General features: G+C 41.6%; 4 protein-coding genes and 1 pseudogene across 12 annotated transcripts in view; 4 read left to right on the top strand and 1 right to left on the bottom strand.

The window, feature by feature from the left end:
* The first annotated feature begins 47,277 nt into the window (after positions 1-47,277).
* On the top strand, positions 47,278-52,792 carry PDCD5 (programmed cell death 5). 2 transcript variants are annotated; one of them, XM_077132270.1, is made up of 6 exons: positions 47,278-47,462; positions 48,407-48,444; positions 50,198-50,259; positions 51,227-51,318; positions 52,210-52,281; positions 52,605-52,792. In XM_077132270.1, exons 1-6 carry the CDS (start codon positions 47,397-47,399, stop codon positions 52,650-52,652), a joined length of 378 nt encoding a protein of 125 aa, XP_076988385.1. In that variant the 5' UTR covers positions 47,278-47,396; the 3' UTR covers positions 52,653-52,792. The 2 variants fall into 2 exon arrangements, with proteins under 2 accessions (XP_076988385.1, XP_076988386.1); XM_077132271.1 differs by lacking the exon at positions 52,210-52,281.
* A 143-nt stretch (positions 52,793-52,935) lies between these two features.
* LOC143658417 (stress-induced-phosphoprotein 1 pseudogene) lies at positions 52,936-56,279 on the top strand (annotated as a pseudogene).
* A 632-nt stretch (positions 56,280-56,911) lies between these two features.
* Positions 56,912-125,432, bottom strand: ANKRD27 (ankyrin repeat domain 27). Of its 4 annotated transcripts, none has more exons than XM_077132267.1 (29): positions 125,299-125,431; positions 109,863-109,994; positions 93,098-93,208; positions 91,178-91,334; positions 90,101-90,255; positions 89,663-89,722; positions 89,523-89,576; positions 89,356-89,421; positions 89,192-89,268; positions 88,391-88,512; positions 86,950-87,028; positions 85,808-85,940; positions 82,445-82,537; positions 81,538-81,665; positions 80,914-80,996; positions 79,949-80,064; positions 79,381-79,473; positions 78,000-78,197; positions 76,544-76,606; positions 76,329-76,448; positions 75,160-75,204; positions 72,397-72,519; positions 63,373-63,570; positions 62,444-62,563; positions 61,462-61,623; positions 60,412-60,523; positions 59,541-59,619; positions 59,286-59,358; positions 56,912-58,247 (listed from the first exon to the last, which is right to left on the bottom strand). In XM_077132267.1, the coding sequence occupies exons 2-29, from the start codon at positions 109,962-109,964 to the stop codon at positions 58,014-58,016; spliced, it is 3,156 nt and encodes a 1,051-aa protein (XP_076988382.1). In that variant the 5' UTR covers positions 109,965-109,994; positions 125,299-125,431; the 3' UTR covers positions 56,912-58,013. The 4 variants fall into 4 exon arrangements, 3 of the variants coding, with proteins under 3 accessions (XP_076988382.1, XP_076988383.1, XP_076988384.1); XM_077132269.1 differs by having other exon boundaries at positions 58,105-58,243; positions 125,299-125,432; XM_077132268.1 differs by lacking the exon at positions 79,381-79,473.
* A 653-nt stretch (positions 125,433-126,085) lies between these two features.
* RGS9BP (regulator of G protein signaling 9 binding protein) lies at positions 126,086-129,293 on the top strand. Its single transcript, XM_077132266.1, has one exon. It carries the CDS (start codon positions 126,534-126,536, stop codon positions 127,245-127,247), a length of 714 nt encoding a protein of 237 aa, XP_076988381.1. The 5' UTR covers positions 126,086-126,533; the 3' UTR covers positions 127,248-129,293.
* Positions 129,294-133,754: 4,461 nt separating this feature from the next.
* NUDT19 (nudix hydrolase 19) overlaps positions 133,755-144,179 on the top strand; it is a 19,877-nt gene continuing 9,452 nt past the window's right edge. The window contains exons 1-2 of one of the 5 annotated variants that reach the window (XR_013163508.1): positions 133,755-134,726; positions 134,944-138,244. Coding sequence is in view for 3 of the 5 variants with exons in the window: in XM_077132262.1 (XP_076988377.1) it covers positions 134,013-134,726; positions 134,944-135,045 (816 nt within the window). In the remaining 2 variants the exon portion in view is untranslated. Of the gene's footprint in view, positions 134,727-134,943 lie in introns of all 5 variants that reach the window. The other 4 variants (XM_077132262.1, XR_013163509.1, XM_077132264.1 and 1 more) reach the window with 4 other exon arrangements.

The raw sequence follows: 144,179 nt of genomic DNA, 5'->3' as shown, positions 1-144,179 counted from the left end.
TCAGACCCAGATGGATGGTCCTTTCAGCCCTCCATCAGCCTCCTCATCAATGACACCCACGCAGACCCTGCGAGCCCTCTCCCTGAGCCATGTAGGCAAAACTCCTATAGCTCAGCAGGTCAGCTGGGAGCGAGGGCTGTGGCCTTGCCCTGCATTCCTCCAACAGAACAAGTATGTGTTGACCCAGAAACGTTCCAACTAGCGGGTCCTTTTGCTCTTGTTCCTTGTTGCTCACTGAATGTTTTAAATCATTTCAATAAAATGGGTTAATCAAGCATTCATTTGGCCTGTGACCTGTGGGATAGCCTGCCTGGTAGTGGGATAGGAGGCTACCATCGAGTCAAGGTAAATTCCTACCTTTATAAGAGTAATTTACAGGTTGCTAGTTCTGTGAAGATTGAGTGCAGAAGGCTGAGTTAAATGGCACTACATTTCTGCTAAGATACCTTAGCATTCTCTCTAGATTGGTGCCCAGGGAAGCTGCCCGGCTATCTGGACTCTTCACACAGTCGTTGTCCTGGGACCCCTCTCTCCAGTGTCTTCCAGGTGGGTTTTCCGAGAACATTGGGCACACTGGGCATTGACCTCAGCATGTATTGGAAACTGTAATGAAGAGTAGGCACATCCTGGATCCTCTACAGTGACCAGCAGAAAGGGCTCCAGATGATGGCTGTGAAGCATCTCTCCTGGAAGATCTTATCAGGTAACATGTTCAAATGAAGGGGCATCCAATTGACCTCAAGCAGAGGACAGAGAAGACTGAGTGCTGGCTTTCCTGCTAGGTGAGCCTATCAGAAGCATTCAGGGCAAAAGGAGAAAAGTCTTTGCATACCCCCAGTGCCCTAGATAATTTGAGGATATTCTGGTTTCTCTTTGTGATACTCCACTTACATCCATTTTTCTCAGAAGCAGATATGTTGGGTAGCTGATGGCTGGTTAGCTGATGGTTGGGGGTAAGCGTCATACTGAGTCAGTCACACAGACACAGAGCATTCGGCACAAGACTCAGGAGACAACCCTCAGGGGAGAGCAGAAGGCATCCGCTTTATTGAAGAAGTGCACAGGCTTATATAGGCTGGGAGCATGCGGGGACACGTGTCGGATGGGGATTGGTCACTGTTGTTGCTAGGGCGGAGGGCAGATTTCTGGGATTGGTCATCACTGTTGCCTTGCATCAGCCACGGCAGCCAGGTGAGGGATATTTTATGGCTTCTCCAACACAGATAAAGGGACGAAAGAATCCTATACCTTCCTGCCTTCAGGAAAGAGGGGGATGAAAAGAGGGCAGACCCATTTTGCTGGAAAGTCAACTCTTTATAATCAGTCTAATCAAGCAAACTTCTTGCAATCAGAGGACCTGTCTTAAACACACACACAATGTAACATAGTGTTTTACTAATACTGTAAACTAATATGTGTACTTAATGAAAACACACAAAGATGAATTTTACTCTCAGGTTTTTTTTACTGTAACCACTGTTTCATTTTTGTATCTTTCAACAAATAACTGGAAACTAAATTTCAAATAATATCATTTATATAGCATAAAATATCTATAATGGCAGAAATCAAAATTTAAAGCAAAATTTTAAAAAACAAACATTTTAAAGCATGAATATTACTTAGGAATATAATTTATGAAATATGTGTAAGACATCTATGCTGAAAACTACAGAATACTGAGAAAAATTAAAGAGGATCTAAGTAGATGGAGAAATATACCATCTTAATGGATTGGAAGACGTGACATTTGTTAAGGTGTCCATTCTACCCAAACTGACTGAAAGAGTCAATGCAATTGAAATCAAAATCTAAACAGGCTTTTATTAGAAATAGAAAAGCTGATTTTAAAAATTTTGTGTAAATTCGAAGGATTTTGAATATCCAAAATAATTTTGAAAAAGAACAAATTAGGAGGATTTATAATCCTGATTTCAAGACTTACTATAAGCTGTCGTTTTGCCATAAAGATAAATATATAGATAAATGGGACATAATAAAGATCCAGAAATAGACCTATATAGTTAATTAGTTATTTTTAATGAGGTACCAAGAAAATTGAATGAAGCAAAGGACAGCCTTTTAACAAATTATTTTTGTATGACTGGGTATATGTGTGGAGAAAAATGAGTCTCAACCCTACCTTAAACCATATACAAGTATTAACTTGAAATGCATCAGAGACCTAAATGTAAAAGCTGAAACTATAAAATTTCTGGAAGAAAACATAGGGAAAACTTTGTGTCCTCGAGATAGGTGAAGATTTCTTAGCCATGAAACAAAAACCACTAAATGTAAAATAAAATTTTGATAAATTAGAATTAATCAAAATCGAAAGCTTCTGCTTTTCAAAAAAAAAAAGACTCACAAATGTCTTGTATTCAGAATTTATAAATAACTCTTTAAAATCATTAATGAAAAGACGAACAACCAATTGAAAGATACAATCTATCAAAACTCATACCGGGAGAATAGGCCTTGTTTTAGTTTCCTGGTTGCTAAAACAAATACCATAAAATAGGTTGGCTCTGCAGATGCACGGGTGGTTCAGTGGTAGAATGCTTGCCTTCCATGCAGGAGAACAGAGTTTGATTCCTGGATCATGCATCCCCCCACCCCCAACAAAAAATAGGTTGGCCTAGACAATGAGAATTTATTGACTTACGGTTTCCTACAGACTGTGGTTTTTTGGGGCTAACTGCTGGCAATCCTTGAAGTTCGCAGATTTTTCTGTCACATGGCAATGCACAGGGTGGTGTCTTCTCCTTTCTCTTCTGGGTTCTGTTGACTTCCAGTTCTGGCTGCTCCCCATGGCTTCTCTTTCTGTGTTCTATTTTGTTTGATGATAAGGTCATGAGCCATATGGAATTAAGGCCCAACCTCATTCAGTTTGAGCACACCTTAATTAATAAAATCTTCAATGGTCCTATTTACAAATGGGTTCACACCCTCAGGATTAGGGGTTGGGAGCTGAACATGACTTTTGTGGGGGACGTGATTCAATCCCCAGTAGGGGAATAAATTAGATAAATTAAGTCTATAATCAATAACCTTCCAAAACAGAAAGCAACAGGCCAGGATGGTGAATTCCACCAAACATTTAAGGAAGAAATTATACCAACTCTCTACAATCTCTTCCAGAAAGTAGAAGCAGAGGGAACGCTTCCTAACTCATTCTATGAGGCAGTGTGATGGTTAGGTTCCAGTGGCTCAGTCTGGTCAGCCAGGCACTGGCCTGGCCATTCCTGGTGGCTGGTAGCTAAACCAGAGTCTGGTTTATTATATCATGGTCAGTTGATTGCATCTGTGGCTGATTACATCTACAATCAATTAAGGGTGTGTCTTCTGCAAACAAGAGAATCCATTCAGTTGATTTCCTCCAATCAGTTGAAGACTTTAAAGAGAAAAGAGAGAATTTTCACTGCTTCTTCAGCCAGCCAGCCTCTTCTGTGGAGTTCGTTGAAACCTTTCAATGGGATTGTCAGCCTTGTGGTCTGCCCTGTGGATTTTGGATTCTTGCATACCCACAGTTGTGTGAGACACTTTTATAAATCGTATATTTACAGATATCTCCTGTTGGTTCTGTTTCTCTAGAGAATCCAGACTATTATAGTCAGCATTGCCCTAATGCAAAAATTAGGTAAAGACATGACATTACAGGAAAAGAAAACTATAGTCAAATATCTCTTATAAACATATAGATGCAAAAATCATCAACAAAATAATAGCAAACGAACGTATTTTAAAAATCATACACCAGGGGTGCAAGGGTAGTTCAGGGGTAGCATTCTCACCTGCCATATGGGAGACCTAGGTTCAATTAGCTGTCCATGCACGTCCCCCCACCCCAAAAACAAACAAACAAATAAAAATTCAACAAATGGTGCTGCAATAACGGGATACTCACATAGAAAAATAATGAAATGTGACCCTGCCATACAGCGTACAAAAAAAAAAAATCATATACCACAACAAAGTAGGATTTATTCCAGGTACGTAGAGTTGGTTTAGCATTCAAATATCAATGAATATAACCCATCACATCAATTAGGAAAAGAGAAAAATCATATGATCATATCAATTAATACAGAAAAGCATTTGACAAAATCCATCTCCATGCATGATTTTTTAATCTCAGCAAATTAGGAATTGATGGAAACTTCTGCAACTTGATAAAGAACATCTAAAAATAACCCTACAGCTAACGTCATACTTAATGCTGAGAAACTAGATCCTTTCCCACTAAGATCAGGAATAAGGCAAAGATGTTCCTTTTCACCACTCATATGCAGCATTATACTGGAAATCCTAGCTAATGTAATAAGACAAGAAAAGGAAGTTAAAGGTATATAGGAAAGAAAAAGAAAACTTTGTTAACAAAGGACATGATTGTCTATATGGGAAAATCCCAAAGAATCAACAAAAAAGCTCCTGGAACTAAGAAGCCATTTTAGCAAGGTTGCAGGATTCAAGGATTCAATTTTAGCAAGACTGCAGGATTCAATCCCAGCAAGCTTTTTTGTCACTATCAACGTATTGATTCCAACATTTATATGGAAAGGCAAAAGACTCAGAATAGACAACATAATAATGAAGAAGAAAATGTACAAAGTTAGAAGACTGACAGTACCCAACTTCAGGACTTACTATAAGGCTACAATAATCAAGACAGTGTGGTATTGAAGAAAAAATAGATGTGTACCTCAGTGGAATAGAACAGAGAGCCCAGAAATAGAGAGACACAAATATAGTCAACTCAAAACCACCATGAGATACCACGCCACATCCACTAGGACAGCTATGATTTAAAAAAAAAGGAAAGGAGCAAATGTTCCTCTGCACAGATGCAGAGAAACTGGAATGCTTGCACATTGTTGGTTGTATTGTAAAGTGGTGCAGCCACAGTGGAAATCACTTTGGTCACTCCTCAGAAAGTTGAACAAAGTTTACCATATCATCCAGCAATCCTACTTCTTGGTACATACCCAAAAGAAATTAAAACAGGGATACAAACAGACATTTGCACACCAATGTTTTCAGCAGCATTATTCACAATTGCCAAAAGGTGAAAGCAAATCAAGTGTCCACCAACAGATGAATGGATAAACAAAATGTGGAATATACACAAAATGGAACATTATGCAGCTGTTAAAAGGAAGAAGTTCTGATACATGTGACAACAGGAAAGAAGCTTGAAGACATCATATTGACTAAAACAAGTCAGACACAAAAGGACAAATATTGTACAATCTTGCTTACATGAAATACCTGGAATAAGCAAATTCATAGAGACAGACTGTACATTACACGTTACCAGGGACTGGGGAATAAGGGGAATGGGTAGCTATTGCCTACGGTGGGCAGAGTTTTGGTTTGAACTAACAACAAAGTTTGGGTAATGGATGAAACAACTGGACATCCACATGCAAAAAAAAAAAGAATAAAGACACTGACTTTACACCTTTCACAAAAAATAATGCAAAATAGATCATAGACCTAAATGTAAAATGCAAAACTATGAAATTCTAGAACATAATATAGGAGAAAACCTAAGTGACCCTGGGTTTAGGGATGAGTTCCTAGATATGACACCAAAAGCATAGTTGAACTTCATTATAATAAAGAACTTCTGCTCCGAGAAGAACATCATTAAGTGAATGAAAAAACAAACCACTGATGGGGAAAAAATATTTACTAAGCACATATATGACAGAACTTGTATCCAAAATACACAAAGAACTCTTAAAACTCAATAATAAGAAGACAAACCCAATGAAAGAATGGGCAAAGAGATCTGAACAGAAACCTCCCCAAAGATATATAGATAGCAAATAAGCATGTGGATAGATACTCAATGTCATGCCTCATTGGGGAATTGTAAATTAAAACAATGAAACACCATTTCTACATATTAGAATGGCTTTTAAAAATGACAATACCAAATACAGATGAGGATGTGAAGCAACAGTTGGTGAGCAACTCTCATTCACTGCTGTAGAAATACGAAATAGTACAACCACTTTGGAAGGCAGTTTGGCAGTATCTTATAAAACTAAACACAGTGTTACCAAATGATGCAGCAATCATGTTCTTAGTTATTTACCCAAATGAGGTGAAGACTTACATCCACACGAAACCCTGTGCAAGAACATTTATAGCAGCTTTACTCACAATTATCCAAAACTGGAAGCAGCCAAGATGTTCTTCAAAAGCTGAATGGATAAACAAACTGTGGTACATCTACACAATGGAATATATTTTTCAGTGACAAAAAGAAATAGTGTAATAAGCCATGGAGGAACCTGAAATGCAGATTGCTCGGTGGAAGAACCCAATTTGAAAAGGCTACATACTGTATTATTCCAATTAAATGGCATTCTGGAAAAGATAAAAACCACAGTAAAAAGATCAGTGGTTGCCTGGGGTCTGGGGAAGTAGGGAAAGGATGAATAGGTAGAACACAGGGGATTTTTAGGGCAGTTAAACTATTCTATATGATACTATAATGGTGGATACCTAACATTGTTTATTTATCCAAACCACACAAAGAGTGAATCCAAATGTAAACTGTGGCTATTAATTAATAATAAGGTATTAATGTCAATTCATCAATTGAAACAAATATACCACAAATGTAAGAGATAAAGGGGAAACTGAGAGGCAGGGGAGAAGGAGTATATGGGAACTCTCTTTACTATCTGCCCAAATTTCTATAAACGCAAAACTCCTCTAAAAAATAAAGTCTATTAATTAAAAATAAAACAGAACAAAACAAAAAGCTTGCTACTAGTCTTACCTTCAGCAGCCAAGGCCAAATGACTCGATGTCCAAATCAGTTCATCACACAGGCATTTATTGCTTAGGGACTGTATGTTACAAACCTCCCTGGCAAGAAGGGCTTTTACTGCTCCATGTTTCTTTAATTGACTTCGGCAATCCCACCTCATTGTTTCCATCATGTTCTCATAGAGCTAGCAGAGGGAGCATGTGCCTTGAAATTGTCACTTTAATGCTATTAATGCACACTGGCCAGGATGATTTTGTTTGATTTTAATTAAAACTTGACCTTTGGATTGGCACTCTGAAGTGATTCTATCACAAAGAGAACCTTTAAATTTTTAATTAATAATAATTTAATTAATCTTCCATTAACTGTGGATCTGGGTGATTTTATAATAGTAGGTAAGTGTGGTAAATGCACTCTCATTTAAGGAAAAAGAGATCAATTTCTCATGAATCACAAAATCTCAGCACTTCCAGAAACAGATTTGTGTGCACTGCAGGGAAGGCAAGTCAGCCCCAGAAGCTATCTTGCTCGGTAGCCATCACCCATGAGAGGTCTAGACATGCCAGAGCCAGTGGCTGATATTTATTATTAACACAGAGCTACGCTGCTCATTACCCAAAGTCAACCCTGGACACAGTGCCCCTGTGCAACCTGGGCCAGGAAAGGCACTTGGCCCCCAGATAAAGCCTGTCCCCTAGAACCACCCAGGAAAACTACATTTGGGGTGTGGGGCCAGGACTTAGGGCTAACTAGGAAAGGCCGTGTGGCTACAGGAATTTGGGATAAGTGAGAAACGTTTCCTGGTCCTGGCATTGCTTGCTCATTCATTCTCACTGGAGAATTCTGTATGGGGGGTGGGGTGGTTTGAAGCTGTAGGTACCCCAGGAAAACACGTTCTTAAATTTAATCCATTCCTGTGGGTGTGAACCCATTGTAAATAGGACTTTTTTATGAGGTTACTTCAACTAAAAAGGTTGGCCTACTTTAATCAAAATGGGTCTTAATCCTATTACTTGAGTCCTATGTAAACAGAGTGAAATCTAGACAGAAAGTAAGCCACAGAAGACAGCTGAGATCAACGAAATCCAGAAGAGAAGGGAGAGGCCAGGAGAAGCTACCATGTGACAAACTAAGGACCAACCATCACTGGCAGCCAGTCCCGGAACCCAGACTTTGGGGAAAAAGCAATCCCTTGATGACGCCTTGATTTAGACTTTCTTTTAGTCTCAAAACCATACGCTAATAAATTCCTATTGTTTAAGTTAACCCATTTCATGGTTTTTTGCTTGAGTAGTTTAAGAAACTAAAACAGTAGGAATACAATGTAATGGTGTGCTGCCAGACTTCTCTTTCCAGCTCGTCTCCCTATTCAGTGACCTTACATTGGTAGCTTGGAGGGTTTACACCATGCAAAGTGGCACATGCTATAGGTATTTGCTTTGTTTTTTGTTTTTTTTTGTTGTTGTTGTTTGTTTTGTTTGCATGGGCAGGCACTGGGAAACGAACCCAGGTCTCTGGCATGGCAGGCGAGAACTCTGCCTGCTGAGTATTTGCTTTGTTTGCAATGAGAGATTTTGTTGCACATATACTAGGCTGCCACTTGATACTGGTATATCTCCTGTAGGACTGGGTTGAGCAGCACTTAGCCTGGTAAATGGCTGGAGAGGACACACCCAGCAGAGTGCATCGCCTAGGTAGACAAGACTATTGGAGGCGAGAGGTAGCAAAGGGCATGAACCAGGACCAGCCTGAGACCTTTGGAGGACCTGAATACTGCTAAGCATTCCAGGAAAGTGGGGACTGAATATCCTATGGAATCAGGTAGGCACAGTGAAGTGAAATGGATGCATCCCTCCCTCCCTATTCCCCTTGTTCTAGTTTGCTAGCTGCCGGAATGCAACACACCAGAGACAGATTGGCTTTTAACAAAAGGAGATTTATTTTGTTAGTTCTTCAGAGCAAAGGCAGCGAACTTGCACCTGAGGTTCATTCTTATGTGGGAAGGCACAGGACAATCTCTACTGGCCTTCTGTCTAGGCCTCTGGGTTCCAACAACTTTCCCCAGGGTGATTCCTTTCTGCATCTCCAAAGCCTGGGCTGAGCTGTGAGTGCTGAGATGAGGTATGCTGAGCTGCTTGGGCTGTGCTACCTTGTGCTTTCTCATTTAAGCAGCAGCCAATTAAGTCAAACATCCTTCATTGCAGCAGGCATGCCTCCTAGCGGACTGCAGATGTAATGAGCAACAGCTGAGGTTCACATACCATTGGTTCATGTGCACAGCAACAGAACTAGGTGCCTTCACCTGGCCAAGTTGACAACTGAGTCTAACTACCACACCCCTAGAGAGAGAAAGCACAGCAGACAAGGGCGGTGACAAAGGGGAAAGAGGCCCCTAATCCCTCCCACCCCACAGAATTCCCCCAAACTTGCTGATCTCTCTATACCTGGAGGAAGTGGATTAAAGGAGCAGTAAAACTGAGGAGGCTGTGGGTAAATGCACAGTGGAGTTGCCCTTTGGTAGAATGCTCCCACTCAATGGAGGCAGGTCATATTGAAACGAAGGGTTTCTCTTCCCTAATCCCTCCCCACCCTTCTTCCCACTTGCCAGTGCTTTGAGAAAGCTTGAGCAAACATAGGTGTGGGAAAAATCTGAAGAAGCTCTGGAGGCAAGGGTGGTAGACTGTGCAGGCCACCTTGGGGAGAGAAGAATTAAGGAAGGGGAGCTCTCAGCCCCTCTCCCCCGAATGCTCCTCTTTAGCAACTTGTGGGCAGGTGCTGGGTCTTACCTTTGTTTCCCAAATTCCTGGCATTATATACCTGGCACTTAGTAGGTATAATGCTTAGTAGGTAAAAATGTTTCTTAAGTGAGTGAATGAATGAACAAGCATGTTGCTAGAAGGAGAAAACAAATCTTTTCAGAACTGTTTTTAAGCACAAGTGAAGGTCTTCCTCCTTTCCTTGGGGGTTTGTTCTCTTTGGATCAGGCAGGTGTGGGCTTGGACCAGGCTGCACTTCGGTCCCCAATCTTGCAGAACTATTACTTGCATGACGTTTTTGTGAACTAGGGCCTAGGACTGAGAGCTCAACAAAGGCCTCAGAGGGGCTGTGCATAGCTTGGGAGGGAAACAAATGCATCAGCATCAAACTATAGAGAAAGAAAATGCAAAGTCAGGATTAATATACTTGGTGAGACATAAGGTGTCAACTAGTATCCAAGCCCACTTATCATGTATATATTTGATGTGGGGTAGGGGTGCATTTCTATATTATTTGACTATTTTATGCAGTGGGGCCTCCAAAAGTAAAACTCCTTAGAGCCTTAGTGTATCCCTCTGCCTGTTATTGTTTTAGCTGAGAAGGAAGTCCCAGACAGGGTGAAAGAACAAGCCTCCCAGCTTTCTGCATGGAGATGATGTAGCCGGAAGGAAGCTGTCACTCCAGCGAGGCGCTACCAAAGATTGTGCTTGACCAGTGTTGCTTCTGAAGTAAAAGACTCTAACAGCTGGTTTTAGATGAGAAACTCTCTTCTACATGTTTCCTGTTTGATCCCTTTCCCAGTGTAGATGACAGCTGGTCTGTGGGACATTACAAAGGAACTAAGGTGTTTTCCCTCCTAGAGATGGTTTTAGAGCTACGTCAATGGCTTTGGAAGGAAAAGAGGAAGTGGGAGGGCTTCAGAAAAAGCCAAACATTCTTCTTTTTTTCCCAGAAAGAGCCCAGTGTGAGGAACATGATAATAATCCTGTATCCTGATATTCTAACATCTCTAGCTTTAACAGTGAGCCCAAAAGGATCTTGGGGGGGGAGGGAAATGTCATTCTGTTTACTGTATGCAGTTGTATGTAAAGCAGGCCTGCTTTGAGCAAAGAAGCATCAATTTCTATTACTTAGAAACAGATGAGAAGGCAAATCAGCAGCTGCTAGACAGCAGACATTACCCAACTCCATTGTGTTTTGTGGCTCCTGATCTTTTCTTTGTTTTTTTTAAGGGCCAAACTCTCTTGTCCTCAGAATTACCAGTGAGTTCAAAGGTACCTTCCCATACCTTTGAACACCTGATCAACTGCAGGATTATTGCTAGTAAACTAATTCAAAACAATGTATTGGGCGGTGCCACGGTGGCTCAGTGACAGAGTTCTCAACTGCCCTGCCAGAGACCCAAGTTTGATTCCCAGTGCCTGCCCATGCAAACAACAACAACAACAGCAGCAGCAAAACATATTAAGGCACAACCCTTATGTGTATGAGAAGCAATATGCAACCTAGCATGCAACACAACCAGCACTGAAGCTCCAGTGAATGCCAAGTTGGCTGTGGCTTTCTCCGAGTGAATCCAATCATGCGGTGCCATAATAAAGCATGAATTTACAGCAACAAAGATGTACAAGGGAGAGAAAAGCTTCCTCTGTGAGGACCTACTGCATGGCAAGACCAACAATTATTGTATTTTTTTGCTTTGTAGTTTGAGGAACTCAAATCCTTTCGATAGAGTGTGGGCTCCCTCTGCTGCTGGCAGGAGACATCGGGACTCTGGGCCCTTGGGGCTCCTGGGCAGAACAGGTGGCCTGTCCTGGGAGGAAAAAGACAGAGCCAAACATTGCAGAGGGGCCGAGCTTATCCTCTAGGCCCTGCCCCCGTGCGGTCCTGGAATTCTGTGCTGCTGCCGCTGCCGCTGCTATTGCAACAAGGAGCAAGAAATGGAAGTGACGGAAAAAACACAAAGAAACCTTAAGCTGTGCTGTCTGCACCACCTGTGTTCATGCTGAAATGCACCACAGAAGTGATGTTGAGAGGCAGCCTGCCCAGAACAGCTTCTTCTTCTTTTTTTTTTAAATTTCCACCCAGCCACTGCCAGAAACTCCTTCAGCTCCGCTTTAGACCCCTGCCAACAACTTTGCTAGTTCATACGTTGCTCTGAAAAATTGACTACTGCAGGATCCAAAAAAATACATTAAGAAACAGTTTGAGGTCTCAATAGAGTATAGAAGACACATTGTTGATGGAGTGGGAACAACAAAAAAAATCCCATTAATTGGAACAAAGAAGGTTATTTTAACAAAACAGAAAATATACATCGACTCCGAACCATTATAAGGTACATAAGAATGCAAAACTCATAAAAACAAAGAGAAATTTATTGGAACACAATACTAGAAGAATTTAAAGTCCTTCTTAAGTCTTTTATAAATCTAGTAAATAAAAAAAACTTACAGGTATATAGAAGATGTAAGTGGCATTATTTTGATTTAAAAAGTACATGTCAAAGTTACCCACTGTCAATAAAGAATACATTTCCAAAGAGCACTTATAAAAATTGATCACAAATAATGTGATAAAAAGAAAAACTCAGGATTTTATACAAGCCCACAGTCTCCAACTCCAAAGCAATTTTTTAAAATTCCAAGAGTTAAAATTAAGAAAAAAAATCAATCACATGACATTTTACAATCTTTTGATAGTCCACAGTACTGTTAGGCAAACATTTTCCAGGCATAGGGCAGGACTGCATTTCTCCCACCTCCTTTGATATTAGGCGTATTTAAATGAAATGTGAGAGGGATGATGGGCATCACGTTGGATGGCAACTTAAAGGGACAGTGTGCAATTCACTAGATTTTCTTTGACATGGCAACTGCTAACATATGAGATGGCAGTTGCTCTTTGAACCTTGGTCTCAGAGTAAAAAGCCATGGAGCAACTCCTCCAGCCAGTCTCGCTATACGTGCAGAATGAGCAATAAAGAAACCTTTGTGTCTTAAGCCATTGAGAATTTGAGTGCTTTGTTACCACAGCATAACCTAGCTCATCCTCACCCATCCACGCCCCCTAAATAATTCCCAGTTAAGGAGGTCAAAACTTCAAGTTGGAGACCAGGAATAATGAGGGCTATTGTCAAGAAAACAGACCAATTACTCAGTTTTTCTCTTCTCCCTCCTTTGTTCTACAAAAATGACAGTAAAGGACTAAAATGGGAATAAATCCACGATGACAAACAGAATCGGAAGCAGGCCATCACGGGAAGAGAGCTTTAAAAGAAATTCTGAGGGGCGCAAGGGTAGTTCAGTGGTAGAATTCTCGCCTGTCATTTGGGAGACCCGGGTTTGATTCCCAGTCCATGCACTTCCTCAGAAAACCAACCAAGCAAACAAACAACAGAATTCAACAAGTGGTGCTGCAATATTAGATACTCACATGGAAAAATAATGAAAGGTGACCCCGCCATACAGCATACAAAAAAAAAAAGAAACTCTGAGACTATGTAAAGCTGATAGAGGAGTGATAACAGAGGACCCAGCCTAGAGTTCACACAGAGGAAGTTGCTGGTTTGCCCTGTAGAATTTCAGATGCACGAGACAGAAGACTTATATAAGCCACGCCAGGCCGGAAACATTGGGGTACCGTTCATGAAGGAACAAGAATCAGGGTTTGCATCATCAACACCAAATGTTAAAAGACAGAAAAGATACAACTTCATATTTCAAGGAAAATGACTACTAGGCACAACTGAGTAATGGATTGACGAGAAAAGAAACAGTTGTGGTGAAGTTTATTTGAATAAATGGAGAGATATGAATATGGACTGTATATCAGACAGATGTTATAATTTAATCTATTTAATTTTTTGGAGACAATAATAGTAGCTATGTATGAGAATGTCTTTGTTCTTAGGATATATATTTCAGAGTGAAGTGACATGATATTTGCAGGTTACTTTCAAATGATTCAGAGAAAATGTGTGTGTGTGTGTGTGCAAGGAAAGAGATAAAGCAAAAGGGAAATGTGGAAAATCTTAATTAGTGAATCTATGTAAAGTATATATAGGTGTTCTTTGCACTAGCACTTCAGTTCTTCATAGGTTTGATAGTTTTCAAAGAGAAAAATGAGGAATTAGTTTTCCTTACTTACAAGCACAGCAGGCTGGTTCCCAAGAGAAATACATAACAAAGCAGACAGGGAAAGCATCAAATGATATCTTTTTATTAATTTTCAATTTTAAGAATTCTATTTTATCTAGAAGTTTATATCCAGTCAATTAATTAATGAATTGTAGTCATACATGAGTATATACAAAATTTACCTCCCACTTTCTTTTTCTTAGCAAAAGTACATAAGGACATGTTTCAACAAAATGAAAGGTTAAGCCAAGAAAAGACACAGGGATACAAGAAACAGAGGATACAACCTATAACAGCAATGAAGGGAAATCCAGAGTGACAGCTTTGCAACAGATCTAGAGAAAAATCTGTCTAGATTGAAGTGGAGCCTGCCAGAATACCTGATGCGATGAAGAGTTTAGAAAAGAAACCATCATTTTTCTTTGATAAAGGAAACACCTATAGACACTTACCATAGAGTCACAAATTAGAGACTTCAGGAAAAGCAAAACGTTGTACAAGAAAGGAAATATGGTGTGCTACTTGGTTCTGTGTTGAACAAAATTTAAAAGATGTAACTGGAATAGTTATTTTCAACTTAGAATCAACCTATAGATAAAGCAAAAAACTTTATTATGGCTACAGATCAGAGTATCAATTAAAATATAGGAATGGAAGCACAGATGACAGAAGATAACAAATGTAGAAGAAAGGATATGAGCTGACTGGAAGGAGAGAGATGCTAATATCATCATCTTTTAAAGCTGGGAGTCAAGAGCCACAGCTATAGTTGATGGAATGAATAATAAAAGGTATAAGTATATAGCTGAAAGATGTAACAACAATGAAATTTGGAATCTAAGAAAGGGAAATAGGGGCTATAGAAATGTGTCAAAAGCTTATCCATCATAGAAGGAAATCATTAGAAAATTTCTAAACTATTTAAATCAAGAAATAGCAGTATGGGTTTATTATTTAAATATATAGCTTCTGTGCTGATTTGAAAGGATTTATGTACCCAAGAAAAGCCATGTCTCAATCCTAATCCAATCTTGTGGGAGCAATTGTTTCTTTTAAACCCTATACAGCACTGTATGTTGGAAATTTGATTAGATTATCTCCACAGAGATGTGACTTGCCCAACTGTGGGTATTAACTTTTGAATAGAGGAAGATCTGACTCCACCCATTTCGGGTGGGTCTTGACTAGTTTACTGGAATACTTTAAAAGGGGAAGCATTTTGGAGAGAAACAGCAGAGCCCTGAACCACAAGAGTCCACACAGCCAAAGACTTTTTGAGATGAAGAAGGAAAACGTCCCTGGAGAGCTTCATGAGGCCTGGAGAGAAAGCTAGCAACATTGCCATGTTTGCTACGAGCCTTTCCAGTTGAGAGAGAAACCCTGAACTTCATCGGCCTTTCTTGAGTGAAGGTAACCTCTAGTTGGTGCCTTAATTTGGACATTTTTATAGATTTGCTTAATTGGGACATTTTGATGGGCTTAGAACTGTAAACTTGCAACTTATTAAATTTCCCTTTTTAAAATCCATTCCATTTTTGGTATATTGCATTCTGTCAGCTAGAAAACTACAGCAGCTCCTTAACTCGTTTCCCTGGTACTACCATTACCCCTTGCTTATGCTCATAGTTTACAGTCCTCAATGGTTCTTATGCAGTTCCTTGAACATGTCAGGCATGCACCTACATTTCTGTTCCCTTTGTTTGCCATGCTGTTCCCTTAGATATCATCATGATTCTCTCCGTCCCCTTCAGGTCCTTACTGAAAAGTTGCCATTTCAATAAGACTTTCCCTGACATACTATATCCTGTTGCCATTATCTACTTTATTTTTTTCTTATAGCACTGATTACCATCTAATATTTTGTCTTTTACTTAGCTATATGTCTATTCTGTCCCCCTTCCAATATTATGTAAGGGGGCAGTGATTTTTTTTTTTTTTTTTTGCCTGTGTTTCCTTGTATACACAGGTGCCTAGAACAGTTGCTTGGCACATAGGAGACACTCAATAAATAGTTGTTAAAACAATAAATAAAAATATATTAGAACAGCAAAAGAGTCAAGCTAGAAGATGTATGTCGGGCAAGACGGTGGCATAGTGAGGTGTGGTATTTAGTTTGTCCCCCAGGGCAGCTAGTAAATAGCCAAGTGTATGGAACAATTGCTTAAGGGATCTCAGTGACAAGACACACATTGTACACCAGTTTGGAGCAGGTAGAATGGCTGAGGTCTTACACCATAAGTATTCCAAGTCACAGAGGCCAGTGCCCCTTCCTCATGGGCACAGCAGTCTGATTTCCAAAGGAAAAAGAAATAGACCCTACTAGGAACAAGGAAGGTAACTCAACCAAGCTCCAATTGTGGAATTAGTTGACAAATTTGGGCTGCTGAAATAGGCCCCAAGCACAGATAACCTCGGAGTAGGCACTAAAGGAACCAGGAGTTTATGCCCCAGCAGAAAGTGCACCAGGGTGACAATAAAAAAATAAATAAATAAATAAAGAGGATGTTTTAATTGGACAACAAAAAAATACTGAAAAAAAAGATGGGCCCCAAGAAAAGGGGGCACATATAGATTGGGGACACATCGAGCCATATAACAATTCCAGCTCTTGATTGGTAAACCCGGGGAGCTGGGGTCCAACACTGAAAGGGCGTTTCTTTTCTCTCTCTCTCTTTTTACTTTATAAGCTCATCGGATAGAACTGAAAGCACTTTCAGGCTTCAACACTGTCCCAGGCAAGGATGGAGTTAAGGCATGTCTGAGAGACAAAGTAACTAATCAGGTGAATGGGGATAATTCCCTAGAAAAGTAGGGTAGGTCCCAGCTCAAGTGCAGGTCCTCCTTCAAGAAATTCAGGCCCCAACAGCTGGAAAACAGAAGCAACCTAACCGCACCTTCTACGCCAGCCTCTGTCTCAGCCACATCATGGACAGGGAGAGGCTGCTGAGAATTAAAGGCACCAATAACTTTATGCTAGTGGGAAACTGCAGGCTGGCAAACACCACAGGCTGGGCAGGATAGGAAAAGCACAGAGTCTAGAGGCTTCATAGGAAAGTCTGACAACCTGCTGGGTTTCACCTTCAGAGAAACTTGATACTGGTTACACCTTCCTCCTGAGATGTGGGCCTGTCTGATCTGGGAAAATCTGATTGAGGTTGATCATATCTGAGGAGACCCTCCTCAGAAAAATAAAGGGGGGTTCCATATAGGCAGAACAAGAATCAGAAAAGCAAGAGGTGAAAAATCCTGATAAGTTTAACAGAACCTATGCTAGAGGTCTAGAATTAGTTGAACTGAATACTAAAGAACAGATAGAAAACAAAGCCAACTAACAAGAACACCCTAGGTAAAAGAATGAAAATGACTTCCATAATAAATTAATTAATGAAATCAAATGCCTAGATGCCAGCAAAAAAAAAAAAGAAAGAAAAAGATGAATCATACTAGGAAAATCAAAATATGGCCCAGTCAAAGGGACAAACCAACATTTCAAATGAGGTATAGGAGTCGAAACAGCTAATTAAGAATGTTCAAACAGACGTGCAAAATCACATCAAAAATCAAATCAATGAGTTGAGGGAAGATACAGCAAAAGAGATGAAGGATATAAAGAAGTCATTGGGTGAACATAAAGAAGAACTTGCGAGTTTGAAGAAACAAATGGCAGAACTTAAGGAAATGAAAGGTACAACAAAAGACAAAAAAAAAATGAAGACCAACAACAGCAGATTTGAAGAAGTAGAAGAAAGGATTAGTGAACTAGAAAACAGGACATCTGAAATCCTACAAATAAAAGAATAGATATGGAAAAGAATGGGAAAATATGAGCAGTGTCTCAGGAAATTGAATGACAATATGAAGCACATGAATATATGTGTTATAGATGTCCCAGGAGAAGAGAAGGGAAAAGGGGCAGAAAAAATAATGGAGAAAATAATCACTGAAAATTTCCCATCTCTTATGAAAGATGTAAAATTACCAATCCAAGAAGCACAGTGTACCCCAAATGGAATACATCTAATAGAGATACTCCAAGAGACTTACTAATCAGATTGTCAAATATCAAAGACAAAGAGAGAATTCTGAAAACAGCAAAAGAAAAGTAACCCACACATACAAGGGAAGCTCAATAAAACTATGTGAAAATATCTCAGCAGAAACAATGGTTGTGAGAAGTCAGTGGTATGATATATTTAAGATTCTGAAAGAAAAACTACCAACCAAGAATTCTATACTCAGCAAAACTGTCCTTCAGAAATGAGGGGGCATTTAAAGTAATTTTTTTTTTTATAAGCACATTGCTTTTTATTTTTTACATGGGTAGGCACTGGGAATCGAACCCAGGTCCTCTGGCATGGCAGGCAAGCATTCTTGCCTGCTGAGCCACTGTGGCCCACCCTTTTTTTGGATTTTTTTATACTGTATTTATTATTATTATTATTATTATTTTGCATGGGCAGGCACCAGGAATCGAACCCAGGTCTCCGGCATGGCAGGTGAGAACTCTGCTAAAATAATTTTGACAAATAGTCACTGGGAGAGTTTGTAACTGAGACTGGCTCTATAAGAAATACTGAAGGAAGCACCACGGGCAAATAGGAAAAGACAAGAGAAAGAGGTCTGGAGTAGAGTGTAGAAATGAAGGCTATCAGTAAAGGCAAAAAGAAAAAAAAATTAGATATGATATACAAAATGCAAGATATTTTATAGACAAAAGACAAAACAGTAGAAGAAAGTACTGCTTTTACATTAATAACATTAAATGTTAATGGATTAAACCTCCTAATCAAAAGACACAGACTAGCAGAAAGGATTAAAAAGTAGAACCCATCTGTATGCTGTCTATCAGAGACTCACTTTAGACTCAAGGACAAAAATGGAATGTAAGTCCAAAGTTGGAAAAAGGTATTTCATACAAACAAAAACCAGAAAAGAACAGGGGGAGCTATACTAACATCCAACAAATTAGACTTCAAATGTAAAACAAATAAAAGAGACAAAGAGGACATTATGTATTAATAAAAGGAACAATTCATCAAAAAGACATGACAATCATAAATATTTATGCACCAAGCCAGAGTGCCCCAAAATACACCAGGTATACACTGACAACACTGAAGACAGAAGTAGACACCACTAAAATAATAGTTGGTGACTTTAAGTCACCACTTTCATCAATGAATAGAACACCTAGACAGAGGATCAACAAGAAAACAGAGATTTTGAATAATATGATAAATGAACTAGACTTAACAGATATTTACAGAACATTCTACCCCTTAACAGCAGGATATACATTTTTTTCAAGTGCTCATAGATTATTCACAAGGATAGACCATATGCTGGATAACAAAACAAGTCTCAATAAATTTTAAAAGATTGAAATAAAACAAAAACTTTCTTGGATCATAATGTATTGAAGTTGGAAATCAATAACAGACAGAGGATCAGAAAATTCACAAATATATGAAGGCTAAAAAACACACTGTTAAACAACCAGTGGGTCAAGGAAGAAATTACAAGAGAAATCAGTACCTATCTTGCTCTAGTTTGCTAGCTGTCAGAATGCAACACACCAGAGATGGATTGACTTTTAATAAAAAGGGATTTATTTTCATTAGTTCTTCAGAGGAAAGGCAGCTAACTTTCAACTGGGGTTCTTTCTTACATGGGAAGGCACAGAACAATCTCTGCTGGCCTTCTGTCTAGGCCTCTGGGTTCCAACAACTTTCCCCAGGGTGATTCCTTTCTGCATCTCCAAAGGCCTGGGCTGAGCTGTGAGTGCTGAGATGAGGTATGCTGAGCTGCTTGGGCTGTGCTACCTTGTGCTCTCTCATTTAAGCAACAGCCAATTAAGTCAAACATCATTCATTGCAGCAGGCATGCCTCCTAGCTGACTGAAGATGTAATGAGCAACAGATGAGGTTCACGTACCATTGGCTCATGTCCACAGCAACAGAACTAGGTGCCTTCACCTGGCCAAGTTGACAACTGACTCTAACTACCACATGTCCACCCCTTGTCAACTTGGCAACTACATGCATCACCTTAAAAATATTAAGGTGCAAAAAATTCTCTTCTGGCTGTGGACCTGTGAATCTCAAAACAAGTTGTCTGATGCCAATATGTAAAGGAGGATATTCACAGGATATGGGTTTTCATTTCCATAGGGAGAAACTGGAAGGAACACAGATGTAAAACCTGCAGAGCAAACACTATTGGATTTCAAAGTCTGAAAGTCATTCATCCTTCGGCTTTAGAAAGTGGCAGTCCCACCCTTTCCAAGGGTCTATGCAGTGACCTGCCTCTTTCTGAATCAACCTCGGGGGACATTGAGGAAACCACCTTTTTCTCGGCTAGACCCTCTCCAAGCATCAGGGCCATAACTAGGCTCTCTGCCATTTCTGGGGCACATGCTCAACCCCTCCATGTGGTGGCAGCCAGGCTCTCCCCAGTCCCCCAAGGAGCATGCTGTACCTTCTCCAAGGCCTGAGGCTGCATGACTCTTCCATTGCAATGAGGTGGGAGACTCATCCTCACCCTTCAGGGTAAACTCACCCGCTCCATGTGTATGGATGGGTCCACTCTCTCTGCCAAGGTTTCTTGGCTTCAGAGCTGAGCTTCCATGGTTCTCACTCTGCAAACTCCAATTTTTCCCTTTTGTGTCCTCCTTTCTCAAGATTGGCAGTGGTTCCATTTACACTGACAGTCTCTTCAAGCACTCCAGGACTTCTCCATCATTTTCTATATAGTTCCTCCAAAATCTTCCCCTTAGCCATCCAAAAAACCATTCCAACATTTCTGGTATTTGCAAACCACAGCAGCACCCCACTTTCCAGTACCAAATATGTTCTAATTTTCTAGCTGCCAGAATGCAACACACCATAGGCAGATTGGCTTTTAATAAAAGGGGATTTGTTTCATTAGTTCTTCAGAGGAAAGGCAGCTAACTTTCAACTGAGGTTCTTTCTTACATGGGAAGACACAGGACAATCTCTCCAGGCCTCTGGGTTCCAACGACTTTCCCCAGGGTGATTCCTTTCTGCATCTCCAAAGGCCTGGGCTGAGCTGCAAGTGCTGAGATGAGGTATGCTGAGCTGCTTGGGCTGTACTACATTGCACTCTCTTTTAAGCACCAGCCAGTTAAGTCAAACACCATTCATTGCAGCAGGCATGCCTCCTAGCCGACTGCCGATGTAATGAGCAACAGATGAGGTTCATGTACCATTGGCTCATGTCCACAGCAACAGAACTAGGTGCCTTCACCTGGCTAAGTTGACAACTGAATCTAACTACCACATATCTTGAGACAAATGAAATGGAAACACAACATATCAAAACTTAAGGAGGTGCCATACCAAAGACCTGGGCACAATTCCCAGTGCCTGCCCCCCCCAAAAAAAAAAACATATGGGAAGCTGCAAAGAGAGTTGCTACCTAAAGCAAACAGAAGGAAAAAAAAATGAAGATTAATGCAGAAATAGATGATTGGGAATATGAAAACAGTAGAGAAAAGCAACAAAACCAGAAGTTGGTTCCTTTGTTGTTGTTGTCTACTACTAAGGGATTGTGAAGAGATTTATTAAATGTATTTCAGGATCATCAATCAAGAGAACAAAGTGTAGAATCAGCTATTATTCTTCATTGGTGAAGGGTTGCCTCACAGAATAGTAACTTCCCACATTTCCAGGTTGCAAATGCATAAGAGAGAAGCATGTTTCTATGGGCATACTATGATGTAGCATCAGAGAAGCCCTGGAGTAGAAAGTGAGAGGCCTGCAGCGCAGGACTCAGGTGAGGCACAGTCACCCAGACAGGTTGTGCCTGTATATGGAAAGAACTGTATTTGCAGGATAACAAGTTAGCCCTGCCACAGTTTCATGAATACCGGCAGAAGACTTGAGATGCATAAGTCAGAGACAAAGGACTTGAATAATCACAGCACAGAAAGCAGCATGAGTTTCACGTTCCCATTGGTTCCCTTTGCCTTCCAAGGCCCACAAGGGTGATGCAACGGCAGATCAGAAGTTGGTTCTTAAAGAAAAATCAGTAAAATTGTTAGCTAGGCTGACAATAAAAAAGAGGGTGGAGGCAAATAAATAAAATTAGGAGTAAAAAGAAAAAAGAACAAAAATGAATTTTAAAAATCAAATAAGAAAATTTAAAAAAAAGGAGTAAGAGAGAGAACATAGCTGCTGACCCTTCAGAAATATAAATGGTAATAAGAGGATACTATGAGCGACTATATGCTAATAAACTAGACAGCAAAGATGAAATAGACAACTCCTGGAAAGATATGAACAACCAAATAGACGACCTCAACAAACCAATCAAAAGTAAAGAAATTGAAGAAATATAGTAAAAAGGGCAGGCCACAGTGGCTCAGCAGGGAGAGGTCTCGCCTGCCATGCTGGAGACCCAGGTTTTGCCTGTCCATGCAAAAAATTTAAAAAAAAACTAAAAGAAAAGGGATTGTATCAGTCATCAAGAAGCTCCCAAAAAAGAAAAGTCCAGGGCCATCATGCCCCAGTGAAGCCAGATCCTTTAATTCATTGTGATTGCTGGATGGTATCTTTTGATTATTTCCATGGAGATATGAACCACCCAATTGTGAGTGGTGACTTTTGATTAGATGGTTTCCATGGAGATGTGTCTCCACCCTTTCAAGGTGGGGTTGCCTACTGGAGACCTTTAAGAAGGAACCATTTTGGAAAAAGTTTTAGAGCCATGAGAAATCCACACAGCCAGAGACCTTTGGAGATGAAGAAGGAAAACGCCCGTGAGGGAGCTTCATTAACAAAAAGCCAGGAGAGAAAGCTGGCAGACATCACCATGTACCCTTCCAGCTGGCAGAGAAACCCTGAGCTTCATCTGCCTTTCTTGAGTGAAGGTAATTTCTTGTGAGTGCCTTAATTTTGGATATTTTCATGGCCTTAGAACTGTAAACTTGCAACTTAAATTCCCCTTTTTAAAGATTGTTCCATTTCAGATATATTGCATTCTGGGAGCTTATGAACTAGAACAAATTTTTGTACCAAAGAAGTGGGGGCTGCGGTTTGCAAATACCAAACATGTTGGAACAGCTTTTTAAATGGGTAGGGGAAGATTCTGGAAGAATTGTGAGGATCTTAATAGAGAAGGTCTAGAATTCTTTGAACAGACTATTGGTAGACATGTGAACTCTAAAAATACTTCTGATAAGGCCTTGGTCAGAAATGATGCATGTGTTATTGCAAACAGGAAGAAAGGTGACCCTTGTTTTAAAATGGTGAAGAATCTGGGTGATGCGATGATGGCTCAGTGGCAGAATTCTCGCCTGCCATGCCAGAAACCCGGGTTCCATTCCCAGAGCCTGTCCATGCCAAAAAAAAAAAATATCTAGCAAAATTAACCACTGGTTTCAGATAGAAGGCAGATTGTAAAAACCATGAACTTAGGGTGCGTGGGTAGTTCAGTGGTTAGAATGCCTGCCTTTCATGCAGGAGACCCAGTTTCAATTCCTAGAACATGCACCCAAAAACAAAACAAACAAAAAAAACCCTAAAAACCATCAACTTGGATATTTAACAGAAGAGATTTCCAAATTAAATGTAGAAAGTGTGGCCTTATTTCTCCTTGCAGCTTATAGTGAAATGTAACAGGAAAGAGTTAAGTTGAGAAATGAACTCTTGGGTAGAAAGAAACCAGAAATTGATGGTCTGGAAAATTCTCACCTTCCAGAAAGGGAGACCCCAGAGAATGGTGTGCCACATGAGGATTTAGCCAACAGGGAACCAGTTAGCCATTTCAGAAAAAGCCAGGATTGGAGATGGAGTTATCCAGGAAGGATTTGTGGAAATTCCTTTTGTTGGATGGGCATGATCCTTGCTTACTACATAGAAAGCCAACAAGAGTGTTGTGGGATCTGGGTAAATGGAACCACTCACTATCAATCTGGACTGAGGGGCAGAAGAGGGGCACATTGGAGTAAAAATAACTTCAAAGGCAGTACCATAGAAGCTAAGGTCTAAGGTCAAGAAACCTCGGGCCAAGAGAACTGACCCACCCAAGTACTTGGAGAGGGTGAGTTTACCCCAAAGGCAGAGGGTGGGACTTCCATCTCCTTGTTCTGGAAGTGCTGTGCCCCAGGGCTTGGAGAGGGTGGAGCACATCCTTTGGAGATTGGGGATACCCTGGCTGCCACCACATGGGGGTGTTGAGTGTGTGATCCAGAGATGGCAGAGAGCCTGGGTGTGGTCCCAATATTTGGAAAGGGTGGAGCCAAGAAAAAAAGTGGTCTTCCCAGTGTCCCCCAAGGGTGCATTTAGAGACAGGTGGACTGCTGTGTAGGCTCTTGGAAAGGGTGGGACTGCTGCTTTCTAAAGCCCCAAGGATATATGACTCTCAGACTTTGAAATCTAATGGCATTTACCCTGCAGGTTTCCAGAACTGTATGGGTCCAGTGACCCTTGTATTCTTTCCAATTCCCCCCTATGGAAAATGGTATATGTGTCCTATGACTGTTCCTCCTTTGTATATTCACAGCAGATAACTTGTTCTGAGTTTTACAGGTCCAAAGCCAAAGGAGAATTTTGCCTTATGATAGACCATGCCTGTAGCTGACTTTGAGATTTTGTACTGTTTCTGACTTTGTAATGCATTTGTATTGTTACTGAAATGGTTTAAGGCTTTCTGATATTGTTATGGAATGCATGTATTTTGCATTTGGAAAGAACATATCTTTTGGGGTCCAAAGGGTGGAATGTGCTGGTTTGAATCAATTGTGTGCCCCAGAAAAGCCACATCCTTTAATCTTCATTCAATATTAATTGCTGAGTGATATCTTTTGATTGTTTCCAGAGATGTGACCCACCCAATTGTGGGTGATAACTTTTAATTAGATAGTTTCCATGGAGATGTGTCTCCATATTCAAGGTGGGGTTGCCTACTGGAGCTCTTTAAGAGGGAACCATTTTGGAAAAAGCTTTAGAGCCACCAGAACCACAGAACCCATGCAGCTTTTAGAGATGAGGGAGGAAAATACTCTATGGGAGCTTCATGAAACAAGAAGCCAGGAGAGTAAGATAGCTGATGTCAGCATGTGCTGTTCCAGCTGACAGAGAAACCTGAAATTCATCTGCCTTTCTTGAGTGAAGGTAACCTCTTGTGGGTGCCTTAATTCAGGTGCTTTCATGACCTGAGAACTGTAAACTTGAAACTTAATAAATTCTCCTTTTAAAAGGCTGCTCCATTTCTGGTATATTGAATAAAAACTGAAATAGCTGCCTAATGCATTCTAAGAAGCCAACATCACCCTGATATCAAAGTCAGACAAAGATACTACAAGAAGAGAAAATTACAGACCAATCTTTTTTATGAATATAAATGCAAAAAATCCTCCACAAAATACTTGCAAATTGAATCCAGCAGCACATTTATAGAATTATACACCATGACCAAGTGGGATTTATTTCAGGTTTGCAAGGCTGATTCAACACAAAAAAATCAATTAATGTAATACACCATGTCAATAAGTAAAAGCAGAAAACACATGATCATCTCAATTGATGCAAAAAAAAAAAAAAGGCATGTGGCAAAATTCAACATCCTTTCTTGGTGAAAACACTTCAAAGAATAGGAGTAGGGGGGAACTTCCTCAACATGATAAAGGGAATATATGGAAAATCCACAGCTAGCATCATCCTCAATGGGGAAAGACTGAAAGCTTTCCCTCTAAGATCTGGAACAAGACAAGGATGCCCACTGTCACCATTGTTATTCAACATTGTGCTGGAGTTCTAACCAGAGCAATTATACAAGAAAAAGAAATAAAAGGCATCCAAATTGGAAAGGAAGAAATAAAACTCTCACTGTTTGCATATGGAATGATGCTATATGTTAAAAATCCTGAAAAATCTACAGCAAAGCTACTTAAGAATTAATAAATGAGTATAGCAAAGTGGCAGAGTATAAGATCAACACCTCAAAATCAATAATGTTTCTATACACTAGTGATGAGCAATCTGAGGGAAAAAAAATCAAGAAAAAAAATCCATTTACAATAGCAACCAAAAGAATCAAATAATTAGGAATAAATTTAACTAAGGACAGGTGATAAAGTGTAGCTCAGTGTTAGAATTCTTGCCTGTCATGCCAGAGAACCAGGTTTGATTTCTTTTTTTTGCACATGCCAAAAAAAGAAAAAAGAAAAAAATTTACTAAAGACATAAAAGACCTATACAGGGAAAACTACAAGAAATTGCTAAAAGAAATCATGGAAGACCCAAATAAATGGAAAGGCATACCATATTCATGGATTGGAAGACTAATATTTAAGATGTCAATTCCACCTAAATTGATTTATTTAGTCAATGCACTACCAATTAAAAATCCCAACAACTTACTTTGCAGAAATAGGAAAGCCAATAACCAAATTTATTTGGAAGGGCAGGGTGCCCGAATAGTTAAAAATATCTTGAGAAAGAAAAATGAAGTTGGGAGATCGCACACTAACTGACTTTAAAGCATATCACAAGGCTACAATGGTCAAAACAGTATGGTACTGGCATAAATACAGATGTACTGACCAATGGAATCAAACTGAGTATTCAAAAATAAGCCCTTTCATCTACAGACAATTGATCTTTGATAAGGCAGTCAAGCCAACTCACCTGGGACAGAACAGTCTCTTCAATAAATGGTGCTTGGAGAAGTGGATATCCGTATGCCAAAGAATAAAAGAGGATCCCTATCTCACATCTTATACAAAAATTAACTCAAAATCTATCAAAGACCTAAACATTAGAGTTAAGACCATAAAACTTTTAGAAGAAAATATAGAGAAATATCTTATAAAATTGTAATAGGAGATGGTTTCCTAGACCTTACACCCAAAGCACAAACATTGAAAAAAGAAATAGATAAATGGGATTGCCTCAAAATTAAACACTTTTGTGCATCAAACAACTTTGTCAAGAAAGTAAAAAGACAGCCTATGCAATGGGAGACAATATTTGGAAACCACATATCAGTTAAGGGTTTAGTATCCAGAATATATAAAGAGATTCTTCAACTCAACAACAAAAAGACAAACAACCCAATTTATAACACAAATCAAAACCACAATGAGATATCATCCCACACCCACTAGAATGGCCATTATAAAAAAAAAACAAAAAACAGAAAATGACAAGTGCTGGAGAGCATACGGAGAAAGAGGTACACTTTTTGTTGTTGGTGGGAATGTAGAATGGTGCAACCACTCCAGAAGACAGTTTGGTGGTTCCTCAGGAAGCTAAGTATAGAATTGCCATGTGATCCAGCAATCCCATTACTAAGCATATATTCAGAGGAACTGAAGGCCAGGACACAAATGGACACTTCACACCAATGTTTATAGCAGCATTATTTATGATTGCCAAGAGGTGGAAACAGCCCAAATGTCCATCAATGGACGAGTGGCTAAACAAGCTGTGGAATATACAAATAATGGAATACTATGTAGTTCTGAGACTGAATAAAGTCATAAATCATGTAACGATGTGGATGAAGCTTGAGGACATTCTGCTGAGTGAAATTAGCCAGAAACAAAAGGAAAAATGCTGCATGATCTCACTAATATGAACGACCATCAATAAGTGAACTTTGAGAGTTAAAGTTAAGAACACAGGTTATCAGAATATAGAAAAACGGTAGAGATTGGGCGTTTGATGCTGAAGGAATTTTGAATGTGCAACAGGATTGATTGTAAAGATTCAGAAATGGAAAGCACAATACTATATGATGGAAGCATAATAATATAAGTACACTGAATGTGAGTATGGTTGAGGGAAATGGGCTGGGGCATGTATGACACCAGAAGTAAAGATAGAGGATAAAGACGGAGATGCTCTAATTTAGGAATGGCTAGAGTGGACAATTATGGTGATTGAATGTACAAATATAAGAATGTTTTTGCCTGCAGAAGAACAAGTGAATGTTAATAATGTAAGTTGTTGAAAATGGGATAATATGTAGGAAAAAATACAATCAATGCAAACTAGGGTCTATAGTGAACCGTAACATTGTAATATGCTTCCATTGAATATAATTAAGACAATATGCCAAAACTAAATGTCAATAAACAGGAGATATGGGGAAGTGCTATGGGATTCTTTGCAGAAGAAAAGGAAATGTCCTCATATAGATGATGGTGGTGAATATTTGGTTATGTGATTATACCATTGCTTTTTAACTTAGGTTGGATTGTATGATGTGAGAATAAAGTTGTTTAAAAATGAACAGAGAGAAACAAGTGGTAAAGGGTGGAGAAATAGATGTACCTATTCACTGTTGATAAGGAAGCTGAGAGGTGCATCCTATCTGGAGGGCAGTGTAGCAGTTTTACAGGAGACTAGAGGTGGGGTTGACATATAATACTACAACCCCATTGCTAGGTATATACTTGGAGAAACTGAGAGGGGAGACACAAATGGACATTTGCACACTGGTATCTATGGTGGCAATGTTGTGATTTGCAGTGGATGGAGGTGTACATTGACTGAGGAATGGAAGGTGGAACAGTGATGTATACATACAACAGACTATTGAGAGGATGCAAGAAAGAATGAAGTTCTGAGACATGCAACTTGGTGAATGAACCTTGAGTACAGTACATTGAACGAAATGTCAGAAACAAAAAGACAAACATTATCATGCTTCACTTATATGGACCAACAATAGCACACAAAGTTGGGGAAATGAAGTCAAGAGCATGAGTTATCAGATTGGAGACTATTGTGAAGGTTCCTAAATTGTAAGCTCTTACAGCAGTCACATCTATTTTGGAGTTGTACTTGTTATTTCTAAATTCTGAGATGCTGAACTATTTGTGTATTGCCTGGTTGTTTCCTGGAACTTCGGGTACTTGTGTAACACCTGAGACTCAGAGTTAGAACTCTGAAGCTATGTAAGTCAGCATTACCTCATACAGCAACTGTTTAAAAAGTTGAAAAAGTGATCAGACCTCATAGAGCTATGAAGGAAGCTGATCTGGATAGAACCAAGATAAATCAGAACACAGGGTACAGGATGATATGACCTATATTTTAAAACTTCAACTTCTGTGTGAGCTCAAAGGAAGAGATATTTATTTCAAGCAAAATATATATTTTTTTGTAGTGCATTATCTAATTTAACTTGTGTGGTCAGTTTATGTGAACACCATAATTACATGGCATTTTGAATAGGGAGTGAGATCTTGTTGGTCTGTACAGGTTAATATAATGTCCTGATACATCCCAGAGTAATTTGGGTAGAGAATAAAAGAGTATTTTCACAGTCCCCTTGAGGAGCTGGGGAGAAAGGAGGAAATAGTAAACTTCCCCACTTGGGGAATTCCTCATATTCTCATAAGCATTGGGGACAACGAATTTTACAAGCCAAGCTCTCCATCCTGGAGTATGCCCCTATGAAACTTATTTCTGCAAAGGAGAAGCTAAGCCTACTTATAATAATGCCTAAGAGTCACCCCCAGAGAACCTCTTCTGTTGCTCAGATGTGGCCTCTCTCTCTAAGGCAACTTGGCAGGTGAACTCATTGTCCTCCGCACTACATGGGACATGACTCTCAGGGGTAAAGATCTCCCTGGCAATTTGGGTCATGACCCCTGGAAATGAGCCAGGACCTGGCATCATGGAACTGAGAAAGCCTTCTTGACCAAAAGGGGGATGAGAAAAATGAGACAAAATTAAGTTTCAGTGGATGAGAGATTTCAAACAGAGTTCAGATGGTATCCGGAAAGTTATTCTTATGCATAATATAGATGTCTCTTTTTAGTTTATAGTATATTGAAGTGGATAGAGGGAAGTATCTGAAACTGTTGAACTATATTCCAGTAGCCTTGATTCTTGAAGATAATTGAAAGACTATATAGCTTTAACAAGGGGACTGTGTGATTGTGAAAACCTCGTGTCTGATGCTTTCTTTATCCAGGGTATGGACAGATGAGCAAATAACAACAACAACAATAATAATAAGAAAAACAATAAATAAATAAATAAATATGGGGGAGATAAGGGTTTAAAAAACTGGGTAGATTACAATACTATTGGTCAATGAGAGGGAGAGGTAAGGGGTAGGGGATATATGGATTTTTTCTTTTGTCTTTTATTTCTTTATCTGGAATGATGCAAATGTTCTAAAAATGATCATGATGATGAATACACAGCTAGGTGATGATACTGTGAGCCATTGATTGTATACTTTGGATGGATTGTATGTTATATGAAGATATTTCAATTAAAAAAAAACAGAATCAAGCTAGAGCCAAAAATTTTTATCTTTGGGGAACTGAGATTGGGTTGGGTAGGGATCTATGAATAGCTGACTTTCCTCATATACTGTTTTTTTTTAATTAAACAAATTATCATTGTCTTAAAGCAAAAGGAAAATATGTAAGACATTGTGAAAGAGAAAAAAATTAAAACCATTGAAAACACTCCATATGGCATGCTACCGAACTCACAACTAAATTCTTGACTTTAAATGCTTTCATCGTAAACAAAAAAGAATAAAAAGAAACAAAGAACATTTATCCAAAGGAATCAAAAAGAGAATAACTATGAAAACATGAAAAGGAGGTAAAAATAAAGAAAGAAGAAAGCTATTATATAATAATACTTATAAAGTTGAGGTCTTTGAAAAAAACTAAATATTAAAATGGTTGGAACATACAATCAAGGAAAAAAATAATAAAACAAACAAATAAGGACAACTAAATGGAATATAGCCACAGATACAGATGTGATAGCTACATATATTTATATTTTTAAAATGTGAAGCCACAAATGAAATGAATGGTTCTCTGGAAATTAAAATTGTCTACAGAAAAGAAATTCTGAGAAGGCTGATGACCCTAGGAGAAAATTTAAAAACTGTCAAATGAACACATTTAAAAGAGAAGCCCCCAAAATAGATGATTTTGTGGGAGACGCCTTTCATATCTGCTCTAAAATATTCATATACCTACACCAATAATTTCTATTGTGCCACCATCACCACCATCCATTACCAAAACTTTCCCATCATCCCAAACAGAAATTTTGTTCCCATTAAGAAACAACCCCCAGCCTCTTGGAACCTGTAATCAACTTTCTGTCTCTATGAATTTGCTTATTTTAGGTATTTCACGTAAGTGAAATCACACATTTGTCCTTTTGGTTCTGACTTATTTCACTCGGTGTGATGTCAAGTTTCATATAAGCTGTAGCATGTATCAGAACTTCATTCCTTTTTAATGCTGAATAATATTCCATTGTGTGTAGAGACCCCATTCTGTTTATCCATTCATCCCTTGATTGACACTTGGATGGTTTCCATCTTTTGGTGATAATGACTAATGCTGTTATGAGTATTGGTGTGCATATATCTATTTAAACACTGCTTTCAGTTCTTTTGGGTATATACCTAGAAGTGGAATTTGGGGGTCACTTGGTAATTCTGTTCAACTGTTTGAGGAATTGCCAAGCCATTTTCCACAGTGGCTGCACCATTTTAAATTCCCACTAACAATGCACAAGGGTTCCTATTTCTCTATTTTTATTTTATTTTCAATTCATCTATTTAACTTTTTGTCGGCTCTTTATTTAATCAAGATGACATAAAAGTTTGAAATTAAATAGAGGAATTAACATGATTTTAAAAAGACATAATTTTTGAGGAGTGGGGTAGGTGCATGGTCCAGGAATCAAACCCAGGTCTCCTGCATGAGCATTCTATCACTTAACCACTGGTACACCCCATAATTTTTTTAAGTGAGGAGGCACTGTCTAAAACAATAAGAAAGGAGATGGTCAATATACATATCAATAAGTGTATTGGTCTAGAGTGATGCTGTTCTAGTTTGCTAGCTGCCGGAATGCAACACACCAGAGATGGATTGGCTTTTAATAAAAGGGGATTTATTTTGTTGGTTCTTCAGAGGAAAGGCAGCTAACTTTCCACTGAGGTTCTTTCTTATTTGGAAGGCACAGGATGGTCTCTGCTGGTCTTCTCTCCAGGCCCCTGGGTTCCAACAACTTTCCCCGGGGTGACTTCTTTCTGCATCTCCAAAGGCCTGGGCTGAGCTGCAAGTGCTGAGATGAGGAATGCCAAGCTGCTTAGGCTGTGCTACCTTGTGCTTTCTCATTTAAGCACCAGCCAATTAATCAAACATCACTCATTGCAGCAGACATGCCTCCTAGCTGACTGCAGATGTAATTGGCAACAGATGAGGTTCATGTACGGTTGGCTTATGTCCACAGCAACAAGACTAGGTATGCTCACCTGGCCAAGTTGACAACTGAATCTAACACAGATGCCCCGATGATTCCCAGAGTGATTTGATCAGTGAGTGGAAAAGTATCTGCAAAGTCCCCTTCGGAGAATGGTGAGAACGAGGAGAAATTCAACTTCCCCAAGTTGAATTCTTGATATTCTCACAAGCAGTGTGGACAATCAAGGCTATAGGCTGAGCCCCCAGTCTTGGGGTTTGTTCATATGAAACTTAACCCCACAAAAGATAAGTCAAGTCTACTTAAAATTTAGGCCTAAGAATCACCCCCAAGAGAGCCTCTTTTGTTGCTCAGATGTGGCCTCTCTCTCCAGCCAACACAACAGGCAAACTCACCACCCTCCCCCTGTCTATGTGGGACATGACTCCCAGGGGTGTGGACCTTCCTGGCAACATGGGACAGAAATCCTAGAATGAGCTGAGACTCAGCATCAAGGGATTGAGAAGAACCCTAGAATGAGCTGAGACTCAGCATCAAGGGATTGAGAAAACCTTCTCAACCAAAAGGGGGAAGAGTAAAATGAGACAAAGTGTCAATGGCTGAGAGATTCCAAACAGAGTCGAGAGGTTATCCTGGAGGTCATTCTTATGCATTGAGTAGACATCACCTTGTTATTCAAGATGTAATGGAGAGGCTGGAGGGAACTGCCTGAAAATGTAGAGCTGTGTTCCAGTAGCCATGTTTCTTGATGATGATTGTATAATGAGAAAGCTTTCACAATGTGACTGTGTGATTGTGAAAACCTTGTGTCTGATGCTCCTTTTATCTACCTTGTCAACAGACGAGTAGAACATATGGAATAAAAATAAACAATAGGGGGAACAAAAGTTAAAATAAATTTAGTTTGAAATGCTAGTGATCAATGGAAGCATGGGATAAGGGATATGGTATGTATAATCTTTTTTTTCTGTTATCTTTTTATTTCTTTTTCTGTTGTCTTTTTATTTCTTTTTCTGTATTGATGCAAATGTTCTAAGAAATGATGAATATGCAACTATGTGATGACATTGTGAATTACTGATTATATATGTAGAACGGAATGATCACGTGTTAATGTTTTGGTTCATTTGTTGTTAATTTTTTTAATTAATTAATTTAAAAAATAAGTGTATTGGTCTGATAATACATAGAATTTTTGTCATCTAGGCCGATTACTCATATGGTTAAAAACCTTTTATACCTTCTCACTAAGAGCAAATAATCCAAGAAAACATTGTCATTTTAACAGAGTGAAAAACAAATTCTTGTTTTGCATGAAGATACACCTGATAAGAAAACTATTAAAAATCTTATAAAACTATAAAATCTTAGCCAACCTTAACCATAACCAATAAAATTCACTTCCAACAAGACTTCTACAACTTTCTATATCCATCCATTTTTCTTACACATTCTTATTTCTCATTCTGCAACAGTTATTTTATTTTAGGGGGAAAAGTGCTCTCTTTTTCCTTAACAAAAACACTTCCTGCATACTTTACATATTTAAATAACCAGAAAAGATCTTGAAATCAATCTTCAAGCCAACATCCTACAAAACAAAATTCTTTTTTCGTGAAAAATAACATATATTCAAAAAAGCAAAAAATCTCAAAGCACATCACAAAATTAGTTGTAGGACAGATTTTAGAGTTTGGTACAGGTTACAATTCCACAATTTTAGGTTTTCACTTCTAGCTGCTCTAAGATACTGGAAACTAAAAGAAATATCAATATAATGATTCAGCACTCATACTCATTTGTTAAACCCTACCTTCTCTGTATAACTCCATCATCATCTTTGATTTTTCTCCCACTCTTTGGGATTATTTGGGCTATGACCATTCAAACTTTTTCAGGTTGGAAGGGATTGTTGATAATATGGGATAGGGAGATGGAACTAGCTGATGTTCTGGAGAGGCTGGCGCCTCAGCATTTCAGGACTTATCTGGTCCAGGGACCCATCTGGAGGTTCTAAGTCCCTGGATTGTTGAATCTTTTATAACGCCCCTGGTGCTCTTTAGGATTGGCAGGAATGGTTTAGGTTGGGGGTTGGCAAGTTATAGTAGGTAGCAATGTTTAACTGAAGCTTGTGTAAGAGTGACCTCCAGAGTAGCCTCTCGACTCTATTTGAACTTTCTCAGCCACTGATATCTTATTTGTTACACTTAATTTCCCCTTTTTGGTCAGGATGGCATTGTTGATCCCATGGTGCCAGAGCCAGACTCATCCCTGGGAGTCATCTCCCATGCCGTCAGGGAGACTTTCATCCCTGGATGTCAATGGCATGCTATTTTGTGATTTTGCTTTGCATTTCCCTAAAGCTGAGCATCTTCTCAAGTCCTTATTAGCCATTAATATTAGTATATTTTCTTTGAAGAAAATATTAAAGTACTTTGCCCATTTTTAAAATTGGGTTGTTTGTCCTTTTGTGTTGAGTTCTAAGAGTTCTTTATATATCCTGGATATGAAGCCCAATTAGTGTCTCCTGTTCTTCAAGTTGTTTTTTTGCTTTATATACAAAAGTTTTAAATTTTAATGAAGCCAAATTGATCTATTTTTTCTTTTGTTACTCATGCTACTGTTGTCATATCTAAGAATCCATTGCCTAATACAAAGTCCTTAAGAGTCCCTACTATGTTTCCTTCTAAAAGTTTTATAGGTTTAGCACTTATTTTTAAGTTATTGATCCATTTTGTGTTAATTGTTGTACATCGTATAAGATAGGAGTCTGACTTCATTCTTTTGCATGTGGCTATCTAATTTTCCCAGCACAATTTATTGAAGAGCCTGTTCTTTCCCTATTAAATGGACATGGCCCCCTGGTAGAGTATCAATTGGCCGTAGATGCATGAGTTTATTTCTGGACTCTTAATTCTATTCCTTTGACCTCTTTGTCTGTTCTTGTACCAACACCACACTGTTTTACTACTATAGCTTTGTAGTGTTTTGAAATCAGGAAGTATGAATAATTCAACTTTATTCTTTTTTTCAAGATGCTTCTTGCTATCTGTGGTTCCTTACCATTCCATATGAATTTGATGACTGGTGTTTCTATTTCTGCCAAAAAAAAAAAAAAAGGTTGCTGTAATTTTTTTTCTATTCTTATGATGTCTTTTTTTTTTTTTTTTTTTTTTTTTTACTTTTTATTGTGTAGCAAAGAAATAAAAAAGTAATAGTTTCAAAGCACTTTTCAACAAGTAGTTGCAGGACAGATCCCAGCGTTTGTCATGGGCTACCATAGGATCCTCTTAGATTTTTCCTGCTAGCTGTTCCAGAATATAGGAGGCTAGAAGGCTTAAATGATTTTTATCATCACAATCTACTTTTTCCCCCCTTTTTTGTGAAAAATAACATATATACAAAAAAGCTATAAATTTCAAAGCACAGCACCACAATTAACTGTAGAATAAATTTCAGACTTTGACATGGGTTACATTTCCATAATTTTAGGTTTTTACTTCTAGCTGCTCTAAGATATTGGAGATTAAAAGAGATATCAATTTAATGATTCAACATTCATATTCATTTGTTAAATCCTGTCTTCATCGTATAACTCCACCATAGCCTTTGATCTTTCCATCCCTCTCTTTAGGAGTGTTTGGGCTATGGCCATTCTAAATTGTCCATATTGGAAGGGTATGTCACCAATATGGGGTGGGGAGATGGAACTATCTGATGTTTCTGGAGAGGCTGGGCCCTCTAAATTTCAGGACTTATCTGGACCAGGGACCCATCTGGAGATTGTAAGTTCCTGGAAAGTTACTCTAGTGCATGGAACCTTTGTGAATTCTTATATATTGCCCTAGGTGTTCTCTAGGATTGACTGAAATGGTCCTGGTTGGGGGTTGGCAGGTTATGATAGGTAGCAATGTCTAACTGAAGTTTGCATAAGAGCAGCCTCCAGAGTAGTCTTTCGACTCTATTTGAAGTCTGTTTTCCCCCTTCTGGTCAGTATGAAATTGTTGATCCCACAGTGCCAATGCCAGATTCATCCTTGGGAGTCATCTCCCACATCGTCAGGAAAACTCTCACCCCTGGTTGTCATGTCCCACACAGGGGCGAGGGCAATGATTTCACTTGCAGAGTTGGGCTTAGAGAGAGTGAGGCCACATTTGAGCAACAAAAGAGGTCCTCCAGAAGCAACTCTTAGGCATGCCTATAGGTAATCTAAGCTTCTCCGCTACCTACATAAGTTTCACAAGAGTAAGCCTCAGGATCAAGGGCATGGCCTATTGATTTGGGTGTCCTAAAGCTTGACACAGTATCAGGGGATTCCCTGATGTTAAGGTTTAATAGTTCCATATTCTTTCTCCCATCCCTCAAGGAACTTTGCCAATACTTTTTGATTATTTGTTTAATATACTCTAGGATGTATCTAGGCATTAAAATCTATAAGAATTAAAGTTCCTCTTTCTTATTCTGGTCTCCCTATGTTTCAATTGTTCAAATGAGCTACACAGATAGGTTGGTTAGATTATGCACTACAGAAAATTTCAGTTCCAGACCAAATCTTTCTTCCTTTGGTCTCAAACAGTATGTGTGTTTCTAAAATATAGACAATGTCTTCCTTACCCCTGTGTTCTGAATTACTTTAACCCCAATCTGATCAGCCTTCTTATCTCTAAATATCAGGTTATACATATACATATATGTAAACAGCCTCTCAAAATTCAGACATAATAATCATCACTCCCAATTTAATGTATCTGCTCTAAAAGCTTATGGTCTCTAAGACCCTAGTTTTTATCAGCATTTTCTAAAAGTGGCCATAGCATTGTTGTTCTTTTGTTTCTTGTTTTATTTTGCCTCACCAAATGTCCCACATTCATTCACATCATTGCATGCCTCGTGACTTTGTTCCTTTTTGTAGCAGCACAATCTTTGTTCACAAGTATACAACATTGTTCACCAATCTACTTCTCAGTCAGTGCATCCTTCAGCCACCTGCATTCATCAGGCATCATGTAGAAGGCCCAATGTCCACAGTCCATCGGCATTCTCAATTTTAGATAATTTCATTGTTACCAAGAGAAAGAAAACCAATAAACACACCATCACCAAACAGGAAATCTAAACCTTCTCATAACTCTTGTCCCGCCCCCTCATTATTTACCTCTGCTCTTGCTGTAGTAGTGCTGATGGTTTCCTTTTGAACATAGCCCATAGCATGCAATAGAACTTTTCCCCGTATCCTGGACTTAAACGCTCTTTGTACACAAATCATGTCTTTGAAGTAATTCTTGCAAGAACTAATTCATATTTCTAGTGTTAATTAGTGGGACATGTAGGTCTATACAATCCCTTCCAATATTGCTCATCTTCAGTATGGTAATATTACTTATAGACCCACTAGAGAACCACCTTCACTTCTATCTTTTCCCTTACACTGGAGTTCAAGCTCATTAGCTAACAGTTCACCCATCTCTAGCTTGTATGTATCTCTAAGTCCCCTATATTCTGTATTATAAGCCTCTGATTATACCTTTATGCTGATCATAAAAGTGGAATCATACAGTATCTATCCTTTTGTGTCTGGCTTATTTCACTCAACAAATTTTCTCAAGTCTCAGCCACCTTGTCATGTGGTTCAGGACATTATTTAGTCTTACTGCTGCATAATATTGCATCGCATCGTATATACCGCATTTTTTGATCCACTCATCTGTTGCTGGGCATTTGTTTTCTTTCCATCTTTTGGCAATTGTAAATAATGCTGCTATGAGCATTGGTGTGCAAATGTCTGTTTGTGTCATTGCTTTCAGCTCTTCTGGGTGTATACCAAGTAGTCCTATTGCTGGGTCATAGGGCAGCTCAATATTTAGTTTCCTAAGGAACCGCCAAATAGTTTTCCATAGTGGCTGCACCATTATACATTCCCACCAGTAGTGCATAAATGTCCCAGTTTCTCCACATCCTTTCCAACATTTATAGTTTCCTGTTTGTTTAATAGAAGCCATTCTTATAGGTGTGAGGTGGTATCTCATAATTGTCCTGATCTGCATTTCCCTTATAACCAATGAAAATGAGCATCTCAAATGTATAATGATATAGCTTTCGCAATATGACTATGCGATTGTGAAAACCTTGTGTCTGATGCTCCTTTTATCTATGATATTGACAGATGAGTAAAAAGATATGGATTAAAAATAAATAAATAATAGGGGGAATAAATGTTAAAATAAATTAAGTAGATTGAAATACTAGTGAAAATGAAAGTGGTGGTAAGAGGGGTAGAAAAACATTAGGGGGGACAAAGATTAAAATCTATTGAGTAGATGGAAATACTAGTGGTCAATGACAGGGAGAGGTAAGGGGTATGGTATGGTATGTGTGAGTTTTTTCTTTTTTCTTTTTATTTCTTTTTCTGGAGTGATGCAAATGTTCTAAAAAAAAAACGATCATGGTGATGAATATACTACTATGTGATGATATTGTAAGCCATTGATTGTACACCATACATGGAATGTATGGTATGTTAACATGATATGTTAAGAATGTTTATGTTTGTATGATGTTTTGGTTTGATAATACAAAATTTTTTTTTAAATGAGCATTTCTTCATGTGCTTTTCAGCCATCTGTATTTGCTCTTCAGAAAAATGCCCATTCATACCTTCAGTCCATTTTATAATTGGGTTGTTTTGGTGGTGTTGTTATGTTGAATGATTTCTTAGTGTATACAGGCAATCAAACCTTTATCCAATAGGTGATTTCCAAATATTTTCTCCCATTGAATTGGCTGCCTCTCCATCTTTTTGACAAAGTCTTTTGAGGTGCAGAAGAATTTGATTTTGAGGAGTTCCCATTTATCTATTTTTCCTTTTGTTGCTTGTGCTTTGGGTGTAAATTTAGGGAGCTACCTCTTATTACTAGGTCTTAAAGATGTTTCCCTACATTTTCTTCTAGATGCTTTATGGTGCCAGTTCTTATATTTCGGTGTTTGATCCATTTTGAGTTAATTTTTGTGTAGGATGTAAGATATGGGTCCTCTTTCATTTTTTGGCTATTGATTCTTATCAATATCTTATTCTTATCAATGTTATCAATAATAATTGGGGATTCTTCCATGCCCAATTATTGAAAACACTGTTTTGCCCAGGGGGCTTTGTCAAAAATCTGTTGACCATAAATTTGGTGGTCTATTTCTGCAACCTCTATTTGATTCTGTTGGTCAGTGCTTCTATCTTTGTGCCAGTACCATGCTCTTTTGACTACTGTGGCTTTATAATAGCTTTTACAGTCAGAGAGTGTTAATCCTCCCACTTTGTTCTTCTTTTTTTAGGATGCTTTTAGCTATTTGAGGTCTCTTTCTCTTCCAGATGAATTTTGTAATTAACTTTTCCAATCTTCAAACTAGGTTGTTGGAATTTTGATTGGTACTGTGCTGAATTTGCAGATCAATTTGGGGAGAATCGTCATCTTAACTATATTTACCTTTCCTATCCATGAGCAGGGAATGTCTTTCCACCTATATAGATCTTCTTTGATTTCTTTTAGCATTGTTATGTAATTTTCTGTGTACAAGTACTTTACATCCCTAGTTAAGTTCATTCCTAAGTACTTGATTCTTTTAGTTGCTATTTTGAATGGCATTTTTTCCTTAACTGACTCCTCACCTAGGTCATTACTTGTATATAGAAATGTTACTGATTTTTGCACATTAATTTTATATCCAGCCACCTTGCTAAATTTGTTTATTAGCTCAAGTAACTTTGCTGTAGATTTCTCAGTATCTTCCAAGTATAATATCATATCATCTGCAAATAATGAGAGTTTTACGTCTTCCTTTCCAATTTGGATTACTTTTTCCCCCTTGTTCTGCCTGATTGCTCTAGTTAGAACTTCTAGCACAATTTTGAATAATAGTGGTGACAGCAGGCAACCTTGTCTTGTTCCTGATCTTAAGAGGAAAGCTTTCAGTCTCTCTGCATTGAGTATGATGCTGGCTATCAGTTTTTCATATATTCCCTTTATCATATTGAGGTATTTGCCTTTGATTCCTATGTTTTGGAGTGTTCTGATCAGAAAAGAATGCTGAATTTTGTCGAATGTTTTGCCAGCATCAATCAAGATGATCATGTGATTTTTCCCTTTCGATTTGTTAATGTGCTGTATTACATTAATTGATTTTCTTGTGTTGAATCTTCTTTCTATTTCTGGTATAAATCCCACTTAGTTGTGGTGTATAACTCTTTTAATGTGTTGTTGGATTTGATTTGCTAATATTTTATTGAGATTTTTTGCATTTATGTGCATTAGGGAGATTGTCCTGTAGTTTTCCTTTCTTAGAGCATCTTTATCAGGTTTGGTATTAAAATTATATTAGCTTCATAAAATGAGTTAGGTAGAGTTCCTCTTTCCTCAATTTTTTGGAAAAGTTTGAGCAGGATTGGTGTTAGTTCTTTCTGGAATGTTTGATAAAATTCCCCTGTGAAGCCATCTGGCCCTGGGCTTTTCTTTGTAGGAAGATTTTTGATGACTGATTGAATCTCTTTATTTGTGATTGGTTTGTTGAGATCTTCTATTTCTTCCTGAGTCAGTGTAGCTTGTTTGTGCATTTCCAGGAATTTGTCCACTTCATCTAAGTTGTCTAGTTTGTTGGCATATAGTTGTTCATAGTATCCTCTTATGAGTTCTTTTATTTCTTCAGGGTCTGTGGTAACGTGCCCCTTCTTATTTCTGATTTTGTTTATTTATGGCCTCTCTTTTTTTCTTTGTCAGTCTTGCTAATGGCCCAACAATTTTATTGATTTTCTCAAAGAACCAACTTTTGGTTGTATTGATTCTTCCTATCATTCTTTTGTTCTCCCATTCACTTATCTTTGCTTTAATCTTTGTTATTTCTCTTCTTCTATTTGCTTTGGGGTTAGTTTGCTGTTCTTTCTCAAGTTCCTCCGGATGCTGTTAAGTCCTTGATTTTTGCTCTTTCTTGTTTTTTTTATTATAGGCATTCATGGCAATAAATTTACCTCTCAGCACAGCCTTTGCCTTGTCCCATAAGTTCTGATAAGTTGTATTCTCATTTTCATTCATCTCCAGATAGCTACTGATTTCTCTAGCAATTTCTTCTTTGACCCACTGGTTGTTTAAGAGTGTGTTATATAATCTCCATATATTTGTGAATGGTCTTGTTCTTTGGTGGTTATTGAGATCCACCTTCATCCCATTTTGATCAAAGAATGTGCTTTGAATAATTTTAATGTTTTAAAATTTATAAAGACCTGTTTTGTGCCCCAGCATATGATCTATCCTGGAGAATGTTCCATGAGCACCAGAGAAGAATGTATATCCTTTCAGGGTGCAATGACCTGTATATGTCTGTTAGATCTAATTAATTCAGCAAGCTATTTAACTTCTCTATTTCCATGTTGATCTTCTGTCTGGTTGTTCTATCTATAGAGGAGAGTGGTGTATTGAAGTCTCCTACTATTATTGTTGAAACATCTATCACTCCCTTCAGTTTTGCCAATGTCTGTCTTGTATACTTTGGAGCCCCTTGATTGGGAGCATAATTGTTTATTATTGCTATATCTTCTTGGTGAACTGACCCCTTAATTAGTATGTAGTGTCCTTCTTTGTCACTTATGATGTCTTTTCATTTAAAGTCTATTTTGTCTGATATTAGTATAGCTAGTCCTGCTTTCTTTTGGTTACAACTTGCATGGAAAATCATTTTCCATCCTTTCACTTTCAATCTATTTGTGTCCTTGTGTCTAAGATGAGTCTCTTATAAGCAGCATATAGCTGCATTATGTTTCTTGGTCCATTCTGCCAATCTGTATCTTTTAATTGGTAAGTTTAGTCCTTTAACATTCTAAGTTATTACTGAAAAGATGTTTCTTGAATCCACCATTTTATCTTTTGGATTTTATTTGTCAGAAATACATATTCCTTTTCCTCTTTCTGTTTTTATCCTTTAAATTACCCTTATTGGTACTCTTCAATTCTGGGCCCTCCTCCAGACCTCCTTCCCCTGTCTATTTTTTTCAGCTGGCAGAACTCCTTTTAGTATTTCTTATAGGGCCAGTCTTTTGTTGACAAATTCTTTCAGGACTTGTTTGTCTGTGAAAACTTTAATCTCTCTCTCAGTTTTGAAGGACAAATTGGCTGAGTACAGAAGTCTTGGCTGAAAGTCTTTCTCTTTCAGGATCTTATATATATCATACCATGGCCTTCTTGCCTCCATGGTGCTAGCTGAGTAGACGAAACTCAGTTTTATGTGTTTTTCTTTGTATTATTAGGTTTTTTTTTTTTCTTGCTGCTTTCAGGATTTTCTACTTCTCTTCAATATTTGACAGACTGATTAATATGTGTCGTGGGGAAGGCCTATTTGGATTTATTATATTTGGTGGTTGTTGGGCTCCTTTGACTTGTATATTTATGTCCTTCATAAGGGTTGGAAAGTTTTCTCCCATTATATCCTCAACTACTCTTCCTAGCCCTTCTGGGACACCAATGATTCTTATATTTGTGTGCTTCATTTTGTCTATCATTTCCCTGAGATCCAATTCAATTTTTTCCATCTTTTTTTTTTTTTGCCATTTACTGTTTAGAGAATTCGAAGTCAGTTATCCTGTCCTCTATATCACTTATTCTTTCTTCTGTCTCTTCAAATCTGGTGTTGTGTGCCTCTAGTATGTTTTTTATTTGGTCAACAGAGTCTTTAATCTCTGTGATATTCACTATTTTTCTATTTATTCTTTCAAATCCCTCTCTGTGCTCTTCTACTGTCTTCTTGATCTCCTTTATGTCATTTGTCATCCCACTTATTTTGATAAATATAGTTGTATGAACATCTTTGATTAGTTGTTCCAGTATCTGTGTCTCTTCTGATGTTTAAATTTGGTTGTTAGGCAGGACTATATCTGTCTGCATTGTGATATGATTAGTGATCTCTTGTTTTCATCGCATGAAAATATCTTGATTGATTTACTTCAGGAGTTGATTTCTTTCAGTAGTCTAGGGCCTTTTGTTTGCAGGATGGATGTACAGTAGGGAGCAGGGTACAGGGCGGAGCACAACAGTACAGTGATACATTTCAGGGCAGGTAGGGGTGCAGGCTGAGGATGTTACGCTGATGCTTGTGTATGTGGACACCCAGTGGCTATGGAAGATGCAGCTGTGTGGGTGCACCAGTCTGGGGGGCATAACCCTTGTGTGTGCTAGTCTAGGGCACTGGGCCCTTTGTGCACATGTGCAGAGCTGTGGCAGCAGGTCGGTACTATGCCTTCATTTGTTAGGGGCTGATGTGACCCAGCTGAGCAGGTTGACCCTTTCTCAGAGCTGGGAAGTGTGGCTGGGGGCCATGCGCATGTGCGGTTCTAGAACTGCTGTAAACTGAGTTTCCCAGAGCTGAAGGATGTGATTGAGGGCATGTGTGCATGCGCAGATGTAGGAGTGTCATAAACTGGAGTTCCCAGGGCTGAAGGATGCAACTAGGGACCCAAACGCATCCTACATGTGCAGGACTAGGAGTGCCATAAAGTGATGTGCAGAGCTCAGGAAGGGTTGGGGCGAGGCTGTGCAACACTATGGGTGGGGGCGGGGGGTGGCCTGGGTATGGGGGTTAGTGCCCATAGCCTTTATGCACTGGCAACAGCTTGCAGGGAACAGGCAGGGGGAGGTAGGGCTCGGGAGGGGTGCAGGAGAAGTGGGTGGGGCTGCGCTTGAGGTGGGGATGTACACGAGCTGAGGGCTGGCGGGACAGGGGCGCCTGGAGCGCAGGGAATGAGAGCGGGTGATGGAGTTCAGATGCATGAGGTGAATCGTGGTTCATGGTGCTGCACTGGTGAGGGTGGTGCATTCAAGGAATGTGGTCTGTGCCGCGTCCTCTTTTTCCTCCCCGGTTTGACACGGTTCCCTGGAAGGAAGGGCGGTGGCAAGGCCTTCAACGCCCCAAAAGAGGACGAGGCATAAAATGGTGTAATAGAAAAATACTGGGATTAACGACACTAATTGTGTGTTTCTTGTTGCTGGTTGTGCTCCAAGCATTATATCAAAACGAATCAGAAAGCAAAAGAATTGGAAAAAATGATACAAATTGTACAAATTGCAAAACCTTGTTAATAACTGTTTGGAAAAAATTAGGTTGGGACGCCCCCATTAAACAAGTCATGCTGCAGATACAGCAGGCAGAAGTGCTTTTAGAACAAGTCACAGAAAAGTACCCCATAGAAAGTAAACACTTACAATTAAAAAACCCTGCATTGAGCCATCCTGGAAATTTACTCCCCACCACGGCACCGGTCCATTGCTATAAAACAATAAAAAATCTAAGTAAACAATGTAACCTTTTAATCAAAACAAGCTAACCTTTAACCAGACTAAAATAGGTCTTGACATATTGCCTCACCTGTAGAATAATAGGAAAAAAAAGTCTAAACTCAGAAAACTGCAAACACAATGTCTGTAGTTTAAGCCAATATCTTGCTGCTATTAAAATCTTGTGTAAGTGTTCCTAAGAAAATCAAAACGTGTACTTTCGCTTTGCTTCCCTGAACCTGTAACTTTACCTAAAACGTAAGCCATGACACAACCATGATTCTGTGATACCTGTTTCCTTGCCAAGAATAAGGGTATAAAATCAGTTAAGCAAAAATAAATCTAAGCAACTCTTCTCAGAGGAAAATTCTCTAAGCTGTCTCTTGGTGTTCTTCTCGCGCCGACGACCCTCCACACCTTCAAGCCCGTTCCCTCTGCTGCGGCTGGACCGCGGCAGGTCTGGCTTATTTCCTAGTCCCTGGCTCCTGTCCGTGCACTCCTGCAGGTTCCAAGCCTCTGCGCCAGGCTCCAGCTTTCTGCTTCTCAGTTCCTCAGCCTCTGCAACCAGAGCTGCCCCATGTGGTGCAGAAGGCTCCCCCAGGCCAGTTGCACTCTTAAATCACCGTTCCGTTGCCCTCCCATCCCTTCTCTAATTTTTCCTTGAAGCAGGGCTGAACTTGATCTATTCAGCTATCTTCCTGGAAGTCTTCGGCTGCTGTAATTTTGATCAGGATTGTGCTGAAGCTGTAGATCACTTTGGGCAGTATTGACATCTTAACAATATTAAACCTTCCGATCTATGAACACTGGGTGTTTTAGTTTGGTAAAGCTGATGAAATGCAATATACCAGAAATGGGCTGGCAGTTCTGAGGCCATGAAAAATATCCAAATCAAGGTAATAATGAGATTATACCTTCTTTCTGAAGTAAGGCTGCTGGTGATCTGTCACATGGCCAGGCACAGTGTGGCTTCTGCTGGTCTTTCTCTTTTGGGTTTTGTTGCCTTCAGCTTCTGGCTTTTCTCTCAGCTTCTCGTCTTATCTTCTTTGTGTCCTTCTCTCTAAACTTCTCTGGTGCTCTTTTCTGCATTTTATCTTCTTGTAAAGGACTCCAGTAAGAGGATTAAGACCCACCCTGAATGAGGTGGGTCACATCTTGTGTTAGTTAGATTCAGTTGTCAACTTGGCCAGGTGAGCACCCCTAGTTTTGTTGCTGCGGCCATAAGCCAATGGTACATGAACCTCATCTGTTACTAATTACATCTGCAGTCAGCTAGGAGGCGTGTCTGCTGCAATGAGTGACCTTTGACTTAATTGGCTGCTGCTTAAATGAGAAAGCACAAGGTAGCACAGCCTAAGCAGCTCGGCATTCCTCATCTCAGCACTTGCAGCTCAGCCCAGGCCTTTGGAGATGCAGAAAGAAGTCACCCCGGGGAAAGTTGTTGGAACCCAGGGGCCTGGAGAGAAGACCAGCATGTAAGAAAGAACCTCAGTGGAAAGTTAGCTGCCTTTCCTCTGAAGAAATAACAAAATAAATCCCCTTTTATTAAAAGCCAATCCATCTCTGATGTGTTGCATTCCGGCAGCTAGCAAACTAGAAAACATCTCAATTGAAATAACCTGAAATCAAAAGTTCTCACCTACAATAGGTCTACACCCACAGGAATGGATTAAAAGAACATGATACTTTCCGGGTTATATAGAGTTTCAAACCACCACAGTGGGATGTCTTTCCATTTATTTAAGTCCTCTTTAATTTTTTTTCAGGAGCGTTTGTAGTTTTCAAAGTACAAGTGTTAAAATTTCTTATAGCAGTGTTTTGTAGCTTACTGTGTGGATATTTGAGAATTTCTATTAGTTTTGTGATTTGTTTTTTAAACCTTTTAAATATTTGAGCCACTGGGAATATATTTTGATTTAAGAAATGAGGTGAGTATTCTTGACCTTGCCAATCCTAGTTTCCTCATTTCTTCCTGTGTGTGTGTGTGTGTGGGACCCAGGCACATTCCAAGCAGAGCTGCAACTTCCAGACCAAGGCCGACTGTTATGATTGGAAGTCACCTCGGCCATCACAACACCCATTCCATTGACTTCCACAAAAATGTTCAACTGTGACACTCCCAAAAGAGAAGTCAAGACTCCAGACTCCCATGTTTGGGGGTCCCCCCAAGGTAAATAATTGCCTATTTACTAATATATTAAAGAAAAAACACTGTTAATGTCCAAGAATGTTATATTCAAAGCACGTGAATTCCTGCCTAAGTCACAGGGTTAAGTAGTTAAGCATCCCCCTACACGCATGCATACATCGCACACAGACACATGCACACGCACATCCACGCACACGTCCACTCCCACTACCTCCACCAACCGTGCAGGTGAAAGATAGGTGTGCGCGTGTGTGTGTGTCCCACAAGGTATTTCACACAGCCACAGTCGTCCACCCAACAGCCTCCGAGGAAAGGCCCTATGTGTGTGAAGGGTTGCAGGGGCCTGCCAGAGTTACAGTTCATGCCACAGTTCCCGTGAGGAAAGGCCCGTCAGTTTTCAAAGTTTGTTTTAACTTGGCTACTTAAAGGCAGAGTGACCTTCGGAGAGTCTCTTTGCCTTTTTCTTCCGTCCCTTTCATCTTTTAAAAAACTCATTTTAAATGTACAAGGCAATGCTTTTTAATAAATCTAAGAGCTGTGCAGCCATCACCACCATCTAGTTTTAGAACATTTCCATCACCCCGCTTAGCCTTTCTGAGCCGGGTTCCTCATGTGTAAATGAGGTGATATAAGCATATGACAAGCCACCCATAAATGTTATTTTTATTGTTACGCTTGTTGTTGCTGATGACAGAAGTTTAGATGAGTATCTTTTCCAAGACGCAGCTTGGCTACACAAGCAGAGGCACCGATCCCAGGGATGCGGTCTTAAGGAACCCACGTGCGCTGCCCACAGGAGCCGCGGAGCGTTTCTGCCCACCATCCCGCTGACGGCCTGCGATCAGGCAATCGGATCTCTTCCCCGTGCCCTGGCTGTGACAGGCTGCGCGGCTCGGGGTTGGATTGGTGACGCCTGAGCGCTGCGGACGCCTGCGCAGTAGTGAGGACCGTGCCTGTGCCGAGGGTCTGTGGGAGCTCTGTCGGCGTGGACCCGCGAGTGGCTGCGGCTGCTCGAGCTCGATCGGCCTCGCCATGGCGGAGGAGGAGCTGGAGGCGCTGAGGAAACAGAGGTTGGCGGAGCTGCAGGCGAAGCACGGGGTGAGTGCACCCGCCGATCCGGTCCTCTTCTGGGCACCGCCCTCGCCCTCGCTGGAGGGCGCGGCCCGAGGCGGAGGCTCTCGGTGCCCAGGTCGGTGCTTACCCACGAGCCGGGGACCCGTCTGCTGTCTCCGGGGTGGCAGGTCTCTGCCCGTTCCCTTGTCGTGTGGGGACTCGGGCGGCCAGGCTGTGGGCGCCGACCACGTGCGGCCCCCAGGCGGTTCCAGCGCAGGGCCTGTCCCCGGCAGGGGCAGGGGATCTGCTTGCCCAGGAGGTCTGCCTCTCCCGGGCCGGCGTTGAAATGCAGAATGCCCAGCTTCCGCGTCTCTCCCTGAGTCTAGTCTGCTTCACTTCTATTTCAGCCGACAGGCAAGCCGGATTGTTTTCTGGAGTTGTTGCTCCGACCCAAGTAGTCAACAAACATGTTTTGAGAGTCTGTTATGGGTCGCTGCGGAGGGTTCGGCGAGATTATACTAACATTTGCCCTCACGGTGTTAACAGTTCATAGGAGAAACCAGTTACTAGGCTCAGATCACATCAGTAAGATGCTGAAGTAGTCATGTATTAAGGGTGGCGGGGAACCGGTCTCGAAGGAAGTGCTATTTGAATCATCCTGATTCCCAATACGGAGGCATGTTTTATTTTCCAGAAATTATTCTTTCTCCGGAAAATATGATATCATATTGGTTGGTTGTGACATAAAACACTAATTTGGGGATGCCGCTCCCTGTTGGTTGGTTGTGTCCTAAAACATTAATTTTGGACTTCAGAAACTTACCAAAACATTGTCGTAAGTGCAGACTATTCCGTTAATATCTGTGATACCCACCTTTTAATTATACGGTAAACCATCCACCATATTAGGAGCCTGTTCTGTACTAGAAACAAAATGATTTTTTTTCCTGTGAAATTACATGATTAAAGATAAAGGTTTTTTCTTGCAGGATCCTAGTGATGCAGCACAACAGGAAGCAAAGAACAGGTATGGACTGGAGCTCTGAACTGTTTGAAGGTTGATTTCACCACATCATCTTTTTCCTTTATTTAGTTTAATAGGTGATGTGAATCTTTAAAGTTTCTCCTGGCACAGTGATTTTCTATAAATCATCATCATCAGATTATTAATTTGTTAAATAAATATGAATGGTGTTTCATAGCACATATTACATTGTATTGCAATTACTTGTAGAAGTTTGTCTCTCGTTATTTTATCCCAGCATGTAGCCAAGCATCTCACACATGGCACCTTGTTGAATGACTATCTGATTACCCCATCATGCTACCTTTTAACACATCCATTCAGCAGATATTTATTGAGCACCTGCTCTGGATCAGGCACTGTGCTGAATCTAGAGAAATAAAGGCAGAGAAGGACCCTGCCCTCATATGACTTACAGTAGTGGGAGAATACCAATATAAGCACTTGGGATAGTGCTAAGTACTATGAAGAAAATAAAACTACAGAGACTTCATTAATTCTGAGATGTACATTTTCTTCACATTTTAATATTTCTAAAACTGAGATGCATCTTATAATCCATCAGTCTTCTCAGTTTTTCCAGAGAGGATTTACTTTGGCTTCTGTCATCACTTGTAGACATTTCTAATCTGAGACCTCTTTAAATTATCTGCTTGAGGCTCCCCTTCCTTCCAGTTTAGTACTGTGAATTCAGACAAAAAACCTGTAAGACTAAAATTTATAGTCCAAATTCTCAGAGGAACTTTTTTCTTTTTTTTTCCTCCACTCAGGGCCTAGGTTGATGCATTCAAGCTTCTTTGCTGTACCTTTCTATATTTCTTGTTTTCCTTATTCTGGGAATGTTGCTCTTTGACACCCCACCTTTGGGTTGGGTGGGTGAGTATCTCCTATCAGATTACCTCATCTAGGATGTTCTTTCTTTCTTAGAGATACATGGAATTATACTGTATCTTACAGTCGATGGCATCTTAGATTCAGTGAAGTATACTAATAGTAGTTCATGGTAGGGTCGAAGTACTCAGGAAAGGTAAACAAATGGCCTAGAGAAGTGGTCTTGTTCCAGGAGCCCATGGGCCCCTCACATGGAGGTGGTACGGGGGCATGGCCTGTCCCAGGTTCTCCTCTAACTCAGCCAAAGCAACTCTGCTTTTGTCTGTTTTGTGCATTACATTCCTTGAAAGACTTCATTTAGGGGGAAAAGAATTCTGCTGCTTAAAAATGTTTGAAAACCACCGTTCTGCAAACATGAACTAGTCCCCCACTCCCATCTCAATATGTGCTAGTAGATGCCCTATAGAACTGAGATTTTGAAACATGAGATTTTGTTCTAGCCCTGCCACGATTATCTATGTCTCTAACATAGCTCTCCTGGGTCAAAGCTTCATCCCGAATTTCATGATTAATCTCTTGGTCCTTCTAATTGCTGGAAATCCCACTACAAATTTCTAGCACCTGGCACATGGTAGATACTTATTAAATGTTGATAATCATGGTTAGCTGAATTTTGAAGAAAGTTTTACCTACCAGCCTGGTAGCTTTGTACCTCTAATATAAAATTGGCTCTTTGTAGGCAAGATTGGACTCTTCTGTAATATAGTAGGTGTGCCATTTGCACACCTGTAATGTGGTCTGTCTATGCAGCAGACTTTTATCTTGAAAAACTTATATTAAATGAGTTGCTTTTTTGGTAATGTCCAATAAGGATGCTGACAGCTGAGTTTCTAATTTAATCTGCTTTGATCTGTTTTTGTTGTAGGGAAGCAGAAATGAGAAACAGTATCCTAGCCCAAGTTCTGGATCAGTCAGCCCGGGCCAGGTGTAAGCATCTTCCATTTCCATTGTTTCTAATTTAACAAATTAAATTGGCTTGAATTAATTGGATGGGGACATAATGCATGAAATTATTGCTATCTCTAGATTAAATATTTAACCTAATAACATTTGAAATATAGATTATTTGTAAGAAGTGTAAAGTTTATTAACCTAGAGAAATGTAATTAATCATTATTAAACATTCCAGTTCAGTTTTCTCTTACCGAAGAGACTCTAAGTGCACATTAGGTAAAATTTATAGGAACAGTTAACTCTTAAAGTGGGTCAACTAAAAATATTGGTGGTAGTTGAAAGGTTGATGGGGCTTAGGGACTTACTGTGTTCTCTGTTTTAATGTATCTTTGAAGTTTTTCATAATAAAGCCCCAAAAGAAAACCATGAATAAAAATAAATGAACCAATCAAAATGAACTGGTATCTTAAAATTATAACATGAAGCCCAGTTTGACTTTTAGAAGAGAGCATTAGATAAATCACCACCGTTAATTGCCTTTAGCAGAATGTTTTGGAATTTTAAGATAGATTATATTATCATTTGAGCTGCAAAGAGTGTTTCTGGGGCTATTTAACTCAGGGTTGGTGTTGTAAATACTGGTGGTTAATACTAAAGGTGTAACAGACTATTTGCATATGCATTGGGATTAGGAATTGCTTTCCAGAGAGCAGATGTATATTTGTAAAAGACAAACAAAAAGTCAAGGTGCTTAGACTCTAAGGGCCCAAGTTTAATCTTGGCTCTCCCATGACCTCCATGTGGCGAGATTGTCATGATGAAACTTTACTTTAAGAGGAGCAGAAAATACTGTATGCCCTACTGACCTCTGGTCATGAGACTTAAAATAACAGTGGATGTGAAGTGCTTTGGAAATGTTGGTGCATAGTTTCAAGATATAAATATAAGTGCATTTAGTTAACACCTTTTGTGTGTGTGTATATATATTTTTTTCTTTCAGTAAGTAATTTAGCACTTGTAAAGCCCGAGAAAACTAAAGCAGTAGAGAATTACCTTATACAGATGGCAAGATATGGACAACTAAGTGGGAAGGTAAGCTTGCTTTGAGGTAACTTTACCTATTATTAGCTACTTTATCAAAAGGACAGTCTCATCTCCATCTGATGACAGAATTCTTGTTGAATATTTCTATGAAATATTTTAAGGAGAGAATAGTTACACTTACCATAAATCATAAAAGATGAATAACTGCTCTACCATCCTCTGCTTCTCCTCTCCTGACACTGCCATGGAACTGGTTGATATCTGTGTGACCCAGTGATTTTTAGGGTTACCGAACTGAAATTGCTTTTGTGCTGGAAACAAGGTTTGCTCATTTAAAATACTGCAAAGTGTAGAAGTTGGGCTTGTTTTACAAATGAGGAAATAGTAAACTTCCTTCGTTATTATGTGTGCTGCTAGATTGACCTGATGGGCATATCCTGGCAAGCCTAACCTTCCTTTTAAGATTCAGAGCCCCACCTACACTGGGAAGCCCTCTGCTGCTGTCATAGCCTGTGGGGTTCAGTCTATTCTTCCTCTTTTCCCTGAGAACCACCGACTGATGTTTTTATGAGTCTGGCTTAAGTTTGGCATTTAAGCTTCTTAAGGACAGATGCATTGTATCTCTGTCCCTCACACTGTACCTGGTACAGTTGATTTTAATTGTGGACTAGTGGTGATAAAGTTTTTTAAATGTCTAACTTTGAATTTTTCTGAGAGCTTGTTGATGAATACTTTTCTCCCCTCCTTCTCAAGTGAGGAATGGCAGAGCAAATTTTATTTGGAACCAGTAGCTATATCCAGTAGTTTTAACCCCGTGTTCCATCACTCCTTTTCTCTTGACCTCTTCCCCCACACTCCAAGAAGACTGTAAAATTATTAAATCAACTGAGATAAATTATTTGTTTAAAAAGGTACTGTTTTTCTATCTGGCTATCCCAGGTATCAGAACAAGGTTTAATAGAAATCCTTGAAAAAGTAAGCCAACAGACAGAAAAGAAAACAACAGTTAAAGTAAGTTTCCCAAAATGTACATGGCTTGTATAAAAAAATTGATATTTTAAATGTTAAGTATTGAATATGTATCTGTCATATCAAAACATGTCCTAGCCCATAGTTCTCATTTTGTAACACATAGAAGTTTGGGAAGACAGGCTGAATATATTGCAGGAGTCTAAACATAGAAATTATTCCCATCTCTCATCCCCTTAGGTCACTAAGTTGTTTTAAAGACATTCAAAAATGTCTTGCTAAAGTAGGTAGACAGTGTATTTCTCAGAAAATCAGAGGTGTGCTTTATTAAACATGTTATGACATTCTTTTAATTTCCTCCCCAGTTCAACAGAAGAAAAGTAATGGACTCTGATGAAGATGATGATTATTGAATTAAAAATGTTTAGAGACTGGAACTTACTGGTACCATTCTAGGACAGATAATGCTTTGAAGAAGATCTGATTACATGTTTGCTTTGTTTATTGTGTATATGCCTTTAAAAAAATAAACTCATTTTGCAAAATTAAACAATTCGGGCAGAGTTGCTTTAGTGCCATAATTGAATGACATGAGGTGCATTTTGCATTTTTCCCTTCCTAATAAAAACTTTTAAACATGTAGAAGCAGGAATATATATATCTTTCCAGTTGTGAAATTAGTGGTAGGTAGGGAAAATGGCCTTGGCAGAAACAGAAGCTTCTAAAGTACTCATCAGTAAAAAGAAAGTTAACGGTAACATTTTGGGAATTAAAAGCCATGCATTTAAGCTGAATAGACTCTAATATATGGGTACATCTAATATTTCCAAGACAGGATGTAAAAGCAAGAGCTGTTTCTCTTCCTGCACACTGAATCCTGCCATTTAATGTTTAAAAAAAGAAAAATATCTGCATTTGGCTTTATTTTTCAAGGCACTGAAATTAAATTAACAACACCCCCAGGCAAAACAGCCTAACTAGACTGATACTTCCATTGAAAAAAATTAACAAGATAACTAGCACATACTGGTAATAATACTCCCACAAAATAAACATATGTATAAGAGAAATGACTTCTAATATTAAAATCCAATTGAGACAGTTCAGCAGTTAAACATCTGGTGTAAATGTTCTGCGTTCTTCGCTAAAGTTGCAGGTAACAAAGCAAAATGTCATCTCCTATTGTGCTGACTTCTGTTAGGTTTTGAAAAGCTAACTTTGCTCATGAATTTAAATCATAAACAACTGTCAACGGAGCTGTTTGGGTGTAACCTTCTAAATTCTTAGTCCTGCAGACCTAGCCCATAAAGAAGTGCACATCACTAATCAGACGAATAGGATTAGTAGCAGACTAGTGATGGAAAATGTCATTTACAATCCTCCCAGTCTCTGCTTTAACCAGTATACTGCTGACAGTTGTTTATATTTGAGATCTGAAGTTGGTAAATACAACCAACAAAGAAAATATTAGAAATAAATGTCTGATACTTCTGAATAAAGAAATGAATAGAACCATTAAGAACATCAGAATTTTTTTTTAAAGGAACAGAACTATAAATAGCCAGTGGTAAAATTTGGTCAGGGATTTGGCTGTGTGTGTTTGTGTTGTTAATTTTAGCTTTAGGCATCATTTACATGAAAATGCTGGAGGAAACCTTCACAATTCTGAAGGGTACATGCTTTATCTCGAATAGTAACCCCTACCCTAATGGCATTACTGATGTGAATTTGTTTAAATATTGTTAAATTCCTGGCTTTCAAAAACACTTAAATGGTTTTGTATACAAGTGGAGAGGTCTTGAAAGCAGTAAGGAGGTACAGTACTATTCTATCTGGGCAGTGGGGAGAAAAAACAAGTGTTTTTAAAAATAATTGAAGTAGAGATGGCGTGTGCAGTTGGGAATGCAAAGCGGACAGATTTGATTCAGCCCAGTTCCAGGCTGGGCTGTGGAGCAGGTAAAGCAGTTCAAAGAGACGGGCAGTAGGGCCCTGAGGGCAGGTAATTCTGACGATGCATTCTAGTCCTACTTTGAAGCAATCAGATCCCAGAACCAGGTACACTACAGCAAGCCTGTGCCAAGAAAGGAGACTATCAGAAGGCTTATGAGGATGGGTGTAAAACTGTTGACTTAAAGCTTGACTGGGGCAAAGGCTATTCGTGAAAAGCAGCAGCTCTTGAGTTTTTAAACCAGTTTGAAGAAGCCAGACGATCCTTTGAGGAGGTTTTAAAATTCGAAGCAAATAACCCTCAGCTTAAAGAGGATTTACAGAATATGGAGGCTGATTGGAGGAGAGGAAATTCCTAACCCCTTTCAATATGCCTAATCTATCAGAAGCTGGAGAGTGACCCCAGGACAAGGACACTGCTCAGTAATCCGGCCTACTGGGACCTGATAGAACAACTGTGAAATAAGCCATCTGGCACGAAACTACAAGATCCCTGGATCACGACCACTCTCAATGGCCTCCTTGGAGTTGATCTGGGTAGTGTGGGTGAGGAAGAAGAGGTTGCCATGCCTCTGCTGCCACCTCCACCAAAAAAGGAGACCAAACCAGAGCCAATGGAAGAAGACCTTCCAGGGAATAAGAAGCAAGCACTGAAAGAGAGTTGGGGAATGATACCCACAAGAAGAGAGACTTTGACACATCCTTGGAGTGTTATGACAGAGCCAAGGATCTGGACCCCACCAATATGACTTATACTACCAATCAAGCAGTGATGTTCTTTGAAAAGGGCAACAATAATAAATGCTGGGAACTGTGTGAGAAGGCCATTGAAGTTGGGTGAGAAAAACAAGATGACTCGACAGATTGCCAAAGCTTACACCCAAATTGGCAACACCTACTTCAAAGAAGAAAAGTATAAAGATGCCATCCATTTCTTTGGCAAATCTTTGGCAGAGCACCAGACCCCAGATGTGCTCCAGAAATGCCAGCAGGCAGAGAAAATCCTAAAGGAGCAGGAGCGGTTGGCCTACATTAACCCTGACCTGGCTTTGGAGGAGAAAAACAAAGGCAATGAATGTTTTCAGAAAGGGGATTATCCCCAGGCCATGAAGCATTATACAGAAGCCATCAAACATAACCCTGGAGACACCAAATTACACAGCCATTGAGCTGCCTGGTACAGCAAACTGAGTTTCAGCTAGTATTCAAGGACCATGAGGAGTGTATCCAGCTAGAGCCCACCTTCATCAAGGGTTATTTATACATGGAAAGTAGCTACCCTGGAAGCAATGGAGGACTACACAGAAGCCATGGATGTCTACCAGAAGGCACTAGAACTGGACTCCAACTGTAAGGAGGCTGCAGATGGTTACCAACACTGGGTAATGGCCCAGTATAACCGACATGTAGCCCTGAGGATGTGAAGCGTTGTGCCATGGCCGACCCTGAGGTGCAGCAGATGAGTGACCCGGCCAGGTAGCTCATCCTGAAGCAGATGCAGAAGTTCCCCCACGCACTCAGGGAGCACTTAAAGAATCCTGTATTAGCTCAGCAGATACAGAAGCTGATGGATCTGATGGATGTGGGTCTGATGGCAATCTGGTGGTGACCTGTTCCTTTCCCTTCTCTTCACCCTCATGTGGACAGAGGTGCTAGGGACCTCTGCAAATGGCACGGAGCAGAAGGGAGACAAGGGGGAGAAAAAGAACAACTTATCTCATATATTTACACATACCTGTGTGGAAGATACAGAGGCTTGTGCTCAGGTTGCTCAGCAGCCACTGCCTCCTGGCCCTCCCAGCACAAGCATGGTCTCCTCGCTGCTGCCCTCGGTTCCATGCCTCCTTCCCCTTTCCCCTCAATTGGTGTCTTGGCTGCTTCCCATAGTTGGTTATTTTTTATTTGGGGCACTGGGCATGTATGGAGAGGGGAGGGTGTTCTTCCCAACCTCCAGTCCCAGCTGTCTTCACATTGTTAACTCCACATCCCCTCCTCCAATAAAACAGGCCAGTCGGGCATGGTTATATGTTTAAAAAAGTAAAATATAAAATAATCAAGGTAGTCACTTAAGATGGCTCACACTATTGACTACTAAAATAGCTCAAAAAGAGGAAACTTTTGTCCTAACATTGACAGTTCGATTCACAACATTAGTATCTACAGATGATGGTGGCCAATTAGACACTACCAACAACCTGGCCTTGACCCTGGCTCAGAGGTCTTGGAGCCTGCTTCCTCATGTGACACTGTACTTGTCAGGGTGATAGTTATAATTAAATGTCTGGGTATACACAGAAGTGTTTCTGAAATTACATTTTTACCACCCCCAAAATGAGGTGCATCAAATATATGTATTTGTAGCTTGAAAATGGCTATACTGAAAAAATATAGGATACAGTTTCCTAATTCAGGCAGGATAGAACCACACCATCTTTTCAATAAGGGTTTGTCTGAAAGTGGGGAAAGTAGGAAAAATAAATCAGAACAAAGAAATTAGCAAAAGCAACAATGCTCATTTCCTGTTTGGACTAGGAAGCTGTCTTATGTTCATTTTTGTCTTGATTTTAAAAGAAATCAAAATATTTTTGTAAGCTACTGGATAAGTTGGCCTTAGACAGGTACCAACAGGAAACACTTTTGTACATGTAAACATGTTTATAGCAGAAAGACTGAGAAAGGGGTATATCTCGTAAAACATAAACTAAAAACGTATACCATGACACACTCAAGAATCATAAAGTTTACTGTTTCTTTTCCATCATTTGGCACATATCCAAGGAACATTAGAAAATTAGAAATCATAAATTACTTTGTAGAAAAATAATCAGCCCCTCCCTTCTATACAATCACAAGTATTTCCAAGAACATGCACAAAACCTTTTTCCTATTACAAAGTTATTTGAAAATGTACTCAGGAAAAACCCATGTTTGTTGCTCTAGACCAATTAATAACATAAAAAAATAACAGTATAATCTATAGAAATTTATAAAAAGGAATAAATGGTGATAAATTCTAACTTAAACTAACTTTAACCTGGTTTGTGCTGTTATTTTCGAATTTGAATCAAAATACTAAGAAAAGATGTGCCAAATCTACCCTCTAGTTCAGTAACCATCCTTAAGGGGTGATAACTAAGGGAGGTTCTTAATGGAAAGGGATATTTCAAGTACACTACACTATGTTCCAACAAAATATCTATGTTCTTGGAAAAAAAAAATTATACCGAACTTTTCTCATATAAATGGTGTAAGACTCGTCTGTTTCACCAAAATGAACATCTAAATAACATTTAGGCATCTTTGGGTTCCTGTGTTGCTTTGCGAAGGAACAGTTTTCCAGGATCTAAGATGACTTTTCTACCTGGCCTCCACCGTCCTGTGAAATTTAGGGCTGCTTCTCTTCAGCTTATCCCAGACGGATGAATTCTTGTAGCCTGCAGTTTCCTAATTTATACACTCAAAGATATTTAGCACCTTTTGGTAGGAGGAGGTCAGAATTTGGTGATGAAATCTTTTGCTGTAACCAAGGAACCCTGAAATTTAAATATGTACCTCAGACTTAAGGATCTGGATACTTAGAAATTTTGGCATTCCTTTTCAAGTACATTCAATAGCTTTGAAGAGGAAAGGGGTGATAATTTTTTTGTTAACACTCTTTGCCTCAGCCACTGTCTTAACAGAAAAACTTTCAGGAACTTTCTGCTGAAGATGTACTCTCTGAAGCCAGTTATTTGAAGGTACACTTAGTTCTAAGCCATATTCATGCTTGGCATCTTCTTGTTGAGTGATCACTTTTTGGCAGCAAATCAAACAATTCCTTATTACTGTTAAGACTGGGGAATATCTGACTCTTGGGGAGTGGTTAGGTTGCCAGCAGTCTCTGGGCTCCTGGCTCCAACTGCCTCGCTGACTGTGTGTCTGCGGAGCAATCGCCTGTTCCTAGGAGCAGTTTGCTTCAGTGCAGGCCTTTCGGACGGATCACTGCTTCCTTGGTCTCCAGTCTGAGATCTGCTCTGGTCTGTTAGATTATTTTGCTTTACTGTGCTTCTCTGCCTGTCTGGCTAAAGAAAAGGTACAGTTCAAACAGTTCATGTTTACACAGTGCTGTAAACCAACCACCACAACAATAAGTACCTTTGAGTATTCAGTATGTGTCAGGCAGTGTGCTGAGTACTTTTCAGGTATAATTTCAATTATTACATCTCTAAATGCTTTGCATGTCTTCACACTGAATCTTTATAATTCTAAGAAATATGTACAACTTATTTTTTACAGCTGAGGAAACAGAATCAGCAAATTAAGCAATCTGCCTAAAGTCCCACATAGCTACAAGGAAGAAGAGCTAGCGCTTGATTGAACCCAGGCAGATTTCACAGTTTGTGGCTTTCTACTAAGCAGCAGGTCTATCAGCAAAGTCATGGGAAAAGGTTAAGTATGAAATAAAAAATTAATAAAAATCACTTTAATTCTCTAAAACAAAGATTCAGAACTTCTGTGTATTACAAGCCTATGCCACACATGCTATAAATTCGATTTCTCATAGTCAGTTATCCTATATTGGCAAGCTGCAAGAAGAGTCAAGCATCCGAGATGAACAGCCTTATAGTACCATAGTTTTTCAAGTAGGCTTCTTATAATTGAGCAATTAAATAGTACTGTAACAGGAAGATGGCCACATTCAGAATTGCTGATATGAGCAAATTTATTCCCTATTTGGAGAAGTTTTTTATCCATCTGTATGCAAACTGTGGCTTCCCTCCTACGTTACTGATTAAAACATTAGTAAATTTGCTTAGATGGCAACGTCTGAGATATTTCATCTAATACATAAAAGAAACTGCAGCTACCCTGTATATAACCATTTTCTACTTTTCCCTCACTTACTTTTTTCAGCTCATAAATGTACTTTTAAATAGCAATAAGTGAAGTCCGTACTTTTGACTGTACCACTACAGAAGACTAGTTTTAATTGTTAACTCTTAACAGAGGGAACAATGAAATGTAGACTATCATAGAGAAATGTTTATGCACAATGTAGTTAAAAAAAAAAAAAAGGTAAGTTTTAAAAGATGATTATAAGCTGGTGTTTAGTACCTCACCTGATGCAAAGAGTCTTCAGTAAAATTAGGGACACTTCTATCTCTTGCCATAATCTCCCTTGAAGTCCTTCCCCTGAAACCCAAAATGAACAGTTGGGATAGTGGTATGAAGTGGCGCTGGCTGGTCACAAGGTGGCAGCATTTGAAGACCATGCAGATATGTCTAGACCGGCTTGAAGCTGCACATATCTTGCTTCAGTGCTATATCAACTCTAAGGTCAAAAGCACAGAAATCAACTCGCATTTTATACTCACTTAAACTGACCAACTGAGTGGACAAAGTAAAACTGTCGTGAAAAAGGTTCATCCGGTAGATCATACACTTTTGAGTTCCCTGTAGATAAAAAGATGAACGTCTGAATACTTCAGATATAGTTAATATATTTGTAAAAAATTATAGCACAGATGCAATCTTTCAATTTTCTTAGTTTCAAAGTTTAGCACTTAATTTACTTAGAGAAATACATCAGCAGATGCCTACTCATTACTGGGTGAATCCCCACAAGACACATAGATAAATCCTTAATATACTATGCCTTTCTTCAGCCACAAGCAATCATAAGACAGTCATAGGATTATCCATATAAGTGAGTGGGTTTTTTCACATTATTGCATCACACACCCATCGTGTAACTTAAAAAAAAAGTAGAACAAGGACTTCTCCAAAACTAGAGAAACTTTTTTAAGAGAAGAAAAGACTTCATACTTACCTCTGGATGGCAACTGCTGCTCTAATTATCATCAACCCCTACACATTTACAAATATTTTTTAAAAGTCTTTAAAGGCAACATTTACCTCAGATGTAAAAAAAAAAAAAGCCCAGAATACCCGGTTTTGGAAATAAGAGGCATAAAGAAACTGCCAGAAATTGTCCCTCCCACTTAGGTCAGTAAGTAGAGGCCCAAACCTTCAAAGTAATGCTGAGAGTTTATTTCCTCAGGAAGTATCATTACAATCTATGAGAAAACTACGACCAGAAAAACCTTCACCAAACTCTTGTTTGATGAATTCACATGTTACTCCACACCAGCCACAATTATAATTACATCTTGCATTTACAATTAAATGAAAACCAATTACTCATTAATTTCCAAATAAACCCAAGTTGAGAATTATAGTTCTTACATTTTTTCATGATCTTAACAGTAACGTACTCGGATTGGTCTGTTTCACCAGCATCATCTAATGTGGCAACACAACTCGGTAGGACCTGTAGTAGTTCCATTATTTTTGAATTCTACAATTTGAAAGGGAAAAGATAATGACTACATGTTTTTATTCTTTCTTAGCAAGCAATTGTTTATTTCAATCTATACATCAATATACATTGGTGTGGATGGGCAGGAGAGGCCATGAAGCCGAGTGGTAAAGAGGAGTCCTGTTATTAACTGCTCTGTGCGCTGGGATTGAGACAATATAGGGCCTGTTACCAAGGTTATCGTAAGGAATGGACATATTAAAACAAATAAAACACAACAGGGCCTGGCACATGGTAAGTCCTCAATAAAAACATTCATCAGCATTGTCATTTGACAAAGTACTAAACTGCAAGTTTAAAATATTTCAATTCTGTTAAGAAATATCACTGAAAATTGAAAATTAATATAATAAGCCTACATGAGTAGGTTGGATTTATGTAACCACAACATATCAAATGTGTCATTCTAACCCGTATCTGTCCCAAGTAGAAAACTAGCTAAAAACAGGAGCAGAAAAGAGCTACTTTCTTCACAGAAAACATCCACAGCACTACAGCGTGATAAATTAGTAATCGCGATTCTCCTTACAGAACTCAAGAAGTATTAAATCCACAAACTAAACAAATGCTCTCCCTTGTGCCGCCGAAGCATCGGATATATTCACACTAGAGGGATGGGTAAAACCAAAACAATGTCCTAACTTGCTAATTTCCCTGAGACTGAACTTGCACAACTTGTCTGGGGTGTGTAAGGGGTGTCAGGCAGGGGTGCGTCCACTCAGCCTTTGAAAGCTGCCCCAAGATAACAAGTCCTGGTGCCCCGAGCAGGCCAACTCTGAGCTGGGGACAAGACCAGGCTTCCGGCACACCCTGCCAACTCAGCCATGCACAGCGACTCAGATCTCTAGCTGTTGCTACTTCAGAACCAATTTAAGCACAAGGAATCAAAGGGAGCTGAGGAAGCCTTCACCACTCACCTGTTCTGCACAGTCTATAGCTCTGCACTGCCTCTTGTTCAAGATGTGAACTGATGCCCCATGAAGCAGAAGCAGCTCTACCACAAAGACGTGCTTCTCTATCACAGCCTCATGCAGCGCCGTGTTGCCCTTATTGTTGGAAACGTTAATGGAGGCTCCATGCTAGGAAGAAACACTGCAGTCAAAAGGAATCCTCAATAATGCTAATGGCAGAATCTAGCTGATGGGGAGAGAGGTATTCACTATAAACTTCCTTCACCTTTCTTACGTCTGAAAATCTTCTAAATAAAGTGTTAGGGGTAAAAGTAATATCAAGAAAAATCTCGTATACAAAGACTTCATTGCAGCATTTATCATGGTGGCAGAAAAAAAAAATGGAAGTTATAAAAACGTACAGAGCCAAAATGGTTAAAAATTAAACTATGATACATCCATAGTTATGTGACCACTAAAATTCAAAGTTTTAATAAACAATTTTGCATGTTAAATGAAAAAAAAGAATACTGATCTAACCTGTACTCATTTTTTAAAAGTCCACCAAAATGAGATGTCTTTGGGTAGGAGGGTTAATAAAGGTAAGCCATTTTTTTTCCCCTGCTTCCTTAAATTATCCATTCTACAATTAACCTTCAAGGGAAAAACGAGAGTAGCAGCGACCTTAGAACACTCAGCTTACACTTCAGGTGACAATTCAACTTACCCATTCATAGTAAATGACATAAGAGTCAAACCTTCATCAAAAGTAGCATCTAATGCTGTCACCCTGCATCCCTGAAGCAGCACAGACCCTGAGACCCCACTTCCCACAATAGGATCGTGGGTGGAAGTGCAAAGCAAAGCTCCTCTCCCCAGAGAACAGAGCTGGGAGCCTGCTAGCAGCAAGGCTGAGGCCTACTCTCGGCTGGCATCAGGACCCCAGGATCAGGGCGCAGAAGATCCTGCGCTCCACTCAGGCAGCGCCTGCGCTCTGAGGGGCCCTTACCTGGAGCAGCAGAGCAGCGACTTCATGATGGCCAGCAGCACAGGCGTAAATGAGGGGAGTATTCCCACTTAGATCCTTCTGATTGGGTTTTGCATTAGAATGTAACAGATGCTTCACCACCTAGCACAGAGAAAGAAAATTTGCAAACTTATTTAAAACGTGCAGTGAGAAAGATCCTCTAACTTGATATTCTTTTTTTAAAAAGTGCCTCTCATTTTCTTTAAAAAGTTTTTCAGAAACACATCCTACCCTCAGGAGAAAAGAGACCCGACTCAAGGGCAGGTAACACTTGCTGAGGGCCTACTGTATGCCCTCCATAGGCTAAGCACTTGATTTTCCATCTGATCTTTCTGTCTACCTTTTGCAGAGTTGAAATTATTACTCCAGTTTTACAGATTAGGAAAATGATGATTGAAGCACTATGCTGGGCGCCATAGTGCTATGAACCTGAAATATGGTCCCTGTCTTTAAAAAGCTTGAGGCGAAATTGAAAAACAAAAATGAAAAATAAAAGTAATTTTCAAAAAATAAAACAGGACTTTAAAAGAAGTCAATCAGTCCACAGGTCACCCCCTTGGACCTCTTCAATATGGTAGAACTAAGCTGGCACAGGCAAGGGCTGTGGGAGTGACCTCTTGATGACCAGCACCCCAACACTTGGGATAGCTCTGGCTGGGGTCATCCAGAACGCCAGCCTTTGTGCCACCTAGACTGGTGGGAGCAAGGGAAGCACCCAAGGGAGTCCCACCAAGTTCTGTGTGTCTGGGCCGAGTGGTCCTGCCAAGCACAGGTGAGTGTGGTGGGAAGTAAATGGGCCAGTTCTCCAAGCTAGCCATGAAACCCATGTACCCTGCAGCACTCCTATCAACTGAGATTTTAACCAAAATCAAGCACCCTGCTACACTCTACCTAGGAGACAGAACCTGTACCTGAAAGTGGCCCTTCTGGCAGGCGAGGTGGAGTGGGACAGCTTGGTTTGCATTCCTGGCCCCTGCGCTGGCCCCGTGCTTCAACAAGAGGCAGACGAGGTCAGCCCGACCATGCAGGGCAGCAACATGCAGTGGGGAGGAGCCATCCTGGCTGGTCACGTGCACGCCAAGCCCACTGGCAGGGATCTTCGCCAGCCTCTAGTAAACACAGAAGATGGTGACAGACGTCACAGATGGTGACACTGTTTAAGCCAATTGCAATCAAAGCCATCTGACCCCCAAACCCTGGGCACAATTTGGGATCACAATGAGATCCAGAATGAGAATGCTCACAAGTGTATCCCTACAACTTTAAAAAGGTATGATGTAGCAAAAGATAGACTACCTTGTCCAACATTTAGTATTCCATTTGTGATAAAGCAAGCCACTAAATTGATCCTATTATGCCAACTACGTCTGTTCAATAAATGGTGCTGGAAAAGTGGATACGTATGTATTTTTAAAATGGCACATCAACCCTTATCTCAACACTAAACACATTAATCGAAATGCACCACAGACCTAAATGTAAAAGCTACACCCATAAAACTTCTTGTAAGAAATATAGGAGAAAATCTTTGCAACACTGGGGTAAGCAAAAGTGTCTTAGAAAAGACACAAAACCCGCAAACTATAATGGTAAAAACTGATTAACTGGACTTCATAAATTTAAAATGTTTGCTCTTTGACAAACTGTTAAGAAAATAGAAAAAGAAGCCACAAAATAAGAGAAAATATTTGCAATACGTGTGTCTGACAAAGGGCTTGTACTTAGAATGTAAAAACAAAATTTTTACAACTCAGTAATAAGACAGTCCAATTTGAAAATACTTTTCACAAAAGGACAGGTGGATGGTCCATAAGCACGTAAAAAGATGCTTAACATCATTAGTTATCAGAGAAATGTCAATCAAAACCACGAATGACAAACCAAAGGGAGGTGCTAGGGTTTGGGGAAGGGGATGAGTACAAAAGGGTGGGCAGGAAATTTTGGGGTGATGGAGATATTTTCTGTCTTGACTGTGGTACTGGTTACATGACAATGCATTTACCAAAACTGATAAAATTGGGCATTATATCAAAAGGTGATTTCTTTCTTTTTAGAATAGCATGGGTTTACAGAAAAATCACGCATAACATGCAGAATTTCCATATACCACCCTGTTAGTAACACCCTGCATTGATGTGGTACCTTTGTTACTATTGATAAAAGCATATTTTCACACTTGTACTATGAACTATAGTCCATGGTTTAACTTAGGGTCTACCATGTTGTACAGTTCCTTGGATTTATCTTTGTTTTTCCTAAATTTTTATTCTAGTACCATATATACAATATAACATTTCCCCTAAAAGATTAATTTTACTGTATATAAATCATATCCCAAAAAACAAAACAAATGAAGGAAGGGAAAAAACTGATAATGAGATACCACTGCACATTAACCAGAATGGCTACAGTAAAAAGTAAAAATTCCAAGTATTGACAAGGATGTGGAACAACTAGAACACTGCTAGGGGAAGCAAAAAATCAAACAATTTTTTTGTTTCTAATAAACAAGCAGTTTCTAATAAAGCTAAACATATACTTAGCAGATAACCAAGCAGTTACATCCTGGGCATTTAACCTAGGAAACATACATGCACACAAAGACCTGTACACAAACGTTCACAGTAGCTTTTTCACAAAGCCAAAAATTGCAAACTATTCAAATGTCTATCAATAGGTGAGGACAAAGCAACTATGATAAGCCCATGCAATGAAATACTCTTCAGTAATAAAAGGAATGAGCTACTGATGTAAAGCATAAATCTCAAAAACTATGCTGAGTGAAAGCCATATGCAAAAGAATATGTACTGTATTATTCCGTTTACATAAAATTCTAGAAAATGCAAACTAATCTATAATGACAGACAGATGTCAGTGGTTGCCTGGAAAAGCTGTAGCTAGGCACAAGGGAACTTCTGGGGGTGAATAAAATGTTCTGTATCTTGGTTGTAGTGGGGGTTTCACAGGTTTATATATCAGTCAAAACTAACCAAATAACACAAACATAGTTAACTGCATGTAAATTATACTTCCATAAAGATATTTAAAAAAAAACAAACACAAAACTTCTAGACACACCATTGGGCCTGAAGAGAATGGGATGGGGGTGGGAGATGATAATTTAATCAGGAGATACATGGCCAAGAAGCACTTAGTTGTGTGTCTTTGCGAGAAATTACAACAAGAGTCAAACATAAGTGGTTTTAGGAAAGCTGGTCACAGTGATGAATGCACAACTACGTGATGATACCATGAGCCAGTGATTGTACATTGTGTGTGAAGATTTATCAATAAAAATTAAAGGAAAAGAAAGCAGGGAACCTAAGACTTTATCCAATAAGTTCAACAGTTATTTTAACGTGTAATTCAACTTCTTGTTACAGTCAGTGAATGATGAGGACGCAGGTGGAGGAAGTAAGAATTGACCAGAAAAAAAAGAGAAAGACACGCAGGAACTGGCTAGCCACGTGTGTCACAGACTTGGTCAGGGACTGGGTTTCTTCACAGCACGCCCTTTGGAAACACCTTTTGCCTCTGGAATTTTTGTTTCACAGTGGCCCACCTGGGTGAAAGCATTTTTTGGAGAACACATATCCACCAGCAATGGGACAGAGCAAGAGTTGCACATTCCCAACGTAAATATTACCCTTGCAGCTGAAAATCGACATAAGAATGCAAAATAAAGTCATTGGCAATAACGTTGGATTAGAATAAGCCATGGCGAAGGTTTCTAAACATAAGGTGGTATCTTGCAATATAAAGAATAAAACCTTTATGAGTGTTTTGTAATGTCAAACTAATTTTCGTAGTATGCACATGCCCACCTGCAGTCAGACAGATAACATCCTAGATCCACTTTTAAGGACGTTACAATTATGAACAGCAACCACAGGAGTTAGACCTCATTTTTTAGGAAAACGAGACATGGAAAAATCATTGGTCCAAGGTTCCAGAGCTAGTAAGTGGTGAGGATGGAATTTGAAACTGATAAACCATCCCAAATACTTCATGCTTAACGTAATGCTGTGTCCCCACTACGGGACACAAGAAAATTCTTCACAGATAATGGGTCAGAAGCCACTAATCTATATAGAATGGTGCCATTTTGGTAACAGACATATAAACAGATTCATTAATTAAAATAAAACTGAACCATATCTATTTAACACCCTAACATATAATATACACAGTAAGGTTTGTACATAGAAAAACATTGTCTTGCTTGTATTTAGAAAAAATCTAGGCATACACATAACAGTTAACGATGGTTAGTTACCTCTAGGAAATTAAGAATTACTCGGGGTGAGGAACTTGTTCTATGTTATACACCTCTGTTTGTTTGAGTTTTGGAAAGCAAGCATGAATATGGGCCACCCATGTTACTGTTTTTTTTTTTTTAAGAAGACATAAAGCAAACTTTCTTTTTCAAGAAGTCTCCTGAAGAGGCTTCCCAACCTGCAGTACTTGGAGCGCCTTGCAGCGCCTCTCAGAAACGGCCATCACAGGCCACCAAGGAGCTGCGTGACTGTCAGTCCCAGGACGGCAGAGTCACACTCTAATGACCAAAACAAATCCCTAAAACACCTTCAACACCCTCCTCAATCATTAAATTTTGGTTCTGGCTATTTCCTATATTCAAATCACTGAGTACATTAAAAAACAATGTAATGTATAAACAGAATTATACACCCTGTCAAATGAAGTGACTTTATTCCAGGTATGTAAGGCTGACTCAACATTTGAGAATCAATCAATACAATTCACCAATCAAAAGGTTAAAGAATAAAAATCTATGATCATATCAGTTGATACAGAAAGGATAAAAGCTATCACCAAGTTAGGAAGGAACTACCTGAACTTGATAAAGTGCATTCACAAAAACCCATAGTTGACATCATACTTAGTGGGGTAAGAGTCAATAGTTTCTCCCTAAGACTGGGAACAAGATAAGGATGCCCACTCACTACTGTCATGTGACATAATAATGGCCTTTTTAGCCACTGCATTATAAGGCAAGAAGAATAAGTAAAACATTGGAAAGGAAGAAATAAAAATGTCCCTATTTGCAGACGATGTGATTGTCTATTTAGGAAATCCAAGAAATTCACAAAAATTGAGAACTGACGAGAAGTGATATCAGCAACATGACATGATAAAAGATCCACATGCAAAAATCCATCGCATTTCTATATACTATCAATGAACATGCAGAAACCATAACACGATACCACATACATGGGACATGATCCCAGGGGTGTAAATCTCCTGGGATGAGCTGGGACTCGGCATCATGGGACTGAGAAAGCCTTTTTGACCAAAAAGGAGAAGAGAGAAATGAGATAAAATAAAGTTTCAGTGGCCGAGAGATTTCAAACAGAGTTGAGAGGTTATCCTGGAGGCTATTCTTATGCATTATATAGATATCCCATTTGGGTTTATGGTGTATTAGAGTTTTTGGAGAGAAGTACCTGAAACTGTTGAACTGTGTTCCAGTAGCCTTGATTCTTGAAGATGACTATATAATTATATAGCTTTTACAATGTGGCCATATGGTTGTGAAAACCTTGTGTCTGATGCTCCTTTTATCCAGGGTATGGACAGATGAGTAAAAAATAAGGAAAAAAAAAATAATAATGGGGAGGTATAGATAAAGGGTAACAAATTGGGTAGATTACAGTATTAGTGGTCAATGAGAATGAGGGGTAAGGGGTATGAGATGTATGAGTTTTTTCTTTTCTCTTTCTGTTTCTTTTTTTGGAGTGATATAGATGTTCTAAAAATGATCATATGATGAATGCACAACTATGTGATGATACTGTGAGCCACTGATTATATACCATGTATGGATTGTATGTGTGTGAAGACTTCTCACTAAAAATAAAAAAATAAAAAGAAACACATTATGTATAACTGCTCTAAAGTAAATGAAATACTTAGATATACACTTAACAAAACATGTATAAAAGATCTGATGTATGCTGAAAATAACAATATGTTGACAAAAGAAATCAAAAGCCTAAATATATGGAGAGAAATACTACGTTCATGAATTGGAAGACTCAATACAGTAAAGACATCAATTCTCCCCAAACTGATCTATAAGTTTAATGCAATTCTGTAAAATTCCCAACAAGTTTTTAGATAGAAGACAAGTTTATTCTAAAATTTACATGGAAAGGTACAGGCCCTAGGATAGCTAAGATGATCTTGGCAAAGAAGAATAAAATGGAAAGGATCACCCTCTTCAATATTATGGCTTACTATACATAGCTATGTTAATCAGGACAGTGTGATGCTGATGAAGGGACAGACAAGAAATCAGTGAAAAGGAACAGAAGGAACAGACTCACACAAATATAACCAACTGACTTTTGGTAGAGGTGCAAAAGCACTTCAATAGAGGAAGGATCATCTTTTTAAGAAATGGTGCTGGAACAAGTGGACATCCATAGGCGAAAAAAAAAAGAATGTCAACCTAAATCTCACACTTCGTATAAAAATTAACTCAAAATGGATCACAGACTTCACTGTGAAACATAAAGCTATAATTCTTTTAGGAAAAAACACATAAGAGATGTTCAGAATCTACAACTAGGTAAAGAATTCTTAGACTGACACCAAAAGCATGATCCGTCAAAGGAAAAACTGATAAACTGGACTTCATCAAAATTTGAAACTTTTGCTCCAGAAAATCCACGTGAGGAGGATAAAAAGACAAGCCACAGCGATAAGAAAATATTTGCAAACCACTATCTAACAAGAGCTAATATCTAGAATATATAAAAAACTTCTAAAACTGAAAAGTAAAGAAAGAAATCAGATTATGGGAAAAAGAAATGAACAGCTATTTCACTGAAGAGCAGATATAGATGGTAAATGAGTAGCTGAAAAGATGCTCAATATAACAGGTCATTTGGGAATCGCAAATTAAAAAGAGATACCTCTACATACCTATCAGAATGGCTAAAATAAAAAAAAACTTATGCACAGCCACATGATGATACTGTGAACCAGTGATTGTATACTTTGGATGTTTTCTGAGCTGTATGGTTATATCTTTAAAAATTGCATTAATTAAAAAAAAAAGTAGGCTCAACCTGTGCAAGGCAGTGGATAGCCCCAAGGATAACTCAACTAAGGGGTGATAGGAGTCACTGGATCAGCTCTTCTGTGTCCCAACCCTCTACCAGGACAATTCTGAGAGGGATTCCATAGCATATCTCAGAAGATCCCCAGCAGGACTGAGCCCCAAGTGCCGAAAATGATAACCTAATTATTAATACACCCTTTGGAGACTTTTCTCCCTCTCTTTTCTAACCTACCTCACTTCTTCACATGTGTTCTGGGGACCACCTTCTAAATAAACTATGTACATCAGAAAGCAAAACAAAACAAAAACCCTGACAATACCAAATCCTACACGACGTGGAGCAACAGGAACCCTCATTCACTGCTAGTGGAAATGCAAAATGGTACAGCCACTTTGGAAAGCAGTGCGGCAGTTGCTTACAAAGCTAAACATAGCCGTAAATAATGCATGATCCAGCAACTACACTCCTACGTATTTATCCAAATGAGCTGAAAACTGAAAACCCTGCACACAAATGTTTACAGCAGCTATATTCGTAAGCACCCCAAACTGGAAGCTACCGAGATGTTCTTCAGAGGTGGAAGGATAAACAGACTGTGGCACATCCGTACAATGGAATATCAAGCCCCCCTCAAAACAAACAAACAAATAAACAAACATGGAGAAACCTGAAAGCAGACTGTAAAGCAAAAGAAGCCTGTTTGACAAGGCTACATACTGTATGATTCCATCTATATGACATTCTGGAAAAGGCACAAGTATGCAGACAGTAAAAAGATCAGCGGTTGTCAGGGATTCAGGGAAAGAGGAAGGGATGAACAGGTGGAACACAGGAAATTTTTAGGTAATGAAATTATTCTGTATGATACTTTAAGGGTAGGTATGTGACATTACACCTTTATCAAAACCCACAGAAGTGTATAACAGAACCTATGTGAGCTATGGATGCTGGTCAATAATAAGGTATCAGTACTGTCCATCAATTCTAAGAAATGCACCACACTAATGCAAGAGTTAATTACAGGGGATATTGTGTGGGGTAGGAGCAGTGTGTGGGAACGCCATACTTTCTGTACAACTTTTCTGTAAACCTAAAACTGTTCTAAAAAATAAATAGTGACACCACCAAACACCAGGAATGCTGGTGGGAACGTAAAGTGCTATGGTCACTCTGGAAAACAGCTTGGAAGTTTCTTGTAAAACTAAACATGCAATTACCGTGTCACACAGTAATTGCCCTCTTGGACATTTATCCTAGAGAAATGAAAACAGATGTTCTTACAAAAACCTATGCACTCATGGTAGCTCTATTCATAATATTCCTAAACCAGAAATAATCCCACAGGTCCTTCAACAGGTGAATGGTTAAACATACTGTGGCATCCATATCAAGTGTGCCAATTTGAAAGGATTTATGTACCCTAGAAAATTCATGTTTTAATCCTAATCAATCTTGTGGGAGCAACCATTTCTTTTTTTTTCACATGGGCAGGCACCAGGAATAGAAGCCAGGTTCCCGCATGGCAGGCGAGAATTCTGCCTGCTGAGTCACTGTTGCACCGCCCCAACCATTTCTTTTAGCCCCTGTACAATAATATAGGTCGAAAACTTAATTAGGTTATCTCCATGGAGATGTGACTCCACCCATTCCAGGTGGGTCTTGATTAGTTTATTGGATTCCTTTAAAAGAGGAAGCATTTTGGAGAAAGCTAGAGAATGAGGAGAGAGCAGCAGACCGATGGCAGAGCCACGAGGCTGAGACTCCACCAGCCAGAGACCTTTGGAGATGAAGAAGGAAAATGCCCCTTGGGGAGCTTCAGGAAACAAGAGGCCTGGAGAGAAAACTAGCAGATGTCACCATGTTCGCCATATGCCCTTCCAGCTGAGGGAGAAACCCTGAACTTCATCAGCCTTTCTTGAATGAAGGTAACCTCTTGTTGGTGCCTTAATTTGGACATTTCTATAGATTTGCTTTATTTTGGATAATTTCATGGCCTTAGAACTGTAAATCTGCACTTAATAAATCCCTCCTTTTAAAAGCTGTTCTATTTCTGGTATATCACATTCCAGCAGCTAGCAAACTAGAACACCATGGAATACTACTCAGCCCTAAAATGGAACTGATTACAAGCAACATTTGGAATCATGCCAAGTGAAAAAGCCAATCCCAAAAGGTTATATACTGTATGATTACATTTATATAACATTTTTTGAAATGACAAAGTCTTAGATTACAGATGACTGGCTACCAAAAGTTCGAGAGAGAAGGGTATGGTTACAAAAGAGCTATATGAGTGATTCTTAATTTTTGTGGTGATAGCACTATTTTATATCTTGAATGTGGTGGTGGAGACATCAACCTCACATGACTAAACTGCATACAACTAAACATACACACATACGCACAAATGAGTACAAGTAAAACTGGGGAAATCCGAATTAGATCCATGGATTATATCAATGTCAACATCCTGGCTGTGATACTACACTATAGTTTTGAAAGATGAAAACTGAAAGGGTAGAAGAGATCTCCCTCTGTACATGGTGGGAGGTCCTCCGACCAAGGAGCATACTGACATGCGCAAAGGAGCACACCCTCAGGCACATCTACCCATAAACTCCTGCCAGGGGACTGCATAGTCCAATAGCAGCCCAACAGCAGCTGGCGTGGGTCCCTAGGAGCATGCCAGAGCTGGCCGCTGCCACCCAGGGCTAGTGGATCCCAATGTATATGGGGGGATGTCTACTACTGGCAATCATCTGGCTGGGAGGCAGAGAACTTTCCTAGGAGGAAAACGAAGGATTTACCCCCTACCCCCATCCCTAAAAGAAGCAGAACCAAACCTTTTGACCTGGAGCACATTTTGGACACTGGCATAAGGGATGACAAAACTCAAGTCGCACTGTGCTGACAGCATCCTCCACTTCATCCAGGTCTTCCTCAGTCCACTCCAAAAGGTAACGCACCTGGTATTGGACAGAAAGGGGAAGTCAGCGCTTAAAGCACAGCCTCAGCTCCTTTACAAGTACAGTATCTGTCTGTCTGTCTCTCCCACGCACACATGGACACAGTCGGGACCTGCACTCCCTCAACCACCAAATCACCTATGAAGGACTTCTGCTCCCTCGTACAGAGCCGGTCTCACCTGTGTTCAAGCCTTGCTAAGGCCTTTTAATGAGAAGAGGTTAAGCAACAATTTCTGCAGTTGGTGTGAGAGATTCTTTTCTTCTCTCATAAAAAGGAACAGACAGTTTGGAAAGATGGAAATGTTTTGAATGGTGGTGATGGTAGCATAATCTTGTGAATGTAATTAACGGCACTGAAATATATATCCAAGATGATTAAAAGGGGAATGTTAGATTGTATATACAGAAACAGAATAAAAAAATTAAAAATTAATCCATGGAACCACACTAGGCAAACCATGGACACTAAGTTAAACCATAGATTATGGGTAATAGTACCAATTATAAAGATGTGCTATCATCAGTTGTAAAAAACGTTCCATACCAATGCAGGGCGTTATTGGTGGTGGGGTGTGGGAATTCTGTATTTTATGCATTATTGTTCTGTGAAACCACAATTTTTCTAATAAAGAAAAAAGGGAGGAGGGCAAAGTGATGCTATCTTAAAACCCTGGTCTGCTTACATTTTTTTTTTTTTAACATGGGCAGGCACCGGGAATCAAACCCGGGTCCTCTGGCATCTGGTCCTCTTACATTTTAACTAACTGTATGCTTCCAACCCCTAGGGAAGCAGCTCCTGACCCCTCTCCACTTACCTAAGAGAAAACTGACTCACAAGAGACCAACCACTTGCTCAAGGGCACGCAACTCAAAAGTGGTGATCAGAACCTAAATCCAGGCTGCCTGACTCCATGCTTTTATCCTTCCCACTAGAATGCACTGGCCCACAGGTGAAGGCATTTAAAATAATTTATATGTGTATATTACATGTTCTAGCAAAGATTAGTTTCTAGAATATTAAATTTGCAAAAAAGGAAAATTTTTAAACCTCTCCTGGGGTTTAAGTGGCTGAGAGGCAGGGCCATGCCCCCTGGGGGATGATACGTCCACTGGCCTCATTACTTGGGGTAAAATGCAATACTACATTACTAATCCACTTCAGGCCTGGTTTTATGCACATGAAGTGGGTGGAAGATTGCAAGGAGTGATGAGGGGACCCAGGAAGACCCACCCACACCCTGACAATCCAGTTCACAGGGTGAAACACCTGTTTTTAGGCCTCGATTTAGGGAGTAGCTGGGACAGACAAGAACAGGGCTGGGGAGCCGTGGCTTCGGGAGGGGACTATCACATGCTAGACGAGTTGGGATGTCCACCCCAGGGCACTGGACAGTCTGCTTACTTCCTGCATGGGTGGCCTCAGCCCCGTCCCTGTGCCCAGCAGGAGGAGGAGCTGCCAGGACATGGGGTCAGCTGAAGTCTATTTTCCACACATGCTACGGGCCCCACCCTGGCTCTGAAGCCCTCGTCTCTTCCTCTAGCACATGAGGTGCTTCCGGGGCTGCCTCTGCAGTGCTGCCCTGAGTCTCACGAGAGGAGCAAGGCAACATCAGCTGGATACAGACACCTTTCACTCCTGAGAGGAACCCCTGCCATTCTGACGGGGGAACAGTGCCTCTGGGTAAAAGCTAATACACCAGTAACTACATTCGGATTCTTAAGATCCCAGAAATCACTCAGATTCAGTGATTTCTGTCCATCACTCAAACAACTGTCAGTTGAAAAGCACTCCTGAAACACACATCACTGTAAAGCTCTCTTGTAATATGATTTATTCAGAGCGCCTGGTTTAATTCCTTCTTCTTTAAAAGTGGTCCAAACAGGCAATCAAAGGCAGGCAGGGTAGACTGCCAGTGGGGATCTGAGGAAGGCCATCTATGCTATCCAGTGACTTTGTCGTCTGATGGGCCCTCTCACCCCGCAGCCTCAGGCCAGGCCATCCTCTCCAGGGGCCGGCCTAGGGCAGCCCTCGCCCTCTCCTCTGACATCAGTCTGTGACGCCTGGAAACCTTGGCCCTCAGCCTCCTGGCTCAGGAGGTATAGCCCTCCACCACCCTGTCGACCTTTAAAACCCAGCTTCTCACCTTGCACCCTGGCTCGTGCCAGGCCCTGAGCCCACACACCTGGCGCCCCAATGTGGACTGCTCTTCCTGCCAACATCCCCACCCTCTCCTGGGGTTTAAGTGGCTGAGAGGCAGGGCCATGCTCACTGGGGAACGATACGTCCACTGGCCTCATTACCTGGGGTAAAACGCAACACTACATTACTGATATTCACTAAACGTACCACCTTGTTATGAGATAGAACAAAGAATCCACAGCTCACAAGTGAACTGGAGACAAGAACCACAGGGACAGAAGTTTTAAACCAAGAACATGCTTTTTAAAATGCGCTGCTAACTCCTGTAGCTCACTCCCCCTTGCTGTCTCCCTTCATCCCTTTCTGCCTAGCAGCCATATATACTGCTTGCCCAAAACTTGCCTTTTGAGTGGTAACTTTTTGTTGCTGTTCTGCATTAATGCTACTTTAGTTCAATCAACTTCCATAAAAAAAAAAAAATGCACTGTTATAAACCTTACCATTTCCAGGTCTCCATCAGCAACAGCTCTTAAAAGTTTTTCTACCTTAATAAAAGGAAAAGGGATGTTAGAAAAAATGATTTTAGTAATAGAATAGAAATATTTTTTTTAAATAATAACATTTAGAAAACCTACTAGCTTTTGTCTCTTGGATTTTCACATCTCACTTAATATCTTACATTATCCTAAAACTGTGCAGGCAGATATCCTAGGAAGCTGCTGGTGTGCACAGAATTCATTACCATGTAAGGTCTATGAAATGTAACTTATTTTCAGAGGGCCATGATGGTCCCTCTGAAACGTAAGTGCTTCCTAAGAGATCAGCCACCCCTGTGATCTGGACCTATGTATACCCAGCTCAGAGCATCTGCTAGCTGAGGGTGCTCGGAGGGTGGACATGGCCACCTCGGAAAGCTTCCAGGTCTTCTGTTAGGACTCTGGAGCACGTCCCCTGGCATTCTTTACTGTGGCTGTAACTCTAGCTAAGTCTGTTTAGATCTACAAGAGCAGGTCACAGCCTGGGGGCAGTGGGGGATGAGGAACACTGGGCAAGTCAGTGATGACTCCCCACCTACAGGGAAGCAGCCCAGAGAGCAGTGGGACATCATAATGCCCACTCTTCAGGAAAGAATGAGGCACATCTAAATGTGCTGACGCTGAACAAGAGCAAAGACAAGTGAGAAAAAAATAAAACAAGGTGTAAGCCAGCTTTTACAAAATGCAATGGGTGAGTGCATATAAACATCTACAAAACACATCAAGTTGCTAACAGCGGGTACTTATGAAGGGGGCGGAGGATGGAGGACAGGAAGTTTCTTACTTTATAAAACGATCTTAAATCAGGAGACCTATAGGTGACTCTACTTGTGTTTTTCTTAGAATATTCTCTGTCTCTTGCTCCACTTGTGCATACACACACACGTTGTATCCACAGAGCAAAGGGCTGCTCAGGGAGCAGACCACGAAGGGGCAAGCATGGACAGCACGTGAGCATGGCTCGGGCTCATCTGGAGGGAACCGGCTTTCATGGTGGCAGAGGCACAGTTCTCCTGCTAACTGGCGAGTGGGCCAAGTGGGTGACTGTTTTTAGGCCATGTGACTCCCTGACCAGTGCCCTAAAGCCAGGGCCACCAAGTCCTCTTGTCTGTACTGCCATCGGGAAGCCTCACCTCCCTGTAGTCCCTCTTGGTGTCCTCCTGTCTGGAGCTTGCCGACACGGAGGAGAAGCTGGAGGTGGAGGACCCCTGGCTGAGGGAATCCACAGAGCGCTGCGGAGATGGAGCAGGGACCTGCAGGAAAGGACATGAGCCACACAGACACATGAGGGCCAGAGAGAAGCCCTTGGTCTCAAATATATCCAAGCAGCACAGCCCTGTTCATTTACCTCAGAAGACTTCTGCCTCTTTTCCAAGGACAGACGATGACTGGCTTCCATCACGGACAGAATCTAGGACAAAAGGAATGATGAAACTGCCGAGTAAAACGGATTGCAAGAAAGTCTCATGGCCCATGGGGTTCTACACGCTCTCCTTGCAATGACAGCACAGCAAGGGTCACTGACAACACAGCCTGGCCACACCCTCAGACAGAAACCACAGCCTGGAGCCCTGGGCCTCACTTAAGATCAAACGGAGCAGAGTCAGGGCACTGCCCTCCACCCCAGCTCCCTCCTGTCCAAGCAGGGGGAGGTGATGCCCTCAATAAACGGGCTCAGAGCATATGACGCCTAGGCATGGAAAAGGCCTCCACACTCATTGCCTGGACTCCAGGCTTCTTTGCCCCCAGGCATAAGAGTGTGGACTTTACTGCACCTTCAGGTTGCAAGAAAGAGTGGGTCAGAGCTGAGCCAAGGAGGCAACTTGCTCCTTTCGTGTGGAAGGGGCCTTTCGTAGAAGCTACAGAGGCAGAGGAACCCACCACCTTCCCTCCCTGTGGGCCTCTCAGGCCAACGGCAGTCCGTTCAGGCCACATTAGCCTAGCCACTCCAAAGCTAAAGCCTTGTGACTGTACAGACAACACCCCTGGAGAGGAGTGGGGATTTATGCCTTCAATAACTCTGCTACTCTCTAAATAAGATATAAACAAACAAAAAACTCTTCTAGAAGAGAGCTAGAAATTATAAGAGGGAGCTGGTAAAACATTAGGAAGGTGAAAGCAGGGCCTGTGCAAAGGGACACAAGTGAAGACGTACTAAAATGGAATCGCTATGTAAGCCACAGGTGGCTGCTGTTCTCAAGGCATTGGTCAGATGAGCACAGAGAGTTTCCATTCCACCCAGGCTGCCACCAGAGCTCCTGCTGGGAGGCAAGGGCACAAAGAACTGGTCTCTGCTCCCACTTGTAAGAGTGGAGTACTTTCTCTGCATGATACCAAAACCACAGGTTTACAGAAATTACTACCAGGAAAGGTATGAAGGAAACTATACCCTGTGATGTTCAAAACTGGCCAAATTAGAATGAAGTTTCTAGGAGCTGAGGATAAAATCACAGGAAAGCAGAGCTTCAGCATCACTGCTCTCCTTCCCCGTTCCTGTCTCTTGCATTTTGTATTCAGCCTTTGTTCTGTTTTCAAGTACTCCTACTACTGACAAATCAGTATCACTCAGACGCTGGGACAAACTGTGCTGGAAGCAGCTCATGGAACGACACTGAGGAACACTGCTAGCAAAACTGAAAATAATATAAATAAGTAAAACCGATTAACAACTGGGTCCCAAATGCAGCCACATCCAGACTCAGCCACTCATGCAGAACCTGTCCTGCAAGGCAAAGACCTGATCTATAGACACTGATTTTTGTTTTTTTAAACATCACATGCTGCTCAGAGATGAAAAAGGCTACCTTAGAGTTTAATGCACACTCAAGTGGTGTTTCTTTCAGTCTGTTCTGGATCTCTGTAGATGCTCCATTTTGTAGCAACGTTTCTATGATGCCCTGGTAACCCCAACGTGCAGCTATGTGCAGGGGAGTGTCTCCTTTTTCGTTTCCAATGTCCAGTCTGCACGAGTACACGTCATAGTAGATAAGAGCCTTCACACACTGCCAAGGAATTAGGAAATGCCACTGTTACTAGAACGCCAACCTCAGCAACCCATTCAATGAAGTCTCTACTAGCCACACAAGTACGCAGTGACACAGAGCTAGACCTCAAGGGATCGAGGCTACCTGATCAGCATATATCAACTTTTCAAAAGAACTGCTAATCTATAAGAAATGGCTGAATATAATCATGATTTATCACTGTGCAGAACAGCAGGCCTGAGACTGCCAGCCCTAAAAAGTCCTGCTTGTGAGGCTGGTCCTTGGCTGGTGTCTGGGAACTTGGATTTGGGGAGTGCTCCCACAGTTCCCTAGCTGATAAGGGGTGTCTGCTGTACCTGGACTGTTTTTACAACAAGGTGGTTTATGGTGACCCCTGCTTTCCTTCTGGGAGGAAGGAATTTTGGTATGTGCCAGGCAGAGGACGCCTCCATGACTATCCCCAGTAAAATCCTTGGACACTGAGTCTCTGATGAGGTTCCCTTGTAGACAGCTTTCTCACATATCGTCTCAGCTTCCAGCTGACTCCTGGGAGCTGGTGCCTGCTCTCCTCTGGACTTCACCTCATGTGCCCCTTCCCTCGGCTGATCTGCTGTGTATCCTCGCGCTGCAGTAAATCCCAGCCATGAGCAGGATAACACGCTTGGTCCCTTGAGTCCTCCTAGTGAATGACTCATCCTGGGGGTGTTCCTGGGGACCCCTGACACAATCCACAGGACAGATTAGTGTGCAGCTATTAGAGATTAGGTTAGATTTGCATTTATTGACCTAGAGCATTTCCACGAGGTATTATTAAGTAAGGAAAGCAAGTTGCATACAAATGTATAGGCTTTGATCTCATTTTTATGTATCAACCAGCCTAAACCCTACATAGGTATGAATAGGTCCTTCGTATTATTATAAAATGGAAAAAGGACAAATTGAGTATTTATAAATACCAGATGGTAGCTGGGATGAATGAAAACGATTTAATTTCAGGATGAGATCATCGGCAATCATGCTTTGGATCTCTATTATTTCAACATAACAGCTGTAAAAAAATTTTTAATTTAAAAAACTGCACACCAAATGTTCTGGCAATTATCAACACAAAACAACTACATTAAAGAATGGCAAATGCTAACTTTTCCTTGAGTGGTAACAGGTAAGAACAGCCACTTTGACGAGCACAAGCACCACTTACGTCTTCGTGGCCGTGCATGCAGGCCAGGTGGAGGGGGCTGTTGCCATTGTTATCCTGCACCTCGGGGCTGGCCTTGTAGTGCAAGAGCAGCAGCTTCCAAAGAGAGGAAAACCGATGAGTATGCGCAGCACCGGCAGCGCAGCCACAAGCTTGCTCAGGAGGTGTGGCCTTCAGTCTTAGAAGGGGGAGGTAACTAGTTTCCATTTCAAATCTTATTTTCTTATATTACCATTAAAATTATATCATCACTCCCACCCTTCCTTACAAAATGTTTAGAAATTAAAATAAAAGTCTACAACTACACCCTTTCTTACCCCTGGTTATGATGACACTCCAAACCTTTATAAACTTTATAGCTTTGTCCAGGGACTGGCCCCCCACCCCCACCTCCACCCAGGACCGTGCCTCAGACTGGCAGCCCCAAGTGTAGGGCTGCGGGAGAGCTAGGGTGGAAAAACGGAGACCAGCTGAAGGCACGCGCACAGCACAGCCAGTACAACCACCGCATCAGCACGAAGAGCCACCCCTGTGTGAGCCACATTCACAGCGGAGTGGGACGGCTGCTCACCGTCACGCTCTGGCAGCCCTTCTGGCACGCGAGGTGCAGTGGAGTGGATCCATGGTAGTCGGTGGCATTCACCACGGCACCTCTGGAAACCAGGAGGTCAATGAGGGAGGCCTGCCCTGCAGAAAAGAAGAACTTCACTAATGAGGAGAAAAGGGCAGAGGCCTTTCACACCCCGAAAACGAAACCAAAATGGGGTTTTACACTCTGATTACCAGGCATGAGACCTGCTAGGACAGATTTTTCTGCTTTGACAGACTCTGCAGACTCAGAACATTTTGGGGTAGCCCTTGGAGAGAACCCAACTCAAGTCTGCATCCCAGAAATAAAAGGTGAAGGAAAAGAGCCTGAGACAGCCACAGAAGAGCCATCAGTTCATCTAATCACAAGATGGACTACCACACAACCATTAAAAAAATACTGACAAGGAGAAATGTTCCTATACATTGCCAAGTGAAAAAGGCACAGTTCAGAAAAGTATGCGCTCTACATTAGCATGTATTTTATATATACATACGTGCAAACATGCAGAAATTCCAAACAACCATAAATCAAAATGATCTCTTGGAGACAGAAGAAGGCAGGTGATACTGGGGGAGATGTGTTTTCTACCTCGCATGTGCACTTTGAAATACAATAAAATCATTTCTAAAAAGCAGGACTGTAAGAACCCCACACCGACAATTCTGAGACAATTCTCATAGCTCATAGTGAAGCCTTCCTCCACTGGCCCACCAGCCCCAGGGCAGCATTAGGCATCAGTGAGAGCCACACGCACATGCTCTTCCAGCCCAGGAGGTGGATCAGTGGCCCAAGGCCTGTGGAACAGTGGCTGCTCTCCACCTTCCAGGGAAGCCCTTCTAGGCTGGGCCACACTTTTCCACCACCCCAAATGCCACTGCAACAGTAAGCTTGGCCTCTGTCCTTTTGCTTTGCTAACCCACAGAGGCTAGCCCAAGACCACATACCACAGAGGGCAGCCACATGCAGCGGTGTATGACCCCTGTCATCCCTGGAGAATGGAGTCACAACTGAAGGATCATTCAGCCTCCTACAACAGAGAAAAGTTACAGCAAGTACACCCCAGGATTGGCATGGCAATGCCTCTCCCTGGCCAGGCTGGATATGCCAGGGTCCAGGGACTAGAGACAGGTCACAGGATGTGGTCTAAGCTGCGTCTCTTCTACAATGTCCGAGGGATCATCCAACACCTGCCAGGTCTCCTGCAGGGAGGAACCTGAGGCCTCTGGCACCAGTGTGCCTCACTCAGCCCCACCCCTTCAGGTCTCTACATCCAGCAGAAAACCAAACCAGAAGTGTTATGTAAGAGAAGCTGATATTCTCCCCATGCCAAACTCCCTTTCTGAACACCCTTCTGCACACTACCCTGGCATCCAGGCCAGCAGTGTGCAAATATCTTCACTACCTTTATTCCATTTGATTCTCCAAAGAGGTAAGCACGGGAGATGTTACTGTCTCCACTTTACAGCCAAGGAAGCTGCGGTGCAGTGAAGACAAGTTCCTTATTCACACTCAGCCCAGGGCCCTTGTCTCCTCATTCCCAGCATGGCTGCCCAGCAGGACCCTCTTACCCAGAGACAAGTTTCTCACAGTTATCGCAGAAGCACAGGGGGTGGCACATCTTTTGTATGGCATCTTTATCACAGTCTTCCTGGCTCAGAAGTCGTTCTACTTCTTTCTGGTTCCCTGATGCAATGTGCTAAAAAGTGACATCAAACATACCATTTGTACTAAGGATTATTTATTTTCCAAGATATGAACTCTCTGAAAGTCCATCTCTGCATATATGGATGGCATGAATTGTTCTCTGGAATTTGCTGCAAGATAATCTGGGTGGATAGGAAAGGTGGGTGGAGGGTAGAGATGAAACCAGACGGGCTTTATGCTGGTTCCTTCTGAAGCTGGGTAAGGGCTCCAGGGGTGTTGATTATACTACTCTATTTTTGTAAATGTTGGGAATTTTCCATAATTAAAACATGACAAAAAATCACAAAGCAACAAACTGGAGTAGGGGGTAGCAGAGCTCTGTGCCTGGGTGTGCATTTTCCCAGCTTGCTAGGAAAGGTTCACCCAGAGACAATTAGCAGGAGACCGTCAGGAAATGAACTTGCAGAGCTCTCCAAAGGCCCACCCCACTCACTGCCCTGTGCTTCCTGGAAGTGGAGATCTGGAGGATCTGGGGGATCTGGAGGAGGACCACCCCCCGAGCCACCCAGACCCACAGGTAAGCAGGAGCCGCATCCACCAACCCCACGTGCCACCCTCTACCCTGGGCGGCAGCCGCGGAGGGAAGGTGCCGTCGCACCGGTCCAGCGGCTACAGCACAGCACATTGCACAGCAAGTTGGAAGGGATGCGGGAGACATGCTGTTCCAACTTCAAAACGAGGCCACTCGAGTGGCTCTTTACAGAGATACTAGGGGTGTGGAAGCCGGAGCGGTCCTCACACGTCTCTCACGAAGACTTCTTGGTGTCTCACCTTGAATAAGCAGTCAATGGGCGTTGTAGTCATCTGAGACAGTAAGCTCATTCTTTGCTTAAGGAATAGTCTGTCACCGAAGCCCTCAGACTCCTGTAGGAAAACCAAACAACTTGTTTATTCCCATACTGAGAGCTGTCCCGGCAGATCATTCAGAAGAGAGGCCCTGAGATCAGAACAGGACCGGGACAGCCTCCTTCCCCCTCACACCTGGGCTGGCCCACGGGGACACAGCAGAACCTGGTGGGTTGTTCTTGAGCAGGTGGCAGCTGTAACGGTGGTTTCCTGGTGGGGATCCCAGAAGGAAGGGGCAGCACACTTGCTGTGCATGCATGTGTGTGTGAAATGTGTCACCTCTGAATGTGGAATGTAGCACATGCGCCGTCATTTCCCAGATGGGAACCTGGGGTTGCCCTGACCTTCTTCCCTTGCAAACACGTGCTGACAGAGCCCGCTCATCTGCTGCTTTATGCAGGGGTTAGAAACAGTAGAACCATTTGGCAAACTGGTCCATTTTTGCTAGTGCCAGCCAGCAGGAGACAGAGGGATCCTACTTTGTGAATATAAACTTATTAGAAAAGGGCAGATAGTACGGCCACTGGCCCAGAGACCAGGAGGACACTAGGGGAGTTCCTGACATGGGCACAGATTCTCTAACCCCAGATCAATTTGGCATTCAAGGATCCACCCCAGTTAACTAACTTAGATCTTCCTATTCCAAGCAATGTTTACCCATACATAAAAATCTAAAAATTGATTCATATTTAAGAAATAATTTCTAGCAAGACACTTCACTGCACATTTGAACACCTGCATCTAAACTGTCTGATGACAAATTAGCTTCCTTATAAAGAGTCTTGACATAAAGGGGATTTTTTTTTTGTAGGCCAGCTGCTGCCAGAAGAATTCACTAAACCCTGACAACACTGTGGGATAAGACCCTCTGCATGCAGACTTCAAGTTCTGACTTGAGACAACAGCTAAAAATAGAGCCAACAGCACTTTCAGGAATTGGCCATTTCTGGGGTCCTCTGTCAAGGCAGGGTCCCTCGTGCCAGCCCCCCTATGAAAGCCAACTCAACAAATGAACACAAGTACCTCAGAATCACAGCCTTTTTTGCTCCTAGCTGCTATGCTCACTCTAATAATCTGCCTTTTATAGTGATCTATAGCCAAGCAGCTCAGAGTTAGTTTATATTGTATGTATGTTTCTACAATTAAAAAGAAAAAAAAGCAACTAAAGAGACGATAACAATTAATGCAATACATGATCCTGGACTATATCAAATAATGTAGGAGAAAAGGCCCAAAAGCATACTATTGGGATATATGGAGAAAAATGAAAAACAGAATGAAAGTTTTGTATCAATGTTAAAGTTCTTGATAACTGTACTTAAGGAGGTTACATAAGTGAATATTTTTTTTCTTAAGAAATATACATGGCAGTATTATGCTCAAGGAGGATGATGTATACAACCTATACGCAAACATTTAGAAAAGAGATTAATAAATATGTAGGTAAAAGTAGATAATTAGATACAGATAAATAGACAGATGGACTGATAGAATGATACAGCAAATGTGGCAAAATGTTCACATTGGCAGATCTGGGTATCAGGGGTATGGTGGAGCTCCTGTATATGTCCTGTATTATTTTTGCAATTGTCCTGTAAGTTTGAAATTATTTCAAAATAAATAGTTTAACAACAACAAAAAAGAAATGTGGGCCCAAGAAGCTGATCGGTGCTGTTTTAACAGCCACCTCCTTACAATCTGGCCAAAGGCCTGAAAGCCTTGGCCTTCTGCCTCAGTACCAAAGAAAGAAAGAAGAATGGTCTCTTAGGGGGCACAAGGGAATTTTCAAGGCAGGGACACCCCCAGGTGACACGGACGCCCCTGGCTCCAGGTGAGGCCATTAGGCCAGGTTCCCCTGCAGGCTTGTGGGGCCAGGAGGGCAGCGGCCTCCCAGACCAATCCGAGGGAAAGGAACCAGAAGGGCAGGGGGTGCCATCACAGGAACCACTCAGACACCATGAGAGCACCACATGGTCCAGAGCCCTGCAGAAGATGATTCAAACGAAGAAATCTATAGAAATGAACAGCAATTCTGATTCTGCACTCACATGCATGTAGAGACACATGTGACCACACGTGTTCAAGAATTTCACTGATTTTCCCCTTAAGTACAGAAACAGCATGGCAGAAGGACACACCTTTTTGGGCAGCCACATCTGAGATGGGATGGACAACCTCTAATTTCACCCACACACTGGCATGGGGATCATTTAACACCCCAGACAAGAGCAGAAATTAAATCTTCATGAAATACCATGAGACTGTCAGGCTACCACCAAGAAAGTACAGTATGATTTCAAATTTTGGTTAAAAATAAAATTGTATGTACATAGAAAAAGGATATATAACAAAATGTTAATAAAAGTCACCCCTGGCTTATGAGGTTATAAAGGGTTTTTTGTTGTTTTTTGCTGCTCTTTATATACTGAAATATTATTTATAAGCAAATATTAGTCTTGTACTCAGGAAAAAAATGTATTCTTTTGGGACAAAAACAATAAGCAATATACAATATCACCTTAATTATGTAAAATATACATGGATAAGAAAAAGACTGAAAAATAAATAAAAACGTTAATAGTGAATGAAGTCAATTCTTTTACCTGAGTGTACCTATCTGGACAGGCCTCTTTCCCAGAGGTTTTAACTTATTATTTTAGGAAATTCTCAAATCAGTAAAAAACGGAGAACACATGAATATTCAATTCTTAGGATTCTTGGTTTGTAATATAGAAATCTAAATGTTACTGATTTCAAGTTTGTAATCTCTGGGCACACTGTCATATTTTACTGGTTGGTAGGAAATCAGACAAGCCAGCAACGCAATCTTAGATTAAGACTCTCACAGTTCACGTAGAAACAGAATCACCTTCCTGAGGCAAAGCTCACCAACCTACCAGGAAAATCACCATGGGGCCACCGAACCCCCTAACACTGTACACATGAAGAGGCTCATTTCTTGCCTGTCACGGTCAAAACATCCAAATCCACCACTTGTGGCTTCCTTTTCTGAGAAACCAACTTCTCCCCATTTCCCTCTGAGAGTGCCAGAGGTTAAGGAAGCAGAGCCTTAACGACGTGGGTCCCGGCGACAACCTGCCGATCTCTCAGTCACCTACGTACGTGGGTTCAGTCCACTGGGTCGCTTCCAAGCCTCGCAGTATCCCGACAGCGGAGGCCCATTCTTAGGCAACCAGTGAAGAATGCCCCTACCCCACATCAGCCCCAAACCCTCTGAGATGGGTAGGACACCCACAAAGAAAAGGCCAGGGCAGGGGGAGATCTTACGGGTGGTTTCGCAGAGAGGCTTCCTTGCCGAATGTATTCGATGGCAGCCTCAACTGAGGTCAGGCAGTATCCCAATTCGTCTTTTGCTGAGCTGCTAAATCTGAAGTTTTTGATGTAACTCAAATTTGCCATCCTAACAAAAGGAGGAAAGAAGTTTTATTGTTGCGTACCCAATTCACACTGCTGCAAACACAATGCTACTGGCTTGTGTGACTCATCAAATGCCTAAAACAAGCCAGTGAGATCTCTGTCTCTGGGCAGCTAGGGCCACTGCCCTGCAGCTGACCTGTGCCAGGCCCACCAGTGCTGACTGGGACGTTGATATGCACAGCAGTGGCTGAAGGGCACAGGAACACTTACAGAGATTAAAAAAGAATGAGTGATCAATGAACGCGAGGAGTAGGGGTATGGTAGGTATAGTCTTTTTTTTTCTTTTCTGTTTTCGTTTTATTTCTTTTTCTATTGTCTTATTTCTTTTTCTGAATTAATGCAAATGTTCTAAGAATTGATGAATATGCAACTAAGTGATGATATTATGAATTACTGATTATATATGTCAGTGTTATTTGGTTTATTAGTTTAATTAATAAATAAATTTTTTTTAATTAAAAAAAAAACACTGAGATGTACAATATAGACCCCTCCCAAATAACATCTTATACTTGTGTATACTTCCTATATAAGTTGGAAAGAGGATATTTTCTATTTAGAGTATGTGTAACCAGGAAAGGAAAGTGAAACTACTTGTTAGAAAGCTGCATATTGTAAAGTAAGTTGCAAGGTCCAGTGGAACTGGAGTCAGCTTGCCGTGTAGCCAGTGACCAGTTGTGTGTTCTAGAAAAGGAAACCAAGCTCTTGGGGCCTTGGTAACCCCACTGGTAGATGGAATGATAGGCACCACCCCGTAGGTAAAAGGAGAGGAGGCACAACACCTGGCTCATAGGAAGCACTCAATTATATTAAAGCTTTTTCTAGCGTTATACTGAAAACGACCACAGTACAATACTGTGGCGTTTTGGGGTTTTTTTGTATGGGCAACAGGAATCAAACCCAGGTCTCTGGCTTGGCTGGTAAGAATTCTGCCACCATTGCACCACCCAATACTGCCATTGTTAAAAAGGATTTTTAACAAAAAAGGTTACCAGTTAGGGATCTCTGTTTTCACAAGCAAATATAACAGGACTGATAGCAGATCATCAGCACACATGGTCTCCAAGTTAACTGAAAGGGGGGAAAGTGTGTTCAAAGACCATCATGAGACTCAAATGAACCATCAAGCGTATCAACTCCCTACTGCGATGCAACCCACAAAACCACAATTCAGTAAGATTATACTTCAGGGAGAAATTAACTGCACAATTTCCTTCAGCGCGCCCTGACTAGATATCAGATTCAGGAGGGAAAAAGAAGACTGAGCACTTTCAGAACATGTACAAAAGAAGGTAATCCCAAGGAGACTGCCCCTTGCCACCTCCCTAGACAGTGAGACAATTCAGCGACGGTGGGAACAAAGCAAAGACGAAGCAAGACTCTTTCTCCCTGAGGTCATTTCTGTTTTAAACACTGTGGATCTGATGCCCACATGGTGTTTGATTTTTTCTTTTATTTTTTTAATTTTGAAATTTTGTTTAGGCAGTTCATTACATGTTTAAAAAGTTCACAGGAGCAAAATGTGAATATCTCTCCCATCCCTGCCACCCAGTCTCCTTTCCCAGAGGCTACTGCTGCTCCTTTCTGCATGTTTCCAGAGATAGTCCATAGACCCACAATTGAGTGAATGGATCAATAACCCTCCTCCCCTTCCTTTAATGCTGCTGGAAGTGTGACACACACACACACTTGTCATTTCACTATTAATATCTTCATGATCCTCTTCTTTTTACACTCATAGATCTGCCTCCTCCTTATTACTTTTTCCTTAGCTTATTTTGTTTGGTTTACAGTTTTTTCCCTAAAATTTTTACTTTGAAATAATTTCAAACTCAGAGCATAATTGCAAAAATAATACAAAACCCATACAGAGAACTACAACATGACCCCCCTTACCAGATCCACCAATTTTAACATTTTGCCACATTTGCCGTATCATTTTATCTATCTACCTACCGATCCATCCAACTGTCCATCCATCATCTGTCTATTCACCTACATTATTATCAAAACACTTGAGAGTAGGTTGTGTACACTATGCTCCTTGAACACATAATACTTCCCATACATTTCCTAAGAACAAGAAAATTCATTTATGGATGTTTGGTTTACTCTTTAAAATGGAAAATTCCAAACATATAAGAAATTAGGGATAACTGTATTTCAACACTACAATGACTCTGTACCATATATACACAACCAGACTGGCTCATTTCGAGAACTGCTGATTCCTCACCACCATCTTCATACCTGAATTGTGTCTTATCTACCCACCCGTTAGGTTCGGTATGAATGCACAGACTTGGGTGCATTCACACTGGCCAAACATCACCTCCATTTGCATGATCCTTTAAGACAGCACTGCCCCGTAAGAGGTCTTTCCATCATTTGTACACATCCACCCCACTGCCAGGTCCCTCCCCAAGCACAAACCTCTCTGACTAGGAGACTGTGTAATTAGCTGCACCACCTTTCGCAAACAAATCAGCTTCTGCTGTGGGGAGGTACATTTGTTCAGCTGACCCAGTTCTCTCTTTGCACGAGGTATGTTGAAGCTGTAAGATAATTTAGCAAGTGACAACTTAAGATCAAAGGAAAACCCTTCTTCCTTGGTCTAATAACACCCTCAAGTTATAAATTTCTTACAAAAAACCAACAGCAATGAAAAGTAAAAACAGAAACAGAAGTACTATGACTCAAGTCAGTGGCAAAACACAACAGCTTAGATGTCCCCTTCAAGCTGCCAGGTGATAAAACTACATCAGAAATGTGGGAGAAGAAAACCCTTAGCTCCAGAGGGAAAGGGGGGAAAAAGTTTAAACATTTCAGACAGGTGCTTTTGCAATCTAACAAACTTAAATCAACCCAAGAGTAGGTGCCTCTGCCAGGGTTCCCTAACATGGGCAAGCAAGTGAGGTGTCTGCATAGAGGACCCACCTGGGTGAGCTGTGTACGCACCTGGAAGTGAGAGGTACACAGCCTCTTTAGTTATGTTCCTAGCCCCATCCCCTTTACTCCCACCCAGTCTGCAAGGGGGCACACAGGAAAGGTAGGTGACAGCTATGAAATGGTCATCTGTCAATGTCAGTCCTCTGTTTGGTAACAAATAACTCAATGTTCCTCAGTACTAATAAATCTGAAGCAACACGTTGTCACTGCTGCCAACAAGCCCTGCTTCAAGAAGAGAAGCAGGGTCCTGACTTCCAAAGACAATGAGCTGGTGCTGGTGCATACCTGAACTCAGGTTTCACGCCAATATCTTTCTGCTGAAGATCTTGAAGGCTCCTTGTGATTTTGTTAAATGCAGCATCCTAACAACAGATTTTCATAAAGCTTTAAATATCTTAAAAAGCACAGTATAATGCTTTCATCTTGGAAGGAGATGCTTTAGAACCTACCTCACTTGCCTCCATGGTCCCCACATATTTAAAGATCAGATCATAAATATTGTGATGGACGTACATCTGTGAAATCAAAGGGCCCCAATTCAAGATGCAGGTCAGACAACAAAGAGAGACTCCCGGCCCCTGCTGGCTTCTCTCCCCTCACCGCCTTAGCCTCTTACCTCTACTGCCTGCTTCATCAAGTTCATCTGGGCTTCCTGCTTGGCAAGCATTTTCTAGAGGATGAGAAAAGTACTGTTAAAAAGCCTGGATTTGCACGTGGGCAAGCTGCAAATTCTCTTTGGACAGTCCTGCTGCTCACCAGGTGAGAGTCCCTCAGAAGCTGCTGGACGCATTTGGTGTAGAGAGCATTCACCGAGTCCTGTGCAACACAAACCAGAGAGGGGGGACATTTCACAAAACATATTTCTTGGATGATAAACTTAAAGCATGAATGCAAGTTTATCAAGTCAAGCTCATGATTTTTTTTTTTCAACTTTTTTTTAGATGTTTTTGCACAGAAAGTAAGAAAGCATTCCCCTTGGTGTTAACAAGGAAGATTATGATATTCATCTTTAATACTCTCCATGATTCTCAAGTTCTTTACAGTGGCTTATATTACTGATAATTAGAAAGGAAAAAAAACATTTAAATAAAACTCCCAATAGTGGAGGCAGCACTTGGCAAAGTTTCAGAGTAAACAGAGAGAACTTCTGGTGCTCTGAATTAGCCTAAGACAGGGCAAGATGCAGCTACTGACTATGTGGTGACGAAGGCTCTTTCTTTCACACTCTCTGAATGTTCGGTGGAAAGAGGCAATATTCCTGTCAAATCTTTCTGCGTGTCTTCCCAAAAACTCTCTCACATCTTCAATTGTTTTCAGTGAAAAAGGATCTGAGGGTGTTGAAGGCTCTTCTGAAAAAGAAACAGAGGGTCAGGCTAGCTGAAGTCTTTACTGTTTCCTGATGGGCGAAAGTACCATATCCTTTACCCTGCTCACACTGGGTCTGGGGCCCCATATTCTAGGGGGAGGGGAGGAGGAAATGTTCTTATCTCAAGATAATGCCCAAGGGTAGTCCAGTCACAAGACAGGCCAGAGTCCTATGAGCCAGGTCATCTCAAGGCCTTTCCCTAGGACAAAACTGAAACTGCATGACCTGTAAGGCTTAAGTGAAGGAGCCCTGATTCCTGGCAATGAGGTTTACCAAAGAGATTCAGAGTTCATTTAGCACATCAATGGTTATCTCAATTTTATTTATTTAAAATGATGATACCTCTATTGTCTTTTTATTTCTTTTTCTGAATTAATGCAAATGTTCTAAGAAATGATGAATATGCAACTAAGTGATGATATTGTGAATTACTGATTATATATGTTAATGTTTTATTTGGTTTGTCAATTTTTTTAATTAATAAATTTTTTTAAAAATGAGGATACCTCAAAAAGGTACAATAGTGCCGCTGGATACGTAACGTTATAAAAGCAACCCTAAAGCTGAGGCCCAGAGACAAAACCAGGGCTACCACCATGCACACCTCCAGGGGGCGACATGGACATGCTTGTCCATCGCGGATTCCCTTTGGGTTGTGTAAGTGGTGCTTCCCAGAACTATACAGCATACAACCTTTGCCGCTTTAGTAACAGCCCCAACCTATATCCCTTTCGGTCAAGCTGACTTTTTGTTTAGTTTCAGAGGGGATTATTGTAAACAGGCAGATTTTCAGTAGACGTGTGAATGTTTTACAGAATGTTTAACCCTATAAAAACCACACTGGGGGAAAGTTCAACAAACATGTTTTTCCAAGTCAGGAGGAAGGAATTTTTCTCCCAGAATACCTGAACTTTCTCTCTTTTCCAAAGGATGGGCTATACACAGTATGCTGAAACTTTCTTCTTTTTCATTGTAGAAAGTTTCTTCGAAGAGAATGGGCACTGAGAGAAGACTGGCAAAACCGGCTCCTAATTTGATCCTGTTTCCTTGGATAGAGACATCCTGGAACAAGAAACCCGTTACTGCTCCAGGGGCCAGTGGTGACCGCTGACCTCCTCTTGGCCCAGCCCCCAGTGCAGCACTTAACCAGATCCCGTCCTGCTCCACTCCTATGTGGGTTTACACATTTTGCTTTTTTTGATAATAAAGTGTTTTCTTTCTTCTTTGTTCACTTTTTGTTCCTCTTCTTTTCACTATGCAGCTGTGTCTACAAAGTACCCTGATCCTTTTAAAATGATGCCAAAAAATGAAAAGAAAAGCATTATTTCTCACTGAATCAAAGAAATCCTGTACTCTTTGGTAAAAGAAAAAGTAAGGCCTCCTTTCTGAGTAGGAGATCAGAATGACCCTGTGTTGCAGAGTGGATGAGGCTCGCTCAGTCCTTCCACGGTGCACCGAGACACAGCCTCAGTGGGTGTCCAGGGCAGAGAGCCTTGAAAAACCCGATCCCTTCTGCTCTCCTTATGGAGTTAGGTGCCCAAAAGAGAACAAATAAACCAACAATCCACAGACAGCTATGGCAAGCAGATCCGGGCAGGAAGAAGGCTGGCGGGGTTCCTGGGCTCTAGTGACACCACACCCCTTCCCCCACCCCAGTGCAAGCCCAAAGCAGTGGAGTCCCAGGGCCAACTTACAGCGCCAGTACCGTGACAGGGACAGAGCAGCCTCGCTCTCCTGGGGGGGTGGGAGGTGGGCAGGCCAGCTGACTGGGAGTGAAACGTCCCCCTCTCAGAACCTACATGTCTCTATTTTTCTAAAAATGACATTCCCCTTCCCCAAAGTTAACATCAGCACGATGAGATAAACCGACATCATGTGCCTCCTGACATGACACACTGAGAGAGATAAAACGCCCCTTCTGTGGCATTCCTACCCAAAATGCATAAGTGTGGTTAACCATGAGGAATCATCACACAGACTGACACTGAGGGCCTGGCAACGAAACAAAACAAAAATATCAATATCTTTGAAAGAAAAAGAAATACTCAGGAACTGTTCCAGATCAAAGGAAACTAAAAAGACTAACAACCAAAACCTTGTGTAATCCTGAATCTAAAAAGGAAAAGAAAAAATGCTATAAAAGATTATTGGTGTAATTAGCAACGTGTTTATAAGGACTGTGTAACTGGGTCATAGCAGTCCATCAATGTTAACCTTTCCAAGTGTGAAACGTACTGTATTACGTGAAAGAATGCTTGTTTCTGGGAAATATATGCTGAATTATTTAGCCATAAAGGGACACAATGTCTGTGACTCACTCTCAAAAGGTTCAGAAAAGCTAATAATAATATATTGTAGAGAGAGAGATTGATAAAACAAATGTTGCAAAGATGTTAACTGTTGGCCAGTCTTGAAGTATATGTCAGTGTTCTTGGTACTTTACTACAACTTTCTATAGGTGTAAAATTATTTCAAAATGAAAAAAAATTTTTAATTAAAAATTCATCCCACATATCCAATCTGTTTCTGAAAAAAAATGACTAGTTTTCAAGGGCACTAGGATAAAGTAAGTTACTCTGTCAGAGACATTATGGAGGAAGGAATTTCAGTCACTCACTACAGAAGCTCCACAGCCCAAGGGGGTGAGTGACCAGCCCCTCCCAGCCCTGCTCCCCGTCCATCACCATCTCCCCCTTCCCCAAAGGCTCCACACGGAGACTGTGGTCCCCCGAAGACACCCACCAGGGCTGCTGTGTGTCGAGGCTGCGAAGCAGGATTCTCCTCCCTCCCTCCAGACCCTGGCTAACTCACAGCGAAGTGAATACCTTTCCATTTAAGGTCTGAAAATGCTCTTCCACTGGGATCAAAACGTAGGACTCAAACTGACATGTTGACTGCACACTGCTTGACAGGCTTCCTTTGCAGGGTACTAAGACCTGTAAGAAACAATTAGGATGAACGCTAGAGAGATAAGTCATTTCCAACTTCGGCAGGACAGGATGTATTCAGAAAGTCCAGCTGGTCTGCTGGGGGGGCCTTCTGGTGGCAGTGCCTGCAGTCTCCTGCCACAATGGCAGCAGGTATCTGCCAGCTGAGTCAAGGTGGTGCTGCTGTGATGGAAGCAGATGCTCCCCATGCAAAAGTTCTTTGTCGCCTGCAGACACAGAGATGGGTGGGCTATTGCCACCCTCGCTGGGCCCCTTCCCACAGCTAACCCTAGGCACCAATTACAAGTGTCAACAGTTCAGAAATGACTTTAGATGAAGAGGGCATAATTTGAAAAAGACAGAAAAGTGAAATAAAAGATCACACATAATCCTACCACCCAAATGTTAAAGACTTGACACAGAAGATTGTTTCCTCTCAATCCTTTTTCCATTCTTTTTTTTCTTTCTCTTTAACCTAGCTGTGCTCATAATTTGGCAAGGATGCAGTAAGGGCCGCAGAAACACAGTTTCCTATCACAGGTTGTCCCTTTGATGGATAGGCCTCTGTGCCCAGGCTCTCTCTCTGTGACAGGCTCACTCTAAAACGTGCAGAACTGAGTTTTGGCCGGCATGTGGCAACCATGCTTCAGGTGGATCCCCACTTGGCCCAGGGAGCCACATTTTGAGAGGAATGGCTCAGACTCAAGTGTATGCAAAATGAAATGACCAAGCGGGTGAAAGCCTGCAGAGCCAGGTCTCCTGATGGCCCAGCACAGAGCTCAGGGGCAGATGGCCAGGGCTCTCCCCTCATGTCTTCAGCCCCTGCACGTGCAAAGTGGGGCAGTGAGGGGCCCCCACGCGAGACTGTGTGGAGGACGAAGCGAGACTGTGTGGAGGACGAAGAAAGATCACTTAGGCTGGCACTGCTCCAATAAGACTAGAGACCGTCCTTTTCCTTCCAATCTTGCCAAATTCAGAAAACACTCCACAGGTCCCCACGGGTTTGCCTCGTGGTCCAAAGAGAGCTGAGGGGCTGTCATGGGAAGAGGAACAAAAGCTCTCTGCCTTGGCAGTATTCACCCCAACATTAGATGACCACCAATTAGGACAGGGACAGCTGATTCCAGCAGAGGCAAGAAATTATACCACCCTGGGGGCCCTTCCAATCCTAAGAGCTAATGATTCAAAGGATAATATTACAAACTATCAAATTTCAGAAACTGATAAAGCTCCCTTCAGCTGCTGTGATTCCAATTGCTTGAAATCAGCATTGATTCAGGATGAAACATTTCTAAAAACGACTGCATCCCTGTGTGAGCTGACATCCCGATTCTAAACTATATACATCCGGTTTACTTTCAAACGTTCAGAAAAGTGATACCCACAACCGAGATTTAACAACTGCTAATAGTTTGCCATAATCCTGCATTCTTTAAATATAAGAAGAGGTTTGCTTAGCAATGTCATCTTAAGCAGGCTTCTGTAATACCGAGCAAGGGTTACTCTTTGTTGAACAGTATTATCTGCTGAGTTTATATAGATATTACCTCAGTAGATGCCTCTATAGGGTGTTTGTGCACTACCCAAACTTTAAAGAAGGAAACCGAGGCTCAAGGCTGTAAAGTAATGCCCAGATTTACACAGCCAGTCAGTTATTGAGCTATGATTAGAACCCCAGCAGCTTTCTGACTATTATCTACCCTCCCTGCTCCTGGATACCAGCACCTAGAAGCAGGGTCCAGGGCCTGGAAGCAGGGCCCAGTGCCAGGAAGGAGAACGCACAGCCTGGAAGAAAAGTCCAGGGCCCAGAAGCCCAACGTAGGGCCTGGAAGCAGAGCCCCACACCTAGAAGGGAGGCACAGCACCTGGAAGCCGTAGGATACAGCATGTGGCACCTGGAACCACGAGGAAACAGCTTCCTAGATGGATAGGGATATTTGGGCCCACATATATGGGGGACTTGAAAAGACCCGGAGGACCCTCCAACTTTTGCCTTAGGCTACTCTCTTTTGGATGCCTAAGTGCTGAAGGAGAGTACTCACCCAGGCCAATCTGCAATGTCTAGAAAAGGTGTCATTCCTCCCTCCTTTCCTCCCCCCTCCTCCTTCCTTTCTTTTATTTTATTAGGTTCCTGGCATCCAAGAAAATCTCTGACATCACACCAGCTGTATACAGCTTAAGGAACAGACCTGTTGGTACCTAAATTCCAGAGATAAGACATTAAAATATCAAAATATCAAGGATGCAACAAAAGATTACAAAACATATAAAGAAATAGGAAACGATGGCCTGTTAAAGGAGCAGGATAAGGAATTAGAAACCATCAATGAGGAGGACTATCCCTTGGACATACAAGACAAAGATTCAAAAAGTTAAAGCTAAACATGGACAAAAGTGACAATAAATCTGAAAAACATTAAATGAATGCAAAATAAAATATCGGTAAGGAGAAAGAAAACATGAAAAGGAACAAACAGAGCCGAAAACTGCAGTAAGAGAAATAAATATTCACTAGAGGGGTTCAACAGCAAATTGAAGCTGACAGAAGAAAGAATCAGTGAATTTGAAGACAACTGAACTTACTCCATTTGAGGAGCAGAATGAAAAAAGGTAAACAGAGCCTAAGGAATGCGTGGCACATTATCAGGTGTACCAACATGCGCACTGTGGGTACCCAAAAGGAGAAGAAAGAGAGAAATGGGCAGAGGGAATATTCAAAGAAATATTAGTTAAAAACTTCCCAAATTTAACAGAAGACATGGATATATACACCCAAGACATTCAGTTTTTCCAAAGAGGAAAAACCCAAATAGACCCAATGCCATGACAAAGAATAATCAAACTGCCAAAGATAAAGAGAGATATCTGAAAACCACAAGAGGAAAGCAAAGTGTCACATACAAGACAGGCTCAATAAAACTGCTAATTTCTCACTGGGAACCATGGAGGCAAAAAAAACGGTGAGATGACATATTTAAAGTGCTGAAAGCAAAATATAGCCACCCTAACAAATCTATTCCCTCCAAACTGCCTCTCAAAAGTGAGGGAGGCGGCAGGTGTTGCAGGGCAGCAACCGTGGCTCTGCCTACGCCGTGGCTGTGGGCCTCAACGAGGGCCATAAGGTGGCTGAGGACGCGAGCCAGCCGAGGCACAGTCGCCGCAGTGGGCGCCTCACCAAGCACACCCGCTTGTAAACAGCATATAGCTGGATCACACTCGGCATATAGTTGAATCGTGCTCACCAAGCACACACCGCAGGGGCTTCACCCAGCACACATGCTCGTGGGGGACATGATCCGGGAGGTGTGTCCGCTATGAGCAGCAGGCCATGGAGTTGCTCAAGGTCTCCAAGGACAAGCAGGCCTTCAAGTTCATCCAGAAAAGGGTGGGGACACACATCCGTGCCAAGAGGAAGAGGGAGGAGCTGAGCAACGTCTTGGTTGCCTTGAGGAAAGCGGCCACCAAGGAAGATTAACTACCACACTGACACAAGAAGAAAGAGAAGACTACAACAAGCCAATGGCAAGTAGAGACTGAATCAATAATCAAAAGCCTCCCAACAGGGCAGGCCATGGTGGCTCAGCAGGCAGAGGTCTCCCTGCCATGCTGGAAACCCGGGTTCGATTCCCGGCGCCTGCCCATGGGGGAAAAAAAATGCCTCCCAACAAAGAAAGGAACAAGAACAGAAGGCTGAATTTTACCAACTATTCAAAAAATTAACACCACTCCTGCTCAACCCCTTCCAAAAATCCAAGAGGAGGGAACACTTCCTAATTCATTCTATGAAGCCACCAAAACTCTAATGCCGAAGCTAGACAAAGATATCACAAGTAAAGAAAATTATAAGCCAGTATCTCTATGAACACAGATGCAAAAATCCTCAACAAAATACAAGCAAACAGAATCCAGTTGCACATCAAAAAGATTATACAATATGATTATGTGCAATTTATCCTAGGGATGCAAGGGTGGTTCGACATAAGCAAATAAATCAATGACAAACACCACATTAACAGAACAAAACAAACAAACAAACACAATCTTCTCAGTTGACTCAGAAAAGGCATATGACAAAATCCAGCACCTTTACTGGTAGAATCACTTAGAAAAGTAGGAATTTAGAAGGGGGCTTTCTCAACATGATAAAGGGCATGTATGAAAACCACAGCCAACATCATACTTAATGATAAAAGACTGAAAGCTTTCCCCTTGTTGTGCGTCACTGAACCAGCAACAGAACTTGCCCCAAAAGAAGAAATAGGAAATGTAGAGCTGTGTTCCAGTAGCCATGTTTCTTGAAGATGATTGTATAATGATATAGCTTCCACAATGTGACTGTGTAATTGTGAGAACCTTGTGTCGGAAGCTCCTTTTATCTACCTTATCAACAGACGAGTAAAACATACAGCATAAAAAAAAAATAATAGGGGGAACAAAGGTTAAAATAAATTTAGTAGATTGAAATGCTAGTGATCAATGAAAGGGACAGGTGAGGGGTATGGTATGCATGAATTTTTTGTTGTTGTCTTTTTATTTCTTTTTCTGAATTGATACAAATGTTCTAAGAAATGATCATGCTGATGAATATGCAACTATGTGATGATATCGTGAATTACTGATTCTATACATGGAACGGAATGATCATGTTAAGAATGTGTTTGTCTGTTGTTATTTTTTTTTTTAATTTAAAAATTAATTAAAAATAAATAAGGAAAATCAGTAAAAAAAAAGAAGAAGAAATAGGGAAAGACTTAGCTGGAATTGCTCCAAATTGTCCTACAATGGGACTGGTTGTGATTCCAAAGACAGAGACGCTGAACGCCAGGTGATCAGTCCAAAAGCATTTATTATCGGAATTTACTCCCAGAGCTGCAGCTACCTTGTGATGGACAGTGGGATGGCAAGGAGTTCACTTGAGTATGTTCCTGCCTGTGGCAACCGCTCCACACAGTTATATATTGAAGGACAAAGGTGGTTAAGTGTCACCTGCATGCAAGTATTGGAAAAACAGTTTAGATTGTGCTGTTTTCCCTAAAACAAGATGTGCTTGGGGGTGGGCTGTGCTCAAGGTTATAGCAGCCAAAGTACCACATGCTTTCAGGGTTAAACGGGAGGGTTGTCTGAGGAAAAGGGCAGAGGCGGCAAGGTCAATCCTCCATCAGGTAGGAGATGCTCTATTATCAACAATCCATCTCCTGCCCTAACCCTACAATCTCACAGGGCCTTTTCCACAAGAGTCCTTGGGCCATGGGTGGGGCAGGGGTATACTTTGTCAAACTGTTTTTCCCATTTTTAAGGAGCATTGGTGATAAAACCCACTGCACAATATATCCAAATGCAAAGACTAAGTCCAATTGCCACAGCACCTAGAAGGCTCATCAAAAGTGATTTCCATCAGCTACCCCACCCTGGTGATCTGTCACCATTAGTTATCACCAATCTGAACTAGGAGTTGCAACTGTTTTTGCAAATGAGATAAGGATTTATTCACTTTGGCTTTTTTATCTGGAATGTAGACAGGGCACTCGTTTTCAAAAAGGCACTTGTTCCCCCTGGTGCTAAGGTTAGAATATCAAGGGTTATGTGGTTTTGTAGCACCAATCTGCACATAGCTACAGTTTTTTTAATTTAGTGCAGTGAGGCCATTTAGAATCACTGAGGGCCATGGTTACAAATATTTGGAAGGATTTTACCTTGAGCATGTCAATATCACCTCCTTGGGGAACAAAGACAAAATCAAATAATCTCACCAAGAGAACAGAGACTTGTTCTTCCACCTCCCTCTCTAAATAGGTTCATTGAAGGAACTGGGATTATATCTAATATCCTAGAGTACATCCACAGGAAGCCAAGAGTATCTGTACCCTTCCACCCAGGGGGTAGCTACAAACACGTCTGTGCCACATACCCACTGTGTGCCAACAAAAGAAATCATCTAACAGATGCTGGGGCATCAGCACATCAGTAGGAAACCAGTTACTGCTAGTTAGGACAATGGCAGAGAGCATTTTTCAGGAGACACAGAGCCTAGATAGCTAGTATAAATTGGCTCATGATCTTTTGCGTGGTTTCTTCGTTCCCAACACTAGGAGGCAGGTTATGATAGCATCCTGTAGTAGGGGTTAAACAAATAAATTCACCCCATAATTGGGCACAAGACCCTCACTGGAGGAAGATGGTATCCTTTGAGGCATTATCCTTTTCTATCTGAGGTTTTACTGGAAAAGGTGAGGTGGTAGCCTGGGGCATTTAGCTCCACTTCCCCCAACTTCCATGAGTTGATAATATTGCCTATAATATTGGTAGGGTTCAAGGTTGACACTGTTTTCTGTTGTTCGCAGATCCTGGTACTGGACAGCCTTCCAATTGCGACATCAAAGCAAATCAACGCACCAGGGGGCACTTCCATAGCTGCTCAAAGATGTGAGGCCACAAACCAAACCGCTGGATGGGTTAAATGAATCTACCTTGTGGTGAGCCCAGGTTAAAAACATACTTTCAGTGATGTTCCAAGCACTAGTATAAGTAGTTAACCATAAAAGACAGCCATAAGCTAGTAGTGAAAGATAACTTGTTAGGAACACAGATTGGGCTATCTCACCCTTCTACTAATATGAGACTAGTGTTGGTTTCTCCTTCAGCAATGACCTCTGTTGCAGCAAGGGATCGCCTTGGCAGACTATATCATACCTTCCATATCACCACTGGAGGGGCTGCTCCCTCTATGTTAATAGTGTTAACAGTAATCCGGCACACTGTTGATACAGTATTGGACACTCGCCTGCCCATTGCCACCATGTCTCTCCAGGTCCTCTATGTCCCAGGAACGTAAGTTTAGGATGTCAGCAGTCTCCTGTCTTACCAGCAAGTGGATCATGATCCATGCCTTAGGAACTGTGCACTGCAGACCCTAAGGTATTATTCCCCTACCTGGGGTAATAGGGAGAAGAGTTTGTAGTGTTATTCCATCTCAGATGGCATTTCGTACAAGACTCCAAGAATCCTCTGTCCAGTTTCATATTTGCACAGCTTGTGTAGAGGCTGGCTTACTTCCCTTGGTGGGCACTTCATTAAGGTTTCTGAAGGCCTCTGGTAGGACTATTGCCCATTGCCCATCTTAGAGATGTCCATCCAGTGAGGAGTTTGATCTGTTCTTCAAGTAGATCATTTTTTCTTTTTATCAGACTGGCCCCTTGAGGGTTATAAGTCAATAAAGATGTCATGCTATCCCCTTCTTTTCTGTTCAATCCTGTATTAGAATGCCAGATAACGGGGAACATATATTGTTTGTAGACCTTGCAGTCCTGTAAGAGTGGATGTCTGGCTGGTGTGTCTGCAGGGGAATGTTTGTACGAGAAATGTCTTCACAGTAAGTGCATAGCAATACTCTCAGCACCCTGGAAGAGGTGGTATATATCCACCTGCCAGAAGTCTGAATCTTTAGGTTTTTGTTTTGCTATGTTTCATATGGCCTGATGCCCTGGGCAGAAATTTGGATCACACTTGAAATTAAAGGGCTGGCATCACCCCTGGCTTTAGAAGACTGTATGTACTGGCATAATGCTGACAGCTAGCCCAGCTCCAGCCCAGTCTTGGTGTTCAGCCCCCAGAAGATAAAATAGTCAGTGAAGCAACTGGGGGCTGAGCCCCTCCACCACCAGAGTTCGTGGCGCCAATGCTGAGAAAGCTGGGCAGGCAGAGTGGTATGGAAGTACATCTGGGCACCTGCCTTCAGGTTACCCTTCCCATCCTCCCCTCTACTGCCCTGTCCTGGTTCCTGAGGCCAAAGTAGCTGCCCAGACTAAAGGAGTGGGGGTGTGGGAGGGGGGTTGCCTCCTAGGTGTCTTCCCCTACAAAATCTGGAGAAGAGTAGAAGTTACTGAGGAGAGCCCCCACTACAGACCCCTGCTCCTGCTGTGACATAGTCTGTTTTATCTTATTCTCTATAAGGAGATGAGCATGCAGAGGCATTTCCCATTCCTCACCCTCTGAGCTGATTATCTTGAACGACTCATCGGACTCACTTACTTTGATTTTCTAAAGGATTCCTTGTCTCTGCATCCCAATCAGAAGCCTTTACACAGACAACATGATCCCATATTTAGAAAGTCCTAACAATCTACAACAAAGGGACTAGAGTTAATAACTGAATTCAGAGAAGTGCCAGGGCACAAGGTCTATATGCAAAAAGTAGCAGTTTATTCTATACACCAGCAATGAACAATCCAAAAAGAAAACTGAGAAAATAATTCCATTTACAATAGCAACTGAAAGAATAAGATACCTAGGAATAAATTTGACCAAAGATGTAAAGGACTTGTGGGCAGAAAACTACAAATCATTACTAAAAGATATTAAAAAATTTCAAATAAAAATTCATATAGAAAACAAGGAACCCTCGATAGCAAAACCTCCTTGAAAAGAACAATGTTGGACGACCCATGCGTCACAATTTCAAAATGTATTACAAACCTACAATAATCAAAACAATGCCGTACTAGCACAAGGACGGATATAAAGGCCAATGGAGTGGAACTGAGAGTGCAGAAATAAACCCACCCAGCCAAGGCCCATTGATTTTTTGACAAGAAAACCAAATCCACTCAATAGGGATAGAACAGTCTCTTAACAAATGGTGCTGGGAAAACTGGCTATTCAATACAAAAGAATGAAAGTGGACCTTCATACCATTTACAAAAATTAAATCAAAATGGATTTAAAAACTAAATACAGGGCAGGCCACTGTGGCTCAGCAGGTAGAGTTCTCGCCTGCCATGCGGGAGACCTGAGTTTGATTCCTGGTGCCTGCCCATGAAAAAAAAAACTAAACTAAACTAAATATAAGAACTAAAACTATAAAACTCCTAAAAGAAAATATAATTTCTTCAGGACTTTGTATTAGGCAATGGATTCTCAGACTTTACACCAGAAGCACAAGCAACAAAAGAAAAAAAACAGATCAATAGGATTTCATCAAAACATAAAACTTTTGTGCATCAAAGAATATTATCAACACAAGTTACCAGAGACAGGGGAGGAGGGAGAAAGGGGAGTCAATACATAACAAGGGTAACACAATACTGTGAGTGAAATGAACTCCACTGAATTGTATGCTTGGGAGTGGTTGAGATGGGAGCATTTACATTGTATTTATGTCTCTACATATTTAAAAATGAAAAGTGACTAAAGACACACTATAATTAAAGGTAATACATGATCTAATCATGGAGGAGAAAACGCCAAAAAGGACATTACTGGGACATGAAAAAGCTGGAATATAGACTGTAAGCTTTATATCAATGCTAAATTTCTTGAACTTGATAACTGTATTTATGGTAGTTAACCAAAGTGAATATTCTTATTCTTAGGAAACATACATGGAAGTATGAAATGTTCAAGGAGCATGATGTATACAACCTATACTCAAATGCTTAAAAAAAAAATACACAGAATTCTACCACTGAACTACCCATGCACCTACAAAGCATTTTCATGACAAATATGCCATTTCTGTAATCATCATGCCATTAGCAGTCTGGATAAACCAAGAACTGTCACAGACCCAAGGGAAGAGAACAGGTCTCAGAGGAACTTACCTGTGTTTCTTGACTTTAGGCAAGATGGGAGGTTGAACGTGAAAGCAGTTTGGCATGTAAAAATGAGGGGAGCAATATTTCTTAATAATGTGAGTTAATGAATGAGCTTTTCCCCTCATCTCTGAGGGTTTGAACTGGGAACCAGAAACCACGTAAGCATTTGTCAACAATGGATGAGTAAACAGATTATCACATGTCCATAATACGGAAGATTCTTCTCAAATGTATTTTTTCAATGACCCTTTAAAATACACAGAAAATTACAAGGAAAATTATAATAGCACACCACACAATAAAAAATACAGTCTACTGATAATATTTCCACATTTTTAGTTTGTTCATATATATTTACCTGTAAGTGTATATATATACATCCATAAAATTGTTTTATTAAAAATAAATTCTATGTAATCTTAGAAGCTCTAGGACATTCATCTTTCTACACAGTCTTCTCCTTTCTTTTCAAGAGATAATTTCTAAAAATATGTTATGGTATATGAAGTGCATATGGGTTAGCCTTGAAACAATAAAAATATCTTTGAGACATGAACAAGTAAATAAATAAATAATAGAGATAGAAGAGACAGATAGATAGATAGAATGATACAACAAATGTGGCAAAACGTTAAAAGTTGGTGGATCTGGACATCTGGGTGGGAGGTATGTTGGAGTTCTCTGTATGGGTTTAGTTTCATTTCTGCAACTGTACTGTACATTTGAAATGATTTCATATTTAAGAAAAAGTGAGAGAACTATTAAATTTACCATCAGGGAATCCCCTGATACTATGTCAGACTTTAGGGACACCCAAATCAATAGGACAAGCCCTTGATCTTGAGGCTTACTCTTGTGAAGCTTATGTAGGTAGCAGAGAAATTCAGCCTACCTATAAGTATGCCTAAGGGTTACTTCTGCAGGACCTCTTTTGTTTCTCAGATGTGGTCTCACTCTCTCGAATTTCTGCAAGTGAAATTATTGCCCTCCCCCCTACACGGGACATGACATCAGGGGTGAAAGTTTCCCTGCTGGCAGGGTAGATGAGTACTGGGAATGAGTCTGGCCCTGGTACTGTGGGATCAACAATTCCATCCTGACCAAAAAGGAGGAAAGAAGTATAACTAATAAAGTATCTGTGGCAGAGAGAGTTCAAATAGAGTCGAGAAGCTACTCTGGAGGTTGCTCTTACACAAGCTTCAGTTGGACATTGCTACCTATCATAACTTGCTAAACCCCAACCAGACTCATTCCAGCCAATCCTAAAGAGGACACTATATAAGATTCTGTACTAGAGTAACTTCTCAGAAACCTACAACCTCCAGATGGGTCCCTGGTCCAGATAAGTCCTGAAACCTAAAAGGTCCAGCCTCTCTACAACATCAGATAGTTCCATCTCCCTACCCCATATTACTGACAGCCCCTTTCAACATGAAAAAGTTAGAATGGCCACAACTCAAATACCCCAAAGACAGGGATAGAAAGATCAAAGATAATGGCGGAGTTATACAGAGAAAATAGGATTTAATAAATGAACATGATTGCTAAATCATTAAATTGATATCTTTTAGTGTCCAGTATCTTAGAGCAGCTAGAAGTAAACACCTAAAATTGTGGAATTGTAACCCACGCGGAACTCTGAAATCTGTTCTACAACTAACTGTGCTGCGCTTTGAAATTTATTGCTTTTTTTGTACCTATGTTTTTTTCATAAAAAAAGAAAGAAAAAAAGTCGATTGTAGTGTTAAAAAAATATTTATTCCTTCTAGCCTCCTATATTCTGAAGCAGCTAGAAGGAAAAATATCAGAGGACTATATGATAGCCCATGACAAACTCTGGGATCTATCCTGTAAGGACTTGCTGAAGAGTACTTTGAAAACTATTGCTTTTTTTCTTTCTTTGCTTCGCATATATGTTACATTATACAATAAAAAAGGTTAAGAAAAAAAAAGAAAAAGTGAGAACATGGAACAAGATTCCTGGGGATGAGCCAGGACCCGGCATCATGGGATTAAGAAAGTCTCTTGACCAAAAAAGGGAAGAAAGAACTGAGACAAAATAAAGTTTTAATGACAAGAAACTTCAGAGTCGAGAGGTCATCCTGGAAGTTTTTCTTATGCAGTATAAAGTAATCTCTTTTTTTGTTTATGGTGTATGGGAGTGGCTGGAGGGTAGTACCTGAAACCATTTAACTTATTCTAGCAGACTTGATTCTTGAAGATGATTGTATAACTATATAGCATTTACAATGTGACTGTGTAATTGTGAAAACTTCGTGGCTGATGCTCCTTTTATTCATGGTATGGAAAGATGAGTGAAAAAATAAGGACAAAAATAATTATATAATAGGGGTGAGGATAAGGGGTAAAAATAAATTGGGTAGACTGCAACACTAGCGGTCAGTGAGAGGGAGGGATAAGGGGTATGGGATATATGCTTTTTTCCTTTATTTTTCTGGAGTAATATAAATGTTCTAAAAATGATCATGGTGATGAATACACACTATGTGATGATTAAAAAAACAATGTGGTGATGAACTACATGATGATACTGTTAACTTTGACTCTGGACGAATTGTATGCTGTGTGAATACATCTCAACAAAATTGCATTTAAAAGAGGAATAAATTAAAAATATCTGTGATAAAAAATTTTTTTTAATTAAAAAAAAGAGAAAGTAAGAAACCACCTCAAATCTCATAGTTGACCTCACAGTCCAGTGGACATGGAGAGAAGATCCTAAAGGCCTGGAGATCAGCCACAGGCAAGGGGTACAAAGGGGTAGGACATGAAGCTGAGAATTCCTAGGAGGTGTTTAATGCCTGAACCCAGAGAGGAAAAGAAATGGTCCCACTCCAGCTGTTTGGATCAGTCATGCAGGGTCCCGAACCAGGGCCACCACTGGAGGCTCTGGTGAGACCAGGAACTTCTGAGGCACTTCAGAGAACTCCACTCCAAATGCAATTATATTCTCTTTACTTGTTTGCATAGACCCTCTCCTCTCCCTAACTTGAATAAGCACTCCAGGAGGTCTGGGAACAGTGCATACTGCTCGACATACATTAGGTGTCCAATCAATGCTTGTTGAAAAGGGGACTGCTGAGGACTGAATCATGCCTACCACTAAAGGTATGTTCAGGTCCAACCCTGGTCCTGGCGGTGTGAACCCATTTGTAAATCAGCCCTTTGAAGATGTTACTAGTTAAAATGTCCCCAAACTGAATGAGGGTCGGCCTTAATCAAGCAGAGGAAATTGAACATGGAAAGAGAAGCCACAAGAAGCACCCAGAAGCTAGAAGTCAACAGAGCTGGAAGAGAAAGCAAAAGATGTTACCATGTATACTGTCAAGTGACAGAAAAGTCGAGGGCCAAGGATCACAGGCAACCAGCCCCAGAAAGCCATGTCTTTGGGGAGAAAGCATCAACTGGGTGATACCGTAATTACGGACTTCTCCTAGCTTCAAAACTGTGAGCCAATAAACTTCCATTATTTAAGCCAATCCATTATATGGTATTTGTTTTAGGAGCTACGAAACTACAGCAGGGACCCTCCAATTTCAGGGACTCTCAACTTTTAGGCAGACACAAAAAGGGGCTCTGGTTCATCCCCTGCAAGGGAGAGATCGGCCCCTGCCACTCAGAGCGTTTCATAGCAAGGAGATGCCAGCAGGCAGGTGCCCTGTGCTGAGACAGGATGAGGAAGCAGCAACACTGAAGAGAGGTGGAGCAACCAGGAGGCTATCTATGGAAGTAGGATCACACTTCTCCACGGCTCTCCCTAGAGGGAAATCCAGGCTATTTCTGGAATAGACATCACAGAATTTTAACAGCCTATATGGAAAATGCAAAGTTTACTTACCATGTAGGCCACAAATTGGGGCCCACTTATTTCAAAGCTTAACAATAAAACTTTGTTAGCATTTCTATAAAGAATTGTTTTTTAAAAAAACAATAGTTAAAGAAAATAGAATAAAAAAACAAAATAGCATTAATAATACCTACTGCGGGGCGGCTTCCTGACTCCTTAGGCACCGGCCTCCTCCCGGGAAACCCATGCCGACTTCTCTCCTAACAGTCATTCCTCTCTCTGCTTGTTCCTGGAATTCCTTGAAGCAATGCCCTGTTCCCCATTCACCATGTCATCCTGGTAACCCATGACAGTGCCTGGAACACAGATGCTCCATAAATGCTTGTTGGTTGAACCTATACTACATGAATCTGAGAAATGGAACACGGACCTCAGTACCCTTAGCTGGGCTGTGCAGGTACTTGCTTGAAACATGGCAATATGTCTCAGTAACATGGAAGACGTATTGCCATGCATGATGATTAGGCTTCCCAGGCTACCCCACATCAGCCATAACTAAAGGACTGCAATAAAAGGACCAAATAATCTTCTTTTGTAAATTTTTCTTTTCATATAAGCAAATGGACTCGCCCCATAGTCCACCTGGGAAATGAGGTCAACTTTCCCTCTTCAGTCTCTTGGCTACAATCCCCAGGGATGCAGGCTGCCCAACCCCATGCTGAAGGAGTCACAGATGCATAATCAACCGAAGGTTTTAAGAACCAGGGTGACATGAAAAGCAGTTTGGGGTGTCACAAGGACTCTGTGATTGGCATTTGGAAGAGTATGAGGAGAAAGAGCATCCACCACCAAGAGAACAGCTGATGGCGGGAAGGAAAAGTCTGCCTGAGCGTGGAGACGTCCTCATGAAAGGAAGGCTCAGGAAGGAAGCCGAATTTAAGGAGTGGGTGGGGCAAGGTACAGGGAGCCATCAAGCTGCACCCTCAGCTGCCACACATGCCATGGTGGCAGATCACCCAAAGATAAGGCAGTCCAAGCACCTCCCAGCTGTGGGGAGGGATGTGAGGGGCACTCAATCCTGGGGAAAGCACATTTTTAAAAAAGTGGTGATTTCACATTTTTTAGAGTTCAAGAAGGACTGTGGTGTCCAGAAGAGATTCAAGAGTGGCCATACTGGCCCAACAGCCAAATCCCATGGACAGAAATTAGGTATGTAACTGACCTGTTGTGGACATGCAGTGGTGTCAGAAAGGACAGCTGCTCTTCTAGAAGCAATCGGAATGTCCTATTTTTTCATTCAACCAACATGGATGGAGCTAATACAAACTGAACGGAGATGAACCAGTGGCTGAGTCACACCTCTTCCCCCATCCCACGCCTAACAGGAGGCAGGAGCTAGCCATAAACATCTGACAGGAACAAGCACATGGCAGTGACAGGCGGCTCCTCCCACTGCTGACTTCTGCTGAGAAGCTGACATTATGGATTCTTGAGTCCACAGACAGCATAGTCTGACTGAACGAGACCAAGGAAGATCAGAAATTCAGTGCTGTCAAATGTGGGTCCACAGCAGTTCCTTGTGGAGCTGTGGCTCTCAGTAAGGGCCTGGGGTACTGTTGGGACCTCAGGATGTTACAGCTTAAGAAGATGCTTTCTTTCTTCAAAGTACTCAAAGAAAAGGTGACCAAGATGGCAAAGTTCTCGCATAAAATTCCCCTTTTGCTAAAGTGAGCTCCAGTGGAACTCCATTGCTGCAGCATAAAAAGCACTACTGGGTGACATGACCTGTGCTAAATGTTGGCAATGCAATGGTGAACCAGGCAGACAGCATTCCACTCTTGGGAAGAAACAGTATTTCACAGCGTGACAGATTTTAAAAAGCAAGATAAAATTACATATAATATGCTCTTATCTATACAGTGTTTGTTTGTTTTTAATCACAAAATAAAGATGAAAAGAGGTTAGGTCCTGCCTGCTACACGATTGCTTTGTATCTTACAATTCTTCTTTGTGACACTTATCCTGGCTGCAACTGATACATATCTGCCCAAGTGTGTAATCATTCCCCAACTAGAACTTATGCTCCTTGGGGGTAAAGATGATGTCTATTCATGTTTTCTGCTGAATTCCTGGCACCTAGCCCCATACCTTGCACATGCAGAATTTAATAAATAGCTATGAAATGAACAGATGACACAATGAAATGTCTTTGGTGAGCTTTAGGAGCTTGCTATTTTCTTCTGTGGAAATAGCTATCTCTCTAATTTTTTTTTATAATGAACTTTCTGACTTCTAAAATGCAAACCAGAAAAAAATCTGGTAAAAATATAAGTCATAAAACCAATCACTAAAACCAGAAAGGGCTGTGAGAAATCTGGCTGTTGATGGCAGGGGGACAGACTGAGAAAGTAAAAGCTCCAGGTTTTCCAGGGGGTGAACTGAGGACCTGAGGCCAATCTGAGCTCAAATGACCTCTCCTTTGGTTCAAATGCTCAGCTGCTTGACACACTGAGTAAAGTTACACGGCAGGTAAGACAAGTGGTAACACAAAGATGAGAGGATGAGAGGGCCACACACAAAAAGAAGAAAGACTGTGCCCTGCAGTGTTGCTTAAGGAAGATGCCCAGGAAGCTCAGCAATCTGAGAACAGGAGCACCCGGTACATGGGACCAGCCTTTGCTCACCACAGCAGATGCCCCCTCCGATGGAGTCACAGTTTCTCTTACACAACTCCAGTTTGCTTGCTCCTGTCACTTGGCTACTCCTGTGGACTTTAAAAGTTGTGAGCTCTATTTTAAAAGTTCTTCTGCCACAATCCTTTCCCTCTAGGAAATGCCTTTTAAAACTGTGTACAAATGTGCTCCCATATTCCTTTAGTCTATGGGATGAGCACCCACGTCACTGTTGAGGACTTGTGAGCTCCTGATTACAATAATTTCTGGCCATTGCCCTCAAAGTCAACAGGGAGACAGGAGAGGCAGAGATGAATGTCAACGCATCATCTGGGTCTTTCTGTGAAAGGGCTGGGAGTTCAGAGAAGGGATCACGCCCTAGCCTGGTGCAATTCCAGGAGGCTTCCAGGAGGAAGCAGCTCACAGCAGCCCTCTCTGCTCATTCACACACTGACCGTGGTCTGGGACTTGTTAAACTGAGGAGGGTCAGAAGGAACTTCCTCAAAACTCAATCTCAGGCTGCCATATTCCTGCCATCCTCAGCACTGCTGGGTCTAACCGAAAGCCACCACCACCAGTACGGATGAACTTACAATCCCATGGATTTGGGCCACCTTGCTGCACAAGTCGGGACGCCACTTCTGAAGAGCCAGATAGAAAGGATTTTTCAGGAGGTCTTCATCATACAGAGCCATATGGACTTCAGATGGGCCAAAGTGAGCTTCCTGAGATGAGGGAGGAAACAGCAGTAAATGACCATTTCCAGATTTATAGATCCCACCAAAGTCTGGATTGGCAACTTCTCAAGGCACTCCTGATATGTGTTGCTTTACCCAACAGACTTAACACCCCACTAGGAAATATCAAATATAGCCCAGCAATTCCACTTATAAGTTACATGTATAAATTATGTCCAGAAAATCTTGTCACACTCCAAATCATTGCAAATATATACATGGCTAAATATTTTTAAGGCAATCTATGTACTAAAATCATGTTTTAAACATGAAATGAAATATTTTTTTTTTACATGGGCAGGCACTGGGAATCGAACCCGGGTCCTCTGGCATGGCAGGCAAGCATTCTTGCCTGCTGAGCCACCGTGGCCCGCCCTGAAATGAAATATTTTAAGCATACAGAAAAGTTCAGTCATAATTAAACACTCAACCTACCACCCTGAATTACCAAATTTTAATATTTTGCCATATTTGCCTTAGATTTTCTTTAAAGAAATAAAGTCTATCAGAGTAGTATGGATTCCCCTGGGTACCCCTCCTGGATCCCATTCTCTTCTCCCCTTTCAGCGGCAGTCACTGTCCTGAAGCTGATAGATATCCTTCCTGCTTGTGTTTCTATTCCTTTAATACTTATGCATTCAGGAAAATATAAAGTATTGTACTGTGGGCATTAAAATTTACATAAAGGATGTGATGATACTGTGACTCAGTGATTATATACTTCAGATGTTTTCAAGGTATGTGAATATATCTCAATAAAACTGCATTTAAAAATAATTACATAAATGGTATCATATAACTACTCTCTGGGACATAACCTTTTCACTCAAGATCTATCCAGGCTGATTCATTTATTTCTTGGCCATTTGCAAACTTCTGCTGTATAGTATTGCTTTAAGTGAATATGCCACAATTTGTTTATCTAATATCCTGTATTTAAACTACTTTCACATTTACAAATGACACTGCAGTGGGCGCATTTCTGCACAGTTCCTGGAAAATCTATATAGGAGCATCCCTACAAGAGGCACTGGAAGCTGATCACCCTGGACCGCTTTCCGCCTCCAGGAAAGGGGTATAGGCATTCCATTCCTCACATCACCTCCTAATCAGCACTTCTTGGTATCATCAGATAATTTCATTTCGGCCAGCCTGGGAATGCAAAACTCATGAACATTTTTTCCTATGTATATGTTCTGTAAATTACTCGATCATGTCTTTTGCCCAAAAGGGTGGTTGGCCTTTTTCTTATGATTTAGGGTTCTTTACATACATGCTGGCAATATCTTCTTCCAATCTATGACTTGTTGTAGTAGTTAGGTTCAGGTGTCAATTGGCCAGGTGAAGGTGCCTAGTTCTGCTGCTGTGGTTATGAGCCAATGGTACGTGAAACTCATCTGTTGCTGATTACATCTGCAGTCGGCTAGGAGGGTTGCCTGCTGCGATGAATGATGTTTGATTTAATTGGCTGGTGCTTAAATGAGAGAGCTCAACGTAGCACAGCCAAGCAGCTCAGCATACCTCATCTCAGCACTTGAAGCTCAGCCCAGGCCTTTGGAGATGCAGAAAGGAATCACCCAGGGGAAAGTTGTTGGAACCCAGAGGCCTGGAGAGAAGGCCAGCAGAGATCGCCCTGTGCCTTCCCATGTAAGAAAGAACCTCACTTGAAAGTTAGCTGCCTTTCCTCAGAACTATACGTTAACTAAATAAACCCCCTTTTATTGAAGCCAACCCATCTCTGGTGTGTTGCATTCTGGGAGCTAGCAAACTAGAACATTTGTATTTTCATTTTTTCAAATAGGTCTTTGGGAATAGAATTCATTTTATTTCAATGTAGTCTGCCTTGCCAATATTTGCTGTGACATCTGTGTTTTTCAGCTCTTAAAAAAATCTGTCATAGACCTGCCTCCTGTCCCTTTGTGAAGGGACTTCACCACTTCTCCCACCAAAAGGTGGAAAAATTTCTCCACTCCTTTAATCTGAGTCAGGTAAGTGAGTTGCTTTTAACAACTCAATGAGATGGAAGTGACTGCAATTTCTGGGTGTCAGCTTCAAGAGGCTTTGCAGATTCCATTTTATTCTCTTGGAACCCTGAGACCACCATGCTGCATAGAAGCCCACGGGACCAAAGACCATGGGGGGAGAGGCCCTGGCAGTCCAGTGAGCACAGCAGAGCCACCAAGCAACCCACAGAAAAGCGTGGTTGTTTTACGTCACTAGGCAAGGCAATGTGAAACAGCATCCTTTCCAACTTCAAAATAAAGACAGTCCTTATCTTTTCCTTTAAGAATCTTAAATTTTTGTTTTTCATTTCTAGGTCTTCAAGCCATAATCCATACAAATTTTATTTTTATATGTGCTATAAACCAGGTACCTATCTTTATTTCTTCCATATGGTAAGCATCTGTCCCATCATCTTTTTTTTCTTTTTCTGAGCTGTTACAAGTTTATAGAAACACCATGCAGCAAGTACACAGTTCTCATATACCCCCTCTCACACATACAGTTTTCTCTATTACTAACATTTTGCATTAGGGGGGTACCTTTGTTCCGATTGATGAAAAAATATTATAATTATGCTGTTAATTTTAGTGTACTCTTACACGGCTATGGGTTTGTGTGTGTGTGTGTGTGTGTATATATATATATATATATACACATGGTAACTTATATACGACCTAAAATTTCCCTTTTACCCTTTTCAACTATACAATTTTGTGATGTTTAAATTGTATACACAAAGCTGTAACTTGATCCCTCTCATCTATTGCTAAAATTTTCCATCACGCCAAACAGAAATTCTACACCAATTAAACCTTAACATTCCATTCCCCTCCTCAACTTGGACCCCGGTAACCTGTGTCCTGGTTTCTGACTTCATGAATATGCTTATTCTGTTTATTTCATATAAGTGAGATCCTATTTGTCCCTCTGAATCTGACTTATTTCTCTCAAGATGATGTCTTCAAGGTTCACCCAAGTTGTACCAAATATCAGAACTTTATTTCTTTTCACAAATACTATTACATTGTATGTATATACCATATTTTGCTTATCTCTCATCATCCTTTTCTAATCAATGTATCCCTTTCACAGTGTTGATAACTCTACCTTTGTCATACTTCAAATTCCCATTTATGTTTGGCCTGTTTCTGGGCTCCACTTTGCTTCAATGGTGTAGGCCAGCACTGTCTAATAACAATATAATGCAAGAAATATAATTTAAAATTGCACACACAAATTTTCCAGTAGACACATTTTTTTAAAGAGCAGCTGAAATTAGTTTTACATATTTTATTTTTCTAGTATATTTAAAATATTATCTTTCAATATGAACTCAATATTAAAAAATAACAAATGAGATTTTGCATTGTATTTTTTTGTTTGTACTATGTCCTCAAAGTCTGGCATGTATTTTATTTACATTTACAGCTCTTCTGGATTCATGTCAGCCACACTGCAATTGCTCAATAGCCATATGTGGCTAGTGGTAGCTGTAGCAGACGGCATAGGTCTTGGCCACCTTATTTTACATGACAATAGCATCAGAATAAACCTTGATGTCACATAGAGAAAATCCTCTTTTCTTTGTTCTCCAAAAGTATCTGTTTATTCCTGGTTCTTTATGATAGCATGTGAATTAGAATCAGCTTGTCAAGCGCATGAAAAACCCTGTTGGGAATTTTATTAGAACTGCACTAAATATGAAGACAAGAGAGTCAATGTCTCTATAAGGAGCCTCATCATTCATGAACATGCTCTCTCTCTCTCTCTCTCCATGTCTCCTTCTATGTCCCCCAATTAAATTTTCTCCAGAAAGAACACACACAACCTTTACTAGACTTATTGTTTATATATCTTGTACATGTTTTGTTGCCATTTTGAATAAGGTTTTTCAGTATAAATTGGTAATTGCAGGTGAAGGTAAGAATCTAAAGCCAAAAGTCAAATGAACTTTACTCAGAATCATGCTGTACAGACAAACTAGAATCACTGTGGAACACAACTAAAACTGCCACCAGAGCTGTGATGGAGGAAGTCAAACAGTGTGTCCTGATGTGATTTATGGCTGAGAACAGGTGAAGAAAGATTAAGGTCAATGTTTAACTCACTTTAGGGAACAAGCTGTTTTAAGATGTTCCGTCTACAAACCACTGTGCACCGCTAATGACAGATGAACCAAGCACATTAAAGCAAACGGGCGTGTTTTAGTTTCCTGAGCTACTCAAATGAACACCGTGAAATGGGTTGGGTTAAACAATGGGAATTCGCTCACAATTTTGAGGTTGGGAAAAAGTCCAAAGTCAACACCATGCTTTCATCCCAAAGGCTGTGGAGTTCTGGGGCTGGTTGCTCATGATTTTTGTCCTTAGGTTGTTACATAGCAAGGAACATGGTGTCATCTCCTGGTCTCTCCCTTACCTTTTGGGCTCCATTATGCTCAGCTCCTTGCTTCCTGTGACTTTTTCTATCTGAACTGCCTTCTGCTTATAAAAGGCTCCAACAATAGGAGTCCTATTCCAGTAATAGGAGTAATCTTGATTGAGCTGAGCCATACCTTAACTGAAATAACCTCATCAAAAGGCCTCACCTACAACAGGTTTACAAGAATGGATCAGATTTCAGCACATGTTTTTCTGGAGCACATACAACTTCAAGTCACCAAGAAGTGGCTGGTACATCTGAAGCACATTGAAACTGATCCTCCATCACTCCTGGCCTGCTCTCCTCAGTACACATTCATGTGGCTTTACCCAGCTATTAGAGAGGGTGCCTGCAAAACTTGCATATGAAAGGAGATGAGAGTTCTAGCCATGTCATTTCACCTCCCCATGTGTCCATCTCAGTCTGTTCACTGGAGAACAATAATACCTGCCTTTACAGGATTCCCATGAAGATCACTTATGTGCTACCTTCACTATTTTTGCTGTCCTGCATGCCAATACACCACCCATACTGACAGCCCACATCAGAGCCTTTGTAAGAATTGGAAAAAGGCTTCCCTACATCTCAGATGGAGCTCTGTGCCAGGGCACATGGCTTGGTAGGCACCTGGACTTCAGCTCCTATGTGTCCCCATCTGGCCAGGCACCCCTGTGTAATGGGTAACCTGCACAATTAAAAGGTCCTGCTGTTAATGCTTGGCATTTTTCTTTAAACACCTACTCCCTTTTAAAATTTATTTAAAAAAAAAACACAAAACACTTTACTACTTTAAATGGAAAGACAGTATCACTTGCCATAAAGAGAAGACAGTCTTGAGACTGAGAGTTGAAGTCTAAAGTTATGAAATTCAGCAGTACCCCATATAAAAACTGTTTAAAAGGTTGAAAAAACTGTTTAAAAGGTTAAAAGGTTGAAAAAGTGATCAGACATTGAGTAGAGATATGAATGAAGCTGATCTGAAAAGGACTAAGGTACATGAGAATACTGGGTAAAGAATGATATCCTCCATATTTTAAAACCTCAACTTCTGTGTGAGACTAAAAGGGGAGATGTTTATTTTGGTGCAAAATTTATATTTTGGGTAGCACATTACCTAATTTAACTTGTGTGGTCAGTTTAGTTGAACACCATAAGTACATGGAATCTTGAATTGGGCATGAGATTTTGTTGGTTTATCTAAGTTAGTGTGATGCCCCAGTAAATCCCAGAGCGATTTGGACAGTGAATAAAGAAGCACTTGCAAAGTCCCTGTGTTAGTTAGATTCAGTTGTCAACTTGGCCAGGTGAGCATACCTAATCTTGTTGCTCCGGACATAAGCCAACGGTACGTGAACCTCATCTGTTGCCAATTACATCTGCAGTCAGCTAGGAGGTGTGTCTGCTGCAATGAGTGACGTTTGACTTAATTGGCTGGTGCTTAAATGAGAGAACCCAATGTAGCACAGCCTAAGCAGCTCGGCATTCCTTATCTCAGCACTTGCAGCTCAGCCCAGGCCTTTGGAGATGCAGAAAGAAGTCACCCTGTGGGAAGTTGTTGGAACCCAGAGGCCTGGAGAGAAGACCAGCAGAGACCATCTTGTGCCTTCCACATAAGAAAGAACCTCAGTGGAAAGTAAGCTGCCTTTCCTGTGAAGAACCAACAAAATAAATCCCCTTTTATTAAAAGCCAATCCATCTCTGGTGTGTTGCATTCCAGCAGCTAGCAAACTAGAACAGTCCCCTTGGGGGGATGGGGAGAAAGGAGGAAATATTCAACTTCCCCATTTGGAGAATTCCTGATATTCTCACAAGCAGTGGGGACAACCAAATCAATAGGCTGTGCCCTCAAGCTTGGGACTTACCCCTATGAAACTCATTACTGCAAAGGATAGGCTAAACCTGCTTAAAATTAGGCATAAGTGGGTAGGCCACGGTGGCTCAGCAGGCAAGAATGCTCGCCTGCCATGCCAGAGGACCCGGGTTAGATTCCCGGTGCCTGCCCAAGTAAAAAAAAAAAAAAAAAAAAAAAAAAATTAGGCGTAAGAGTCACCCACAGAGAACCTCTTTTGCTGCTCAGATGTGGCCTCTCTCTCTAAGCCAACTCAGCAAGTGGACTCACTGCCCCCTACCCCATGTGGGACATGATTCCCTGGGGTGTAAACTTCCCTGGCAATATAGGACTGAAATCCCAGGATGAGCCAGGACCCAGCACCAAGGGATTGAGAAAACCTTCTCGACCAAAAGGGGAAGAGAAAAATGTGGATAAGTGCCAGTGGCTGAGAGATTTCAAACAGAGTTGAGAGGTTATCCCGGAGGTTATTCTTACGCATTATATAGATATCCCCTTTTTACTTAATGGTGTATTGGAGAAGCTAGAGGGAAGTACCTGAAACTAGGAGCTGTGTTTCAATAGCCCTGTTTCTTGATGATGATTGTATAATGTATAATCACTTTGTAATTGTGAAAACTTTGTGTCTGGTCTCCTTTTTTCTAGGGTATGGGCAGGTGAGTAAAAAATATGAATAAAAATTAAACAAATAATAAGGGAACAAAAGTTAATATAAATTGAGTAGATTGAAATACTAGTGGTCAGTAAGAGGGAGGGGTAAGGGGTATGGCATATGTTCTAGTTTGCTAGCTGCCAGAATGCAATATACCAGAAACAGAATGGCTTTTAAAAGGGGGGATTTAATGAGTTGCTAGTTTACAGTCTAAGGCCAAGAAAATGTCTCAATTAAAACAAGTCTGTAGAAATGTCCAATCAAAGGCATCCAGGGAAAGATACCTTGGTTTAAGAAGGGCAATGAAGTTCAGGGTTTCTCTCTCAAGCGGAATGGCACATGCCAAGCACAGCCAGGGCTTCTCTCTCACCTGGAAGGGCACATGGCGAACACGGCATCATCTGCTAGCTTCTCCTCCTGGCTTCCTGTTTCATGAAGCTCCCCGGGAGGTGTTTTTCTTCTTCATCTCCAAAGGTCGCTGGCTAGTGGACTCTCTGCTTCCTGGTGTTGCAGCAGTCTCTGCTCTCTCTGAATCTCCTATTCTCCAAAATGTTTCCTCGTTTATAGGACCCCAATAAACCAATCAAAACCCACCCAAATGGGTGGAGACATGTCATCACCTAATGCAGTTTAACAACCACTCTTGTCTAAATCACATCATCCAGGGAGATGATCTGATTACAGTTTCAAATACAGTATTGAATAGGGACCATTCTACCTTTATGAAATGGGATCTTGATTAAAACATGGCTTTTCTAGGGGGCATACTTCCTTTCAAACCAGCACAGCATATATGAGTTTTTTCTTTTTTTCTTTTTTATTTCTTTTTTGGAGTGATGCAAATGTTCAAAAAAATTATCATGGTGATGAATACAAAACTATGTGATGATACTGTGAGCAACTGATTGTACACCATGTATGGAACATTTGTATGTTAAGAATGTTTGCATTCTTAAGTTTTATCAAATTAAAAAAAATATATATATATATATAAAAAGAGAAGACAGTCTTAAAATTAAAAATTATGAAAACAGTTGTTCCTAACTCTGGGACCTGCTCTGTAGCTGCTTGTTGAAGTGTTATTTGAAAATTATTGCTTTTTTTCCTTTGCTTTGTATTTAGATGTTATATTTTACAACAACAAAAAAAAAAAACTATAGGCAGCTATAGTAATATCAGATAAAATAAATTCCTGAAATCAAAAATTTGAAAATGTTTAGTAACACAGGTCATTACTATAGCAAAGTTGATATTTGTAATAACTTTCTACTTGATATTTTGAGAACCTTCACAGTTTTCACAGCTGGTCAAATGGTATTTACATTAGTGTTTAATATTTAGAATTTAAGAAACTCTGCTATCTGAATTTGTAGATTTTTTTTCCTTGTTGCCTTAATTTTAAGTTGGTTTATGAAACTTACTGTGCAATCACAGGTTTTACAATGATTATTTGGATACTTTATTTAAGTATGCCAATGCATAAGCTAACTAAGATATCCATTGTTGGGGTTCTAAGTGTATTGTTTGTTTTCTTAAAAAACAAAAACAAAAACATGTTGTTCCTGACCAAAAGGGGGAAAAGAAATGTAACAAAATAAGGTATCCATGGCTGAGATAGAATAGAATGGAGGGCGGGCCGCGGTGGCTTAGCGGGCAAAGTGCTTGCCTGCTATGCCGGAGGACCTCGGTTCGATTCCCGGCCCCAGCCCATGTAACAAAAACGGAGAAACAGAATACAATAAAACAAGAAAATGTTTAAAGATGTTTCCCTTCCTTCCTTCCTTCTATCCTTCCTTCCTTCTCTCTGTCTTTCCTTTAAAAAAAAAAAAAAAAAAAAAAAAAGAATAGAATGGAGAGACTCTCTTCTTCTGGAGGCTACTCTTACACAAGCTTCAGCTAGATACTGCTAATTACCACAGTTTGCCAACCCCCAACTAAACCATTCCTGTTAACCCTAAAAGAACACCTAGGACTCTATGATTCTCTAAAAGCTTTATGCACTAAGATTCCTTTCCAGAAACCTACAATCGCCAGACGGGGGTCCTGAAACCCAGAGGGGCCAGCCTCTCTAGAACATCACTTAGTTCCATCCCCCATTCCATATTCTCAACAGCTCTTTCCAATATGAAAAAGTCAGAATGAGCATACCACAAATATGCTTAAAGATTGGAAGAAGAATCAAAGGAGAAAGAGGAGCTGTGACAGAGAACATAGGATTTAGCAAATGAATATGACTGCTGAATCATTATAATCATATTTCTTATAGTCTCCAATGTCTTGGAGAAGCTAGAAGGATAAACCCTTACCAAACTCTGAAATCTGTTCTATAACTACTTATTACAATATACTTTGAAATGTATTACTTTTTCGTATATAGTTCACAGTAAAAAAGTTATGAAACAATAAAATAAAATAAACCTTTAACCTCCAAAAGGTTCCTAGGCCAGATAAGCCTTGAAACCTAGAAATACCAGTCTCTCCAAGAATATCAACCAATTGCATCCCCCTACCCTCTGTCAACACTCTTTTCAACATGAAGTTAGAATGGGCATAGCCCAAATATCCCTAAAGATTGGGAGAAGGATCAAAGGAGGAAGAGGAGTGGTAACAGAGAAGATATAATTTAACAAATGAGTATGACTACTGAATAAATAATATTGGTACTTCTTTTTAGTTTTCAGTCTCAGAAATACCTAAAGTGGTAGAAACCGTAACCCATACTATACTTTTAAATCTGTTCTAACACTACTTGTTAAAATGTACTTTGAAATTTACCACTTCTTTGCATATATGCTATATTTCATAATAAAATTTTTTTAAAAATTGATGTTATTTAAAACCTAATTACACCTAGGGCTTTATGTGAGATTCTATAAAGGTTCCATGTACTAGGATTACCTTCCAGTAACCTAAAACCTCCAAATGGGTTCCTAGATCAGAGAGGTCCTGAAACATAAAGGGGCCAGGCTCTCCAAAACATCAACTTGTTTCATTTCCCATCCCATATTATTCAAACCCCTTTCCAACATGAAAAAGCTTAATGAGCATAGCCCATACACCCCTAATGACTGGGAGAAGGATCAAAGGAGCAGTAGGAGTTATAACAGAGAAGACAGGATTTAACAAGTGAGTATGACTGCTGAATCATTATATTAATATTTCTTCTAGCCTCCAGTGTTTTAGAGGCAGCTAGAAGGAAAAATCTGAAATAGTGGAATGGCAACCCATAGCAAACTCTGAAATCTGTTCTGTAACTACTTGTTGAATTATAGTTTTTAAATTATTACTTTCTCTTTCTTTTCTTTGTATATGTCATATTTCATGGTAAAAATTAAAAAAAAAAAAAAAAAACTAATTAGATACTACTGCCTGTCAAAAGTTCCAAGCCTGAGCCTGAGGTCTTCTTCATTAAAAAGTAAAAATTAGCAAATATTAAAGAGCACCAAGTGAAACCTTCTTGATATAATCAGACTGATTAAATATAAATGAAAAACTGCAATACTTTACTATGAAACAACATTCCAAAATGCCTCGTTGGGAAAACACCAAACTGTGCCAGGGTTCTCCAGAGAAACAGAACCAACAGGATATATGTATAAATATATTAAGAGATTTATTTTAAAGAATTGGCTCACACGATTGTGGGGACTGGCAAGTCTGAGATCTGTCAAGCAGACCTGCAGGCCACAAGTTTCTAAAAGAGTAAATCCTGCAATCGTCACTCTGAAATCCATAGGGCAGCCTAGCCAGCTGCCACCTCAAACAGGAGTTCTAGTCTTGAGGCAGGTCTTCTCTAGGAAACCCCAGTTCTTTGCTTTTACTGCCTTTGGCTGACTGGATGAGGGCCATTATGGAAGGTAATCTCCTTTACTTCAAAGTTAACTGATTGTAGATGCTAATCCCATCTACAAAACGTGAAAATGCATTAGGAATTCTGCAGGCTGACAGCTACTGATTATAACAGCCACCCTTTGGGAACATCCTTGCTCCAGGCACTGCACTAACTCCTGAATGTCCTCATCCCATTTTTTTTAATGCAATTTTGTTAAGACATTTTCACATACCATATAGTCCATCAAAAGTGTACAATCAGTGATTCACAGTATCATTACATAGTTGTGCATTCATCACCACAATCAGTTTTAGAACATTTTCATTACTCCAAAAATAAAAACTCCCATACCCCTTCTCCACTCCCCCTCTCCCCATTACTGACCTTTGTGGTACATTTGGTGTGGTACATTGTTATTGTTCATTCTTATCCTATGTTAATGCTCAGAGTAATTATACCTAAGTTGGTAACATTAGCTTCATGTTGCAGGTGAGGAAACTGAGGCTCAGAGAGGTTAAGTGGCTGACTCAAGGTCACACAGAAGTCAGAATTTGTTCTAAAACCATTTGAGTAACCACTATGAACATCATGTAAAATAAAATAAAAATTAATGATGAGCCACGGATGGAAAGGAAATCATACTTTATATCCCCTAGTGTTAAAGTCTCCATGATAATCAGCCATACCTGCCCCACCCTGAATTCCCTGGGCCCAGTCAGAGCTGTCTTGCTTGTAGACCTTCCTGGAGGACTGCCTGAGGGAGGTCCCTGAGCTCCACGTAAATCCTCTTAGGGAGAAGGGCCTGGCAAGAAAGTGGCTGCGAATAATCCCATCCTGTGCCCCAGGGATATCTCAGCAACAATACAGGTATTCAAACTGTTGAATTCAATTATTACTGGAGCCCAGATAATCCTTTTATATGTCCCCCAAAGAACAACTGGTTAATGTGATTTACATGGCAGAGAGCAAAAGTATAGATGCTTTGAGCTAAAACCTAATGAGAAACAGGATATGATATAGTCAGACTGAAGCTGGAAAGAGATACTTCTTCAGTTTCTCTGAGGAGATGCTGGCAGTGCACCAGCACCCTCTGCCCCCAAGGGGGAGGTGGCAAGGGTGGGCTTGAGGAGGGTCCTAGCAACCTAGTCAGGAGGCAAGGAACTTGCACCAGAGAAGTAAAAACAAACCCAAAGAGCTACAGGTTGGGGGAGGGAAAGACCAGATGGAGAGGGAGCAGCGGCGGGGGGAGCGGGGGGGGGGGATGAGGAGGCAACCGTCCGGAGAGCAGGAACAAAGGTTCAGCAGGCAGAAACAGGTTTTGTGTGGACGCAGAGGTCCCAAGGGTAAATTTTTATGTGACTGGATGAGATGAGTCCAGGAAAATAACAAGAAACCAAGCAGAGTAGGTCAGAGAGGGACAGTACCAAGTTAGGTCCCTGAATACTACATCAAAACATTCAGATCAAGTATACAAACCATGTAAACACACAAGACACTTATCAATCATTGCTGGTGAATGGGACAGAGCTTGCTGTTATCTAGTCTCAAGCCACCCAGGAATAGGGATTCAAAGAGCTCTGTCCAGCCTTGTTCTCAACTTTTCTGAGCCAGGGTTAGAAACATTTAATAATTACATACAATCTAGTGCTTCACACCAGTGTTGCCTTTTTATACAGGGGTAAAAGCTTAAAAATAATTTAATTTCCAAGTTTACGTGCAAGGATTAATCCTACATTTTAAGTGAAAAAGCAAAGTAAACTGACTTTTTTGGGGGAGAAACAGTAAGATGAGAGAATCCTCTTATAAAACTCTTTAAAAAAAAAAAAAGTCTACCCTTGCCCGAGTTCAGACAACGAGACAATTAATAAAAAAATCTAGTGGAGTTGGAGATACCAAAATATCCCTGAATATGATTATTTAAAGTTACCCTAAGAAGAGATGAGCTATGTCAGGCCTCAAAGTTGCATCAGGCATTTCAGGAGGCAGTGGTCCTGTGGTCTTCCACCATCCAGACGAGTCCTGGTGGCCAGGAACCATCTCGTGACAGCATGCAGCCTGACCCAACAGAGTCCAGCACAGGGAAACCTGTGCCTCCGGAGAAACCCTCTGGCCAAATCTCACTCACTGTAGCTGTTCCTGCCCTTTCAAGGTCCTGTCCAAAGGCACTGACCAGGGACAAACCAGGCAGTTTTTCAACTGGTAAGCAATATTCTCCACTTAGTTTAATTTGTGACTCAGAAGAAACAGGAGAAAGAGGAAAACTTTCTATCCATCTATGTTTAATACTAAATGGAAGCTGATGAGGTAATACATGGTATTACAGTCATGTCTGTTACTGTCTGTAACTTCTGTCAAGGATGGCTCTTTTCCATATTCTTCTGAACGCTCCTCACCAAGGCACCCAGCCCTGTGCCTGGCTCGCTGTAGGTACACAGTAATTGCTTGCACATTTGAACAAAACGAGAGCGGGGTGTTCGAGGAAGCTCAAGTTCCCAGTGAGGGGGCTGGAAATCCACTGCCATACCTAGAGTGAGGAGAGGGGCTGGTCCAAGTCAATGGCCAAGCAGGCACAAAGAGTGAGAAGCCAAAACAAACTGAGATAGTGGGGGGAGTGAGTGCCCAGTGACAGCTGAAATGCAGAGGATCAGAGAGGGAGTGACGACCCTATCCTCCTCCCCAGAGTGAGGATATGAGCACCAAGGGAGCAGGAAAGTTTGGAGGTGCACAGGTATCCCTCGGAATGCCATTCCAGCAACCTGCTCCTGGAGCTGGCAGGTGCAGCCTCTATGCACTCGTATCCCTGCCTGCATCATGGGCAGAAGGGCAAGGGCTCCACGGGCCGCTTCCCAGCATCTCTCAGATAGAGAGGCAACATCAGGGCAAACCAGGTCAGATTCTTCTAATCTGAATCCTTTCTAGGTTTGGTATCTTACCATCACGTGGTCTCTGACGTTCATTCCGCTGCCTCTCTCTGAGGGGATGAGGTTACTGGATACCAATCTAATACTGGCGACTCATAAACCACATCAGAACTCCTGAAGACAAACAGGCTAATACCCACAAGGAGGCACTAACAAGAACTACCCAGGCCCTCTGCAGAAACTACAGCTCATTCTTGCCGTAATGCCACGCAGGATTATTTCAGGTAGTAAACTGAGGCCCTGAGACGCTCACCCAAGATACATGTTAGGAAACTCAGTCTACCCAACTTCAGAGCCCCAATTGCTTTCCTGACCCTTGGCCTGGTCAGGAGAAGTATATGTACCTTCCCCTGCAAGTCCCACAGGATCTACCTCCTGGTTCTCACTCAAACCCATATATCCCCCACACACTAAAATCTGTGCAGCATTCTTCAAGGGATTCCCCTCCACTCCCTAATAAATGATCTCTGAACTTCTCGGCTTAGTGTTGGGGGCCTCTGTCCGCTTATCTTCCACTGCTGCCCCCAAAGATCCCAAAACTGATGAGCTCTGCCACTTCCACTCATCTTTGTTCCCCAAACTCCTAATCCTGTCAAAACCCTGGTGCAGGCCTGGGGATGGGGTAGGGAAGGGGGCTGTGATCCCCCTCTGCAGAAGGTGGCCATGGTATCAGCACCCTTCCATTAACCAGTGACTCGCACTCGAATGCCTCAACACCATGCTCCACGAGGCAGATCTCCAAACGTTAATATCCACTGCTCTTCTCTAGGGCTACAGGAGAAGGGGGTAGTTATTTAATCCAAATGGGGGTCTCTCTATGAAACCCATAAACTGAAAATCTCAGCTAGCAGGCTACCTCGTAATCTTTAGTGGGCCGCTCATTCTCAGTAAGTCTTAAATCCTTAACGGAGGTGCATCACTACCTCCCGCGACCCAGTGCAGGCAACCAGCACTCAAGTCCCCTGAAACTCGAGAGGTCGCCAGAGGGACACCGCTTAGCTACAGCACCTCTAAGCCATCCATTTTCAACGAAAAGAGCAGAAGAGACCCGGAGTCAGGAGGACCTCTGGTGCTTGAGAGTTTTACTTATCCACGCCCTGGGAGAGGGAGTCAGCGTCTCCCATCCCTCTCCCACCCAGGTCTCTCCAGGGGCCACAACACAACGCCCCCATCCACAGTCCTCTTACCCCCTGCAAATCTCGGAGGCGGCTCCGCCCAGGAATGACGGCCCCACCCGCTGCCCCCAGGTCTGAGCTCCCGGGTTCTGGGACCTGCCCTGGGACCTGCCCAGGAGCCGAGGGGTCAAGGAACGCATTCCTTGGGCCCCCCGCCTCCGGGACACGAGGGACAGATTCCGCAGAGCGCGCCCTGCTGCAGACTGTACTGGGAGACGAGAAGCAGCCCCTGGAGAGGGGCCCGGGCCCTCTGAGACCGGAAGGACCCCCTAGTCCAGGATTGGAGGCGCACGGACGCCGCCCGGGGCTGGCTGAGTAGGGGAGGAAAGAGAGCCCCTCCCCCTCCCTGCTCCGGGGCCCAGCCTGGCCACCCCGCCCCAAGACGCAGCGCTCAGAGGGAGGGAAGGCGCGGACCGAGACAAACGGGAGGACACTTACTCAGAAAGGCTACATAGTTTCACTCCTGCCCATCCCGAAGCGGCGTCGGTACCTCCCAGCCCCTCAGCTCAGACCTCGGCGCTTACCAAACCTGAGCGCCAGCTCCGCTCCGCCTCCCGCCCCCTTACTCCGCCGTTGGGCGTATCCCCCCAGGGCCACCGGTCCGCCCAATAAGTGGCCGCCGCTTCTCAGAGTGACAGGTGCGCCGAGCCATCACCGAGTCGGGTACAGACCTGGGTGGGGTTCAGGCTGCTCACAGCGCTTCCTCCTCAGGAGGCCCAGCCCAGTGACGCCGAGTGCGCCTGCCCGGAACGCGATGGGGAGGAGCCGAACGCAGATCTGACACTAGGGGTGGGGTCCGGACTGGGTCGATGGAAAGGGAGATGGACTGGGACGGCTCCACCCAGGAGCCTTCCAGCCCCTCGGCTCGCCCTTCATGGCCACTTTGGAGACGAAGATGCCCACACCTACGAGTCACACCACTCCCTGTCGCCGGCATGATCTGAGAGTTAGGGTTCCTCAATTGCAGAGACCCCGCGTAACCTAGACCCCCTTTTACCCTAGGTATCAGTTTCTCCATGTAGTAGTGGACAGTTGGATTGGCCGAGCGCTAACATTCTAGAACTGCAGAGAGTGAGAGAGAGAGAGAGAGAGAGAGAGAGAGAGAGAGAGAGAGAGAGAGAGAGAGAGAGAGAGAGAGAGAGAGAGAGAGAGAGATGGGGGACCCTCACGTGACTGCCCCACGCGGAGCCCCGCCTATCCCTGGTCCCGGGGATTGAGGTGGGGGTGGAAGCGCCCGGCACAGATGGGCGGGAATGGGCAGCTCGGGGAAATCCGACTCGGTAGAAGCTAAAACGGATCTCGAGCCTTGGCGGCCGGCTTTCCCTGACGTCGGCGTCGGAGGAGATGGGGGTCGCTCCCGGGGCTTCGCAGGGGGCCACCGTGGAGACGACCCGCAGACAAAGACGCGGCGTGTGACTCGGAGGGGAAGATGGACCAGCGCCCAGACGGCAGTTAACCGGACTCCCTCTCCGCGCTTAACCCGCGGAGGCGCTTATCGCGGGCCCAAGCCAGCTCAGCAGACTGCAGCCGCAGCAGTCGAGCGACTCTCTGGCCATGAGGAGCACACACGCCGCCCGGCCTGGGTCTGGCGTCCGGGCTGGCCGCTTCCCGCCCAGCTGAGGGCGTGAAGCCGAGAGGCTAGCGGGCGGCGGTTCCGTCCGGAGCACCCTGCCATGGCAAGGGAGGAGAGCAAGAGACTGTTGGACGCGCTCAACAGGACGACCGCCTGCTACCACAACCTCGTATTGACCGTCGGCGGTTCAGCGGACTCACAGAACCTGCGGGAGGAGCTGCAGAAGATATGCCAAAAGGCGCAGGGGCTGGCGGTGGCTACCCGCGCTGCGCTGACCGCCGCGCTGCGCGACCGAAGCTTGGACACCGAGGAGCGGGCGGAGTTCGAACACCTCTGGGTGGCCTTCTCCGGCTGCCTAGACCTACTGGAGGGCGACATGAGGCGCGCGCTGGCACTTGGCACCGAGTTCCCGCTGCATGCATCGCGACGGCAGCTGGTGCGCACAGGCTTGGAGGGTGGCGAGGCAGGCGTGGCGGCGCGCGCTCTGGGCGCCGGCAGCCTGCGGCAAGAGGAGGATAGTAACTTCGATGTGACAGACTTGAGCAAGCTGGAAAGCGAGATCCTTCAGATGGGCGAGATGATCCTCAACATGGAGATGAAGGTCAACGTGCCCCGCTGGACGATGCAGGCTCGGCAGGCCCCCGGCGCCGAGCTCCTGTCTGGTGCCAGCGCAGGTGCTTCCTCCGCCGGCTGCGTGTCGGTGGAAGAGCGTTCCGGGCCCTGCGATCAGAGCAAGGCTCTGGCCGCCACCGTTTTCAGTGCCGTGCTGTTGGTAGCTGTGGCCCTGGCAGTGTGCGTAGCGAAGCTGAGCTGACCGACGGCCGCCCGCCGCCACGGTCCTCTGCCCAGGATCACTCCTCTAGGAACGAGTCCCGTTGCCGAGACTCCGGATGGCTGAAGGGTCTGGCAGGTTTAGGGAAAACTGTTCTAAAACCACCTGTGTGTGTGTGTGCGTGTACATTGCACATTCCAAGCACACATATGCCTCTGCAGGACATGGTTTCTTCTTGCTAGACCGGGAAGAGTTAACTTTGCGCCGTCTGTCAGGGCATTACCGCTAAGGTCTTCAAGAGCTTTATACCCTATTAATAGAAGACTGCCCACTGTAACCCCAGATCCCTCCGAGTTAATGGGTTACTGAGTGTGCTGCTGGGGCATTTAGCGGATCTGACCTTAGTGTCCCCACCACTATATGCCACATAGGGCAATGTGGAAAAGGGTTGAAGTGGAATGTACCATGAAGAGGGGATTGTTTGGTTTCCTGGACAAGAAACAAATTGCAATAATACTTTGGGACATAAGCTTAGATGTGCAAATAGAAATTCATGTAAAGTGCTTTCTATTTGGTGCACTTTTGTGCTTCTTGGCACACTTTATCCATTAGTCACAAAAAGGAGCTAGAAGAAGTTGGGTAGTGACATCCTGCTGCTGCACAGGATCTGACTCTACTTAGGAACCAGAGAAGGGCCACTGAACCTACTTTCACCAGCTTGGGTTCATTGCACACACTTGCCTGCTGAAGAGAGTTTCCCTATCCAATCCTGGTGGCAGGGAGGATTTAGGAAAGTCTACATGCCGTTTAAACGGGCACTTTCTCCTTCACTGGGGCTTATTTTTGTTCCAGTACTAGACTAGATTGTTTGATCCTCCTTTGGAAGGGGCTAGGGAATCCTCTTTAGGGCTTTTAATCCTATCCTTCACCCAGAATTTGCTTGCTGACCAATAGGTGTATGGCTTTGGAGGGAGCTACACAGTTCAGTGACCAACCCTGCCCTGAGAAGGTGGGGTGGCATTGCTGGCCCACAGAGGTTTTGAGCAAAGCAGCTTTGAGACTGGGCTAAATGTAATAGCTTTAACTTGGAATTTAAGATGCTTTTTAAAAAACAGTAATCATTTGAGAGGAAAATCACATAACCACAGTGTTTATCCTCAAACCTGGGTTGTAGTTTTTATAAGGGAACATTTGGCTCTGTATTCATACTTGCCTAAGTGTCAAACAGTGTGGTCATTACATACATACATATGTAACTAAACATATACCTGCAACTATTTTTAAAAATCTATATTCTTGGGCAGTGCAATGGTGGCACAGTGGCAGAATTCCCGCCTGCCGTGCTGGAGACCCAGGTTCCATTTCCGGAGTCTGCCCATGCCAAGAAAAAAAAAAAGTAAAAATGTATGTTCTTGAAGACACTAGGTCATAGTGAAAACTATGGGAACCACAGGTGTAGGTGGAAGAGGGTAACTGGCTACTGCGTCTTTTGGTCAGTAAATAGGGAAATGTGGGGAACGCCCTGAATCTCAGGCTAGAATTTGCCTGAGCAGAGCTATCATCTCCTACCTGTAGTCTATTGGGAGAGAAGGCTCTGTGGCATTCTTGGAGAAGTGAGGCTGAAAAACAGACTTTGGTTTGGCTGAAAACTGACAAGGATTTTTTTTTTTTCTTTTTATCCCAGAAGGGGATAGAAAACTGACAAGGACTTTTTTTTTTTTTCTTTTTATCCCAGAAGGGGGATAAAAAGGGGAAGAGGAGGCAGGAATTAGCAGTTTTTCACAAGGGACCTTAGTCCCCTCAGCACAGAGGTAAACAGCAGCAGGAGTGCAGTCTGGGCCCCCATTTCTATAAGGCCAGACCACTTCCTCACCCTCCACTCTCCCACCCCAGCCCACTTCCACTTCTCCTCAGCAGTCAGATTTCATCGAGAGCAATTTGGACAGAGAAGTTTCTTTGCTGTCACTCTTTCCATTTACTTAGCAGATTCCTGGGCATTTAATTATTTGTGCAATCAGATGTACACCTAATTCTGAGCATTCTCTGCTCACTGAAATCCATGATTAAATGTTGCAAAAAAAAAAAAAAGCAGAATTACAACAAATATATTCATCCTATGGGCCTGTTAACCCAAACAGCCCTTTGATTTTGAAATCAAATGTTAAAAATTAGGAATATTTGGCATTATCTGGAGTTATAACATTGCCTAATAGAACTTCTGCTATATGACATGAGCAAAATCACTTTCTGCTCTCACTCATGCAATAGGCTTCTTTCTAGTCTCTGGTCTCATTTCTATATGTAATTCCATATGTAATTTCTATATGTAATTCCAGTCTGATAGATGCCTGAGCCAACTTAGATGTTTGATACTAAAGTCATTAATTTTCTACAAATATTTGGAATAATCTTATATTAAGACATGTGATAGATAAAACAACAAAAAATAAAAATATTTAATGTAAGATACATATGATGAGGTTAAGAATTAAGTCTATGGGAGAGAACATTCATTTTCCCAAATTAAAATCCAAGTTAAAGGCAAAGCTTTATTCCCAAAGTTAAATGCTATTATAAATTTCCAATTTTGTGAAGTTAATACCTGCAAAGAGAAAGTAACCTTGGCTCTTTTGGGAAAATGGCTACTTTGACACTGAAAAGACAAGAACTTGGGATCTCAAGGCACTTATCAGGAGAACTATTTTTCAGAAGTATGAGTTCTGAACTTTTGCTATTGGTTTTAAAAAGTTTGTAGGAGCAAGAAGTGCCTGGCAAATTCCTTTTCATGTGTTCTAAAAACCTAGGCTTTGAAATGCCTCAAGGGAAAATTATTTTTGGTAAATAAGAGTGTCAACTTTACAATTTACCTAATGTTTACAGTAAGCAACATAAAAGATATGTGATGCTGAATGACTAAAAAGTAGTTTTGGTTGAAGAGAGTTGTGATTTTCATGAAGACCCTGATTATGCTGTATTTCCCTTTTCAATGTTCATATTGCTATATTTTTAGCTATTTTTTTTTTTCAGAATGTTAGTTTTCTGTTCTATTCTAAGGGTGCAAGCCTGTGTGCCAGCCTGAGAAATACTGTGCTGTAGGACTCACCTTTGCATTCCCTCGAGGAGTGCCTCCTCCTGGAAGGCCCAACAACTGGGCAGGGGGCTCTGCCTTTAGCTCCAGGTACCTCAGCCAAGTCATTGACCTCCCTGTGCCTCACATCCCTCATTTGTGAAATGGGGGTTCCTGACTGATAAACTCAAAAATCCCTTTATCACTTAAAACATTTAACAAACGGTGGGCCACAGTGGCTAAGCAGGCAGCGTTCTCGCCTGCCATGTCGGAGACAAGGTTTCAATTCCTGGCGCCTGCCCATGCGAAAAAAAAAAACATTTAACAATGCTATTAAACAAGAAAGGTTTTGTTTTGTTTTGGGCGGGTGTTTTGTTTGTCTGTTTTGGTGCATTTTGAAATGGAGTCATACAGTTTAAGAGATTATTATCTAAAAATAGTCTGCTGGTAAAATTCCATATTAAGTTTAAAACTGAGACTTGACTAAGCTTTCTGTGATTTTATTCCACATCAGAATTAGTGAGATGGATTTAAAAGCAAATTTGAATAAATGCTTTTTATTTGCAGTATTTAAATTAGATTAGGAATTCAAATTTCAAGGAACTCTATGTACTAGACCTTATATTTATTTAAAAAGCCCAGTGTTTATTAAAACAATCTTTTATCTAGCAATCAGGCCACCTAAACTGATTCTGGGAAACTGCAAGTACAAAACACTATCATTTATCGTGGAGCCTGGGAGAATTGTATTGTCAGTAATGTGGTGGCCTCAGAACTGTAACTGCATTAGTTTCTTGATGTCAGGCACCCTGAGCACAGCACAGGTGTGTTTCGTATGTGGCTATAGCTCCAAGGTGCAGCTAAGAGCTCTGTGGTTACTCTTTGAATGCTGCTTGTAACTAAAATGTTTATTTATAAGTAAAAAAAAAAAAAAAGTAAAGATAATATGCAGCATTTAAAACTTAATGGAAAAAGGCATTCTCAAATGATTTGGCCACTTACTGCGATTTTCAAAAAATATTCTCAATCTTACTTCTTCATGGACATTTGAATGGAAGTGAATATTTTGATTAACATGTTTATCCTTCACAGAATTTCATTACATAAAGAGATGTTCAGAAACGTTATAGGATTACAAATTTCCAAATATGATTAGACTCATCTTTTAATATGGGATGGAATCCTGGAAGAATAGTAGGTCTCCACAGCAAGAATAGTAGGTCTCCACAGTGTGGCCATGGTCAGCACACAACAAAGTCATATTTCAAATACTTTTCTTCTGCTTCTCAGGACCTGACCAAGGCGGATGGTGCAGCTCTGCATCTATAACAAGACGGATTTCTGGAAAAACGTTCCTTACATTCATTTACTTATTTTCCATCTCATTCCACAAAGGATTCTGGGTATTTTCATTGCAGTACTATGAAGATCTTGGGCATCTTCATCCTTTGGTTTTTAGGTTTTATAATATTGAGATCTCAAGACTTCTGTGACCAATGTAAATAAACCAACTGAGAGATCCAGATGGTAAAATGATTTTAAATAGTCCTTTTAATATACTGTTGCCAGAAAGCAAAGTTGATTGTACCCTGCTTTTATAAATATTATACATATGGAGATCTACAAAGAAATATTTAAAAATATAATGGATTATAGTGTTTTTAAAAAATTTTTGTTATATTGTTTTTACAATAAAATTTTGAATGCTCTTATCATCAAGGAAGGATTGTCATTAAAATATAAATTTTAACAGAATCTCAGAAATAATAAACAACAGAAATAATAATACATTAGAAATAATTTCTGAACCATCTCAAAAAAGCAAAGCAAAATACTTTTGGAATATTAGCCTGGGGGATGAGAAGCTCACAGTATCAAGATATAATAGCATAGAGGTTAAGGGCTTATACTACAGAATCAGGTACAGAGTGGTTCAGATCATATCTAATTGAAGATGTTCCTTAATCTCCTACCTCAATGTTTTTATCTGTACATTGGGAGTATTTCAGCCTATACTGCATAGGGGTGTTGGGATAATACTTTTTCCTGACACAGGACCCAACAAATGTTAGCTGCCACTGCTGTTATTGTTTATTACACTATTTTAGAAGTTCCAAAAATTGTATAGTTGTGTAGGAGCAAGGGTTAAAACAAGACCTGCTGAATTTGTTGAGAACAGCTGGCTTCAGAGTGGTGGCAGTAGTACTCTGTGGAGACTGTTATCTGCTTAATGGAAAACAGTCTGGGAGAAAGAGAATGTTTAGTTTGTCTTAGCCTCAGGTTCTTTATGGACATCTTAAGTAAGCACTCTGTATTCTCTCCAGGTGCATGCCTACTCTTTGTCATATGAACCCTGCAGTATATAAGCAGGAACTAGTTAAGAATAAAGTTGTCTGTTACCACTGAGCTTCAGACCCCCTGATCCCGTCTGTCTCGCTCGTCATTCCTTAATATCCTTTGCACACCGCTCCCCAGCGTGGAAGCAACACAGTTGGGCAAGAGATACGTATTTATGAAAACATTTCTCTTTCTATAATAGATGAAATTTGTTAAAAGGTAATTTGAAGGTTAAAGCTAGATATACCTGACAAAATAAGAAGTGTATAATAAAAAGTTCTAGGTTACAGAGGGAAATTCACGTTGATGTAGAAATTGGAATCCATATATCTTTAAAGTAGAAGTATTTAAGTTATACCTCAATAACAATAAAATTCACCTTTTAAGTGAACAGTTTTGAGTTCTGACAAATACATGTATCATATAACAGTCACTACAATCAAGATAAAGAAGTTTCCATCATCCCCCAAAAGTTCTCCATGCCCTTTCTATAATAGTCCATCTTTTCCTTCCACCCAACCTTTGGCAACCAATGATTTGATTTCTGTCCTTACAGTTTTTCCTTTTCTAGAATGGCATATAATTGGAATGCATATATTTTGAGAAAACAACTTTTGTGAACCTTTTCAGAGCGACCATTTTGAGAAGTAATTTTTATGTGGTGATTTTTGGAGCACAGGGTGTTACTGGTCATTCAATGTGAATTTTGTTTAACCCAGTCTTCTAGGGCTTAGACGGTTTCATCTTATTTATCCACTAACCACCAATGATACTCACCAACTGGTTTTTTCACTCTCTCACATTGACTACAGAACTCAAAATCCCATTGCCTTAACAAATATTTTCACTTCTAAATATTTCCTTATAGATCTTCATATGCATAGCACATTTTGGGGGACAGCAATTCAAGGAGAACCATACCCTATGCAGTGGGAAATTTATAATTTGGTATCCGGTTTATTCATTAGTTTCCATAGGCACGGTTCGTGTGGGCCTGCAAAACTCGACAACTGCGCGGTGATCCTATTTTTTATCATGAAAAGTCAAGTGTACGAGAAAGCATTCCTGCTAGCGGTCACCATCCTCAGTGGATGGGATGTGGTCCTCCTCGCCTGCGGCTGTGGCATGTGACCTACCAGGATGGGCCATGGGCACTCAAGGCGGCCCATGAGCGCACAGGCGCCACGCCCCTCTCACAGGCTGGGGCGGGTTAAGGCCGAAGACACAAGTTCACCAAGAGAGTGCCCGATACACTCCTTGCTCACAGTCCAGCGAGATTCGAGCGTCCGTCCTCAAGCTTGGGAAGGCCGCGGAAGGTGCTGGGGTCTGTGGGAGGCCACGGAACCCGTCCGGGAGTCCCTGCCGTGCCAGAACCAGGAAGCGAGGAGCGGCGGCTGGTCGCCATGAGCGGTCCCCTTAGGCCCGGCACCAGCAAGTGGCGGCGGGCGGCCACTACGGTGCTGGCGACCGGCTGGGCGCCCCCGGGCCCTGCCGCCCAGTCGCCGCCGGCCGCGGGTTTCCGGCTGCTGCTGCTGCAGCGCTCCCGGGACCAGGGTTTTCTGCCGGGCGCGTGGGTCTTCCCGGGCGGTGTGCTGGAGGCGGTTGACCGCTCGGCCGACTGGCAGCGCCTCTTCGAGCCGCACCACAGACCGCCCCGCTTCGGCCTCGTCCCGGCGCCGCTACCTCGCGCCACCTTCCCGGCTCCGCCATACCCCAGTGAGGACGCCGCCGACGGGGTCCCGGAGGCGCTGCCAGATGACGTGGCCTTCCGTATCTGCGCCATCCGCGAGACCTTCGAGGAGGCGGGTGTGCTGCTGCTGCGGCCTCGCGGCGCCCCGCCGGCCGCCGGGGCCCGGCCGGAGCCCGGACGCGCGCTCGAGCCGCCTCCGGGCCTGGCCGACTGGCGCGCGCGCGTCCGCCGCGACCCTCGCCAGTTCCTGGACCTGTGTACGCACCTGGACTGCACGCCCGACATCTGGGCGCTGCACGACTGGAGCGGCTGGGTCACGCCCTTCCTGCGACCCGGCGGCCGCCGCTTTGACACAGCCTTTTTCCTGTGCTGCCTGCTTGAGGCACCGTCCATCAGCCCGGACAAGACCGAGGTGGTGGACTGCCAGGTAGGACATCGTCACGGAGAGGAGTGGGGGGACCACGGCAACTTGAGAGTGAGGACCCCGGCGGGCTGAACCCAGAGAGGTTAATTAACTTCTCAGGGCTGTACAGTTAGTGACTGAATGGGAATGGCACCCCGGCGGTCGACCCTCACCATCAGGCCAAAGTCCTGCCGGGTTCCCTGGCTTTAGGGTCTAAAAGGTCTCGACCCTTCTCCCCAAGCTGTTGCACCAGCGGATGTCGGGCGGAGAGCCCAGCCTCCCAGATGTGCAGAACAGTTCATCTGGAACCAGGTTCTTTGCTGAACACTTTACATGTAGATAACTCGTTTAATCTTCTCAGCAGCTTTATGAGGTAGGTGTTGTTATTAGCCTCTGGCCAGAGGTTTATTAATTTATTGATCCTTTCAAAGACCAAGTTTTTTCTTTCATGGATTGTCTCTATTCATTTTCTGTTTCCTTGGGAGTTTTTTTAAATCTATTTTTTTCTTTTTTCTGTTTACTTTGGATTTTATTTGGTCTTCATTTTCTGATTTCTTAAAATAGAAATAGATTATTCAAGACCTTTCCTAGTATAAGCATTTAATGCTATGCATTTTCCTCTAAAGCTAAGCACTGCTTTAGCTTCATCCCACAATTTTAAGATGTTGTGTTTTCATTTAGTCACAGTACTTTCAACTTCCCATTGAATTTCATCTTTGGCCCATGGGTTATTGAGAAGTGTTTTTAATTTCTAAATATATGGAGAGTTTCCAAATACCGTTCTGTTAGTAATCCTAGTTTAGTTCTCTCTCATCAGAGAACATAGTTTCTCTGATTTTAGCCTTAAAATTCATTGAGACTTGTTCTGTGGCCCAGTGTATTGTCTGTCTTGGTGAATATTCCCTGTGCACCTGAAAAGAATATATTCTGCTGCTTGCTGGAGTGTTCTGAAAAATGTCAGTTTGAGTTGTTTGTTGGTGTTGTTCAGAGCTTTCATATAATTTATTTGTTCCACCAAATACAAAGAGACGGATGTTGAAATCTTCAACTAATAATTGTTGATTTGTCTATCTTTTTTTCAATTTTAACAGGTTTTTCTTCATGTGTTTTGAAAGTCCCTTATCAAATGCTGCTTACATATGTAGGACTAGTAAGATTGAATGACTTGACTTTTTGATTATTATAAAATATCCTTTAGCCCTGGAAATATTTCTGGTCCTAAAATTGGAAATTTATTCTGTATAGTAAAGTTTATTCTGTTTGAAGGCCACTTTGGCTTTCTTTGGATTCATTTTAACACAGTATATTCTTTTCCTCCTTTTACTTTTAGCCTGTGTTTTTTTTTTGTTTTTTTTTTTCATGGGCAGGCACCCGGAATCGAACCAGGGTCCTCGGGCATGGCAGGCAAGCATTCTTACCTGCTAAGCCACCGTGGCCCGCCCCATCTGTGTTTTTATGGCTTGTTTCTTGTAGGCAGCAATCGTCTTGCTTTCTTTATCCAATATGACAAATTCTGCTTTTTAATTGGAGCGTTTAGATCAAATCTACCATCATGATACTAGCTTTTTTATCCCATCTATTCTTTGTGCCATTTTTTTCTTTTCTTGCCTTTCAATTGTCTTCCTTGGGTAAGACTCTCCTTTGGCCAGGGTCACTGTTAACTATTTTAGATTAAAATATAGAATCCAAAATCCAGAAACCCCTTCTACTCTCCCAACTATTGTCTCTTTAATGTAATTTTTAAGGGTCTGAAGTTGGAGTTATTTCCCAGGAATCGGATTGCGTTGTTGGGTACTTATCATCTGGCTCAGGTACTGGTCCTTTCACTTGGGTGTAGTGAGTCTAGCCTTTCTCTGCCTCCAGACAGCCATCTCAGTTGTCAATAGAACTTGATAGGGCCCTTTCCAGGCTGGTTGAAATTCGGACTCTTTCCACAATTTGATAGCTGTCAGGTTGGTGTTGATGGACAGCGTACTCAAGAGGTGGGGTCTGAACCAGTAAGCCACAGTGTCCGAGGGATGAACAGAGTAGAGAACAAAGCCAGTATATAATTTTTAAGAAAGAGGTTCTTTGCAAAGTCAGCTACTAGCATGGTCTGTCCTAAGGCAAAATTATCCTCTGGCTCTGGACCTGTAAAACTCAGAACAAGTTATTTGCTGCTGACATACAAAGGAGGGACAGTCATAGGATAAATACCCCTATTTCCATAGGGAGAAATTAGAAGAAACAGTGGGGTCACTAGACCCAAGCAGTTTCGAGAACCTGCAGGACTTTGAATCTAACTCCATTAGATTTCAAAGTCTGAGTGATTTCTTTTCCAGGCTTTAGAAAGCGGCAGCCCACCCTTTCCAAGGGCCTATGCAGAGACCCGCCTCTCTCCAAATGCAACCCTGGGGAATACTGGGGAGACCACACCCGTCTTGGCTCTACCCTCTCCAAGCATGGGGTGCATCTGGGTAGCCCTTGCACTTGGCGGCAACCAGGCTCTCCCCAGTCCCCCAGGGAATGCGCTCAACCCTCTCCAAGGCCTGGGGCAGCACCACTCCTCTACTGTGAGATTGGAAGGCCCATCCTCTGCCTTCAGGGCAAACTTAACCTTCTCCAAGTACTTGGTTGGGTCCGTTCTCCTGGCCTGAGGTTTCTTGACTTTAGACTTTAGCTTCCATAGTTAGGCCTCTGAAGTTATTTTACCTTCATTTTGTCCCTTTTCTATCCCTCTCAGTTCCAACTGGCAGTGGTTCTCTTTATACAGATCCTGCGACATTTTTGTTGGCTTTCTGTGCAGTAGTCTCAGATCATGCCCATCAGCCAGTCCCATGGGTACTATAAACAAGTTACTCCCAGCTTCTGGAATGTACAACAGGGGGCTTCTAATTTGGTTGTCTTCCCAACAGATATTAGTAGGTTTGAAATGGGACTTTAAAGCTTTCCCCTTTTACCCCCAAAACTGTGAGGTAGCTACCAGAGAATTCGATCCCCTTTGGGATATGGATTGCAGAAGATTGAGCTGCCCCAGTGTCCACCAAAAATGTAATTTCTCCATGATAAGGGCCCACCTTTAGATTTACCAAAGGCTCCCAATGGGCTATTGAGACAAGGAGGCTCTGACCTCCTCAGAATTCCTCAGAATTCACCAGGGGTATCACCAGCCTTCTTTCTGTAAACTCGGGCTCTCCCTTTTAAAATGACAAGGTTTCCCATAGTGATAATACCCTGCTGAGTCCTGTGGCCACCTCGCTCCTTTATCCCCCTTTGCCCAAACTGTTTCTCTGTCTCACCTGCTTTACCTCTAATCTCTTCTTGACCATGTGGTCAACCATGCTCAACCTAACTTTAGCTTGTTGCTTCTGCTTTCCTCTTCCCTTCTCACAAACACTTTCTGTGACTCTCGAAATAACTCTCCTAGCGATTTATCCATCCACCCATCTGTTTTATGGATCTTTTTCTGAATTTCAGGCCAAAACCCCTTTACATCCTTAAGCCACAGGACTATCAGGGTCCATCCCTGAATATCTTCTTGCCTGGCTCCTCAACCATTGCAGGTAAGCAGAGGGAGTCTTGTCTAAGTTCATTCCTCAAAAACAATACCCAACAAGATTTTTCTGGAAAAGGTGCATAAAATATGTGGCTCAGTGTCCAAGAGATTATTTAAAGTTTTTGGTTCCCAAATGAAGTCTTCATTTTAACCAAGAATCCCTTGTGTCTCTTTTAATCATCTAACCTCTCCTAAGCTCAGCTACTTGCCCAAGTAAATAAGAAAGCAGGCTTCTTTCATGCCATCTCAAATAATGCCAACATTATTTCCTAGAAGTAGTTGGTAGGTCCTGTCAGGAGATACTATAACCCTCCTAGGAGTCCAATTCCTATACTGACTAAAGTCAAGACTGAACTCCTACATGAAAATGCTCCCACATCAAGATAGTTTTATTCACCCATTTGCTTCACTCTTAACAGTAACGCATCTGCAACTTCTTGCATTTGTCATAGGGATTTTTTATAGAGAAACCCAGACTCTGAATCAAGTGGTCTCATTCCACTTTGAAATAGTTTTATTAAATCAAAGAGACAAAACTAGAAAATTACCAGAATATCGGTAACTCTGGGTAGCTTCTTCAAGTCCCTTTTAAGGACTAAAAATTCTTTTTCTTGAGCCACCTCAAAGGCATTATTTAAGTTCTGAGATTTGCGTATAGCTGTGTGGGCTGCACCGAAAGAGAGACCACTCAATTCAAAACTGCAAACCAATTTGGAGTCTTTATTAGCTGGCCGGTGACTGCCTCAGAAACCTCCAAGAAGGAAGATTCAGAGAGCAGCCCTCAGAGGTTTTCAAGGTGAGCTTATAAAGGCTAAAACCATGTTGCGGTTTGCAGTTGCTAGCAAGCAAGCATAATCATAGAAGCAAAAAAATGCTGTTAGCTGTTGCCAAAACACATCCTGTTTCCTCAGTTTCCTAACATTGGTCATTGTTTAACTCTTGGAGATATTCCTCCCCAGATCTTTGGGGACTTTCCCTGTTCTGGCTTGATTTATTGCTCCTGACCCTCCACAATAGCCAATTTTATCCCCTGTATAGTGAGGATTCTAAGATCCCTCATTTGTGTCCTGTCTTCCTGATCATTATTATTCCAATTGGGATCTATGTGGAGGAATTTCTGTCTTTCTTACATTGTTCCAACTGCTTCCTCAATTATTGGTGGGTTGTCACAGGTGGAGCAGTTGGCCGATTGCCCCTCCTGCTCCCTGGGGGGGAATGCGGGTTAGTTCCATTGGGCCTTCACAGTCCAACAGTCCCTGCCCCCAGGGAGAAGCAAAGAGGGGGGGGGGGCTTTAGCTTCTAAAGATAAAGATTTAGCCTCTAGCTCTGGGGTTTTGACCTTTAAAGGACAAAGAGAGGTCTCCCTTCCCTTTAGCCAACACATGGCAGAATCGGACTCTTTGGAGAAGGGCTTCTTTTCATTAGCATAAAGCACAAGGTCGGCACAAAGCCAATCCTCATCTGCCCCATATTTTGGCCATAATACATTGGGTGGCACAATGCTTTCTTTTGTCCAAATGTACTTTTTCTTTTTCCTTGGCTTGATCACTATCTGTCCAATATTCCAACATTCTCCTTATGGCCCATCCGGAGGAATGTTCCTGGTGGACTCTATAGGTACCCCCTTCCCTTTTTCCTAGGCCAGCCAACTGCCTCTATTACCCATTCTGAGTCTTGCCTGGGTTTCTTTCTCTCAGCACTGTTTCACTTCATCTGACTCTGGCCCTTTCCTGCATGGGAGAAGGGAACCACAGATTGGGACTCCATACTTTGTTACTCAATGCCAGGCTTATCAGAATTCCTCCCAACCACCAAGGCAATACTTTTTCCTTACTTTGGTCCACACACAGAGTTGCCTGGTCACTGTGAGGCAGATTTTCCTTTCCCTTTTTTTGTTCACAGTTGGTGGATCCAAGTGCCCAGTCTCAGGTCCTTCTGGCTGCTGGAAGTGGGCTCCCAACAGCAGAGTCTGAGATTGTTCGATCAGTGGGGCGTACCTTCCCTTCATCCTCCTCAGGGGTCCTCCTTTGAAGCCTTGGATCCCAGTCGAGTCCCCAGTATTGTTAGAAAGAAAACCATACCTGAAAGAGAACCCTCACCCATTTGTGAAGAAAATAATTTATTAATGATCTTGCAAGAACTGGCATGCCACCAAAAATTGGTGGCTGGTGCACTGAACAGCTGAAAGCAGTGGTATTTATTTCCTAAGCCTAGCACACAGTTCCCTCCCCTGTTTCCCCACTGTTTGGATAAGCCAGAGGTTACAGCCTATCTGGATAGTCTAACTAATTCAAATTTCCCACTGAAGGTTCCTGTTTTTTATTACACTTCACATTTCAGTGACCCTGGCCGTTACTTACTGAAACTTGGTACCTACTTGTACCAATTCTAGGCTTGCGTCAGAGGCTCTCTCCTTTCCCTACCTGCAAGACCAGTTTGAGCTGTCGTGCAGCCCTTTACTGCACCATCTTGTGAAAGCTGAATTTAATTTTATTCTTATAGTTGAGAAGTTTTCAGCCATCATTCTTTGAATTTTTTTTCTGCTCCTTTCTTCTCTCCTTCTAGTACACCCATCATTCGTATGTTGGTACACTTAATGGTCCCACCTTTCTTTGAGGCTCTATTCATTTTTCTTGGTTATTTCCCTCTCAGTTCTTTGACTTACATATTTTCTATTGCTTTATCCTCAAGTTTTTCAATTCTGTCTGCTGTTCAAATCTGTCAAACCACTCTAGTGAATACTTCATTTCAGGCATTGTACTTTTCAACTCCAGAATTTACATCTTTTTAGACAATTTCTTTCTCTTTATTGATATTCCCTATTTGTCTTGCCCCTTCTGAGTCATGCAGTTTTCTGTATTTTCTATTTCTCATCATGTTCACATTCTCCTCTATAGCATTGAACATGTGACATATTTTAACAGTGGTTTTAATATCCTTTTCTGCTAATTCCATCATCTGTGTCAGTTCTAGATTTGTTTCTATTGATTGACTTTTTTCCTACTTATGCTTCACATTTTTCTACTTTGTCATCTGTGAGCAATTTTTGATTGGATGTTGGTTATTGTGATTTAATGTTGTTGATTGTTGAATTTTGTCATTTTTGTTTAAAGAACATTGGACTTCTCCTGGCAGGCAGTTATTACAAATTAACTTGATTGTTTTGAATTTATTTTTAATCTATTTTAGAGTGACTCTACAGTAGCCTTTACTTTCTAATTTAGCTGTACTTTTAGCATGTGTTCCCCTGTGTGCTACCTAATACCCCTTACATTCAACAGTGATTCTTCAACTGTTGTGGAAAAGAATTTTTAAAAATTTCAGGCCCTGAGGAGGAGCCAAGATGGCGGCTTAGCAAGGTGTGGGATTTAGTTTGTCCTCCAGAGCAGCTAATAAATAGCCAGAAACAGTACAGGACAACTGTCGGGACCACATCAGTGACCAGACACACAGCGTACCCCAGTCTGGACCAGCTGGACAGGCTGCGAGCCTCCCCAGAACCGTGAGTTCTGCAAGCCACAGAGGCAGGCACCCCTCCCCCACAGGCTGCTTCCCAGAGGGGAGAGGAAAGAGACTTTACCAGCAACAGGGGTTGAGCACAACCAAACACCAATTGTGGAATTAATTAACAAATTCTGACTACTAAAAATAGGCCCCCAGTTCAGCTGAACCTTGAGTAAAAGCAGAAGTGCTGGTTTTTGCCCTGGCGCAGAGGGGTCAGGGGTGACAGAAAAAAGAAAAAAAAAAACAAGGTTTTTGGATCTGAAAAAGTCTGTGCCCTGCAGGAAAGAAGGGGGCACATAGGACCTGGAGATACGAAGAGCAATGTACCAACTTAAGCTCTTGATTGGCAAATCCGAGGAACGGGGTCCTGCTCCAAAAAGGATTTTTATTTTTCTCTTTTGTGGTTGTGTTTCTAAGGATTGATTACTCTTTGGATACAGCTGCAAGGCGTCTCAGGCTCCACTGCCCCAGGGATGGGCAGAAACAGGCTTGTTTGAGAGCTTATCTGGAGCCTGTGCCTTCCCCAGGAGAGGGATGGGGCCCACCTCAGGTGGAATCCCTCCATCAAGTAATTCAGACCCCAGGATCTGGAAAAGGGAAGCGATTAAAGCCAGCCTACAGCCTCTCTTCTGTCTTCACCAAGCCCCCAGCAGGGAGAGTCTGCTGAATTTAAAGGTACCACATCACCTTATGCTGGTGGGACCTGCAGGTAGAAAAGTGCCACATACTGGGCAGGGTAGGAAAAACACAGAGTCCAGAGACTACATAGGAAAAGCTTTTAATTTGCTGGGTCACACCCTCAGGGAAAACTGACACAGATGACTCTTTCCTTCTGAGAGGAGACCAGTTTGGTCTGGAAAAATCTGACTGGGGTCTATAATACCTAAGTAGACCCTCCTAAGGGGTGGGAGAAAGGCACCACACAGGCAGGGCAATAAACAAAAAAAAGCAAGAACTGAAAAATTCTGATATATTAAAAGAAACCTAAGCTAGAGGACTAGAATAAGCTGAACTGAATGTCAAAGAACAGATAGACAACAAAGTCATCCAGCAAGAAAATCCTAAGAAAAAAAAAGTGAAAACAATCTCCAGAATAAACAAATTAAGGTAATTAAATGCCCAGACACCTGCAAAAAATAACAAATCACACTAGGAAAATTGAAGAAATGGCCCAGGCAAAGGAACAAACCAACAATTCAAATGAGATACAGAGTTGAAACAGTTAATTCTGAATGTTCGAACAGATATGGAAAACCTCATCAAAAATCAAATCAATGAATTGAGGGAGGATATAAAGAAGGCAAGGAATGAACAAAAAGAAAAAATGGAAAGTCTGAAAAAACAAATCACAGAACTTATGGGAATGAAAGGGACAGTAGAAGAGATGAAGAGAACAGTGGAAACCTACAATATCAGATTTCAAGTGGCAGAAAATAGTGAACTGGAGGACAGGACATCTGAAATCCGACAAGCAAAAGAAAATGTAGGGAGAAGAATGGGAAAAATATGAGCAGGGACTCAGAGAATTGAATGACAACATGAAGCGCATGAATGTATGTGTTGTGGGTGTCCCTGAAGGAGAAGAGAAGGAAAAAGGAGGAGAAAAACTAATGGAGGAAATTACCACTGGAAATTTCCCAACTCTTATGAAAGACTTAAAATTTCAGATCCAAGAAGTGCAGCGTACCCCAAAGAGAATAGATCCAAATAGACATACTCCAAGACACTTACTAACAAGAATGTCAGAGGTCAAAGAGAAAGAGAATCTTGAAAGCAGCAAGAGAAAAGCAATCCATCACATACAAGGGAAGCCCAATAAGACTATGCGTAGATTTCTCAGCAGACACCATGGAGGCAAGAAGACAGTGGGATGATATATTTAAGGTACTAAAAGAGAAAAACTGCCAATCAAGAATTCTATATCCAGGAAAACTGTCCTTCAAAAATGAGGGGGAAATTAAAACATTTGCAGACAAAAATTCACTGAGAGAATTTGTGACTAAGAGACTGGCTCTGCAAGAAATACTAAAGGGAGCAGTAGAGACAGAGAAGAAATGAACAGGAGAGAGAGGTGTGGAGAAGAGTACAGAAATGAAGACTATCAGTAAAGATAAAAAGAAGAAAAATGAGATATGACATATAAAACCCAAAAGACAAAATGGTAGAAGAAAGTACTCCCCGTAGAGTAATAACACTAAACGTTAATGGATTAAACTCCCCAATCAAAAGACACAGACCAGCAGAATGGATTAAAAAACAGGACCTATCTATATGGTGTCTACAGGAAACACATGTTAGACCCAAGGATAAACATCGGTTTAAAGTGAAAGGATGGGAAAAGATATTCTGTGCAAATAACAATCAGAAAAGACCAGGAGTAGCTATACTAATACCCAACAAATTAGACTTTAATTGTAAAACAGTTAAAAGAGACAAAG

This window comes from Tamandua tetradactyla, chromosome 16 (genome assembly GCF_023851605.1).
Source record: "Tamandua tetradactyla isolate mTamTet1 chromosome 16, mTamTet1.pri, whole genome shotgun sequence".
In the NCBI taxonomy this organism is placed as follows: Eukaryota; Metazoa; Chordata; class Mammalia; order Pilosa; family Myrmecophagidae; genus Tamandua; species Tamandua tetradactyla.
Note: the sequence above shows the minus strand (reverse complement) of the source record. Positions and strands in the feature narration are given on the sequence as shown.

Excerpts from the sequence above, each read along its gene's own strand:
- PDCD5 (XM_077132270.1), top strand. The coding sequence starts at position 47,397 with ATGGCGGAGGAGGAGCTGGAGGCGCTGAGGAAACAGAGGTTGGCGGAG. Across the intron at positions 51,319-52,209 it reads ATGGACAACTAAGTGGGAAG|GTATCAGAACAAGGTTTAAT; the intron begins GTAAGCTTGCTT and ends TGGCTATCCCAG. Across the intron at positions 52,282-52,604 it reads AAAAGAAAACAACAGTTAAA|TTCAACAGAAGAAAAGTAAT; the intron begins GTAAGTTTCCCA and ends TTTCCTCCCCAG.
- ANKRD27 (XM_077132267.1), bottom strand. The coding sequence starts at position 109,964 with ATGGCTCTGTATGATGAAGACCTCCTGAAAAATCCTTTCTATCTGGCT. Across the intron at positions 80,065-80,913 it reads GCATGTGGCTGCCCTCTGTG|GGCAGGCCTCCCTCATTGAC; the intron begins GTATGTGGTCTT and ends TCTTTTCTGCAG. Across the intron at positions 79,474-79,948 it reads AGGGCTGCCAGAGCGTGACG|CTGCTGCTCTTGCACTACAA; the intron begins GTGAGCAGCCGT and ends TCTCTTTGGAAG.
- RGS9BP (XM_077132266.1), top strand. The coding sequence starts at position 126,534 with ATGGCAAGGGAGGAGAGCAAGAGACTGTTGGACGCGCTCAACAGGACG.